Below are 136,818 nucleotides of genomic sequence, written 5' to 3'. Positions count from 1 at the left end.
ATTATAAGACTTAGGAGTAATAAAAAAGCTAATATTGACACTGAGATATAAAGATTATTTATATTGGAAAGTTCTGATTTGAACGGCGTGATTTCTTGGTCACCCTGTATAAGGTGTGAAAGTTTCTAAAATATATGCACTAAAGATATGTATTTCAATAAAATAATCCAATTTTAAATGTCAATGACGATAATAATGATGGTCCTGAATTCCTGATCATCCTGTATAATGTAGAAGTGGTCATAACTTTTGGAACGTCCTGTAGAATATTTATATTGCATAATGTCAGTGACAATATGTAGTTCACAGAGGAAAAGAAAAAATATTATCGATGATAATGTAGAAATATGTTAGCTGTCCTTGTAAAAGATCATTTGCCTTTTAAATGCGGAAATGCAGATGTCAGCATTCTTTTCTTCAGCCGTAAAATAAATGAATCAGCTTTTTATAAAACAAAAAGGAAATGAATGTTTGTGTCGTTATGAAGAGTGTTTTATCTGCTGAACTCGCGTCTCTGTATTTTCTTTCTTCTTAGTGGTGAGTACTGCATTTTTTTTTTTTCGCTCGTGTAGAAAATAAAATGAAGTTAGTTATTCTTGTTCTATATGATCTCTATATTCATGAAATGGCTTGATCCGGTCCACTGAAATCTCCTGTATTGTTTGACGATATGAATTTGGAAATTTGATCTTATAAAGATTAGGATTAACTCTTTCGATAATTTCTAGAGGTCCTACATATTTGGATGAAAATGATTCTGGTATCCCAACTTGACGATTGGGAAAGAATACAAGTACTTTCTGTCCCTTATCAAAATTAGTTTGTTGATGTCTGCTGTCAAAATATTTTTTCTGTTTATTATAACTTGCGATTAAATTATCCTGAACGATCCCTCGTATCTTATTCAAATGTTCTTTGTTGACACATAATGTTGGAGTTGACGCTAATGCAATATCAGAGATGGTCTTAGGTTCGTATCCATACATGAGGAAAAAAGATGAGTATTTAGTTCCGGCTTGCACAAATGTATTAATTGCGAATGTTATGTATGGAATTAGTTTTGGCCATTGATTTTGGTTTTCTTGCACGAAAAATTTAAGTGCATTCTGTATTGTCTTGTGGAATGTTTCCACTATGCCTAGGTTTTTATGGTCGTATGCGGGGCAAAATTTAAATTCAAAGTTATAGCATTTTGCCAAATTTTGTAGCCTCTTAGCGCTATGTACTGGATGTCTATCCAGATATAAATATGAAAAAGGTCCAAATTTGAGTATGATGTCATATATGAGAAATTGTTCAATTTCTTCCTCTGTTATGTTGTCCACAACCTTGGTCACACAATATCTTGTGGACATTTCTATGGCCACTAATATGTGTTTAAATTGTCCTTTTCCCACTGTTATTTTTCCAATAGAATCATATTGCCAAGCTGTTGCAATCGGCTTAGGTGGGTGATGGAGTAATTGACCCGCTGGTTTAACTGGTAATTTCTTGAGTTTCTGACATGAAATACATGTTTTAATTCTGTTGGCAATGTACGCTTTCATATTAGGAAAGTAGTATTTCCTAAGCGCCGATTGATATGTTTTGGTATATCCAAAGTGTGGTGCCATGGGGTTATTGTGTAAGGCATCAAACCACTTACTTAATAAAGATTTCGGCACACAAAGTAGATATAACAATCCTAATTGGGGATGCTTCTGTGTTCTGTATAATATCCCGTCCTTTAGAGAAAAATATTTTGCGGCCCGAAGAGTAGACAACTTATTAGGTTCCTTATTTTCCAAAACAGTGATGATGTCAGAGAATGAAGGATCTTTCCTTTGTTCTTCTGCTAAATTTGGTAGGATTATAGGTTGTTCAATTTGGAGAGTAGTGTCTAAAGAATGGGATGCAAATACTTTAGCATCTTCCGTGTCCGAGAAATTGTCAATTTCTTGTTTTTCTCCCTGTTTAATCTCCTGTTTATCTTCTAAACGACTAAAGATGTCCGCTGGGTGTAACTGACTTTTAATGTGTTGTATTTCGAAATTGTAGTCTGCTAAGAATATTCGGTAGCGACTAAATTTTCCAACTTTGTCCGCTTGTGTTGTGAGAGATGTCAAGCATTTGGCGTCTATAAATAATTTAAATCTTCTATTTAGTAGGAAGTATCTAAATTTTCTCAAAACATAAATTAAGGCGTACAGCTCTTTTTGCCAAGTGGATGCTTTCCTTTCACTTGGTGTAAAACGTCTACTAGCATAGGCAACAACACGTTCTTGTTTCGTTTTTTGGTTATAGCATGCTAATAAGCCTCCTGCGGAGATAGAGGAAGCGTCGGTATACACGCGTATTTCCAGTGAGGGATCGAAGTGAAACAAAGATGGCGCGTGTATGATGTCCGTCTTAAGGTTCTCAAATAATTCGTCATGCTGAGAGGTCCATTTAAATTTTGAATTCTTGTCTAAAAGGCACTGGAATGGTTCTATTTTTTCCGAGAAATTTTTGATATGTGCTCTTAAATAGGAACATAATCCTAAAAAGCTTTTCAGAGTTCTTTTAGTAGTTGGTTTCTTAAAATTTCGAATCTTGTTAGCGATTTTGGGTGAAATCTTGATTTCTTTCCCACTAACTGTGAAGCCTAAAACGTCCAATTCTGTGTATAATAAGTGGGTCTTTTTTGGACTGGCACGAAAATCATGCTTTCTTAATCTTTTAAAAAGTAATTCTAAATCCGATAACTGTTGTTTCCAATTTTTACTTCCTATGACCAAATCATCAGCAAAGGCAGTTATACGGGGTGGTAGGCCCTCTAAAAGCATGCGTACAGCTATACTGAGTCCGGCGGCGGAACTGGAGTGACCCATGGTACACCTCTGGAATTTATATGCCTTTCTAGTATGGTTGACCTCAAAAGTCATGTATTTTTGGCTTTTGGGATGCAACAATAGCTGGAAATAGGAGAATTTTATGTCGATTGTGGATATAGAGTTTTTTCCTCTTAAAACGTGTAGAATATCCTCCGTATTTTGAAATGGTATACTTAAGTAGTGTGAGAACGTATTACAAGCTTGGAGGTTGAGAACTAAGCGGAACTCTGAAGTATTTGGCTTCTTCACTATAAGAAGTGGCGATGAAAAGGAACTGTCACTAGTTTCTTTAATAATATTGGCATCTAAAAGTTGTTTAATTTGTAAGTCAATTTGGGGTCTTACTGCCAATGGAATGGGAGGTGATCTCTGATGAAAAGAGGCTCCTTTATCTATTCTTATTTTATGTACATAGCCACGAAAGTAGCCAATGTCAGTTGGTGTATAAGAAAAGACATCCCTGTATCTAAAAAGTAGATCATGCACAGCTTTCTTTTGCTGACTCGTTAAACTTGGATTGATGTCAAATAGTTTAATATCAAAAAGTGACTTGGTCTCTTCCAGCCTATTCTGAATTTCTTGTTCCGTTCTATAAAATGTTTCGTCATTTTGTTCATCTTTTTGGTAATCACCCTGTAAATCTACTTCTTGAACATTCTCTTCAACATACGCAATTGGGGTGCTCTTTACTAACGTTACCGGTCTACTTGTAGGATTTGATATCAATAAAGTCAAATTATTCTTAGGTACTTTAGTAGGCAACGTTTGTAGTCCGTATTTGTCCAGCAAATTTTCTAATGGAGAGATAAAAAAGTATTTATTATTCTTTTGCCGATTCTTGATATTAATTGGTAAAAAGAAATGTGACCTGGCTGGTATGGTAACGTTTCGTGTTGTATAAACATCAGCCGACTTGTGCTGTTTTATTGTATGCATAGCGTTAGCAGATAATTTTTCCTGGGTATTAATTTCAATTGGATACTGCGGAGGCCGTGGTTTCTTGTATACTGACAACATGTTATTCTTTAAGTCAATTTTGGTCTGTAATCTATTTAGAATGTCTTCACCGAATAAAGGCAAAAAATCTCCATGCTCTAAAATTCTGAAATAATGAGAAAATGTTGTTGAGCCAATTCTGAATGTAATCAAAGCTATATAGCGTAAATTTACGACAGAATTCTCAATTCCTCGTAGATTAGTGCTAAAAGGAATCAATTTTGTGTTTGGTGGAAGCCAATTTTTAGGCCAAAGACTCAATGAACTGCCAGTGTCTATGATCACAGGATACTTTTCTTTATTAATTGTTACATTAATTAATAATTTATATTCCTGGTTTAACATTTTAATGTTCTCCCTTCTATCTGATAACGGAGCTACTGCATAAAGTGATGTATTTGTCAATCTTTGTTGTTCACTTTTTTCCTGGTTCTCGGCCCTCAGAACATGTTCTTGAGAGGGTTTGTCCTGGGGCCCCCCTAGGCGTTTCCCTGCTGATTGTTCTTATAACTGGAACAATGTACTGGAAGAATGACCTTTCTTATAGCACGTACCGCATACTGTAACAGTTTCCGGCCTAGGATTACTATTATTATCTTTATTATTATTTTTAGAATTGCTCTTATTTCCATTTCTCTGCCGATTTTGATTTCCGTTATTTGTACTTTTCGACCTATAATTGTTACGGCCACCTCTTCTAAATTGTGAGTTCTTAATGGCATTTTGAGCTACAAGAAGAGATAGTTCAGCCATTTGATTTGCTAATTTAGTAAAATCTAATGAATTGTTTGCACTGGAATTACTAGATGTGCTAGGCGCGGGGGGTTCGGGAGGGGGATTCGAATTAGCAACTTGGGGGGAAGGATTTGGAATTATCTGATTTTGTGATGCACCCTGTAGCTGTGGTGCTGAAGGTGTAGGAAAAACTGAAGCTGGTTGCTGGTATTGATTCCAACTAGGTGTTGGGTTACATATTGGATAGGTCAGTTGTTGATGATCTACAGGGAAGGAAGCGCCAGCGACTGCTGATGAATGTAAACTGCTGACTGGTGTACTCTGATCGCAGAGTGAATAGAATGCCTGTTGTAATTCCACGTAATCACGTTTCTTCATGAGGTCATTTGCTTTCTCGAGGTTGTGTAAATGCGTTTGTAAGGCATGAACAGTTGTAAATGTTTCTAACGCTATCTTTTGCAAAAAAGTTTTCTTTAAACCTAAGGATAAATAATTTATTTTCTGCTCCTCGGTGGCCTGAGGCAGAACTTGTCTAATGACCCTTAATTTTCTGAGAAAATACGCATCTACTGGCTCGTTTTCACCTTGTTGGACTTGAAAAATTTCAAATTCCGCCCTGTATGCCGGTAATCTTGGTCTACTCAGTGCAACTAATTTGTCTTTTAATTGTTCATAATTAAGAGCGTCTAACTGATTCTGGGCCTTTAACTGTAGTACTAAGTCAAGTGCTACATCTTGTAAGTACATAGGTAATAGTTCTTTCTTTTTCTGTTCATTCCATGAATGCAACAATGCAAGATGGTCAAAAAGCATAAAAAATCTATCGGGGTCCTCCGTAACGTGTCCCGAATACTTAGTGAGGTGTGGTATATTAAAAGAAGGGCGCGAATTTTGCTCCATGTTAAAAATGTTTTCTGGAAAAGTGTTTTTACCAGTTCTAGTTTGAGGCATAAACAAAATTCAGTTCACTTAAAAGCACCAACACTTTAAAAAATTCACATACCTTCCACAGAAAAAAAAGTCCACTTCCGGTTAATAAAAATACTGTCCGGTAGGGGAGTATTCAGAGTTTATTCTGAGTCGGTCAAGCCTCTACCATGTAAAACTTTGTGTAAATTCGTCTCATATAAGGAAGAGGTAGAGCAGATAATAAAAAGAGTGTCCGGAATCGACTCCCACTACCAGTTTTATTATAAAAAATATGAGTATTTGTACAAAATACTATACAATTTGGTCTCTATTTAAAAGGGTGAGTAAAAGGTAGTCTTTGACCGAGTGGTCGCAGACAGGATCTCCAACAGAGCCCCGTAGCAGGCTAAGAGGAGTGGAGTTAAGGAACCAATGCTCTGTAGCAAGCAGAGGCAGGTTAAGTTGCCAACAGAGCCCCGTAGCAGGCTAAGCGGCTGAGGTTGGGATTCCCAGACAGAGCCCCGTAGCAGGCTAAGCCAGGAGATAGGATAGGCGTAGTCCCGTAGCAGACTAGAGGCCTGGGGTTAGGTTACTCCAAGAGTCCCGTAGCAGACTAGTGGAGGGTCACCAGAAAACTGGTATCGAGTTGCCTTCGTCCATCCAATTTATAGGGTCCTTTTGGGTGGCGGTGGCGCTGCTGCTCCGATGTCGTCTTCTGCTCCGTGGGAGGGGCCAGAAGCCGTCGTCTGCATGTGATTACAGGTCCCTCTGGTGGAAGATCCTCTTGCCGAACCATGTGGTGTTGTTTGTAAACATTGAAGCGTGGAACTGCTTGTTTACGACATCACATAGGATATTACAATATATTATTAAAGCTGGAAAATTCCGCAGTTTGTGCAGTGTAAAAAAAAAAAAAAAAAACTTATTGTGTTATGAAATTACTACGCTCTTTAGCTAATACAGTAAAACCTCTAAATAACAAACATCAATGGGACATGAATTTTTGTCCGTTATTGAGAGGTGACCATTACAGAGAGGTTACAAAAATTTAATTTCTTACAACGGTAATTGTATGTAGTAATATACAGTAAATACATATGTATGAGCGTAAATACGTAAAATTCAATATGAAAATACTCTTTAGTATGTATTTGAATTACTGGGTGGGATGAAGGAAAAATTCATTTCTGTTAAATATTATTATTACTGGGGAATGTGTTAATATATTCATATACTGCAAAAGATAATGCATGTATGGTTATTTTCTTACACACATGTCATCACCCTGTGAAAAAAAAATCCATTAATTTACTTATCTATGAAATTGCGGAGAAAGATGCAAGGACCAGAGGAAAAAGAACTGAATTTGTTAGGGAAGGGACGATCTTCCGCATAGAATTCTTGGTCATCTGACTGTCCCTGCATGAATGTTATTGCTTAGTGAAGGTTTTCTAGGATTTCCACCAGAGAGCAGTTTATTGCTGGCAGAAAAAAAAAATTCAAGTAGCTGTTCTGTTTGATGGTTCACCAGGTGTAGACTCATGATACATACATTTGTGGGAAAAAGAATGTTCTGTCTACTGTAATATATAGCAGAACCGAGGTTATTGTCCGTTATGAAGAGGTTATTGAAACGTTTAGGGGGAAAAAGGACTGTCCGCGTTCGTATCTGAGAGTGTCCGTAAAAGGGAGGGTTTTGTTCCGTAAGAGAACATATATTTTTGCCGGGACAAAAAAAAATCTGTTAAGGGAGGTTTCACTGTATAGATATTCAGTGAATATTTTATATGCAACTTAATGAGAAGGCGAGGTAAAAGATTTTGTAAATCATGTGAAAGCCTACGTTTGGGACAAGTCTGCACACAATAATGAAAATGTCACCGATCAACTTGCTTGCGTAGTGAAGCAGGTAAGTGCAAGGTAATTATATAAACGACGAGTCCTAATCAGTTAAGTTATTTGTGTATATATATATATATATAATGTAGATAGATATAGATACACTGTATATAGATATATAATATATACCAGGTATATCAAAAGCCCTGCCAACTCCGTTATGAGCAAAGGTACGAACAAATGAAAAGAGAGGAAAGTTGTTAGAAAGCAGTGGTTCTCAATTTAAAATTCTCAGTTTAATTTTTCCAATGGCTCTAGCCTTTTGGGCTCTACACTGGTAAGCCGCCCAATGTTAAATGAAAAAGTAATGTTTCCAATTCAGCAACTGTTCGAACGGAATAGAAGTGCGCGCAAAAATGACATGGGGAACATGTACATTGTTATGTGAGGGAGGACTCCAGGGAACAATGTGTTGAACTTACAACGTTCCTTTTTCATTTAACATACGACAATTTACCAACGCGGAGCCCAAACGACTGGTGTGGTTGAGAAAATCCCAATATTTTAGATTGAAAACCACCTATTTCAAACAACTTTCTTCTGCATTTTTTCGTACTTTTACTCATAAAGGAGTTGGTCTATGGCGTTGGACTTTTGAGAACCATATATATGCGTGCCTACTTGTATGTTGTGGTAAAGTAATAAAAGGCAAATAACTTCTTTTTAAAAAAATACTATTACTTTCGTTTATTGGCCTTCACGTAACTATAAACAAGAATTCTTGTACCTTAAAACAACGAAAAGGCAAAATGTGCGTACAGTTTCGAGACACTCTTCGCATCTTCGGCGCATTTGAGAAAACCTTCTACAAAAAGACACGATATGAAACACTGTTGTTTGTCAATCCAGTAGTACAGGACCTTTTTAAACAATAGTAGCGCGCAGGGCACAGAGCATCAGGGTACCCTGAATACCCCAATATGCCAGTTCTAGTTTGGGACAGACTTCTTAAACATTATGAACTTCCCACCTTTCGAGCTACTTCTGTTTTGTGGAATTGGGAGTGCCGCTAAACAACGGAACAAGAGCCAACTAGAGAAAAGAAAGATTTTTGAATGAAACATTAAGATGTTGGTGAAAAATAATGAATTTAGGTAATTAGTATAGTCTTTCTGTTCGTACGAAATTGAGTGAAACAGCAGGAAATGAACACAGTTCTAGGTGGTTTCAACAGGAGCTGAAGTTTTCTAAATTGCCTCTCTAATACAATTTGCTCGGTTTCACTTGTTCCGTTGCTCGGTCACCCGCCTAACTTACAACGACCAAACCTGCCAGTAATGTCCGTAAAATCCATTTTCACAGAAATGTCATGCCCAGTTCGCTCTTTTTCCTCTTTATTACACCGAGTAGGTGTAATTTTTTCGTTTGGAGCATTTAGTTCGTTTTGTTTATGCTTAATACAGCGTGTCTATCGGCCACGAATGTCACGAAAAAGTAACGAAATCCGAAAACGGTCATGAAAGTCACGAAATTTAGCTTTTGGGTCAGATTTTTTTCAACTATACAAATGTAAGTACATATTGAAAAAAAATGTTCTATAAAACGTCAAATTTCACTACCAAAAATGTCTATCGTCGGCTTTAGACGCTACCATATCGCAAGCTAAGTACGTTTCTATCGCATGGATGAAAATTCGGCCAAATTCGCTCTTGAAAATATTAGGAAATTTTATGATTTGGTAAAGAAAAGGTCACAAAAAAACTCACGAAATTTCATTTTGGAATTTTAGTAAACACCCTGTTAATAGGATATCCCAGATCTAAGCAAATAGAGCTAACTCCAAATTCTTAAATATCATTTTTCACCTTTGCTTGTAGACCAGAATATATATCAGACATATTCGAAGGATTATCATAATGTTGTCCACGGCATATTTAATGTCTAGCTAAGTTCTTCTAAAATACTCAAGGTGATCTTTTCTGGGCGTTCTGCCTTACGACACACATCACGTAACAGTTTTATAAGGCGTCCGTGAGTGAAACAATACCGAAGCAATATAACCGCTAGCTAGTCTGTGTGCAATACATCAGGAGCAGAGACCATTATCAGTAATAGTAGTGAGCATCGCCTATTTCTTTTAAGATTTGATGGAAAATTAAGTTACTCATTATATTTACGAACTCGTCGTACGTGTCATTGGACAGTCAAGAGACACTACCTTTACCTCTTATCCCATATTTAGTGATATAGTGAGCTAGAAAGGGATCAAATTCACTAAACAACTCCAGTTAGTCCAAAAATAGACCATTTGATGTAGATCCAAAAGACACTGCCCTATGAAAGATAGGTGTAATGCTAGACTGTATTGTTCTCATACAAATGGTTTCACGAAGCCTATTTTACCACATTTTTCGACCTCTGTTCATCGACGTAAGGTAACAGTTTTGAATTTCTTCTCAAAATTGCTGTCCTGAGAGAGATAGAGAGAGACTGAAAGAGTGACTTCCAATGACTTCCACAGCAGGTTGGACAAAAAAGCGTTTTCGAAAACTTTACCCTCTCTTCCACTGTGATAACCGCAGAGTTCGATCCCTTGCATTTCATTTAGAGGGGAGAGGCAGCCTTGTTATGAAACAAGTTTTTCTTCTTCTTGAATTCCGATGAGGCATAATTTGCTTTCTAAAATTCTGAGTCCTGTATTCGCATAATTAGATCTCTAAATATAATTTCATATTAATATTCAATTTGGTGTCTGCATTTCGATTTTTAGGCTCTAAAACTTGATTTGGCATGTATGTTTGAACCACTATATGGCGTTCCTCTGCCGCATGTGCCCAGTCCGGCCATTTATGAACACGGACATACCTGTAGATTAAAAGCGATTTAATGAGTTTAAAATGTGATAATAAGATTTTCTGCTTGCAATTTTATGTGTAATGATAACTCTTCGATATGTATTTCTATGTAAAATCATAAAGAAGAAACACTCAAAAGACGATCTTGAACTGCGAACTGCTCAATAAACTGATGATATTGTAGTTGCTTGAAGCATTTAAACAATCAAGAACTATGAAAAATTGTAAATACAAACCAATGAACTAACTTGTTACTGTCCTGTAGAATTCAACTTCTTCGTATCCTCTCTTCCAGACGGATGACGTCAGAACAAGTGAAAGCTCACCTGACTCGATCAAGTAATTAAAAATATAGCTGCCCCACTAAAAATTTCGCTGAGCTCCACTTATTCCCCTTCCCCAATAAACTAAACCTGTCATCGTCGAGATATGTCATTCAGAACCAGATATTTCGAAACAATGAATAGTTGAAGGTCAGATTGGAGTAGGTTACGTCAAAACCACGTTATTCTCCAATTTTGAATGGGTCACTGAACATGGAAGCCGTAGTTATTGCTGAAATTATATCTTCATCCTTTTCTGCGAACTTCCCAAAATCACTTTAATGCCCAAATCCAGGACCACCACTCCAATTATAGACAAACAAAGCATTTCATACATTGTGTCTTTTATGTAGCAGCGTAGCAGCAAGTTTTCTTCAAATGTGCCAAGGAAGAAGTGGGGAGATTGCTTGAGACTGTGAACAGATTTTATGTTTGTGTGTGTTTCAAGGTACGAACGTTTTTATTTACATTGAGCAGATATGCATCGTATAACGCCCTAGCCGCATTGGAATAGCGCTTCTGAGATCAGAGAAGTCAAGCAACACCGGAACTATTCAGAAGGAAAGATGTGACTCTTCCTATTAGGGCATCCACCCAGCGTCGTGAGGACAATTGGGAAGCTATTTGAGGAAGAACTAGTAAACTTCGGTATAGAAAGCCAGCTTTAACGCCGAGGGGAAGCCAATGTGCTGACCACGCATCACCTCAAAGGCATGAGTGCCACAAGCTGGCTGGCAGAGTCTAACTCCCTATAAGGGCTATTGCGTCGGGAGCTTTTTCATCATCATCATTATTATTATTTCATTTCATTTCATTTATTTGCCTGCTTCATTAGCTTACAAAGCATGAGAAATTCTCATGTAAGCATTACAGTTGTCAGAAAGAAGAAAAAAAAAAACATACAATATTGTCAAGTACCAGAAGTATACATCATGCAATCTTTCTAAAAATACAAAACCACATAATAGGATATATTAAGTATAAAAACATGAGAATTTACCTCTAATTAGGTAACTGTTTGTACCACACCAGGCATGTACTCACGGGTAAGCATCTGTTTCCAACTCTTCAGTTAATGAGTCATTTAAATATTCTTCAATTGTGTAATAGCACTTTTCAGTGAGTAGATTATATAAAGTCTTACCAAGAATGGAAACATTGGTCATATTTTTCAAGTGCTGAGGAAGTTTATTATACAATTTGACACAATTCATGTACACGGTTTTGCTTATATTAGCATATTTTTGATGCATCACAAATATGTCACTACCTTGTCTTGTATTATGGCTATGAACATTTTTATTAAAGATAAAAAGATGCTTGTTTTTCACAGTAAAAAGAATAGATTTATAGATGTATAAGCTGGGGAGTGTTAGAATTTTTGCTTCTATGAAAACCTTTTTACATGACGATTTTGTGGGTAACCCAAAAATTATTCTAATCGCTTTCTTTTGCAATCGGAAAGTGCTTAAACTATTTTCAGCAGATCCCCAGTGTATTATGCCGAAGTTAATTAATGAATTAAACTTGGCGTAGTAAAAGCTAAGAAGTGCTTCTCTCGATACAGTACCTTGAAGTTTGTATAAGGCAAAACACACGCTACTTAGTTTCTTGTTTAAAGTGGAGATATGAGCAGACCATGAAAGATCATTACTTATGATTACACCTAAAAGCTTTGTTATGCAAGAATATTGGAGTAAGTTAGAAGATATTTTTATTCTAGGTGATATACGCGGTTTTCCTGGAAAATGAAAATTATTATTATTATTATTATTATTATTATTATTATTATTATTATTATTATTATTATTATTATTATTTAGATATGCGTCCCATCGTATCAATTAGTAACTATGGTCTTCACATATTACAACAGTGAAGTTACGGAGGTTTACAAGTAGTATGTGCGTTACTCTTAGGAGTATGTGTGTCACTATTAGGACTGTGTCATTGCTAAAAATATTGTTATTGTTAGGAGTATGTGTGTCACTATTAGGACTGTGTGTTACTGTTAGGAGTATGTATGTCACTATCAGGACTGTGTCATTGCTAAAAGTACTGTTACTGTAAGGAGTATGTGTGTCACTATTAGGACTATGTGTCATTGCTGAAAGCACTTGTGTGTCACTATTGGGACTGTGTGTCATGGCTAAATGTTTTGTGTTACTTTTAAAAGTATCGTACTTAACTTTTCTTTTTACATATATAGTACCCAAAGAGGGGGGGGGGGGGATTCGATCTACATCAAAACAGAATTAGAAACAAATATACGTAAAAATTTTACTTAACATCGAAAAAGACTGAGTTCTGTATAATGGAAACAAAAAATATTTATCATTTGTATTTACGGATCCCCAAATAGCAATATTAAGGTACTAGCTTACAATTTAAATGAGATACAAAAAAAAAAAAAAAAACTCTAGGTAATAAAGTAGTGGTAATAGGTGACCTGAATATTATTTTTTTGTCGAACGAAATCGATAATAACGTACAGGTTCTTATTGATTCATACAACTTAACTCCAGTAGTAAGGGAACCCACCAGAATAACACGGACAACAAAGAGCACAATAAATCAAATGCTCCTAAACAAAGATGTTTTAAAATATCCCGTGAAAGTTTTTAATACCGGGTTTTCCGACCATAAAGCCCAAATTTTTACTATTCTAAACGTAGCCATTAGCAATACTAACAGAATATCGAAAACTATCAGTAAAAAAAAAAATTTAGCGAAGGCAATGTGATTTACTTTAACTATCTCTTAAGCGGTGCAACATGGGAGTATATATCTACAAGCAAACTTCAGTAGATAAAGCCTGAGAATACTTTCTTAATATATTACTTTAATGCACCATTCCCAACAACCACTCATAAAATTTACACACATAAGACAAAGTCGTGGATAACTTCAGAAATAAAGAAATCCAGCAAAACAATTAGAGTTGACCTAAACAGTCAAACAAGAGTTATCAAACCCGGAACTTGACAGATATTACGCGAATTACAAGCACATATATAGACGTGTAATAAAAATGGCTAAAAGAATGGAAGATATGACAAACAAATTGAGTGTTCAAAAAATAAATCAAAAACATTTTGGAAAATAGTAAAGAGTGAGACAAAGCATCTTCTAGGGAAATAGGAAACATTGAATTGAATCATGGAGACACTAAAATAACTGACCTAGTATTAGTTGCTAATATTATGAACAACTATTTTACTGAAATCGGAAATAAAAATATAACGGGTACTAACTTCGAAATAAAATCTATTGAAGATAAGATACAAAAAAATGTTCCTTCAACCAGTGATACCTAACGAAGTTGCTCAAATAATTTCAAAGCAAAAAGACAAATGGTCCGTAGGTTTTGATAACATTCCAATGGTAATACTGAAGAAAAGTTCCGCTCATATAGAGGAACCTTTGACATATCTTATAAATCTTTCCTTTTCATCAGGACAGTTCCTTCAAAAATTAAAGTTAGCACGAATTAAGCCAATTCATAAAAAAGGTGATAGGTATAAGGTAAAACACTATAGACCCATTGCCTTACTTTCGCCCTTCTCAAAAATCATCGAATCAACTATGTAAAAACGTATAAGAAACTTCCTGCGAAAATATAATATAATAGACATTGCTCAAAATGGTTTCCAACGCAAAAAGTCAACTTAGACGGCAATATTTAATTATCTCGATTATATCCGGGATGCATTAGACGACAGTAAAAAAATGTACTGGCATTTCTCTAGACTTAACCATTCGACCTTGTTTCGCATCAAATACTCCTCGAAAAATTAAACAATATCGGTGTAAGAGGAATTGTAAATAATGGTTCCAAAGCTATTTAGAAGGTAGAAATCAAGCCGCAGTAACTGATCAGAGGAGTACAAGTTCCAAATATACCTCTGGCATCAAACCAATAAAATGCGGGGTGCCACAAGGCTCGATTTTAGGGCCTACTTTCTTTTATAATTTCATCAATGATTTTCCAGCTTACATAAAGACAGCCAAACCAACCATGGTTGCTGACGATACAAGTCTAGCCATACTGAATACACTGACAGTAAAATGCAAGTTAGTGTCGAACAAACAATAGAAGAATTAAACACATGGCTTGAAAATAATAAATTAAAATTAAATACCGGTAAAACTACAGTAATAAACTTTCATCACTCTCAAAATACAATGTAAATAATCCAATCTTATCTATTAGAAATAAATATATAGATAATGTTACGGCAACAAAATTTCTAGGACTCTGGGTAAGTGATATACTAACGTGGGATAGGCACGTATCTGTACTCCCCAAGAAACTTTGTAAAGTGTACTATGCCTTAAAAAGAGTGAAAACTTCATTCAACCTATCAACATTAAAAGTACTAGGGAAACGCAACAGAAAACTAAGACATTTTTTTAAGATTCAAAAAAGGGTGCTGAGAAAATGAAAGGTACAAAATCTAGAGTATCATACAAAAAAATGTTCCGAGAGCTTAAAATTCTCCCACTGCCTTGCCTTTTATATTACGAACGACAATCTTTATAAGAAAATACTTGAAATCGTCTCTTAATTGCAACAGTGACATTCATACATATAATACTAGAAACAAAAGCGATCTTGCAATTCCCATTCATAATACAGCACTTTACCAAAAAGGTCCAAAATATACAGGAATACAAATTTATAACAGCTTACCTACCCATCAACATAAGAAACTCAAAATCTGATCACCTTTAAACAAAGACTAACAAAGTACCTACAAGAGCACTGCTTTTATACTGTTTTGGAATTTTATGAACATGCTCAAGCTAGAAACTTGTATGAATCAATAGGAAGGTATTTATTTTATTATTACATAAGTAGTCATACTTATTTATATATTATTATAATAAATATCTTCAATACATATTTACTAAATAGTAAATGAAGATACCATAATATAAAAAAACACTACAGATTCTCACACTACGAATAAAACCAGGTAGATGAATAGATAAGATGTGGAATATCTATGTATAAATATGTATCACGTTGTAAGACTAATATGATGTATAAGAAACTATAGTAGTAGTTTATTATATAGGAAATAATAGGATTTGACATGTTCTATACCGCATGTACAAATGTACAATACTGTGGTTTCTTGAACGCAAAATAAATAAATAAATAAATAAATAAAAGAAAGTCTGCTCTAAAAACTTTCAATTATTAGTGGCAACGAATGACATACTTTTTAGTGCCACAATAGTTAGTTTTTCTGGAGAACTACAGACGAGAATTTACACTCAAACATCTTATTTTGTTTCGTTTGATGTGATCTGTCCATTGATATTTGTCTCATCTTTGTACACCTACCAATATCACTTCGTTCAGCTTAATTAGACCTATTGATTGTCAAGTTTCTCATCTTTGGACTTCTTTTTAACACTAATAAATAATAATATTGTAGAACTTACTTTACAGTGAAACATGCTTTCTGAGCAGCGTTTGTTTTTGAACCTGTGACCACAAGCTTAGAGTGAGATTTTTAAAAAAAAAAAAACATTTTTGCTTCATTACATAGCCTAGTTTATTTTTCCTGATAATCATACATACAAATATGATATTACAGAAACGTGATGGCTCAGTGGTAGAGCATTCAGCTCTGGTGCGTGGAGTCCATGGTTCGATCCCAGCTCGCGCCAAGTGGACTTCGTGGTGGACAAACACCGTGTGCGTAGGTTTTCTCCCGTTTCTTCCCATTTTATTCATTTCACCGTTGCATTCATTCCTCACCTTCTCCTTTAGCTTAGCCGGCATAACGTGGGATGTAAAACTAAAAATTTGATTTCATTTCAAAGATCTTATAAAAAGGATCTAGATAATCATCAGTTTCAGTAATGGAATAGAAAATTGCAACATGTTAAGGTATTATTTATATGATATGTACGTTAGCTGTTGTTGTATAATTGACTATTGTTTAAAAATGGAATTAACGCTAAGATTAATCGATATTAAGGCACTATCTGAATAGCACCGTAAATATGTTCCATATACCCTTTCGGTTTTTTCTGAGATATCCAACTTAATCCTGGGTTGAAACTGACCGTTTTCTGATGCAGTTCCGTTTAGTGTCTTTTAAAAGCTTTCATTCACATCTGTTCAGTTTTAAATGAATAATCTCATTATACTTGTATCCTGTATTCCTAAAAAAAATAAAAAAAATTGCTGAAATAGGATATGCTGTTACTTTCAAAATCATGAAGATATGTTTACTAGCTTCTGAAGGCCATAGAAAAGCAACTCACAACAAATGTATCTCGCTAATTAGATTTATGTAAAGTCGTAGTTTCGAAAGAGGATATGCTGTTACTTTCAAAATCATGAAGATATGTTTACTAGCTTCTGGGGGCCATACAAAAGCAACTCACAACAAATGTATCTCGCTAATCAGATTTCTGTAAAGTCGTAGTTTCGAAAGAAACTACATAGAAAAGTGATAAGTAAATAAAATCAGCAAAGTTTTCAATGGTTACCACTTTTCTTGAATAAATCTGAAAGCTGGCACACACAATGATCATTACAACGTTGCTTCTTAGGCTCTTTAAACACTAATAGGGGTGGGGTGTATTGAAATCAGTGGAGGTCACAAAGGGGGAGTTTTCAGACTTTAACAACCACCTCTTTAACAAAATGTTACGGAAAATAAACATGTAACATTTTAAGATATGTATTTAAAAAACATTCGTGTCCTAAAACTATATGAGTTTGGGTATTTGACCCTCCTCTTTGATAAAATTCTTTGCACGCTACTGATTCAAATATCTTCCTTTGATGATAGAAGTTGATTACATTTTAATGAATGAGGTTGTTTGAGCGAAATGGTTTAAGACTATGCTCTTGAAGTTTTAAAGTATTAATGTTTTAGCAGGTACACAATCCATGATCCGGAGAAGTTGACATGAAGTTGAAACAGACACATTAGTTCGTTTCACATTTTTTTAAAGCATACCAAGTGACCCATAAGTCAGTTGGCACTAGCAGTTAAAGTATTAGACTTTTGTTTGATTAACATGCTACTGCTATTTGACTAGAGCAGTAGTTCTGATAATTCAGATGACACTATTAATGAGTGATTGTTGTGTGAGGTATAGAGTTAATGTTAAAAATGCAATTTTGCCAACCCACTTACGGTTCACTGTGTATTTCAACAATACTAATACGTATATGGAAATTAATATATTTAATAAATATATTAAATATACAAACAACAATGGAAGACGTGTAGTGTTGTTTCGAAACAATTTCTTACGTACTCACTATTTCTATCGTTACGAAATGAACAATCGTCAAATTGTTTCCATTTTGGTTCGCATTCAGTAGCTATAAAAAGTCTTCACCAAATGAAAATTGTCATTCATTGTCTAGGTATATACTAGCAAAAATAGTCCATTCTCATTAGTTTCATATCAATTTCTACAACATTATTAACGTTTAACTGGGAAAAAATGTCCAAAATGTCACACATCAATTGAGAGATCTCGTTGTGTAGAATAAAGTTATATGCGTCAGTCTAAAAGCTCATGCCTAGTAAATATTGTAAGATCCTTAGTATTACGTCGCAGAGCGGAGAAAAACAGTGGAATCTCCAATATTTTAAAAAACATATGTTCTCAGCTGTGGATAGAAGAACTATATGGAATTATAATTTGGCTTCTCGTCTTTTAACTGAAATTTCAGTAGAAACTAGAGTGCGCAGTAAACTTCCGGCACACATCATCTGCAGTGTGAACAACTCTGAACAAGATAACTCGGCTAACAACTTCCTTGATTGTGGTAAACCTTACCTTCTAAAATGTGTGTCGTTATGTAGGACAGTACATGTTCATTTATTTAACTTTCCTGTAAGCGTGTGTATCCAGACCAAGCCCAAGATGGACAGTTACCTGTAGTGATGTAAATGATGGCCTCTACATATTCGCTGAGAATTTCAAACAAAATAGCTTCTTTGTGGACCAATGTGAAACAAGGAAAAAGATCCATGGTCTTGAATGTCTCCTGAAAGTTTGAATAATCAAAGCGTTAAAGCTGTTAAAGTAAACCAAGAAATGTATTTGAAGTCCTCATCGTTATCCTGTCTGGAAACTCAGGAAGATAATATTGATCTCTATAAACTTCGATCTCATAAATGCTCAAAAGCTTCCTGCAAGCAAGATCTCGAATGATGAATGGCGCATTACAAATTCCATCTTGATTGGCCAGATTTGAAGTGACGTCTGTCACAAATTCTGTCCTAATTGGCTAGATCTAAGTAGTTGATAACGTAAGATAGCTTTGACCTTGCGATCTATTGGCTGTAGATGACATGTAATGTTGAGGTCAAACTTTGTGTAGGTTGAAGGAACTTCACAACTTCACAAAAGATGAGTTGTGAATTCTGCGATCAAGATTAATTTGTTGTGACTACAGATCAATTTCCAAAGTCAGCTGTAGAGTGCATAACAGCCTGAATCAAACTATTAGGCCGACATATCTGCCCAAAAGTTGGATTAAATTGTGTATTTTTGTGTAACTATTGCGAAGTTTCAACAATAAAATTGTTTATACTTCAACCGTTCTTATTTTTCAACAAATATAATATTGGTAGACTTTAATATTATTAGATCCTCTAAATTATATACGGCAAAAATATTAAGTTAAAAACGTGCTTATTCTAAGAAGAGTTAGTGTCTAATGAAGATAACGTTAAGTTATCGAATCCGTTACACTGTATTTTAGTTTTAATAAATAAGTGTATATACTCTGATCAGAAGTGTTAATTATTTCTCAAGAAAAGTTATTTGAGCTTTACACCTTCTCTTTAAAGTCTAAATCAATAACTGTTCTTATGAAACAAAATATAAGTACTATTAATAACAATTGTTGCGCATATTCAAGTACTACTAGTAAAAAAATGCTCTTTGAGTGTTTCGCGTCCCCATAAAACATCGAAGTAATGATGTGAAAAATATAAATTTAAACCATGAGAATGCACGTATAAGAACTGCTAAGAATTGTTAAAACAAAAATATGGAAGGAAATTCTAATACAAAAAGTTTTTTTTTTTTTTTTTTTTTTTACGTGACACCATTTTTAAAATTATATTTACTTTTATTGTAGGAGAAAAAATAAGATTTACAAAAGAAGTTACATATGTTACAATTTTACATGATTTCATATAACTATTAGCTTCAGTACAATTTCCCACTGCTGGTGTTCTATTTACATGATTTGACATTTATTTATTTATTTTTAATATTTTGAATTAAAATTTTTCTATTTGTGAAACAACAGTTGCCAGTGAAAGTCAATATCGCTTTATACAAATTTCTCATCGCACAATATTTAGGATAGATTTGAATAAAACCCATTCACTGAAAGCCATTACACCATCTTCTGCATGCTCAAGATAACTGATATTTTTAAAGAGCGCATTCGGGTGCCTTTCGTGCGTAACGGGTGGTGTAAATTGCCACATACCGAGGTTTCCCCGTACAAATTTTGGAATGTGTTAATCATTTTCTTTTTGAGTTAGCAAAGTAGGTTCATTCTCAAATTTTTTGATCCCGTTTGAAATTTATTGCCAAATAAATTTCATAGGAGAAATCGATTTTAAGATGTGACTGCACAGAATTTTAAAATGTCCCGCTTTTACAAATTATGTGAGTACATCATACAATTTATAATTTTTACTTTTTATTTCTCATGCTGTTTGCTGGAGATGTACGACAATCAAGTCATTGTGTCGAAGATTGTTGTGTCTGTGACGTGAATATCTTATTTTTAATTCATATATATGTGTATGGCAATTTGATGTAATGATTTGATATACTTCTTAACCTTTAATCACTGTGCTCTGATTTTCACTTTTTTCGTAAATGAATATAATACTATCGCATTTGTTGAAGAAAAGTAAATAATTTTCCATCACCACAGCACTTTACATAATCCCCTTTGTTAAGTAGTTTTCTCAAGCTCTCTATTTACATAGATGAAAAAGAAAAAGGCATTGTTTAGAAAACACTTATTAACGAATCCATTTGCGAATTACGGGTTGCAGTTACGTTGATTTCAACTTTTTACTACGTTGAGGGTGAGGAATGGCTATTGGCTTCATGAGAACTTCTGCACGACACAATTTGCCCAAAAGCTCCACCTGAACAAGAAAAGAAAACATTTTAGTTTGATACAAAAATATATACATAATTAAATATATTTCATTTTGTATCTAAATAGTAAAGGTATTTTATACAGACATGTGCTTGGCTGAATATTTTGAACAAGGTTATATGTATTTATATGCTGTTGCGATTGTGACTTAATTCATTTATATAATTTAGACAATTTCCTAACGCATTTATAGAATTTGGACTAATTATGACTATGGACGAATTTCAGTATTACAATGAAAAAATTTACCACTTTTTTTTTTAAAAAAGACGTAAACGACTCTTACCCTATATATATATATATTACTGAGATAAACATAATAGACATAGAATTAATTATAAATACATACCTCTACAGTTGAATCTGGAAGAGCGAGATACGGAGGCACATATGCAAACGCTATTGGTTTCTGTAAAGTATAACTGAAACATCCAGAAGTTGTGTTTCCAACCACCTATGGATTAAAATAGGATACATACTAGTTTTATAGAAGTATCTACTTTGAAATAAAATGTTTTTAAATATGAAACTAAGATCGTTTTTATGGACTTAATAATAATATAATAACATAAAAGAGAAATTAGACAAACTCCACGTATTTTGCGTATTTTTATTTTTAAAATCCTTATAATTTCGATACCTTATACAATTCTGGTATCTTCATCAAATCGGACTCATCTTTTAAGTATTAAATCGAATGAAAAATTGCATGTTAGTTCTTTAATATCTTCAACACAGATATTAGGTTTAACAACTTCTTAAAGACATTGCAACACTTTCCAAGAATTCAAAAACTCACTCAGAAAACATGCTGGTAAACTTATCAAGAAAATAATAAGTCTTTTCCAGAAAAGGCATATACAATATCTCTTCGTCATTATAATTACGTGGAATTTGTTAATTTTTATTGTGCTTAACTGCGTGTTACACCGAATATGAAAACTTTTAAGTTATTAATAATGTTATTAATAATAATGTAATTGATTAAAAGAATAAGAAATAACATAAAACCAGAAAAAAATAGAAATTTTTATTTTTTTTTTCTTTGCACTTTAATAAAATTCCAAAATATATCACGAGCAGTCTTCAGTTAAACTTCGAGCAAGACTATGGTCACGTACAAGCATCACACCAAGATAAATATATCAATGTATTATACATTGTCTAAACTTGAAAATTCGTTCAATCACATATTACAAATTCAAATTTGTTTGTTTTGTGTAATATAGAGATAGGAAACATGGATAATATTAATAAGGAATATAGAACAAATGTGAAGTTTCTGGAACAAAACAAGATGATATACTCAATTGGTAAGTAGAGGAACTGTACCAAAAGTGGGCCCCCATTTTGTTTTTTCCATATATCTAAGAAAATATCGATCAGAAAAAAATGATACTCAGGCTGAAAATAATACGATATGTAATTGCTTTGCTTGTTTCTTCCCATAACAATCAAGAAAAAAATAGATTGAGAAAAAATGGATTTTCATATGGACTGCATTTTCGGCATTCGAAAAAACTGTTCCAAAACCGGGACCCTTTAAATTTAGATAAATTACACAAAACGAAAACCTGTATTACTTAAATGAGTTACGCATTTAAGCTAAAAACAACATCCTAAACACTGGGGATTAAAATAAAATGAAATATGAATGTTTAAAAGACTTTATTAGAAGAAATTGAAACAAATTCCAAAAAGTAAAGAACACACTAAAATTGAACTTAAAACTTAAATATTCTACATTCTAGTGGCCGAAATGAAATCTGAGAGTCTTTTTCTTAACTCCAGCACAACCTCCACTCTAGATTAAACTTGTAAACTGAAAATGTCTAAACTTAAATATTCCACATTTTACTGGCGGAAATAGCAGATCAAAAAGTCTTTTTTTCTTTTTTAAGCTCTAGAAAAATCTTTCAAATAGACTAAACTTGACTGAAACTTTCAAAACTGAAATATTCAATATTCTACTGGTAGAAATAAAAAATCTAAACATCTCTCTTTCTGCAACCTACTTATTTGGCATTAAAAAAAAATCCTCAAACTTCAGAACCAAAAACTTCCAAATTAAACGTGATAAATGAAATGTTTCACAAATTTAAGATTTCTACTGGCGAAAGTCACAAATATAAACGACTTTGGCAGTCTCCTCACAATCTACATGGGCCCACTAAGAGCACATGATACAATGGACCCAGAGTTCAACATCGTATCACTCAAAAAAGTTTCAGTGCAGAAGGTGCAGGTGGCATCGTCATCCGTGGACGATGTTTTCCCCGGTGGAACGTTTAAAGCTGAGAATATTGTTGATGCTTCCTTATATCAGAGATTGAGCCACAATTAGAATCGTCTTCCTTGGCTCTTCCTTTCACCTTCAGCGGTATCTTTTACTTTCCTGGATCATAGGATATTGATAATGACTTGACACTACCATGTCCTCGACCACGATATTGAGTAATTAGTTTCGGCTTTGTTTTGGGCATTTTGGACCTCTTGAAGATTGTAAATAAATTGCACGAATCATGAGAATTTGGTATGAAACATATCTTTTAATTTTGCACAACATAGTAGGGGCTCGCTTTAGGATTGACAAGGGGGCCCACTTTACGACCATACATGTTTCTACTTTCGCTGCAAATAATTTGTCACTCCTACGTCTAAATTACTAGCTAATTACATAGAACATACCTCTTATCATTAAGATTAAATAAATAAATAGTTGGTTCAATTATCTCTTTACTAACTATGGAAAACAATGCTTGCTCGTCGGAGCTTCAAAACTTTCCACTGCATGAAAACTCGTCAGATGTTCATTGCAGAACAAAGGATTAACTGATCAACACAGGAACTAGCGCTGCATGCAACAGTAACGGTAAACTACAATTCAGCTTATTTCTAGCATTCTACGCCAATACCCGGAGCAGCAATTGAGGGGGCCCGCTTTATGGACCCGGGCCCGGGTTTGGTACAGTTCCTCTACATATTACTAATTTATGCAGAACACTTTTCTCCGCAATGGATTAAATCATTCCATTTTACCAATAGGCGAAGAAATTTAGTATGTTTTATTCTAATTCTTTTTATTGACGAGTAAAATACAGGTTAGTTTCTGCAGCTTCTTAAAGAACTAATAGTTTTTTTTTTTTCAAATTAAACAAAAATTCGAATTATCATGCACTGTTTCTTTAAGTCATACTTGGACCTACTCCTCCCTCACACCACGGAGCTAAGGTAAATTAAATTGCAATTACATGCTTTCTTGTACAGGACACGTCCTTTAACAAATAATGTCTTAATATGCAGCCTCTTATATTTTGATTTTGCCTATCCGGACATAATTTTCTGAAAGAAAGCCTGATCATACTATCCAATTATATTATCATATTATTCTTATTATCATATATACGTATAATGTTCTTACCCTATCACAGCACCAAACCGCTTCGTCTCCTTTGGGATCCACGTTTTCACTGTCCAATACTAGAGTCAACAGGTGTCGCTGCAAACCATTCCGAAGGTCTTGTTCTACAGCGTGTTTTCCTATGAAGTTTTCCTTTGGAAAGAAGAATGATAGTGTTTGATACGTATACTAGATTGCTGAACAAACAGTACAAAAATTAAATCAAAATATTCTCAGAGGTTCGACAATTTATTAAAGTTACATATTCAATATAGTATAACCTCTGTTTAACAAACTACCTGGAGATTTTGTTTCTCTTCCTTAAATGGGGTTTTTCACTAAATAGGAGTTTCGTATGAAAACAACTCGCATCATAAAAGAGTTTTACTAAGATGAATAATATAATATTTTAATACTTTAACATATTTCGTGCTTTTAAAACAGCAGATCTGAATAATTTTTACCTGCACTTTAAAGGTTTGTTCATTTATAAAGATAGCAAAAATTAAATTAACATAGAAAAAAAAAAAACATGTTTCAAGCAAGTTCTTAAATAGCAAACCACTAAATCTAACCTGCTGTTTATAAAAATCTGTTTACTGAGTGAAAAGTAACAGTGTTTCCACCTTTCCAATATTGGAAAATTCCGTACTGAAATCCAGAGCACAGTGGTAGAGCGTTCGCTTCTGGTGCGTGAGATCCTTGGTTTGAACCCAGCTCATGTCAAGTGAACTTTGTGGCTAACAGACACTGTGTGCTTTTATTTTCTCTGGGTTTTCCCGTTTCCCCCATTACTTCATTCCACCATCGCCATTCATCTCATCATCAACGTCTCCTTTAGCCTCGGTGCATAATCGTAGGACGTTAAACTAAAAAAATCCAGAGCGAAAATGATCAAACCTATCAACTGACAAAAACGTGGAGAAAAAAATTAGTACCATTAACATTTTTGAGCACAGAAGAGTATACATATATAAACGAACTCATCTACCTATTACATGTAGAGAATACTAGGACGATATTTGATTAATATAACTTTTAAATTCTACCGTTAAAGGAAACACAAAGAAGGCAAAATTTTCAATGAACAAAACATTGCAACATATCAATACCTTGTATGTCCTGTTATGTTTTTTTCGCATTTATTTCGTTAAAGGCATACAGTTTACTATATGTTTCTTTTTAAATGCAGATTTAAATGTATTATGTATACAGCGTTATTTTCGGAATGAAATTAATCTTTTGTTATATCCGGGAATGTAAAATTTAATTATACGGTATTTATTTGCGTGATTAACTTATCCTTGAGATGAAATTTAGTATAAATATATGCTTGACAAAATGTCAAAGTTTGCAAATAACACATTATATAGCAAATATAAGAAAATAGTTCTTACCACTACGTGCTATGAATTTTTATATGTGGGTAATCATTTCAACATCATCCTAATGTCTTCATTTGATCCAAACTTTTATAAAACAGAAATCTAGAATTCTATTGACATCTACATCGTTGTAAATATTATATGTAAAAACAAAGAACTCACCGTCAACTTGCATCTTTTGTATGTAGTCTTATTAGAGCCGGCTAATTCTAAAACGTACAAATTCCGCATGTATGGCGCCCATTGTAATGTCGATGGAAGTATACATCTTATAAAAAGTGTTTAATAAAATAAATCTGGGAAGGATTTTGTGTGTATTCGCTAATCAAAAAATTTCAGGAACTTTCATTTAAATGGCAGTAATTCATGTAATTTGTAATAAGTACGAATACGCAAAAAATACCGTAATTTGTATACATTGGAATTAGGCAGCTTTAGCAGAATACCATTACAAAAATTGCTAGTGTAGTTGTTTTAGTATGAAATGCAAGCATAAGACGATGTAAAGAGGATTCCAGATACGTATTTTGTAACTATTTGGAGCGGATGGAGATATCAGGATAATATTGAAATTATTATCTAGGTGAAAATTCACAGAATTAATGTTGAGTATTGTCTTCTTATATTTGCTATGACAGATTAGATAAATCAAACAGCATAAATTTTCTACAAAATGTTAAAAACAAATATGAAACTAGAACAATAAACATATTATATATATATATATTACTAATGATTGTATATTTTACAATAGGCTATCTATTTTCAATATGTGCACTGAATGAAAATAGAATATGTGCAATGAATAAAAATGAATTAATTTTGATAAAAATTTTAAGTTGTGATTTTTAAACTATCTGTTTGCGTTCTCTATTTAAAGAGATATGTTTCAGTCTTTAGAAAACTAGTTGTTACTCCAGATACTTCAGTCCACTGTACACTATAAGTTAAAATTGTGCTTAAGTGAAAGCTCTAATTTTTACGTTTAACTTTTTTTCTTTTTTAGTTTGCCACCCTCCCCCCAGCTAATTTGCGATTACATAAATAATAATACCCAAATCTAAATGTGATTATGACCATTGTCTTAATAATGAACAACAAAGCACGTTTGTGTTCAGCATCACCACTATCAACTTTCAAATAATTACATTAAAACAACACAGATAAAGTTTCGAAATTAAGTCGTCAGAATATATTGCTGTAGAAATACATAAATATTATCGTTTAAATCTAAATATGGCCCTATTTTGGAATAATTGAATTGAAACAATGCAGTTTTTAAGGTACAATTAAATTGTCATAATAGTTTTCAATCTGTAAATTGCCCACACGCTAGCAAGATCTATTAGCGCCAGCCAGGTTGGCAATGCATCTAACAACACCCATTAGAGTTTCTGTTTATTATTAGGAATTAGCATGGCGCAATGACATGTTTGTTTTTTATCAATAAGGTAAAAGGAAATAATGAAAAGAAAGTTCCGTAACTTTTTACAGAACTCTCAATGACAAACTATTACTATTTAGGATCACTATGTATTCCAATCAAATATTAAGATCAACAGTGTTCGATTTATGAATATCCAGAGAGAGAAACATTTTACTATTGTCAAGGAAAATTTTCAAACTTAAATGGTAACTTGCAAAGAATTACAGAAACTTAAACCATTCCTCGCCATACAAATCAAAGGCTGATGCTCATATAGTATTGATGGTATATATTTATAATCTTTATTTATATCGCATAATTTTAGAGTATTAATTTGTGCACATTTTTACAAAATAACGTAAGGATGCATCTCTTTTTGAAACCAAAATCGATTTTCTTTGTGGTTTGTTATTTACCTTTGTTGTTTCTTAAAAGTTACTATATTAATTTATAGCTATTAGACTTCAACCGGAAGACAATCTAATAGTTAATGATCGATGTACAGGTTTTGTTAGATCTAATCTTGAACTACATATACAAAGTCTCGATTGATCTATTATCTTTATTCTACTCTTATGTTAAACTACATATCACATTAGAGAACTATCTCGCACACCACTGCGCTAATATACAAGTAATCTTATTAATCTTTAATCTTTAGATCCATAAAGATCACAAAAACTACTTCTATCTTCTATTTTCAAAACAGCGACTATCTTGTTTTATAGATTGAACCACCTCAATCCGTCTGTCTATGCCCAACTTCTTACACATTCTTGGCTATCGTTATAATCATCACGATACATAATTCCCAACAATCGTGAGTAACTGGAATAATTATCCCTAGAACTAGAACTAATTAAAACGATCGAATACTACTTTATATAACTTTCACGTAAAACCCAATAATTTCCTCGTAAGATATTTTACATAATTAATATATTACCTTTTTCAGGTTTATAAAGGGTTTAAGTCCTGCTTCCAGCGGCGATGTATCGTTATTCATATCAGCACCCCACATTCGAAAGCCTTTCTCCATTCGAAGGACATTTAGAGCTAAAGAACCACAATCACCCACTCCTGAAAAAGTAATTAAAAGGATGGATTATATAATTTCAATTCTCTTTAATTAGAATAAAACAATCTAAAACTTGATAAAAGAAAAGCATTAAGTTTTCAATATTTTTACTAGTTTTCCTTAATCTCAGTAATTAAAAAAAAAAAAAAAAAACAAATGATTAACTTGTGTTAAAAGTTCAAAGGTCATAGAAAAATTCAAAGTTCGATTTTCATGTCCCAGACATTTAAACGAAAACTTCCGTTAGTTTATTAGCTGCAATGATACAATCATAAATATGGTGCATGGGGATTGTATTAGAATGCACCCAAACCTCAAACTTGAGATCAGATGGAGGATCGCATTCAGCATGTGCTTACCAACATACCACAAGATTTCCTAAGTCAGTAGCAGGTATCACCAAACTTTGCAGAAGATTATCGACAATGCTTGGGCCTATGTGGAATTTTAATTTTGCATATAAATTGTACCATTCTAAGGTTCCCATCAGCTGTTGTTTTATTGTAATCAATTAACCAAAAATGTGTATATAATTTTCAACAGGCAATTATTTTTCGCCAACTCTGTAGGTAATAAAGTCTCCCGAACTCTGTGTAAAGTCTCCCGAATACACTTAGTTCTTATTTTTAATTGAAAAATACGTTAGAAGTTACTCTCAGTAATTTAAGCAATTGCTTTTCTTATAGGTATCCGATCATTTTTATTACTATAAAGCAATATTTTAAATTTTAATGTATTTTTATTATCTCCTTTTACTTCTTTCTTCGTCTAACTTGGAAATTGTTGAAATCTGAATTTATATTTACCTATTTCTTGATCAGCTTTGAGAAGTTTTGAATATAAAGACTCCATATCTGATTTTTTACAATAGAATTCCCATCCAAGTTCTCCAGTATAAGAAATCTTCATTGCAAGTGTTTTAACATTTCCAACAGAAATCTGTAAAGACAAAATAAATTGTTATTTTCTTAAACGTTGATTTCGAGAGCTTACTTTTTCATTATTTATAATGTTCTAAAATACATTTAAACTTTAAAAGTACACATATACATAAGGTAAACAAATTGGTGTTTTTTAGTTATGGACCAAAGGAATGATCCCCGTCTGAAATCTTATGCTATGTGATTTATAATTTGAAAGTAGAGTAGGCTATTTCTACTTGTACTTTAATTAGTAGCTTCGGAGTAAACATACCATTTTGATTGTAGTTTCCAGTTACTTACAGAATATCACCTCTTACTATATCAAAGAAAATTTTGGAGCAGGACTTGCCATAAGGTTGTATTATAGCAAAGACAAGAATACAGTACAACTATTAAATGTTAAAATACGTATTCATTGGGTATTTATCACATTATACTCAATTTAAGATATAGATACATATTTACAAAGCAATAAAATACAATACATAAATACATACAATATAAAAAGCAATAAAATACAAAGGAAACTGGAACATTTTGATTTAGTGATTTTATTGCAGTCAATACTACAATTTTTACTCTCCAGTGCATTATGAAAACACTTAGTTTATATTTTTATTTGTCTTACCAAATGTTTTAAACAATCAAAGTAGAGAACGGGCACAAATTTATGTCCAAAATAATTTTGGTTATAAGTAGAACAATATATAAATTTGTGCTTTACTAGAAATTGCTATTTTCACTATATAACTTGCTAGCTTACGATACATTGCTATTATATATTGAAGTCAAAATATTTGTGTATTCAGTATTATAAACAATTATAACGAAATACTATTTAACCAAATTTCATTGAATTGGTTGTTGTGGGATTTAAAACTTAGACTTGCAAGCATTTAGGTAAACAAAATTCTATAGTAAAAAAAACTGTCACTCTATGGAAACCAGGTCATTATTGTGAATTGCAATCTTAAGTAAAGAAAAACACTAAAGTTCCAACTGCCAGTATTCTTGGGACCATTTTATGTTTTAAGAACAAAAATATGAAAAATAAACACACACTTACCTCTCTTGTACTCAAAAATTTAAAGTTTTTAACATCAGTGTCAGTCAATTTTTGCAATAGATCTCCGGCTTTTGGTCCAGCTATACCAAGGCAGCCAATGTCATCAGTTTTATTTTGGAATATTACATTGTATTTCCCAATACGAGCTTTTTCTTGCAACCATCTGCAACAAAATGTGACATTGATAATTCATAATTGTTTTCAGAAGTGCTCTACATAGGAAGAATTCTGGGTTAAAACGTTAGATAGCCTGTTTTGATCTTTCGAAATTGAGTGACTTTAAGTTAAGGATTTTTTTGTGGAAGCATAATGAGGTTAGGAAATGATTTTAAGAACAATCTTATTTTAGTTACCTCAGAAATAGTTATATTTGCAGGATTTACTTTTTGTTCACCTTCTATAAACGTTTTGAAAGACATAAGATTGCAAGGGAAAAGGGAAAGCAACCCTGAAGAACTATTTCATGGCTTGTCACAAATGAAAATACAAAGTCAATCGCCATTCAATTGTTGGAAAAGCATTGCGAGACTGTATTTGTGTTTTTGATTCAGTCTGTTTTTTTATTATTATTATTTCTTTTTTGTTTAATAAAGTTATCTATCAACGGATGAATAATCTATCCAGTTCTTATGAATATTTAACCATAGATTTTTTAGTGTAATAAAGTATGGAAAACGATTTCTTTTCGTGACCAAAATTGGATTTGTGTAAAAATATTACTGGGGTTTGGATGCTATATTAAATGCATATCAAGTTTAGAGAGATTGTAGTGTCTTCAGTAACACAGAGTCTTTTAATCTTATCTGTATACTATGTTAAGTGCTTATTCATATGGATAGGATAAAGCTAATGTAACCGAATGACGGTAGGATAGAACTAATGAACATTAATTATTTTGTTTAATTCGTGAGAATTCGTACAATCAAATTTTGTATGAATTCTGGTCCAGTATACCCGGAGCCTCAAGGTTTGAATGACGATTAATCAAAATCGTATCCTATAGTGTAATGTATAGTAGGCAACCTGACAGACTTACGATCAGGCAGTCTTAACCGAAGTCGGTCGTAAGTCAATGATTTACTGTACACATTGAGTAATGAAATATTCAAAATGTCTTTGAGACTACGCTAAGTATAAAAGTTGAGAATCTAATTTCAGGCTTATTGATGAGACTTACGTATATTGATGATAGTCCTAAGGAGTATATCAACTTATGTCCTCTCATATGAGAACATAGTCTAGCAATACTGATCTATAAATTATTATTATACCTAGGTATATATTCTATTGTCTCAATTATATATCTCACCAAACAATAATGTAAATACCTTTTCAGATTATTTAATAGAAAGAAGATTGTTCTGAACAACCTTAGCAATTCTCACCTGAGATCATGAAGTTCACTACTTGCTCCTGTGATAATGAAAAACTTGTCTTCGCCCAGAGATGTGGCCGTGAGTTCAGCATATACTTTTCCTGTATCTGTTAAGCAATGAGTAATGCATGTCATGCCAGGCTTAGGAACAGAATTTCCAGTTACATAATCCAGAAATCTACGAGCGTCTGGACCCGTTATCTCGATTTTCCCAAATGGAGACAGATCAATTATACCTACACGATTCATCACTAGATCACATTCTTGCATTACAGTTTCGTGCCAATTATGCCTGGAATAAATAAGTTGTACATTATAATGTAAGTCTAGTAACATACATAGCACATACATACAAATACATGGTTGAGTTAGAGTTTAGCTTCCTATTGAGCATCAAACCTATATAACTTGGACATGGATCTACAGGGGAACCACATGAGCTCCAACTGGGAATCGAACGCGGGTTTTCGGAACAGCTTCATATGTCAAACTTGTATAAATGGCGAGCTCATTCATGGCTAAGCGGTTAGCGTACGTGCCTCTGGCGTGGGAGATCCGGGTTCGATTCCCGGCGGGAGTTCATATGGTTCGGACCGCACGTTAATCAGTAAGTCCACATCTGATATAGCCTCGCTACTGAACGGGACGTTAAACTCAAAATCAACTCAACTCAACTCGTGTAAACGGCATTATGTTTCTTATGTATACAGGACAATTCCTGAACAATAAGATGTGATTATCTCATGCAATTTGGATCTGATTATCCGTAATTCGTTATCATGACATTCAAAATATTCAATATTATTGTACTTCGCATGTGAGTTTTCCTATCCTTCTTACTTTCGTTCTTAGAAGCAATTACAATTGCCAATATAATACAACTTACAATACACATGAAACTTCCAAATACTAATTTTTCAATATACTAATAAATAAATAAATAAAAGAGCAGTATTAACAACTTTTTTCTCAAACAAAGAATTTTATTCAATACTATAATAATCTCTGGTAATGCTTCAAATTATGTTAAACTTTTCGATTGGTAAGATTGAAATATATCATATGAATAGGTGGTAAATTAAGCATAGGTTCTTCCATAAAGTAAATTATAAATGCAAAATATAATTTGGAAGTCAAACTATAAATGCATTATTATTGACTTAAAATTTATAGAAACATACTTTCTTAGTAAAATAAGGAACAATGTGGAAGATTTAAATTATTTATATCAATTATTTTAGCTAACCTGGTAAAGCTTGGTCTATATGGAACAGTATCTCCATCAGGATTTATGAAGTACATTGGTTGCTCCCATCCAGCGTTAAAGCCCATATGAGCGCCTCTCTCCTTCAGTGTCTTGTAAATGCCACTAAGCCGACTTGTTGGTCGTCCTGCAATTAGGTACTTTCTCAATAAGGAAGTAAGCATAAAGCAGGTAAGTCATATTAAATGTCTGCAAATTGAAACATTATTGCATCCAGACTGGATAATTTAACTGTTTAATTTAGATGTTCAGGTTCATTTTGATGTCTGACTTTAAATAATATTAATAGCTCCTTAATACTACAAAAGCAAAACAATATAAATACAATTCAAAACAATATACAAATACAATACTCTTATTAACACTAATTCTATTTAATTTCTATTATTTATTTATTTTACCACGACTATCTATTTGTTAATACAGTTTAACCTCGTTAATCCGAATACTTTTTGCTCGAGCTTTTCGGATTACTAAGGCATGCTTAAAAAACCGCTCCGAAACAAGCTTAAAATACCTACATAAATTTACTGACAGTATGTACGTACGTACAATTAATTGAAAAATTACACAATAAGGACCTACTACAAAATGAAACGTTGTATGTTAATATTCTTTAAAGTACAGTAACTTTATGTAAACAGAAGTCATTTGGAAAAGTCTTTAATCGTTTTTCGATCTGCTTTTTTGGTCTAAAAATACAGTACGTATGTACCAGGGGCGGATCCAGGGAACCCAGAAGGAGAAACTTTCTTATTTTATATATATATAAATAAAACCCATCCCAAAGTTTGGAGCTCTTAAAAGTAGCAGTAGGACAACCTACCTCCCCCACCCAGAAGTCGGTCCTGGATCCGCCCCTGGTATGTACAAACGATGACTGAGCCGTTCGGAGTATCTAGCGTGCGGATTAACGAGATTTTAATATAATTGTTCATGATTAGCAAAACTATATCTTAGCCACAGCTGCCAATAGTTATTTAAAGAAACTATATAGTGAGCAGATATTTCAGCATTTCATAAATGCTTTTCTTCATACACCATCATTTTTTTATAGTTAAACATGTTTGGACTTGTCTCTTTAACCATAAAAAAAATAACGATTAATCATTATTTACATAGTGGTAATGAGGAGAATATATAGACAGAAGACAGTATATATTCTTTTATAACTCATTATCATTATGTAGATAGATATTGCAGTAGGGCATACCGGATACTGTGTCTGTGAATGTATTTGCAAGCCTACCAACTTCTCGTTTTACGTTTTCCTGTTTCGCCTTACATCAAAATGGAGTGACAGAAGGGTTTTAAATGAGAATTTCATTGCTGAAGGTCGTAAGGCAAAACTGGAACAGGCAAAAAGTATATGAATCCTCTTGAATAATGTTTCTCATAGATCCTGACCTTCAAAGTAAAATGAAGTTGTTTTTTCTTGTTTGCAGACTATCTGTATAACTGAAATTATAAATTTAAAATAACAACCTGCAAATCTTTCGTCATATGGGAAAGTCACAACAGTGTTCAGTCCATATGATTCCCTTGCTTTTGCGAAAGTATAATCCATTGTCGTCCAAGTGCCAAATCTTAGTGGATCTAGTTCTATTAGCTCGCTTGGTGGCTCTCCACGAATGATCCATTCAGAAAGATATCTTCCAATTCCTCCTGCATGGATTATTCCATAACTGAAAATCAACAGAAATACAAAATAAAAAATATAAATTCGGCATCATATTTCATTACGATAAAGAAATGTTAAATATGGATCAAGATTAGAACGTGCCTTGACATGATGGATATTTCCGCTACTTTCTGTGTTAATTTGAAAGCGATTTTGAAAATTACCTTAAGCACGCTCCTGAAAATGTATCCATGCTATCTTAGATCCAAAATTACGTTACTTATTTTGATGTAAGCTTAAAACACATAAAAATAATGCACAGAAAGTTTTTTTTTTTCACCATAACATGCTATACATCAATAGAAAGAGAATGAAGTGTAGTTACATGGTTTGCAGAATTTGTTACGAAATTGTTGTTTATTGTAAAGTAATCAGCTTCTTTGTAACAGAAAGTGTATTAATGTGCTGTTGTGCAATGAAAGTGAAGTGCATAGTTTAGTTATTGTTCCACTGAGCATCTGTGCAATACTTTCACCGTTCTTCATAGAAATGTCGTCTATGGAACGTTACCTTCCAGGCCAAAGCAAAAAATTTCAGCTCTATATGTTTAGGCATCGCAAGTAGCAGTGAAATCAAGAAGACCCGCGGTGTTATGTTACGTACGTCACGGAAAAGGGGCTTAAGTTTATCCTGTACTATGAAAAGCGCGTGGACAACTTTCATTCGTTAAATTATTCAAATAGATCATACCTTCTAACACTAGGAATTTACCGCAAACGTTTGTGACATCTGGTTAGCCAATAAAGTACGTGACCAACGAACTGAATGCGTGACGTAGGTAACATAACGGTATTTGTTACGTACGTCACGGCAAATAATGTCTAGTCATGCCTGATACTAGCCTTCTTTAGCAGTGAAAACCATATATATTATTTGTTCCTGAATCGAGTAGTATTGTTAGTACAAATAGCAGCACTGCATCGACTGCTGCGTATTCATTAGAGACAGGATTGTCTTAGCGTTGATTTCAGTTATGGTGTGTGTTGAAAGTGCACCATTGTCATTTCTTTTCTGCAACTTCCATATATAAATATGGAACCAGTTAGCCCCAGAAGTCCACAACGGAAAACGCTAGAGAAGTTAAGTGAAGAAGAAAAAGCAGCAAATCGTGAGAAAGAAAAGCATAGAATGCAGCAGTACCGAAAGGCAATGTCAGCATCGAAAGCAAAAAGTGCGTCGACAGACAAAAATACGGATGCAGAAGTCCGCAGCGAAAGGAACCGAGAAGAATCTGTCCTATCTGGATCTAGTATGGGCTATCAGAATGCTGCATCGTTAACATAGCCCTAGAAGAAAACTCAGAGTGGTTAAAAAGTAGTGGAGCAATTTGGCGTAGCACAAAGAAGAACACAACAATATAAAAGACTCGTACTAAGAAGCAACACAAAAGCAACCGTAATTAATTTCTACAAGAGTGACAATATATTCCGAATGCTCCCTGGGAAAAGGATGCCGTTTTCATGTACAACAATGATGGGAAAAAGGAAAGATGTAAAAGAGACTCATGATGTTTTACATCAGCGAGACACATAAGCTCTTCATTACCGCATTTGCAAAAATATACCTATGAGTTAAACTAGTTTCCTAAACCTTCGCCCCAAAGAATGCATTACTGTATCTAAGTAGGATCACTTGTCTTGCTTGTCCATACTGTAAGAACATTCAAAAAATGATTGGCGCCAAAGTGAAATGGAACCAGCTACCAATGACAAAGAACGTGCTTGTTGAGGGAAGTATATGCGACACAGAGAGTGAAATATGTATGAAGAATAAGTGCATGACATGTACGAACGTAAAACATACATCCAAGGTCTGTTGTGTGAACCGGAAGATCGTGAGGAATCGGTTGAAGTTTATCAGTGGAAGAGAGGCACCCTAGAAATTGTTCATTTTGACTTTCAATATGTGACAGAAATGGAGAAACAGTTACTAGTGTATCGGTGTCACATATACAACATAAGAAGACAAAACCAAGAGCTGAGCACTCCAAAGAAGAAATGAAAATATAGATGAAGTGGTTTTGAAGACAGACTTCGCAGAAAATTACGCAATTAAGCATCAATACGAAGTTATGGCCGCCCACTGGTCAAACGCAGCTGATCCTACTGTCACTATTTACATCACAGTAGCATACTTCAGCAATGGAGAGCGAAGTTAGGGAGTAATATCTGACACGAAAAACCATGGTACTTTCCAAGTAGCCGTCTTCAATAATTTAAGATTTTGCTGGAATTGCCCATTAAAAATTACACCTGTGGACAGACAGAGCGAGCCAACATTTTAAAAATCGGAAATCCATTGTCTATGTAAAGCTACTAAATGAAATTGTACCAACAGAGTGGAACTTTCACGAAAGCTATCATGGTAGATGGGCACATGATGGAGCAAAGATGAAAAGAGATGTTTGGTTCCGTGTTCTTCAAGGTAAAATAATAATGAAAAACGCTAGTGATTTTCATTCCGTCGCTCCCAAAAATACCCAGCAAACTGAATACCTTTTTATATTGCAACAAGACACAGTCAACTACGACTTTCCCTTTGTTATACACTTCATGGACGTGAACTTACAGCAAGATACGTTGTTTCTGCTAAAAGGTTTGTTGCTGTGATATATGAAACACAAGTGCCGATCTTGAAAAACTCGTACCAATTGCACATTGCAATTTACAGCACCAGTGGAAGTGATACATATTCAGATCGAGATGAACCTGAGAAAAATATTTCGCAAAGTGTCAGAGACAAATTGCTTCCCTCCCAAAATGATGACATCAAAATCGGAAGTTATGTTGCAGTGGTGTATATAGTCGGACCGAGACATAAAACATGTGGGGCACGTAACTGCTGTCGAAAGTGATGGAATGCACCGAGTGAAATACATGCGTGAAAGTGATCAGGGAAAAGACGCATTCTTTTGTCATCTACGTGTAGATGACTTTGATTCTGTGGAACGAAATCGCATCCAGAAAGTTCTTCCAAAACCCCGTGAGAAACGAGATCGCTATACTTTTGCCCACGAGTACCTGAAGGACTTGAACATTACTAATTAAAATGCACACTGTACATTTGTATGCACATTTTTATATTTTTCACACTATGTTGAATTTTGCGATGTCTGCTACTTCCAAACGACTGTGCGTTATCAGTAACTTATATTTGTTCTATGGCTTTCCAATCGATCTCTCTTCGAGACTTTCAATTTTGAGTCTCCACTCCACAATTGTTTCTTCTAGTCAAAGTGCACGCTGTTACGTACGTCACGAAATATGTGCGTACGTCATGCTAGTTATGATTTTTTTTGCTAAGATACCGATGCATAGAAAACTCCGGTTACAACGCAGAAATAGCATACCAGTAGTCACCTATACACGCAATTTTCTTCGAGCATACACATGCAATAGCAGAGCAGAATTTATTGTTTTCTTTTCGATGTCTGACTGTAATGTCCATTTCATTGTGCGTACGTCACTACGTTTTGCACATTTATGTAATTTGTTTTTGGTAATTGATTGATGTGTATTTTATACCACTTTAAAGCTGCATTTCCTATCTGTCCAATAAAAAAAGAAGTAAAGCGATATCTTCATTATGAAGGCCGCTACACTCAAAGAAAGTCAGAAAAGGAAGTCAACATGTTACATACGTCACGTTGCTTTCACCCAATATTCAAAATACCGGGCTTTCGATTTCAAGAGTTATGTATCGATTTGGGTACGGTGAATAGTAGAAAAAAATCAAGATAGCAGCATTTGTCCTTCAATACGAACTCTGTATTAGGTGAGTAGTTAGTAGCATACGTTAGAGAGAGCAACACGGATTGTTTAGTTGGAATATGGAATTCTCTGCAGCATCGAAGCTATGTGATACGTAAATCTACAATTAAACATGTAATCTGAACTACATACACGTAACATTATCGAAAAATGGACTTGTGTCTTCCATAAGAAACGTCAAAACGTTAACTACTTGCTCAAAGTTCTGTCTGTGAAATTGAGAGATAGGAGGAAAGACATCTCCATATTATCATGTAACCATAATAGCAAGTCAGCCTGGATGCATTACTATTTTTTTCTTGTTCCCCATAGCTCTAATTATAAGGAGAGAGGCTAGAGTATAATTTAACCAATTTATTTAGAAGAATCAATTCATTTGTTGTCAAAATCTAGATTTAAAACATTATATAGATTAGATTGTTATCGAAATATTACAAAAACTACCTCACTTTAACTTAATAATTGGCTCCTGAGGAATCTATTCTTTGGTATGAACTGACTACACTTAGGGATGCACGCGAGACGAGACGAGACGAGAAATGGAAAAGTCTCATCTCGTCTCGCAGCCTCAAATGTTGGTATCATCTCGCGTCTCGCATAAAATTTTGAGTCTCATCTCGCGTCTCGCGCGAGACTTTCTCGCATGGTCTCGCAGTCTCGCATATATTCTGGGTCAAAATTTTGAAATGTGTTATTCTATGGCTGTTAATGAATGATGATCTGATATTCTGTCCGAAGACAGGTATTTGACCTAAAAGTCCCTTGGCAAGGTGAATCCATTGTGGTTTGCCATTGCTTTCCATGGGATGAATGTTCATAACATCCTAAGGAGACGGAACCTAGAGTTCAACATGGTATCCGACCTGTGTCCCCTCCGCTCCAAATTAAAAGAAAAGTTGTGATGGAATTTGATTGCTGGACCATTAATTTTCGTCAAATTAATAGCATAATTTACAGCAAAACCAGCATAAATTGTTACTGGATCCAACATTGTTTTCCAGCTTAGAGGTCTCCAGCAATATTCTCCAGTATGCCATGCGGGCACAATTTTGTCCCGAAAAAAAGTCACCAATGTAATTAGGATATAAAGAATATAACGTTTCCGTATATGTTTTTCTGAACTCATTGAACCAAACCCGCATCCTTTTACTACCGTATATCTTTATGTAAATTTCTTCGTCTTTATTTAACCGGATTTCAACATTGTCTTTGCCTGCTTCTAGTCCGAGGAATGCTCTAACGTCACAATATCCAAAATTGACACGGATTGTTCCCTTAGAATAGGTTTGAACTTTCTTTTCAGAAAGTTTAAACACTCTAACATTAAATTTGTGGAAGCAGCAGAGAAAATATAAAAATACGTTACTTGTGTAGGAGAACAGTGCTGCCATCTATTGTCGCCTATCTCCCTTTACGCCAACCACCAAGGAACAACATTACTTGTGTCAACGGACTTGTGGATAACGCAATATATTAACAATTGCGAGAATCCAAATATCCACCAAACTATACTTGATACGAAAAAAGCTTTCTGGATCAATTTCCAGATCACACAGTTGAACTAACTGCAATGTTGCCAGAATTCGCATTTTATCAACTTTCGCTTTCAACTTATATAGTGTTGCCAGATCTAGAAAATAAATTTACTGACAGATATAGGGCCATTCCTACCATCTCCCACCAAACCTATAGGGCCATCCTACCAAACCAGTGTTTGAATTGAACTTCCGAACTAGAGGGGGATGTTTTTGATAAATATATGGAAAGAAAATACTTATTCCATGGAAAAATATCATGTTATTTCTGCGAACCGGGCCGGAGATAAACTTTGACGAGAGGGGATTTCCCCGCCATCCCCCAATATTAATCGCTAGTTATGTGAAAAAGACAGAAACAACAGAAATATCACATTTCGAAGCAATAGGGAGTCTTATTCGCTTTTCAGACCAAAAACAGAAGTTCATGTATTCGTGCGCGCCCGCGTGTATGTGTTTGTGTCGAAAAATAAAGTCCTAAATCAATGCTGTAATAAATTTCCAATTTACACAGTTTTTCTTTTTTAATGATGTTTAGAAACTAAAGAAGGCTTTAATTCTGAAAATCAACCTTGAATAATAATATTCAAGGTAATAAAAATAATCTTGAATGATAATAAATCTCATAAAATGTCTATTGCCCCAATCACTTTTTTTTGTTCCTGGAGGCATTAACGCTCAACTTAGAAAACTCAATAAATGTAAAATCACTAAATATACAATTAAATGTAATGCATAAATGTTGCGAGACTGCGAAAAGTCTCGCGAGACTTAACCGAGTCTCGTCTAGCGTCTCGTCTCGCATGGTTTAGTCTCGTCTCGCGTCTCGCATAAAATTTTCAGTCTCGTCTCGCGTGCATCCCTAACTACACTGTATTCATGCTCTACTGAATTTGAATTGCAACACTTCCTGTTCTCGTAATTTCATAGGTTACTCGTATCTACATACAATGAAAGATTTTCAATTCTGTATGCAACAATCTTTGTGAAATTCAGCCTGATTTTATGAAATGATCCGATGAACTCTGAGTTAACCAGGGTAAATAGCTCGCAAACAAATAAAAGTTATGTGTACAAAGGAAATGTTTGAAACGCATTAATGTGTTTGGTGATATGTAGTGCTATTATATTAGTTCCTTAAATACCCGTTCCTCACATGGGAACGATAAGAAGTATGTAGTATACAATTTTCCAAAGTAAAGAAACGAGTGAAATAAACAAAACAAAGGAAGAGCAGTATCTTTGGTGTTGTCCCTGTCAGCGAAGAGCAATCCCTTCGGCGTTATCCCTGTCATTTCCTGGGCCAACTGAGCATATCCCTTTTTGCCTAAATTTGGGCTTAAATGTCAAGACTGTCACCAAGATCGGCTTAGTGATTCTGAAAACTATGGATTCGGCATTAATATAGATCACTGTCAGGGCCGGATCTAGAATCCTGCGAACTACGAAGACCTATCTGTGTACAAAATGTGGTACCTTCAGGCGACCTCTTTCCATTCGAAAATCTGTCACGGACACATACATACATACACAGACACTTCACATTATATAAGTATAGATTTATTTACCCAAATCCGACAGCAACCCACATGTTTGGTAACAGTGTTGGACCCACCAACGGAAAAGAGTCTGGACTGTATGTTATGGGACCTGAAATGGTGGTCTGAATGCTTGCGTTTGCAAAACATGGGAATGCTTCCATTACTACATTTAAATGAGGTGTCAGTCTATCTAACTCTGGTTCAAAGAGTTCCTTTCCAAAACCTGAAATGGCAAAGTTTATGTAGAATAATGTTATGTAATTATAAAAATAAATGTACAGTAAATTTTATTTCGCCGTGAAAAATTTACTCAATTACTTTTTTGATTTTCCTCGTATTATCTTTAATAATGTACTAACAAGTTTTATCTTCTAAATAATCTTGGGACTGGAATTTTTGAGCCAACCATTATAATTCTAAAAGTTTCAGAAGCAAGAAAGTAGAGTGTTTTATACCTACTAAGTAGAGTATTTTTTAAAGTTTAGGTAGTACTAATTTTGAACATAACTAGTACGTGTCCCAATTTAGTTTGATTACTTATTCACTGTAAACTTGAATATGAATTATTCTCTAATATACAATGCTATTATAGACAAATATTTATGCCATGTATTTGTAAACAGACTTAGTCCTTAAAGAAAAAAATAGGCATTTAAATCAATTTATTGTTCACTATGATACCTTTAGGTACTCCATTCGTAACCCAATCTTCACATAACTTCATGGTATCTTGGGATTCATATGGCCCAAGTAAAAGTCCTTGCTTTTCTTGTCGTATGTAGAATGAACCAGCTAGATGTCTGAAAACAGGCATTTCCCTTTTCAGAGACCTTACTTCAGGAATTGCTGACGTCACAAGGTATTGATGACACAGAGGGACCAAAGGAAGATCAAGTCCAGCAAGTTTTCCTACTTCGCGAGCCCAAAAGCCTGAAAATTTGAATGTAATATATATATATATATATATTTTTTTTTTTACACATTTCTATAAATCTTTCCCAAAACTCATATGAAAATTATTTATTATTAGGAAAGGTACTACTTATATATGCAGATATCAAACTACACTACTTTTGACTTAAGTAATTTGAAAGCTATTTTTAAGAAGTGTTTTTAGCTATATTTTCCTAACTTATTGTTGGTATTCCGTTAAAGAATATTACACATGTTCATTCATACAAATTTGTAAAGTAGTGGGCTTGTATATTAGGTTCTCGGCATGTATATTTATTATTATTATTATTATTTTAAATTTCCATACTTGTGTTATAAGTATTATTTTCAGTGGTAGCTAATGAGGAAAGTCACATCGGTAAAAATTTAAATTTTATATTACAAGCTAAAGGAAGAAAACTTACCTACTGTCCTGCTCAAACCCCTTGACGTTTGGCGAAAGCCAATGGCGCTTAAGAGCGACGTAGTCGGATTTAATTTCCTTTCGTGAAATGAGATGAAATGAAATCTTTAAATTTTACACCCCACGTTTATTCTGGCTAGGCTAAAGGAGACGGCGATAATGAGAAATGAATGAAATGGCGGAATGAAGTGGGAGGAAACGGGAAAAGCCCGAGGAAATCCACGCACACGGTGTTTGTCCACCACAAGGTTCACTTGGTGCTAGCTGAGATCGAACCAGGGATCCCATGCACCAGAAGTGAACGCTCTACCACTGAGCCACCGTGGCCCCTTAATTTCCTTTCGTGTGCAAGTATAACATGAAAGGTTTCTCTCGTGAAACACAGATGGGAGAACGAAGTAAACGCTTCAAACTTAGAAGGTGAAAGAATAAACAGGAGGGTGGATCGAATTTTAAAAAAATCGATTGGCTGGGTTGCGAAAAATTGCTTCCTGTTAGTGGTAGTCTACACAGAAAATTTTGATTTTTTTTATCAACCCCTTCCTTTGCCTCAAGGGACTTGAATACTTTTATAGCTGCGGCTATGCAACCCGCACGACGCTACGAAAACAATTGTGCTGCACAGCTATAACCTTTGGTTCTTTTTCACACTAAAGCATTCTGAGGCTGAAAATAAAATACAAGAGCAAAGTGAGATGCGAAATTGTTCCTATGTGGTTAAAAATTGTAATCAATTAGACGAAAAAAATTGTATTTTTATGTTTCAATTCATGTTCTTCGTATATAGCGTGAAAAATATGTTGTCAACCATACATTGCAGCTTTTTTTCACGTATATCGTGAACAATTTATTTAGACCCGTTTATATTATAAGGAAAATCTTAATCAAGTAATCTGATATAATGTAATTTTGTAATCGGCTGTGCAATTATATATATATATATATATATATATATATATATATATATATATATATATATATATATATATATATATATATATATATTTTGAACGACAGTAATAATACGTAAAGCATTGTTTTATAAGAAGTCGGAATCATTGTAATTTTATACACAGTCCAGTAACGATCAGCAATACTTTTTGGATTTACCGAGCCGTTTCAGGTTTGTCTCCGCCAGTTCTTCTGAAGAAAAAGCTTGGACCAATTGTCATGTCATGATGGTTGACGACAAGTTCTTGCATTCTCCGATTATATATTAGCACCAAAAGTCCTGACGAAGCACTTCGCTAGCTTGCACAGTATTTCAACAAAGTATATGCACGAGTTTTGTTTGAAATAAAGCGAAATTCTTTTCTTACCAATGGGACGCGACACTTGTGACTACACGCTCGATCTGCATCCTTACTTCCAGAGGAATTAAGAAGAATCGTGTATACTGTGATTAGTTTTAACGCTTTCTTTGCCCATTCGGAAAGCTTATTATTATCAATGATCACCGACAGGAGCCAGGACATCCAAGTTTTAGGATGAAGAAGAAAAAAGTCTTGGCAGTGAAAGAGACCAAGTCTACGTGAATACGATGTTCCGAAAATAAACTTAGACGGAAGTAAATATCATGAGATGATCGATTGGTTCTCAACAGACGTAACCGAGCCACCATTAACAGGAGGACTTTCTTCGAGCCAGATAAAAGAAAATAGAACGGCGGCTACAGCGTCTGAGGAATTTCGATTTTTTTCGTGCCATACGCAAGCGGTGGAGAGGATGATAAAAATGACAGTGTATGCACCAGTGTGTGGAGCGAATCAGAGAGAGCTTTATCAGGGCAAAATCAGAGTCTCAAAAAAATGCACAAGTTTGACTCCAAGCAGGATTATCGAAAGAAAATGAGTCAAGAAAAAAAGAAAACAAGCAAGTGGGTGGATGGGTGGAATTCAATTTGCAGCCACCTCCTCGTGGTGGGGTCTAGGGAGATTCGAAATGTATGTACCGGAACGAGCTAAGAGCTGCTAGAGAAAGTTTAGTAAAAATTTTTCATGACCTACTATATATTCATAATGTGTTTTGGAAACACCAATACAATTTCTTCGTCTAATTGATTATAATTTTTAACCACATAGAAACAATATCGCATCTCACTTTTCTCTTGTGTTTTATTTTCAGTCAGAATGCTTCAGTGTGAAAAAGAACCAATGGTTATAGCTGTGCAGCACAATTTTCTTCGTAGTGTCGTGCGGCTTACATAGCCGCAGCTATAAATATATGCAAGTCTCATGAGGCAAAGGAAGTTTACAAAAGAACCAACATTTTCTGTGTGGAGTACCACTAACACGAGGCAACTTTTTCGCAACCCGGTCAATCGAAATTCAAACAAACATTTTTTTTCCCGACCCATCCTAAGAAACACTTGTTTAGATTGACTTGTGTATGAAAAAATAATCTTACAATAAAATAATGAACCATGCTTTTCGAAGTAGAATCATGCTTTTCTTCCCTAATTATTTAGAAACGATTTTTTCCTAAACATACACTAACATTCTATTAACAAAGAAATTTTTAATTGCGAATAATATTCCTCCCAAGCATCCTCGTGTAACTTTCATTGGGTAATGCAAAAAAGAAGGCACGCCTTAAACATCAAGAGGTTTGAGTCAGACAGTAATTTATCAATTCTTATATTCAGCTGTAAAACCTATATAACAGCTGTATTTTGACCTTTTCCAGACTTTCTAAAGAAGTTGACGTTCCTGACGACTTTCTGCAGAATCATATATGATGTACTATAAATTGCATTTAGTAAATTTACTTAACTTTGAATAGTAGTCAACTGTTCTCATGTTCTCGTAATATGCTCTATCAAGTAAGTTGTTCTGAATAAACCTAGTTATTCCAAGTTTTTCTTTTATGTAGATAGATATTCTATTTATGTATTTTAGTTGATTTTATATTTAATTCATTGATTTTGCTTTATAAGGCTCTTCACTTTCCACTTAGAATTTCCATTCCAGCATATTCTTCAGATTTGCTCTTTTTCGTATTCCCCAGAAAAACCTTGATCTATTATTAGTTTTTTTTTCATGTATTAGGTCTAAATACGAATATTTTTTATGGAAAGAAAAATTATCTGTAGGGGGAGACTAAAGAGTTTAATCATCATAGTTTTGTTTATTATTTACTAGCTGAAATCCCCGTTCTTCGCATGGGAAAAATATGTTTATGGAAACTACTTAAACCCCTTCCTGCCCCTAAGATACGCATTTCAATGAGGGTGTAATGATAAAAACCAGTAAGATAATCTATTTTTGAGCCCCAATCCACTTTTAAACCCCCTCCTCTATATAACTTTAATTAAAGTAACATGACAAAAATCCAGCTTAAGATAGGTAGTAAGTATATTCCAAAATAATTTGCAAACGGGTCAAACATTTTCCCTGTGATGCGATTACAAACATCAGACAATGTCTCTTTCCATATATAATACCCCCCGCTTAAAACGGAAATTTTGAAAAACGCTAAGGCACGTGTCCGTTTATTAGTAGTGAATGAGGAATTTATTTACCGAGTTTTATCTTCCTAGCTTGACGGGTTGTGAGATACCATTTTTTCGCGTAAGTTATGATTCCCTGTTCTTTCCTTAGGATACGCATTTTAATCAAAATCACATGACAAAAGCCCATGATAACTGTACTTCAAAATACATTTCAAACGGTTCAGCCGTTTCCCGTGATTCAATTCGCCCACAAGATAAGCTTCATTATGTATCACGAGCCTAATGACTTGTTAGATCGCTCGACCATTACAGCCAGTATTGTTTTGTGTTATTCGTACTCGAATAGGAAAGAAACACTGAGTATACTAATTCGTATGAAAAGGTTACAAGAATTCAGTCAGCTAGTTTGAAAGTGCCTCCCAACTCTCTTCAAACAGTCATCTATCGCATTAGTGTGTTGCCCACGAAAAAAAAAAAATCGAGACGAGAACTACATTTTTAAATTCGCGATGAGACAAGAAAAATGTTTTAGTGTTACACGAAAGTGATTGTTTACGATCACAATGAAAATGATTTATCAACGTTTAAAGAAAAATAAGTCATTGCAAAATATACTTCAATAATAAAAATGGTTTCAATGTTATTATATCACACCTTTCGTGGACCTCTTGTGGACCTTTCGTGGACCTTTCGCGTAAGGATTCTGAATCGAATAACTTCGAGATAAAATGAAGGAAAGAAAATCAGTGTAAATGTTACACATAAATTTACAAAAACGAGATGAGAAAGGCTTTTCGAGAATCGAGACGAGACACTCTTATTTCTCGTCTCGTGAACAACACTATTCGCAATACTGAAAATTTTAACTACTTCTATGAACTAAAACTAGTAGAACGGTGCATAATAGAAAACATTTTATTTATTTATTTATTTTAAGTTACAGGTTTCACCACTTTGTCCTTGACAGGCTTCAACCAACATAAGTAATTCTTAAGCCTCCAAAGAAATGTACATCATAATAAAACGTTATTTAAAAAAAAAATACAATGAAATATCTTAAAGTTGTGGGTGAATTCACATATGCTGTTTCTGATTAATACCAACCTAAAGCAACAAGCCATATTTGAACGCCACAAAGAGACCACATGCAATGTTTGATGAAAACTTGGTAATGGTATAGTTACTTAAAAAAAAAATGTATAATTACTTTAAAAAAGATTAACACGGGTAATTCTTAAGTCTCAAACAAAATTCATCCTACGTTTCATTGAAATCGAAGATTTTTTCTTACGAACTTGTAGTGGGTCTGTGGATTTTTTTTTTTTTAATGAGACCGGAGTAAATTTATCCCCTTATTCTTGACCTATTCCAACTCCAAGCACAGGGATGATTGGGAAGTCGCAAAGAAAACACACATCATGTTCGATCAAAATCGATTTTTTTCTTAATGAAAGTTATTGTAGATTATTATTATTATTATTATTATTATTATTATTATTATTATTATTATTATTTTACCACATCTATCTATATATATAAAAGAGAACGCACAAATCCTTTGTTACCTCATCACGCTAATACGGCTGAACCAATTTCTTTTATTTTTGGGGGGTTATTAGGATTTGGACCCTAGATGGTTTTTATCATATCACTTTAATTTTTAATTACCAGTGTCTTGAGATAATTGACCATTCAAGTGTCCATAACGTACAAATCCTTTGTTAGTTCATCATAGGTAAAAATAAACGTATTTATATGCAACCCGCATGACCGTGTCACTCGGCGGGTTAACATAAATGACAGGCGATATAATGTTAACATTTACTGCAATCTACTATGGTTTTTATCATATCACTTGAAAGCGAAAACTTCCGGGATGACCGCAGCGAAGCGGGGCGGGTTAACATAAATGACAGGCGATATAATGTTAAGATTTACTGCAATCTTCTATGGTTTTTATCATATCACTTGAAAGCGAAAAAGTAAAAATTATCTAAGTAACAAAGTTTATTGCGTTCCGGGGTGACCGCAGCGAAGCGGGGTGAACGCTGCTAGTTATTTATATACACAAACTATGAACTGAAGGTAGATTTTCCTCTTTACTTTTGACGTGTTTCAACTCCAAACGATATGTTTATTGCTAAGTATGAAAGAAAACATACCCAAAGTTTCATTAAAATCGGAGGAAAAAGTACGAAAGTTATAATAGAAGTTGAGTCGAATGCTAAAAGCCCATTTGTGCTAGCCCAAATAGGAAAAATTAAATATTTCAGTTTTAAGCTCTACGTGTAGATTAAATCAGACGGTGGTGATGAGAATGAATGGAACGATGTAATGAAGATAGTATGGGAAATGGAAGAATCCAGAAAAAAAACACATATGGTATTTGTCCGCCACAAAGTCTATTTGGCGCGAACTGGGATCGAACTATAGCTCGTACTCACTACAAGTGAACTAATGATGTGGTTACGTTCGCGCCAACTAATGATGCCGGTACATTATGGAAGCGAGCGATTTTTTTTTTTAATTGGATATTTTTCCAGCCTTATCCTTCAGCAATTGGCCTTATCCTTACCAACTAAGCCAAATAATTCTTAATTTTCAAATAAGTTTCCTTTTTTAAATAATGAAATTATCCCTAAAACATATTAGGATAAGTCAGAAGATAAGCTTACTCTGATGGATACGGACACAGTTGCTTATGCAAGACAAATATCATACTGCGAAAATAAAGAGCAAGACGCTTCATTTTTCTACATAAGAATCAAAAACATTGATGCATTTGTTATACGGTTTTATAATGTTTAAAACTCTCCTTGGAAAAATGCATGTTCTGCATACGGAGAAACTTCAGGGCTGTCTTCACTTGTTCATTGATTCCACTGGACGTGAGGTTGGTACTGCACGGCGGATAAGCAAACCGCTCCTATCTGAATGGCAAAATGGTTTTGGCCCCGTTTTGCGTTGTCGCCGTCGTGTGTGATCCAAAGGGAGAATGTCAAATCTCAGAAAGCTAGGCCGCTTCCTGTGCATAACATACTTCTGCTGCCAGCGCGGTAGCACCAGGTGGTGCGGTGGCTCAGTGGTAGAGCGTTCATCTCCGGTGCTTGGGGTCCCTGGTTTGATCCCAGCTTGCGCCGTGTGGTCTTTGTGGTGGACAAACACCGTGCTCGTGGGTTTTCTCGGGGTTCTCCAGTTTCCTCCCACTTTTTTCATTCCACCATTTCATTCATTTCTCATCATCACCGTCTCTTTTAGCCTAATCGGCATAACCGTGGGACGTAAAACTTAAAGATTTCATTTCATTTTCATTTTTTGCGGTAGCACCAGCTTTAGGATCTTGATCGTACTTCACCCAATGACGTATGAATGGCTCTTGCATTAAACCAACAACTTGTTTGCCTCATTATCTTACGATTTCTCTGGGAAAAGGAGGGAAAATTTATTCTACGACCACTTAACTGACTGATTTCAACCTCAAGTAGTACACAGTATGATACATATGTGCCTTAAAGAGCATACGTATCATACTGTACGAAAAGAGAATACATTTTGCGTACTGCCATCAAGGAGAAGGAAGAGTTACAGTTACTATCTTATTCTCGGCTGGTTTTAAATCCAAGCAATGGGAGCTATTAGTCTGCCTTAAAAAATGCCGTATCATCAAACTCGAACATAGTTTTCTGCAAACAATATCGTGGAACTTTTTTCCTTCAAATTGAAGAGGGGTAAATTCCAGTAGCGATTCGTGGTCTGTAGAAGCAGCGGTTACAATATGAAAAATATGTACGTACGCGCAAGTATTTCCCTCCTCCAGCGTTCTTGAGTCTTATCCAAAAAATATTCATGAAATATGAAGAGGAAAGTCTTTTAAAGCTCTATTTGTATACAGTATTTATTGATTAACATATATTCTCTAATATTGATTTAATATATAAGCTACAGTATTTCCTTTTCTTCCAAACAACTACTATTAATGTACGTTTATACACTATTTATATACAAAACTTTTATACCCATGTTATTGAAGAATCGAATATATAGCGTGTGACTTAAGCCATGAATGATAGCGTAACCCAAAAAGAAGAAAAAACAAAACAAAAAATGCATATACTTACGCACGCAGATAAACAAAATTATTTAATTAAATAAACGACACGTTATTTAAAATGGAAGGTCTTCCCTTGCTCTTTTCGAGCTTCATTTCTTTTTCTATGACGATTGAAATCTGAAATGCTGCTCGTCAAATGTTTCTGAATAGAAAGTTACGCTACCGCAAATATTTTCCGCTTTATTTTTATTTTATTTATGTATTTATTTTTTAGGGTAGAGAAATATATATATCTCCTCCAACAATATGCATTTTGTTAGCTTTCTTTGTATGAATATAAGGGATAAGAAGTCCATTTTCAGTAACCACGTATTTTTGTCTGCTGTTCTACCTCTACGTACTATAAAGAAACATGAAATCTGTTTTTTTTTTTTTCCTTCGAAAATAACAAAATTGGTTTAACATTCCAGCAAATTAAAGTAAAGAAGACAGATGATTATTAAAAGTGAATGATTGTGAGATATATTTTTATGCTCTCCCGCCGGAAATCGAACATAGGACCGTTTGCACAAAAGACACAGAGGTAGCCATTAGACCAATGGTAGGACTTTCCCCTTCAAGACATCATTTACTAAATATTAATATTTGGAATAATTTGTCAGTTTTCAATCAATGGGAATTACCGTGAATTCGAAATCATTGAATTTGATGCTGTAAATATCCTGAACATAGGAATTTCTCTTTCGGGAGTGGTAGGCAGGGACGTACGCATGGGGTGGGTTCTGGGGGTCCAACCCCCCAAATACGAACTTTTTTGTAAATTTAGTCTAATTTTAGGGGCAATTTTACAATTTTTAATATAATTTAGCCTGAAATTATGTTTGGACCCCCCGAAAAGTGGACCCCTCCCGAAATAAATTCCTGCGTACGTCCCTGGTGGTAGAAGAGCCTTTCAAAGTAGGAAAGAAGAACGAACTGCAATTGCAAGCATGAGATATTTCTGCTATTATCGATGTTCGTTTGATTTGGTGTGGTTTACTATTCATTCTGTACATCATACTATGTGCATGTTTGACTATTGAGTCTTCTTTATTTCAGTTCTTAACTGTAACGATGTTTTAAATTGGAGAATTTTGTGAAAACAAAATCAAGCAACCTCTTAAGCATAAAAAGAATATGTATACTTCTGTGCATAGTAAAATTATTATTCTTTCGGTGTCACAAATTATTTCCTAAATTCTAAATTATTTGCGATCCCTGGTTCGATACCAGGTCGCGTCAAGTAAGCTTTGTGTTGAACGAATACCGTGCATGTGTGTTATCTCGGGGTTATCCTGTTCCCACTACTTTCTTCATTCTGATCATCTCCTTTAGCCTACACGGTACAATTATTTGAAGTAAAACTGAAAGATTTCATTTCGTAAAAGTTACTTATATGTCAATAAAAATATTCATGAGAGAGATTAATTACAAATTACTTAACTGGGTGCAGTGGAAAGAAGTATCATAAATATTAAGTCTCGTTGACTGCATTTATACTTTAATTTGGTGTTTTGTGTTGGAATCGCCTAATTTCATGGCTGGTAGTATGACAATGCCAAAGAAAGGAAAACATCTTGCTTGAGAGAGAACCGATACTGGACAGTTCTTGAGGCAGTAAGCATTCTTTAAAACTGCACCGATATGAGCACATGATTAAAATACGGAATTATTTTATATTTTGATAATTCATCTGCTTTAATCATAATTAATATTTAGGACCACAAACGTCTGCAGAATTTTCGTCACTCGCAAGAACTTTATAAACTATAGTAAATATATTAATTATTACTGTAGTGATGAGTAAGCAAATCTAAAATGTTTGAGCATATATTTCGGAGATCCGAACCCCTCTTGAAACTTCAGGGGGGATCGCCCCCTTTTACTCTCCGTTGCAGGTGTCTACGCTTAAGATTTTACTATAAAACAACCATGATACATAATCTCGCTTCTCTCAATCAGAAAAGGATAGAGTCTGCGGACCATTACATCATGTCGAACGCGCTTGCATTGCTGGTCTTATTCTTATGCTGCTGCTTTTTTTCTTACTACTACTCAAGCTTCCTTCCAGAAACTTTTGTCCGAAGAAAATTGAATTGTTATTCAGTCTGGCCTAGACTGTATAACAATTCAGATTTCTTAGCTTCCGGGGACAGCTATCCAACTTAGTGAGGGCAAAGCCCCCCCCCCCTCCAACACTGTCTGGAAGAAACACTACTACCACTTGGTACGTATTTGTTCTTTGCGAGTTTGTGTTTTGTGAATCACTCTTCTTCCAAGCTTCTATATCTCACCCACACTTCAATTTAGTCAAGAGCTGCCAAGCGGATGAATTCATAACTATTAGAGAAGCTGACTATATATGACCTGCCAATGAAGGTGCAACTGGAAGAGTACAATACGGGAAGAGAGCAGCGAGAGATATCGGGCTTGTTGAGATATCGGTAAGGTAGGAAAGGTTTTTTTTTTTTTTTTTTTCTTTCTTCAATTTATGACAGTGATGCTAACTAAGTTGAATAGAAGTTTCGGTGCCTACCTAAATTTTTTCTCATTACTTGAAATAATCTAGTGGTCCGAAAATCGCTATATATATTACATACATAAAAATAAACCATTTTCTCACTCATCAAAGCATTTGGAGTTGTGTTGAATTATTTCAATACTTTCGTTCAGTATTTTTTTAAAAAAAAGAAAAACAAATTATTAACTTAAGGTTAATGTTAAATGAAATAAGGACATGCGTATTGCCGACGCAGTAAACTATCATATACTATTATATCCAGGCACGTATTTATATATTGTACGCTCCTGTGCTCTAAGTAATTTGTTGCCCCCGCACCAGTATCACTGATAACTGATAAGAAAAGTAATCGTTTACATTATTCACCATCAGTAATGGTTTAATAGCATCTATATTAATAATATAATAAGCTGTCTGTAGCGCTTTTCAACTCGGAAACCATAATAAATAGAAAATGAAATTTTAATATATTTTAAAGCTCTCAGAGAAATGATTCAAATAGCCTGTTGTAGGTCCCTAGGTCACACCTGAGCTGAGATATGGGGGTGCAAAGTCCCCATAAGAATAACATGGGGACATTTTAAAAATAATCGAAAACGACCAATATTAGAATTGAATTCATAGTTTTTGGGGTCGCCGAGATAAATAGTGACAGTTTTAATCCAATTCAACTTCAAGGTTATACTCCAGTTCCCAGGGAGGGGGCGAGATTTTAAAAGTTATCGAAAACAACAGATATTAGGGTTGAGTTCATAGTGTTCGAGGTCGCTGAGTTCAACAGTATCAGTCTTTATGATGTTCAAGTTCATCCTTACCCCTTGGTATGCCGGTTGGAGAGGATGACTTTTTAAAAATAATCAGATAAGCTAGCTAATTAGTAACTACTGTAATTAGAGCCTTTCTATTTTAACTGTGCCTCTTCTGGCGCTGCTGTCGAAGTGTTTTCCCGTATCTCCCTCGAAAGAGGAGGGACAAGTTGTTGCGGCCTAGATCTTTCATTTGTTAGATGCGGAAGCATTTCCACAATGAATTATTTTACGAACTTCGCTGTGCTCTGTCTTGTTACCCATTCTAAGTAGCCTACGATCTTCACTCGTCAAGATCAAACGACTGAATGACAAATTGGCAACCCGGCTGAGGTTATTCACTTCTTTTCCGTAAGCAAAGGGAGAGTTTCCTCTATCATAGGGATGGCGGGGGTGGGGCCGAAGTATAGTTCGCATCATCGGTGCCAGATCTAGCATAATGATGCTAGATCTAGCATAATTTGCACGTCTTTAGCATCTAGCATTTTGCTTTTAGCATCCTGCCCAAATCTAGCATTATTCCAGCGAGTTTATCAAAAAGCCGCAAAACCTGAAGATGAGAATAAAGTTGGTCGTGGGAAGAAAAATAACGACAGAAATGTATCTATCCTCTTCAATTGAATCATTAGTCGGTAAACCATATAGGCAGTCTTATTGTTCGAAGCAAGTTCGAAACGGCGAGATGTCTTCTCTTTACCGATGCCTTTAGAGAAGGGGCGTGGAAATAATAATAATAATAATAATAATAATAATAATAATAATAATAATAATAATAATAATAATAATAATAATAATAAAGAATTTAGTGTTTCTGAAAATGAGTTAGAAAACGAGTTTTATTGGAGACGGTAGCTTCTTGACGTTAAAATGAAACATATAGCACACAAATGCAGGTGACTCAAAGGCCTTTCGCCATGTGTTTGACCCAGTTCACTCCAAAGATTTTTTTTTTTTTTTTTTTTTTTTTTTTTTTTTTTTAGCTTCACCCAGGGTTTTCTAATCCTTTGACTGCGAGGTCATTTTCTTTGGAAATATGTAAACAAACACTTTGCATTCATTTATACGACATATTTCTCTCTCTTTATTCTTCTTAGATGCCAAGCTTTTCCTGCTCTTAAAATAAAAGATAATTCAGAATAATTCCAAGCTGTAAGTCTGGCAACGACTGCACTAGTTTAGTAAAGATTTGGTGCGTGAAGTATTGAGTTCTACCCTCGCATTCTTGCGCTCTTTGTATTTTAAGTTACGTCATCGTATCTCAACTTCGGTTTTCTTTTCTTTAAAAACTTCTGAATTAATAAGTATGAGGATCTAGCATAATTTGATCGAATCTAGCATAATTTCGATCAGATTTTGGAATAATTCCGAGCTATGAGTCTGGCAACGCTGGTTCGCATAGTTTCCGAGGGCACACCTGAGATAGACAGGCTGAGCGAATTTAACACATATTTTCTCGCGCTTGCGGGTTACTAGTTTTAAATATTACTTTATTGTGAATTTTAAAAAAAAATAATCTAAAATTTTGCCGTCCCCTAAATTCTGCAGCCCTGTACTCGAGCACAGAATAGCACTTACCTAAATACGGGCCTGATTATATTTATGTCCTACTTTTCGCTTGTCAGAATCTGGTCACCCTATTCATACTTCAACCTCAAGAATTGTGGATCACTGCAAAGTCTTACAGAAAAGATACACCATATGTAAAAATAGAATAATTTTGCCATACTCGTATCAGGGAAAATAATTCAAGCAAACATTGAAGTTCGAGCAGTTGCTCCATTTTACCTGCTTATCTGTAACCGATTTCAAATATAAGCAATAGAGGTGATTGGAAAGTTCTAAAGATAGTATCTACTGTATTGTATCCTAATCAGATTATTATTACGAAAGTTATTCTGGAAATTAAGATGAACATCATGGAGGATGCAAACATACAACATGGGATGGATGTTGCCCCTTTTACCCCTTCTTGTGGATGGAATCTAAGTCTAAAGAATAACGTTAATTCCAATGTTGGAGGAAGGTATGTGTATATATATAAGAAGTTTCATTCAAAATGGGTAAAGTTTATGAGAGGGAGTTATCGTAGAATAGAAAAGGCAGATGAAGAAATAGGCACACAAATATCTGAATCGAATAGTTGAAGCTCTCTACGTTCTCTTCAATTATGGGAAAGTCATGCGCACAATCATCAGGAAAGACACGGGAGACGAAAACGAACCGTACTCATAAACTTTTTTTTTTTTTTTTTTTTTTTTGTGAGTCGGGTCCAGAGTTGGAAACTATAAGGGAATTACCACATACATACGGCAATTTCAAGGGTGGCCAACGCGTCGACCGCGATCTACTAGTCGACCGGAAATTCGTGAGAGGTAGCCCGCGGTTGTTTTTGTTACAGTCTACTTTTCGTATCATCTTAAGCAACGTTCTGAGTTAGGATTAGGGATTAGATTTCTTGACTTTTGGCAGCTATGGCCATGTTAGCCCGTCACGTATTAGGGATACACACTATCCAGGGAAGTAAGGAGGAAGGAAGGAATGGGGAAGAAAAGGAAGTGGCCTGGGACCATTGTTAGGTACAACCCCGGCATTTGCCTGATGTGAAAACCCAGGAAAATCTCACTCAGGACCGCTAGCTTGAAAAAAGCTTTTATACTTCTCGACTGTGTCCCTACCGGGAACTGAACCCAAGTCCGCTCGCACCAAAGCGTTAGCGACTACTCTACGTGGGATTAGTCAACGTTCTGAATTCCTGTTATTATAATGTAAGGTGTATAGTAAGTCAACATGAAATTCGGTAATTTAATGGTACTGTACTATCCTAGCAACTTTAAAAATTCCAACCCTGGTTTGGGCGGAACCTTGAGTTAAGGAGAGGAAGTTTGTTTTTATTACGTCGCGAGTGTGCGACCCACGTGGAGTGAAGAAGCACTGCAGCATTTGTTTGTGTTGCCATAGACGTAGTGATAATACAGAAGATCTGATGTCCAAAATGGTAAATTGCAATATTCTTAAGTTTTATTTGTTTCACATGTTAATCTGTTAGAAATAATTTGAGAAGGGTAATAATATATATATATATATATATATATATATATATATATATATATATATATATATATATATATATATATATATATATATATATATATATATATATATATTTAAAGATGTTAAGATTTTAGAATTAGAGCTGTTAAAATTATTCGTTATTCAAATAACTTTCTATTATTATTGGAATATTAGTTTTCACTTTAATATTGAAGCAATTATTTGACTAAGGTAATCTTTGAATATTTCTTTTACATGGGGATAATGCATTAGAATACTTGTGTTTGAAGGAAAGAGATGTGCCGGCAGGTTATAAATAGCCATAGCTGTTGTCTTCTGCCTCCAGAGGTCAAAGACCGTTTTCATGAATTAAGAGTCTTCATTCCGGCGAAATTAAAATACCGCTAATTTTACAGTAATTAGACAATATTATTTTGTCCTAGCGCCCTAGACAATATTATTTTGCGTGAGCGTGAGTTACCGTTATCACAAGTCACCTAGTGGCTTTCCGTTTTCAGCTGTTTAGAAACGCGAAAATTAATGCCGATTTTCAAAATGGCTCGAAATCGAAAGCAGATAAGTGAGTCGTGATAACGGTTTCTCATGTAAAATAATATTGTCTAGGGCGCTTTTGTTCCACATTTCGATTATCTTTTATCTATTTGAAGATATCACATAATGACTGTAAAATTAGCGGTATTTTACTTTCGCCGGGATGAAGACTCTTAAGTGGTGATATGAAAACTGACGAGCCAGTGGCGGATTTAGCCGGGGACCGGGGACATAGACCCCCAGTTATTTGAGTGACAAAAATAATTGAAGCTATTATTTATATATTTTTGAAAGTTTATAGTAAGCGTTGCCTTTTATTATTTACTGAACACTTCTAGGATAATATTAATTGTGGTGATTTGAATCTTTATATTCAACATTTATTTTCTCCAACAATTTCTAACTTGAATGTTAATTACAATTTTTTGAAATGTAAAGCGTAATGTCTTGTGACTAATCCGTTTAACTCCGTACCTGTAAGTGCCTACAACTTATTAATTGCCAATTCGTACTTCATGTAACTGTAACTGGAGAAAGGAATTACTCATTTCTTATTCCTACTTCTTGTTTACGAAGTGCGTAAACGGATTTCAAATTAAAATCACTTGCGTAAACTCATGATATACCTATCATAGTCTGGCTTCTGGCTGCCCCCCTATAGTTTTTACCTCCTAGATCCGCCACTGTGACGGGCTTCTGAAAAGTGTTGGTAATTTTGTGCTTAAAAATGAAAGACTAGTATATATAACCATTTTAAACCATATATGTGGTGGTTTTATATGTATGATGTACGATGACACATGAAGATGACTAATATAAAATGAAAGCAGTAGCGAACTAAGGATGCATGCCTCCCTCCGCGAAAATGTCGAAAGGCTTCCTTCTCTCTATATAAATGAAAACGTAAAATTTATAGAGCAATCGAAACACGTTTTGACCTTGGATGTTCCATCTAGTCAGTCAGTACTTGCTCATATCATACAAAAACTGCATATTATTATTACTATTGTAATGATGATGCCTAGTTCGATTTTATTCTCATAGTTACCAAGCAAGAAAGTAAAATTTTAATCCACTCTCAAGTAGAGATCCACATGCTCGGGAAAAGAATTAGGAATTAGATTTATCGGCAACTTCTGTCATATTAATTGGCTTTCGGCAACTATGGTCATATTAATTGGACATATACATATGAAAGATGACGTCCCTTGGCGCCCATACTGCCCGGGGAAATGAGGAGGAAGCGGCCTAGAACCATTATGTCGGTACCATCCCGACATTAGCCAGGTTAAGATTAGGAATTAAATTTCTGGGCTTTCGGCATCTACGGCCGTTAGCCCGTCACTATGAAGGATGATCCCTTGGCGATCACCCTATCCGAGGAAAGGGAGGAAGGAAGTGACCTGGGATCGGTAGTTAGGTACCATATCGGCGTTTGTCTTGTGTGAATGAGAAAACCAGAGGAAAAATCTCACTCAGGATGACTGGTCTGGAAAAGCTTTTACACACTCTTTCGACCGAGTGTCGCCACCGGGAATCGAACCCGGGACCGCTCGCACCAAATACAATAGTGTTAGCAACTACGCTACGCGGGTCACAGACATCTGTCTGATGTGAATGAAGAAAAGCTCACTTAGAATGGCTGGCTTTGAAAGCCTTTTTACACTTTTTCCGAGCGTCCCTTGCTACTTTTAAGGGCTCCCAAACTTTGGGATGGGTTTTATTTATATATATAAAATAAGAAAGTTTCCTCATCTGGGGGGCGATCGCCCCCTGGATCCGCCCCTGGCGTCCCTACTGGAAATCGAACCCGAAACCGCTCGCACCAAAGGTGAGAAAGTTAAAGATAACGCTACGCGGGACCACAAATGCTGGAAAGAAACTGCTTTTAAAAAAAAAGTTTTGCCTGGAAAACTTTGTGCTTTCTAAAATATGGCAATTTTAGTGAAAAGTTACAGTGCCGTACGTTCTACATTGGTTTTCCCATTATAACATTTAATTTCTGCATTCTGAAGAGAACAGCCTGAAAACATTCAGGAATCAAAGAAAATCGATCATTCGATAGTATAGAAGAAATGCAAATCGGTGAACGCAGTGGGTTTACAAGATACAACGAACTGTTTCTGGGTTTTAGCTTAATGTTCAACGAAAAATTTGTTTAGTGAAAAGTTTTCTAATAGTATTAGTAATAACTATTCTGAAAATGTAGCAGATTTCATGGAACAGAATTGACATTTAAAATTTATTAGTCAACTAGAACTTCATTATAACTATATACAATATTTATTGAGACTCCTAAAATTCGAGAAGGAGAACCTGAAAACGCTGTCTACAATGTTTTCAATAATTTTGACATGATATACTTGTAACAGTAAAGGAAGAATGAATTCTATGAATACCATCATGATTTTAAACTAACACCATATCAAAAATACTGTTTTATAACTTTTGTATAGTGCTACCAAAATGTCTTGAGCCGTGGCAAATATGCGAACTAAAGCTCACACCCTCGACACACTCACGGTTGAGCCAATAAGGGTTCAGCTATTGCTAAGCGAGAGAGCCTTAGCCAAAGGGAGTGTAATTCCTTCAGCCGATAGCAGCGCTCGGAACGGAAGACTAGGTGTCAAGTCAATATGGTATACCAATAGTATGAAGACTCTGAAGCTCAGGATAAAATGTTTTTCAGAGAACGAAATAAGTGTTTTTTTAAAACAAAAAGAGTTTTGTATCTGTTTCTTGGATTCTTGTATTTTTCTTTTTTGCCAGTGCCAGATACTTGATAAAATGGTTAGACAACCAAAACTACATTTGGGATATGATGATTGCATAACGTACACTTGTTAGCAACAACTGCAATGCCAGCTTGAAAAACAATTATAAGATAATAAGTTTGTAAACCCAACCCGAACATAGGACTCACGAGTACTGGATGTTGTAAACATATTTTCTTAACTGTATAATCCACTACAAGGAAACAAAAGTGGCACTTGAATAAGAACATAAAGAGTCAAAAGCAAACGTTTCCGTCCGCCCCTCCCCCAAAAAAGAACATTTATCCTGAAAAGCCGACTTTTTTGTATCTCCACTTTCAGATGAAAATTATTGAATATTGTTGAATCCTTTCTGTTTATTATTTCAGTCCCTATACAGTGTTCGCAGTAAATTAAATGGCTATCTAAGCGCTAACTTGATAATATTAGAAGATTACAGAACAATGTTGAAGAAAAAGTGTATAATCACACAAAACCTGAAAAGTGGATTTTAGCATTCTTCCATTGTAAAGCTAATCTTCGAAGCTTACAGTTAGATGGGCCCTGTTTTGCCGTGGCTCATTAGTTACGCCACTGAATAAAAAAAAAAGCACAATCTAACTTCACGCAAGTAGTATTGCAGGCGTAATTAGCTAACTACAGGAAAAAGGTTAAGCAACAGACACACATTTGATAAAATAAAAGGCTATTTTACTTACCCGAATGTAACATTTTATAAAACTACGTCAATATACACTCACCAGCTAAATCATTATGAAAGTGCTGAAAGAGAGCATTTCTTCAAGAAAATTGAAAAAATGTAAAAGTCTTTGATTTATTGATAGAGATGGACAAGAGATGAGACTCAAATATTTTTGTAAAACGAGAGACGAGACTTTGGCATTTGTCATATCTTGTTTCCCGTTCATCCCTATTTATAAACTGTTTGATCCTTTCAATTTCAAAATATGGTTTTGCAGTGATTTTCATGCACTGACGGAATAATTTCACAAGCGTCATAGTAATGTTTCTCCTCAAGCTGATAACTTACAGCGAGAGTGTGATCTCCTCGCTATGTGCACCCTTTATCCATCGCGACCTAGACATCGAGGTAGCGACCGCGGCTTAAACCTCGACCTCGATGGCGAGGTCTCTTTGGTATGTTTTTACCCTTATAGGACACAGCAAAACCGATCGCCAGAACGCGTCAGGGATCTCACTCGATCAGTCACTGTGGTGCTTGTACGTAGAATGAGGAAAGCCGGTGATATATCAAGAGTTTGATAAAGGCGAAATTGTGATGACTAGGTAGCTGGGAATTAGCATTTTGAAAGAAGTGCGACTTCTCTGCCGAGTGTTTGCGTGGTTAGTGTCTTTTAGAAGTAGGAATTGGACGGAGAAACCAAACGACAAGGCATGGAGCGACCACGCATCATTAAAGATATTGGACGTCGTAGATTGTCGAGGTTGTTAAACAGGCTAGGGCGCAAACTATTGCTGTGAACTTCTAGGTCGTTTTCTATGGCACTAGTGTGAATTTAACTACAGTTCTATGATGTTGTAAAAAGATGAAGCAATGCTGGAAGTTACTTTGTTACATTATTGTGTGTACTGGGAATCCTAATTTCCTGGTATAATTTCGTCAACCAATCCTACTGACATCGACTGGCAGACATTAACTGAAAAACCTACGCTTTACGAAGATTTTTACATGTTATTCGACTTTCATGTGTTATTTTCAAAGAAAACTACTATCAACAATCACTTTTTTAACCATTAGTGATAACCTACGCACACCAGCTCAATACTTGGAGATAACAGGTATACATAAATAAAACAATCTTAGACAAAACTATTTACCACGCTATTTATAATTTGAAACATATTTCACTTCACTTTACTATGGACAACACATTTTACCTATAGGCAAAATGCTTCAAACTGGAGCTTCTGGGCATAACTTATACAATCCAAAAAAAGGTTAGTAATTGTTAATCTTAACAAAAATATTGCAGACTTTATCTATGTTAAAGTACTTTCTTTCATTAGTTAAAGAAATAATAAGGTGCATATCAAATAATAATAAAAATTCAGCACTCACTTAAACGTCCAAGTAACAATCCAATCGGTTACGTTTCAGCGATAAATTTTCGCCATTATCAGTGCGTATTTTATTTATTTATTTATTTATTTATTTATTTTTCAAAAACTTGGTCAAAGTGCTAACTCATTATCATTATTTTTACAGAGAAAATTTACCAAAAATGTAGTTCCTGCGAGCAACGTAAATAATAAATAAATAACTATTCATTGATGATGGCAAAAATTTTCCTCTGAAACGGTTGCAACGGATTGTTACCATAATGCTTAGAGAGTGTTGAACTTATTATTACTTTCTTTCATGTCTGTTTTTCATCTCCAGTGAATAATTTGAACCGTACAATTACCAACTTTTTGTTGACAGCTCCTCAATCTGTGTGTATGTGTAGAGGGATAGGATGATTGCACATATTATGAGATGTAGAGAAACCACCCTATTAGACATGAAGGGGATGTCAGAGGGAAAAAATACTTAGAGGAGAGCTGCAATTAAAATACACTTAACCAAATAATACAAGATATAAGGAAGAAGTAGAGAAAATGAAAAGTCTAGCTCAAGATAGGGAAGAGGGGAAAACTGTGTCAAACCAATCAAAAGATTGTTGATCTCTGAAGAAGAAGAGACAAATGCATATGTACAAATATTAACATATGTATAAGTTAACATCCTCACATTCTTCATTTAGTGTGATTTTTTTTTTATGTGTGATAACTTTATGATACTACCCGACAATTATAATATCCGATAGAAAGTTTCAGTTTTCAATTTTTATCTTAAATTACTTATATTTATATCAATCACACTTTACGTAACATAATATTGATGTGAATATGAAATTAACATTTGATTATAACTTTTCCATAAATACTGTCTTTTCGTAATATATATGGTCAACTAACCTTAATACTTGGTACTACATGACTTTCCTCTAATATATAAACTCTTTTTTAAAGTTAGACCTTACATCCATATTTTAGTGGAAATCCATATTATCTTGTTCGTGTTCAAAAATTAACCTTTCCAGTGTCAAAATCTATGTCCTTCCCTTACCAATTTCATTTAAAATTATAAAATTTTAATATAATTCAATAAATATTGTTACCTACCAACATGTATCACTTACCTGCAGCATTAACTACTCTTTTCGTAACAATTGATCCATTCGAGGTTTCAATTTTCCAGCTGCCATCCGGAAGATTTGTCAGCCCCTCTACTTCAATAGGCATATAAATAGTGGCTCCATATTTCCTTGCTCCAATAGCCAACGCTTGAGTCAAAGAATATGGGTCAATATGGCCGTCATAGGGATTATAAAGTCCACCCAAAATCTAATTTCGAAAAAAAATGTAAAGAACATATTTCGTGCTTTAGATATGAAGCTTCTAGGAAACAGATTCGAAGTAAAACATTTGAAAACAGAGAGTTAGTAGCAGGGGTTATATTTCACTTGTACTACATTGGGAAACTTTATAGCAAATACGAACTGTGAACTAATATACTCGTAGCAGATACTGACGAGGTTTTCCGCTACTTGTACAACCACTCAAAAGATTTCGTATCAAATTTTGAGGAATGATTAACATCTGTTGTTGCAATTATAAGCAACAATAAGTAGACAAGTAAGTTCCTGTGGCGGAAAAAATCGCTCTTCATTACTTTTTAACAAATCATATTGCACTTATTTCCTTAACAAGTTTGTTTTGTTAATTCCAAGCCTGTATTTTGATAGCCAATAGCTTGGAAACCACTGGTCTACTCTTAACCAAATTTGGTAGGTTACTAGACCGCAACAAGCTCAATATACATGTGGCAGATCTTTCGTTCTCGAGTTACTGGCCACCACATTTGGAGTTTGTGCTATCAGGTAAATCCAAACCCCAATTTTGATGGTAAATAACTCGGAAACCAAAATTCTACAAACTATAATATTTCATATGTGTACTAATCTCATTAAGATCTGCCACCATACCAATTTCGATCAAGATCTAATGAATTCTGTCGACTACATACGATATTATTTTGTAAATTATTATTATTATTATTATTATTATTATTATTATTATTATTATTATTATTATTATTATTAACTCAAGTGAAAAACGAAAAAGAGGCAGATTTTTTTTGTATTATTTAAACGAAATGATTAATAGCGTAAATTGTGTGTTGTCATGGAAAAGTATCGCCTATAAATGCCATCTTGGAGCTCTCATTCAGTAAGTGCGACAATTGTTAACATTTATTCTTCCCCAAATATAAAGTTTTCTTGAAATATACATTGTTTAGATGATACAAACACGCATATTTCAAGCATGAGGAATATATAAATAGCAGCAGGAAAGCCCATCAAATTCAACAATATAGATAGTAACTTTAAGATGAATATTTAAAGGACTATCTACGTAAAACTTTTGATGTCAAAATTCATCCAGTGAAATCAAGTATATAACAGAGATTCACAACTATATTTGTATAGTATCAGATGTCCAACTCCTGCCAGCTCTGGAAAAACTTAGGTTAAAGATCAAAGTTGCTGTTTTCAACATTTTCTGATGTTTTAGGCTTAGAATAATATCATGTCAAGAATAGCCTACGACGTAATTGGATTATATTTTTGGCACGGTTGTGTATCTATAAGAGTTGAATCTTATTCCAGATCAAAAGAATGTCAAGCATTATTCTATTCATTCACGTTTTCTTTACGCTTGAAATGTAATTTAATTAGCCTTGTAAATTCCTCTTCAACTCGGTACGATATTTCTTAATTTCATAATTGAAAAAAAGACATACAACTTGCACTTATACTCTATTTTTCTCAGTTGATAAAGAGTTAAGAACCTGATATTACATACCGTTGTAATCGTAAATCTCTCTATACAGTTGATCCCACTACATTTCACCTTAAGTGAATTGACTCCTAAAGTTCTGTAGTCTTACACACAAACCGTAATTTAAAGTCGTTAGATTTTTGATAGGCTGTTGATTGCTGAGTATTGCATATTCGGAAATGCAAGTTTATCAGCTTTAAAAGGACAATCATCACTGCCGTCACTACTTCTCTATTTCATTTTATCTTTTAAGAATGTTTCAGAAATCTAAGGATAATATTTAAATTTCTCTGTATAATTATTTTTTTAAGAAAGAACAAAATACTCATGAGTATACTACTCAACATTTTAAAGATGGTTCTCATTCTCGAACACTTATCTAAGCCCATGACGTCACATGTATTGAAATATGTATTATTTGACAGTGGAGTATGTCTCGACAATAGGTAATTTCACTATACGTCATTCAACGAACCTTCTGATCCTGATGTAAACATTGCAGAATTGTATTACTCCGCCAGTCATCGGATGATTGGCTATCGGTCAGCGCTTCTTTCGAGAAACACGTGCTTGTACCCTGTCGATGTTTTACTTATTCCCCGCATGTGGCCATATTGTTAACTGTGATTCGCGCTAAAGTTAGGTCAAAACCACTTTCAGTGCATGCGTATTCACTTTTATTGCATTAATTCAATTTAGTTCTTAGATAAAGTGCTGTTTCTGTTGTCTAATTCTAAGAAATTCTGGTAATGAGCCTTATAAGCAAGGACTATTTTCTTCTGCCGCATGGGTGTTCTAGGGCTCTCTAACCAATAAAATCAAACAATCACCACGTGTATTTGTTTACATGGGGTACTGAACGTTCCTTGAATAAACTTTAAATACTAATATCTAAATAATAAATACATTTACAATTAAATTTTAGTATCATTCTTTGATTTCCGAAATATTTCGAAAAATGTTTGAAAAATATTTAGGCTTGACGAGCGCCCTTAATAAATAGTAATAACTAACTCTAAGCACTCTTAATCGGTGCCGGTCTTAATTCAGAACCCCAATAAAAAGAAAGGAAGAAAAATGTCCTTAACTCTTTTAGGGTTTCCACTTTTTGAGGTAAAGGGTCTTTCCTAGTAAGATAGTTAAGTCGGCCCTTGATCCAAATTAGGTCGCTATTGACCCAAAAGGTTAACCTTGACCTAAAACTATCTAAAAAAAATTGACCCATACCCCCTCCCCTTACCGAATTATCGTATCATACGTGCTAAAAATTGAATATTTATTAATTTTGGTGGGGGTGATCGAAAAATTTTGAAAGTTTCACAGATTTTAGATACTATCTAGATGTAAATGTATTTTTTTTTCAAAACCATCGATGCGTATTTTCTTTATTTTTTTTTTGTGTGTGGAAAATTTCAAAAAACTAAAAAAAAAAAAATGGGGGGACATGTCGCTGATTTTTTTGTTTAAAAATTTGTTATACCCTTAGTTACAATATATATTGTTTTCGGGGCCTGAAAGTAATGGCAACATTGTCAAAAAGAAATAAAACTGAAAACAAACGTGTTTTTCGCACAGTTTCTAATTGAGGGCCCCTTCTAACAATCCTTTGCCAGAGTTCACATTTTTTCTTTCTCTTGCGTCCCTTCCGATTCTGTCATTCTTCGGCTGCTTCGATTGTGTCCGTTTCGGAATAGAAACACCAAATATATCTCCGTAACAGTGCTTCCACTGTAACCGACTCTTGCAAAACGAAGTTACACACATTTCGCGTCGGCCCCTCGTATCTATCAATGCTTGCTTCACTGGCCACACACAGTGGCGCTCTCTACCACGAACTGTGTAACTTTATTGTGTAAGAGTCGGTTGAAGTGGAAGCACTATTACGGAGATACATTTGATGTTTCTATTACGAAATGGACACAATCGAAGTGTAGATCAATTGCAACAAATCTTATCCATTTTACTAATTTTACATACTTCGCACTAAAAAGTAATTTACAGGTAGATGTTATATCAAAGGCCTTTGGTTCTATTGATCACAATTACTACTAAGTAAGTTATCAAACATTGGCCTATCACTATCACATGTTAGTTGGTTTGAAAGTTACTTATCAAATAAAACTTGTAAAGTGAAGATAGGAAATGTAACATCTGGTCAAGGTCAAATAGGGAAGGGGATACCTCAAGGATCTCCCCTGGGGCCATTTCTTTTTTCTCTATTTATCAGTGATTTACCAGGAAAAGTCAAGTACTCAAAAATACTTTTATATGCAGATGACAAAGCTTTTTAGAGTAGTTAATAACAAGTATAATAATTTTCTGCTGCAGAAAGATTTAGATACAGTATATCATTGGTGTGAAAATAATTTATTAATGATCAACTCTGAGAAAACTAAACATACGACATTCACTAATAAAACTCAATATTTTGTTAGCAAATGTAAAATTAATGGAATAAAAATAGACACAGTTAAACACATTAAAGATCTCGGTATTTTGTATGACAAACAATTAAAATTTGGTAATCACATAAATGACATAGTACAATCAACAAGAAAACAATAGGTTTTATATTTTATCAATGGCCTGATTTTATAAATGGTAGTTCTTATGTGTACCTATATGACACTTATTGGAATTTGGTTCAGTTGTCTGGAACAGTCTATCCAACACACCTGTTAACAAAATCGAAGCTGTACAGAAATGTTTTATAAGGCTACTATGTTATAAAATGAAAAAGGATTATTATGCACATGAATATGGATATTGATTAACATTTTGGGGATTTCAAGCCCTATCGAAAAGGAGGAAAGTTATTGATAAATTATTTATTCAAATGGTGTTGAATAACAAATATAGTAGCGAATATTGCTTTAAAAATATAGGACTAAGAGTGCCGATTTATAGTGTTAGGAATCGATCGACATTGATTGCATTAAATTCAAAACGTGAAATACTAAGAAGGAAGAAAATGTCTTACAATTTAAAATAAACATATGTTAGGAGAAATATCAGAGAATTTCTTACAAAAATTAAACTGTTTTAACTTTATGACAAGGATTCTAGCTTCTTATCTTTATTTTATTGTTATTGTGTATTTTCAGTGTATTTTTATGTTATAATCTTTTACTCAAAGAGACAGTATTTTATGTTAAAATATGACAATAAGTTACCAAAATTTTTGCATGTTGGATGTGCAATTTTAAGTAAGGTTGTTTCATTCTTTTAAATGGTAGTTAAATGAGAGTTTAATTTGCATAGTTCTTTGAATGTATATTATGAAATTGACTTCTTTAAAAAAAAAATGTTTTATATATCAGTTTGAATCTTATAATTGAAGAGCTCAATTTTAAAAGAGCCTAAGTCAAAAAAGTAAGTTTTTTAGGAGATGATATTTTGTGTGCGTTTCCATCATTCTATTTCCGTAAAAGAAAAAAAAGTAATCGACCTAAAAGAAAATTGTAATTGCCTACGTTTCGTAAGATAATGGTGAAATTATCATCTATAGCAAGAGTTTTATAAGTGTTTGTAGGCATGAGTCAGAAAATAACTTCAGAGAATACAGTTGACTAAGGACATTTTGGAAAATAAAACAGTTTTGTTTTGCGTACAACTAATTTGATTTATGTAGTTATGGCATGAAACCCTGTTCAATATACGAAGATGTTGAAATGAAACTTAATAGAACCAATACCTCAAAATAGACAAAAATTGACTTAAGATCTTTTGGAATCCACCCCATCATTTTTAATATATTTACTTTCTGACAAAGGCCTTAATCTGCTCTAATAGTCATTCTATACTATACATTTTCTGTTCTGTTTAAAATGATTATATAGATTTTAACATAGTGCTGTATTTTTGCCTATGACCTGTTCATAGCACTTAAAATAAAGTGATAAAAAAAAGATATATGCCTTAAGGAATATATTTTCACGTGAAAGTTCACATTGGTTGCATACTCTCTTAAAATATAGGAAATATTACTAAATTTTGATATTGATACATATCATCTTACCTGAAAATAAAAAGAAATATACTGGAATTTGTTTTATATTACTTTGATAATAAATAAATTTAAATGCGACAGAAATACCTACATTATTCATATTCAAAATAGGACACATTTCTTGTATTTCTTCTGGAGTAATAAGACGCTGTGGATTTTTGTGAACTTGGTTACGTGACATTTGGTACCTGAAACAAAAATATTACTTCTTAAAAATACATATACTGGGTAGGCTTTAAAAGGTCAAAATTGGAATGAAAAAAAAAATCTTTGTGCGTGATCGATCTCTGCAAAGCTGACGTCTGATTGTGTATATATGGAGTATTAAAATTGTTATATATTCAGAGAAAATTGAGAATCTTGTGAAAGCTGCTGTTAAGTTATACAATATGAACAAATAAAAACGTAAAGCGTCGTTTCGCTTCTTGGCTTGTGCGAAAGAAGTACTTTCTCTGTGGCACGTAGTATGACATTATTTTTCATTTTAAACTTGGGCTTGTTAGATGTCCTGATGATCATGCAAGATTTGGTTGAGATCACTTGAACTATTTAAAACAAAGTATTTTCGGGATAGAATGGAACTTCCTTGCTGATGCTCACTTCGTTTCAATTAGAAAAAGTTTTAGCATCATTGTATAATTGGAAGTAATTTGAAGGACTAAACTATTCAATTGAGAATTTAAAAATTTGATAGAAATTATGTGTATTAGTTTTACAGATAATTCAAGACATAATATCCATCTATAATCCAAATGTAAGCAGGCAAGGCCTTTAGAGACGTTACTCGTAAATAATAATAATAATAATAATAATAATAATAATAATAATAATAATAATAATAATAATAATAATAATAAATAAATTGAATATACAATTATTTCGTACTACCACAAAAAATCAACAGTTAACCTAAAAGTAGTGTGTTCGACTGTGCAATTGAAATTTTCATCTGAATTTTTTATCTTTATGCCAAGGACTAAAATATAATTGATCTCGAAAAAATACACAATCAGTGAAAGTATATTGATATTATTTCCGAATACTATCACAAAACTAGTTACTGAAAGTTGTTTCAAAATTATATACCATCATTTTTCATTTAGGATAACACACTGTATATATCATGTATAGCGCTAAATGTTAATAACTTAATGTTACAATTGAACTTGCAGTCTTCCCAAATAAAATTCACTAATTATTCTATTCAAATTTCTTTGTAGATTTACATCCTTAAAAATAAATAAATAAAATAAAATAAAATAAAATAAAATAAAATAAAATACTTACTTCATCTCTTCTAACATCAGAGGAGTAGTTGCCAGTCTTACACTTCCTGGACGATGAAGACCTACTGCTTGTCCTGTTTCGTACTCCAATTGCGAGTACAAGTTCATGCTGAAACGTTCAAAATTGCAACAAAAAATTATTCATTTACGTTATGTTGTGGCATTATAAACAGTTATTAGATTCCAAAGATTTAGATTATATTTTTAATACTAAAACGCCTGGAGTAGAGTATGAAATAGTCTTGCGTAACATTTGTCTGCTAATATCAAATAAAAATCAAAAAGTACAAGTTGTGTATTAAATTGTACAAGCTCTGGAGTCGAACCAAGGACCCCCTCACACCGAAGAAAATGCACTTTGTGACTGAACTGTTGGGTCTCCTTTATACAGAAAAAAAAAGTGTGTGAAAATTTATTCTCAGATCACATAACAAAACGGCTGAAATCCTTAGAATGGTGACAGACAGACTAGACTGACTTTTATACGAGGGCTGTTCGGAAAGTAACTTCCGATTGGTTAAAAAAGAAACGCTAAAGTAAATAAGAAGAATTTATTATATACATCTGAAAACTACTTCTTTGCTCCATTTTTCAACATAGTTTCCATAAACATTCAAGCACTTATCATATCTCTGTACTAGCTTAGAAATTCCATCAGCATAAAATTCTCCCGCCTGTGCCTTGAGCCAACCTGTGACCGCCATCTTTCAGCTCCTCATCATCACCAAAGCACTGAGATCCAAGCCACTTCTTCATATGCATAAAGAGATTGTGAAACGTCGTTTTTCACGAAATTTTGCATCAATTTTCTGAACGAGTTCATCAGTGACCACTGATGGCCTACTACTCCCCTCTTCGTCATAAATGTTTGTTCGTCCACTTTTAAATGAACGAACGCATTCACAAACTACTCCTTTATTCATCATACTTGGTCCATACACAGTACAAAGTTCTCGATAAATAGCTGCTGCCAAATATTGTTTTACCGTATAAGAAAACGTATAACAGCTCGTACTTGGCGAGGTTTTCTATTGCAGCATAGATTTCGAGACGCTACAAAATTGGAATAGTGATCAGACAACCTTCACTCTACCACGGCTGGATGGAGACTGATCCACCGCGCACGTCTGTGCAAAGATGGTAGCGCTGTCCCACTACTTCACGCACAGTGACCAATCGGAAGTTATTTTCCGAACGCCCCTCGTAAATGAGCACATTGGGCACGTTGCGAGAAAGTGTCCTAAAATAAAAAAAAGAACCGAAAAAATAAATTTATATTCCCAATATACAGTGAACAATACAGATTTATTTTATTTTATTTTTATTTTTATTTATTTCAATGTTATCGATTTCCAGACCGAGTCAGCATGACAATAGCGCGATGGAAAGTCTTTCCAAAGCAGAGTTAAAGGAGGAATTTGTCCCGAACTAAAACTTCCATGTCATTGTTGTTATTAACTACAAAGGGTGTTCAAAAAGTTTTGCTCAGTGGTCTCTATTTTTTTTTAATTTGTTGCAGGAGGAGAATGATTTTTTTTTTTTTTTTTTGTGAACATACTTGAAACATTTAGCTATACACTGAGCCTACGCAATGTAGCCTCCATCAGCTGTGACGCATCTGGTCCAACGTTCTTTCCATGATGTAAATGCACTGTGGTAAAATTCTGGGGATTGACTTTTACACCATCGCTTGACACAGGAAATAAGGTCTTTCTCACTATCAAATGTTTTCTCGCGCAGATGGGCCTTCAGACGTGTTTTGCTCTCAGGTTCGGACAAAAACAACCATGTTTCATCCTGGGTAATAACGACGTCAAAACACTTTCCACTCTTCAGTAAAGGTCGTTATGAAACCCTCGCAGGCATCCTTCCCCATCTTTTTCATTTCTATTGTCAATAATCTAGGCACACAACGTGCACAGATTTTTCTGTACCCTAGTGACTGTACCACTGATACCACACTAACCAATGACAAACCAGTCATTTCAGCAAGCTGTCATGTCGTCACACATCTGTCATTTTGGATGATTTGATTAATGGTCTCCTTATTCACATCACTTACTACCGTCAATGGTCTACCGCATTGTGGATTGTCCAGTAGAGAGAAATCACCTTCTTTAAATCTCTGCAACCACCGCTGGATACTACTGAAACAGGGTGCAACTTCCTGTGAATCGATGTGGCAGAGTCATCGCCGGTCTTGAAGAGGAACTCCATCACCGACTGTTGTCGCAACCTGACATCTACTTCACGGTCCATTATGGCTCACCTGTAAATAAAACAAAATACTTTTATATACAAACTTATAGCTAAATGTTCCAAGTATGTTCACAAAAAAAATCATTCTCCTCCTGCAGCAAATAAAAAAATTAGAGACCACTGTGCAAAACGTTTTGAACTCCCTTTGTATTAGTATTAAAAGGACGAAAGTCATGGTGGGAAACAGCCAGGCCCGTGCTGGCCCACCGGGACACGTGTCCCGGTGCGCCCTCCGAAATATCACAGTATAAATAAAGGTACAAGTTTTTAGTAATAAATTCTTACAGTTTTATTGGTAAAGAACCCGTGAAAGGTGCAGGGCGCCCTTTACATTAGGCGCCCTTCCGAGACCACATCAAAGATTAACGATGCTATTTACTCTTCTGTATAGCACAGTTCCGTACAATAAATACACACAGTTACTGTTGGCGAAGAACCCGTGAAAGGTACAGTGCGCCCTTTACATAAGGCGCCCTACGAAACATCACATTATAGATAAGTGGTTTTAGTTATCCTGTATAACAGCTTTGTTTAATAAATTGAAATACTGACTGGTAGTACAGAACCTGTGAAAATACAAGGCGCCCTTTACATAAGATGCCCTGCGAAATATGACATTTTTTTAACATTTTATTCTTCTGTATTTCAGTTTTGTATTATAAATTCATACAGTTGCTATTGGCAGAGAACAGGTAAAGAGTATAATCTAACTAAATCACTCACTCTATGGCCTATGGAACCCGGAGGTTCAATACCGCGTTCACAAAAGCTCTCCATTGACTTCTATCCTTAGCTAACTGCATCCAGTTTCTACTTTGTATTCCAATTTCTGCGAGATCCATCTTAATATTGTCCTCCCATCTGCGCCTAGATTTTCCGATTGGTCTTCCAGTCAAGACTTAGAAAGCGTTTCTACTTTCTTCCATTCTAGCTACATGACCTGCTCATCTAAGCCTCCCAGACTTGACGACCCTAACAATGTTGGGTAAACGTATAAATTATGTAGTTCCTCGTTATGAAGTTTCCGCCATTCCCCATTTCCGTTCCTCTTGGGTCAGAATATTCGTCTCAGGATCTTGTTCTCAAATACTTAACCTAAAGTATATAGCTATAAAACGAAACAATGTGATACATCAAGAATAGTTCAGATAGTAAAACGTGCGATGCATTTATATAATACTACACTGACACTAGTCTCTAATTTACGATTTTTACGGCATCGAAGCTTTCACAGTCTTAATATGCATCCATATATCTGAGCATATTGATTGTTTCTGTGTGTTTTAAAGCAGTGTTCGGATAATCAGTACCTGTTGTATTTCTGAAATAAAGCTGTACCGGTATTAATTTCCGTAAAATGTGGTCTTCTTGTCACCACGGCACGGCGCGTCCTCAGGTTGTGGATCGAGAAGAAGGCCTCTGGGATATAGAGATTAGCTGTGAATATACTGAGTAAGCAGTTGCGGACAGACAAGGGGTGATAATCCAGCTGGAGAATTTGGTGTGAGGCTAACAACCTCATCCATTTTTTTTAAAAAAAAAGGATTTTTCAGATAAGTTCGCAGAATCCTCGGATCAGAACTTGGCACGAACTCCGCAAAGTAAAATCGACATGAGATTTGGAACATAAAATATAACAAGTCTCTATAGGAAAGGCGCGGTAAAATTTGTAAAAAAAATGAGTTTAGAAATAGAGGTTGGACCTAGTGGGATATCAGGAAGTTAGATGAGAAGGAAATGGAGAAGTCAAGCCGGGAAATTTTACGTTCTTTTACGGGGAACAAATTAAAAATTACCAACTAGAAACACGGCTTTCCGTTCACAAACGAATACGTAATATCAGCAATTACATAGGTTGAATTTGTTAATGATAGATTTTCTTTTACTTCTCTTAAGGGTCGGTGGTGTAATATTATTGTTTTAAATATACAGCGGGGGACACTTCTAAATGGTACAGCCATATGGAGATTTACGGCTAAGGTGTACCATTTAGAAGTGTCCCCGGCTGTACATGCCCCAACAGAAAATAAGGATGGCGATTAAAAAAAGACAGTTGTTATGGAAAAATAGAACGGGTCTTTGATCATCTTCTGCAATACCCTATGAAAATTCTGTTAGGCGGTTTCAATGCGAAGGTAGGACCAGAGGGTATTTTCAAACCGATTATATTGAATAAACGTTTGCATAAGGAAGGTTGTGACAACGGCGCTAGACTCGTGAACTGTGCAATATCCAGAAATCTTATCGTGAAGATTACAAAATTCCAACATCGCGAGATTCATAAATATACTTGGACCTCATCAGATGAAAAACTCATTTTCAAACTGATCATGTTTTATTAGACAGAAAAGAACAGCCTAGCACAACTGATGTTTGGTCGTCCAGAGGAGTTGAGTTGATTGTGATAGTAAGAGAGAGACTATCGTGGAATAAAGGAAATATTCAATATCTGAAAGCGGAGCGGTATTTAAAAAAAAAATAGAGGAGAGTCATGTGAGAGGGGAGCCAGACTGAAGTGTCGAATAGATTCTCGGTTTTAGAAGGTTCGGAGTGCACTAGTGTTCAAGATACTTGGTTGAAATTAGAGATAACATTAAAATTTCAGCAAAAGAAATATTGGAGCACGCAGAAATCCGCAGGAACAAACCATAGTTCAACCAGGAATGTTCTAAAGTAGCAGACAAGAAAAAAAAAGAAGAAACTGCTTTGGCTACAAAATCCGAAGGAAATAACTGCATAAAATTTCATTGTCATGTGACAGAAAACTTCTAAAACTTTTAGAACAAAGAAACGCGACTTTTGAAAGTTAAAATTAATCAACTTGAAGATAATAGCAAAAACAAAAATATTCGGGACATGTATAAATGCATCAACAAATTTATGAAGAGCTATCAACTTCGTCCTTATATATTAAAGAAACCTAAAGGAACAGTTCTAATTGATACAGATAGCATCTTAAATAGATGGAAAGATTTCTTTCACGATTTGCTTAAGACATAGCCAAAAAGTAATGCACGTGGAGAAAGTGAAATGCATGCAGCATAACCGTATATTCCAGAACCTAACCAGACAGAAATATAAATCGCTATTAAAATATATATATATATATATATATATATATATATATATATATATATATATCCGGGTGTAGACAAAATTATGGTTGACTTAATTTTAGCTGGAGGGGAATTATTGTAGAGCAAGATACACAAACTCATTCTCATTATCTGGAACAAGGAGGAATTACCACAAGAGTGAAGAGAATCAATCATTGTTTCAGCTCAGAAGAAAAGCAACAAAACAGATTTAATAATTATCAAGGCATTTCTCTTCTGTCAACATCCAATAAATCCTCTTAAACATTGTATTAGGAAGATTGACTCCATACACAGATGAAATTATTGGAGATTATCAGAACGGATTTAAGTAAAATCGATCAACTATCGACCATATATTTGCCATTCGACTAATACTTGAAAAGAAATGAGAGAATACAACATCCTGGCACATCAATTATTGACTTTAGACTCTGGTAGGAGGGAAACATTGTAAAACACGCTTAGAATTTGCAATACCGAAAAGGGTAGATTAATTAAGATATGTTTAAATGAATCCCGAAGTAAGGTTCGAGTAGAGAAATTCTTGTTCACGAGCTTTCACGTTGAGGATGACCTGAAACAAGGAGATGCGCTTTCGTCATAATTATTTAACTTTGTTCTGGAGAACACATTAAGGAAAATCAAAGACAGCAATCAAGTACTAGAGCTGAATTGTATTTGCCAGGTTATGGCGTATGCTGCTGATGTAAATTTAATAGGGAATGATATTTGGTCTAGGAATTAATTCGTGCGGGTGGACAAGAGATGGCGCAACGAACGGAGCGTCCCACAGTTCCGTGTATCCGCACATGTGTTGCAAACCCCTGTCATCGCGTATCGTTCGTAGTATAGGGCAGTGGATTAAAGCGTCAATAACACCAGTTTGTAGTTAAGTGAACATGGCGCAATTTGTGCCTGATAAAGTGTTTTTGCGGGGTGTCCTGCTGCATTACTTTAACATGCAGAAAAGTGCGACTGAAATTCATCGTATTTTGGTGGAAGTGTATGGTGACCATGCTCTAGCTGAGCGAACGTGTCAGAAGTGGTTTGCACGGTTTAGAAGTGGTGATTTCGGCTTGGCAGACCAAGAGCGAGCTGGACAGCCAAAAAAATTTCAAGACGAAGAATTGACAGCATTGCTCGAGCAGGATTCGTGTCAAACGCAGGAACAACTTGCAGCAGCATTAGGCGTTGATCAAACAACAGTCTCCAAACGCTTGAAAGCCATGGGAATGATTCAAAAGATGTCACATTGGGTTCCACATGAATTGAAAGACAGAGACGTTGAAAGACGAAAAACCATTTGCGAATTGCTGCTTCAACGACAGAGCAGAAAGGGGTTTCTGCATCGAATTATTACGGGTGATGAGAAGTGGATCCATTACGAGAACCCTAAACGAAAAAAGGCCTGGGTGAAACCAGGTGAACCAGGTCCATCACAACCAAAACGAGATATTCACTGTGCAAAGGTTATGCTGTGCATATGGTGGGATATGAAAGGTGTGGTGTACTATGAGCTGCTGCAACCGGGTGAAACTATGAATGGAGAACGTTATCGACGACAATTAATGCGTTTGAAGCAAGCTCTGGCCAGAACACGACCAGAATGGGAGAACAGACATGATAAACTTATTGTTCAACATGATAACGCTCGCCCACATGTCGCAAAACCGGTCAAAACCTATTTAGAAAATGTTGGATGGGAAGTTTTACCCCACCCGCCGTATTCACCAGACGTTGCTCCTTCGGACTACTACTTGTTCGATTGCATGAACAACGATTTGATTGGACAGCGGTTTACTTCTTCAGAAGATATCGAAACATGGGTCTCTGACTGGATCGCTTCCAAGGATGAGGACTTCTTTCGCCACGGAATCCGTACATTGCCTGATAGATTGGCGAAAGTGGTGGCTAGCGATGGACAATATTTTTCTTAAGGTATTTATGTATTTTGTGTTTGTACTACAGCTTCAATGTGTGCGTACCAACCGCACGAATTAATTCCTAGACCAAATAGAACAATAGAAAGGGATGCAGAAATCTTAATTAACGCTTGCAGGGATATAGGCTTAAAAGTAAATGCAGAGAAAACTAAATAAATGGACGTTTGTCGGGATCGTAATACTGTATTTTATGGATGCGTTAAAATACCAAATAATATTTTCTTTCGACAAAGTGGATACTTTCAAATATCTAGGATCATTATTAACACACCAAAACCATAATCACTAAAAAAATTGATGCCAACTGAAAGGGATCTCGTGCTATTATTCAGTTGAAAATCTTTTGTTGTCGCTAATTCTGTTGAGGAATTTATAGCTCAAAATATAAAACGATAATCATGATCATGTCTGTTGTGCTGCATGGTTGCGAAACACGGTCACTGACTCTGAGGGAAAATCGCAGACTGAAAGTATTTGAAAACAAGATTCTTAAACCAATATTCGAACTCCAAAAGGAACGGGAATGGGGAAAGGCGGAAACTTCATAACAAGGAACTGCATAATTTTATACCGTTTACCAAACATTGTTAGGGTCATCAAGTCTAGGAGGCTCAAATGGTCAGATTATGTATCCAGAATGGAAGAAATTAGAAACGCTTTCGAAGTTGTAACTGGAAATCCAAATAGGAAAATGACCGTTAGGAGACGAGGCGCAGATGGGAGGACAATATTAAAATGGTTCTCGCAGAGATTGAAATATAAAGTAGAAACTGTGTCCAGTAGGCTAAGGACACAGTTGTCCCGTTCCGTATGGGCGCCCTTTTAGTAGACTTGTCCACCGCCCTCATTAGTATCCCAGAACGGCCCTGGAAACAGCAGTTACTCACAGCGTGCCCAGGACACTGTTGATGACGAAAACGGGTCTAAAAAGCGCGACAAATAATTTTCAAATAGATGGAGTTCCCGTAACGAGTTCTATACAACAGTTCATTGAACGATCATTCGTTTATTTATATAGCATGAAATAAAGGTTTAATGAAAACTAAGTAATAAATAATGTAGATAAATTTTCCTAGTTGTAACTTCTATGTATTTTCTTAGTATCCAGTATTTCCAAATTTGTTTCAAGTAACTACTAATACTCACAGAATAAATACTTATGATGATCATGCAATCATACATCGAAGTTGTGAGTAATAAATAAATGGATAATAAACAATTTATTGTTACTTTTACCTGTAATAATGAATTTTCTTGACATTTGGTACAGGGTGGAAAAATGTAGTAAGTCCTGCCGCATGCCATGTGGATCCAGCAGTTAATTCTGATTTTTCTAATAAAACGACACCTCTCTGGCCCTAAAAAAACAAATTCATTCTGATATATATCTTAACCTTAGTCACTGTATTATGAAGAATAAAATAAATATTTTATATTTATTGAGCTGTATGGGAATCAAAATAGTTCTAGTGACTGATATTTCAATTTTTTCTAAAACATTTATTTGTGCAAATTGCAACACTACGAAAGAAAGAAAGAAAGTGAAATGAAATTTGAACCAAAGTTATATTTCAGAACCATAAAACACTTCTGTGACAAATCAATATCGCGATAAGCCTAAACGCACTGCAATCAGAGACTATGACGCAAACATTTGACATGTTTAGAGGAATCGTCAGCTACTCTTAAACACACCTTACATCAACACTATCTGCCGGTCGACTATTGCAAACGAGGTGCCAACCAACCCTAATTCACCTTGATCGTTGGGCGTTATGTTACCAGGCCAGGGAAGCAGAGATTTTGAGCACGGCTTACACATTCAAGGATACATGTAGACGGACATGATCGTGCTGAAATTGGCCTAGAGAAAAGTGTGACCTCGCTTTTTAGAACATCCCTGATATAGCTGTCATTTGCTGAAGATTGGTATCAATGCATAGCAGTCGATATCCCGCGTTGTACCTGGCATTCAACCACTATATATATTAAAGAGAATAAAATGGAACTATATTAATAAGAAATATTGTGTTTAACTTACTAGTTTTGCCAAATGATATGCAATACTGCAACCTACAATTCCACCTCCAATGATGACTGTTTCAGCTTCGGTACATAATTTCTTTTTCGCAGATTTTGTGCCCTCTGCTGATACTCCACTGCAAATACAAAACATAGTCTACACTAGTAAATTATGAACACAAAATTTCAAACAAATTAATTACTGGATTGTAGATATTAATAACGGTATTAAACAGTTCAGGAGATCGAAATAAAATTATTTTACTTATTCGGTGTCCCTGTAAGATATTTGTTCATACAACAAAAATGATTCTAATAGTGTTTAAAATATGTTGCAAGTGAGTATTTAAATTACTTAAATTTTTCTATGCGAGTCTTCTATGTAATTTCTTATCACAACTAACATTCAATTTCATATTTTATTACGCTGTAATATATGATATCACTTTATCATACTGCGTTACGTTCATGGAAACAACAGAATGCAACTAAGCTTATTAATACAAAAGTTTGCTTTACTGTTGTGGCTATGCTTGCATAAAAACTAATATTTTCTATCCAATCACCCGGAGGATATACTACTAAATGCGTCTAATGCTTCGGCCGGCCAAACCTATAGGACCAACGACTTTACTCTTTGGTTTCACAAATACTGTATGGCTAGGAACGTCGGTGAATGCACCCAACGATTAATAACGTTGAAGTCAAAATACAGTAGTTTATAATGATTTTCACTCACTAACTACTTTAGCTCCAACACGAAGATTCTCACTCAGCCAGCCCAGACAGAGTACTACATGATTCAAGCAAAATCTCGGCTGGCTCAGACACTTGGGGGCTTGCGTGAAGGTAGCCTCCAAACTTCCAACACTCATATCTCTGTAATTATGTGTGTTCAAAGGCTTCAATTTATTTGGTCATTTGTCCAGAGTTTGTACTGATTGGCTCAAGTAGAATATCGACTGACCTAAACTTTAAAAAAACACAGGCGTCACACTGTTTCTTAACAAAATATTGCTAGATAAGTCCATTAACATAGCCCTCCAATAATAGCGTCGAAATAAACGAATAGCAGTGTATAATTGATTCTAAACAGTAAGTATATTAGTCCAGGGGTAAAAGTAATGGGGAAAGCAGGAGGACGTCGTTCCTCCACTTCCAGAAAATATCTATGACGTCCCTCCTGTTCCTAAAAATGTACAATCGGTAAAGATAGGCACGGAGGACGACGTGACGTCATGCGTCCCCCTACCTTTTTTGATCCACTTTTACCCCTGCATTAGCCCTAACGGTGGAAGATGCTAACCCAGATAGCTTATACAGTGCACTTCCTGGCAGAGGATTATATGGGTGCATAATGACTCAATAGTAGAGCACTTAACTACCTGTGGCGTGGGAGACCCGGGTTCGATTCCCAGCGGGAGCTCATGTGGTTCGGATTCTACGTTAATCAGTAGGTCCACGTCTCATATAGCCTCGCTGCTGAACGGGACGTTAAACTCAAAATCAACTCAACACTTAACTACCATGCGAGAGTTCTACGGTTAGATTAACGTTCACGTAAAGCTAGTGGTGGACAATATCGTGTCAGTATGTATTGTCGTTTTTTTCCTCCCGCATTCTAATTCAATTAATTATATCATAATTTTTTACTTTCTTTAGCCATCCGTTCCCTTTATCCTAAAGGGCATAACCGTACAAAATTAAATTTCATTTTGAAGACTTAGATTTACAGGGCAGGTACTAGCTTTCCCAAGCAGAATCTTGGCTTTCCTAGATATGAAGGAGCAACAGCGCCATTGTTTCGATTTACGAATATGGTTAGAAATGTTCGTGGATATAGGCCTCCAATAATAGCATCAAAGTCAGCATATAGTAGACTATAATTACTTTTACTAAGTAAGTTAGCCCAAATGCATAAAGATGTTAGCCCATGCCAGCCCGTGCAGACTATACTGGAATTAAACAAAATCTTTAAAGTTTACGTCCCACATTTTTGTCGTGTAGGCTAAAAGGGTCGGTGATGATGAGAATAAATGAAAGATACAAATAAGAATAAATGAAAGAGACAAAAGTGTAAAAATACAGACTACACCTAACCTCCACTAATCCATGTTCACTAATTTAAGATAATCTACGAAAATGCAAGAAAGCAATTATTAATAGCAAATATGTACTTTGTACATACTGAAGTGTATTTTGAAAGAAAAAATCTCATACTAGCCGAGATTTGAACCGGGTTATTTCACTCAACAAGCCGACACCTTACCGACTTATCCACGCCAGAGCTTGGAAACTGCGTTTTCGAAGCTTTATTTATACCGAGTGTGTTACGTAACAACGCTATGAGATGTCATTTGCGCGTGGATTATGGTGCGACCACCTCCTTCAAGAACTAGGACTCGTTTCGTTGATTTATGAAATCATTTTTTTAATCCTCATTACTCCGAAGTATATGTTGGTGCAACAGTAAGTAAGTTCTTAAGATTGTGGATTAGTTATTTCTTGATCTTGATTTATAAATCAAACGCTTTTTATTAAATCAGGAGAGGCTGAACCACAGACGCCCAAAGGCCGAAAAATAAAATTCAAACTTCAAATGGAACCGGGGGTAACTCGTTAGCAGTTGCTAATTTAACACGCCTGTTTATGGTCTGTGTAGCTAAGTGGACAGCATATGAGACTCTCATTGTAAAGGTTTTTGGTTCGATTCCCAACCTGGATTTACAGTTTTTCTTAGAAAAGGAATCAAGCATTGTACATGATGTTCGCGATTGCTATTGAAAGAGATTTATCCTATAAAGGGAGAAAAGCCCGAGACAGAGGGAGGGATTAGGGGGCAAAGACGCAGACTGTTCATCCTTAAGCCTTAAATTTAATTTATTTCCATGTCTTCCGCTTTTTGTTCTTTCCCTCTTTCCCTTCTTGTTTAGCTCTTTCCATGCTTTCTCTGTCTGAATGATGCCTATTATTATTTTCTTTTTCTTTGCATTAATCCCTATATCTTAGAACTTAACATGAGTGGAATTTTTGACTATTTATTTCGTGTTTCTCTAAGTGATGCTAATCTTTACTGCTCCAAATTGAGGAAAATCCTGGCATGGCGTGCGTACTTCTGCCCCCACCACCACCACCACCACCACGCAATTCTTCGAAAACAATTTCAATCGTTTGTACTTCGTTTGCTCCCATTTGCTCAGCACTAGCTCGGTTTGCTCCCTTACCGTTCCCGAGAAAATGGAACATTAAAGTGGGGGGGGGGGGCAGAACAACGTCGTCCCAGCCCCCCACCCAACGAAAAATAATCGCTGAGGGGAACGGATGGTGGCATTCGTTTGTATTTCGTTTGCTCCCATTTGCTCCGCAGTTTCTACGTTTGCTCCCCTACCGTTCCCCAAAAAATAGAAATTTAAAGTGGGGGAAGAACAACATGGTCCCAGTCCCCCCACCCAATAACAGAGAGGAACGGATGGTGACATTCGTTTGCACTTCGTTTGCTCCCATTTGTTCCGCAGTTTCTACGTTTGCTCCCCTACCGTTCCTGAGAAAATAGAAATTTAAACTGAGGGACCAGAAAAAGGTGGTCCCAGACCCTCGAATTAAAAACGCTCACAGACAGGAACAGGTGGTCGCATTCGTTTGTACTTCGTTTGCTCCCATTTGCTCCGCAGTAACTCCGTTTGCTACCTTACCATTCCCGAGAAAATGGAACATTAAAGTGGGGGGCAGAACAACGTCGTCCCAGCCCCCACCCAACGAAAAATAATCGCTGAGGGGAACGGATGGTGGCATTCGTTTCTACTTCGTTTGCCCCCATTTGCTCCGCAGTTTCTTCGTTTGTTCCCCTACCGTTCCCGAAAAATATAAATTTAAACTGAGGGGCCAGAACAACATGCTCCCAGCCCCCCACCCAATAGCAGAGGAACGAATGGTGACATTCGTTTGTATTTCGTTTGCTCCCATTTGCTCCGCAGTTTCTTCGTTTGCTCCCATTTGCTCCGCAGTAGCTCCGTTTGTTCCCTTCCCGTTGCCGAGAAAATGGAACATTATAGTGGGGGGACAGAACAACGTCGTCCCAGGCCCCTACCCAACTAAAAATAATCGCTGAGGGGAACAGATGGTGGCATTCGCTTGTACTTTGTTTGCTCATACACAGCTCATGCAATCATACACAGCACACCTTATCTTCAAAGAAAAGTTTTTGATAATAAAGTGAAATCAAATTTTGGCAATGGAATATGATGTGGTAAGACTTTTAAGAATGTACTTACTAACTTGCTGATGTTTAAGAATAAAAAATACAAAAAGTACGTTACATCTTAGAGTTTGGTAATCAATTTTATGTGGAAATGCTTGACCATAATTGTTTAATATGATTGAATGATTGTAGTCTAGTTCGTAGTTAGAATTCATAATCAGCCACAGAAGTAATTGCACTCATAACTGCTATAATTAATTCCATTGCGTCGGGTCCAGTACTTTTGCTGGTACCGTAAACGTCTGAATAGATGTAACTCAATTTACACGTTATCATTTCAACTCACCGACGACAGTAGGTAAGTCTATAAAGCACTGCAACAGGCTTTTGCCGTGCAAATCATGCACGAAAATAACCTCTATTTTAAGGTTTATCTCTGTTGTTTGGAAAGTGTTTTCCAATGAATACCACATATCAAAGAAATTATAACACGTTGTGTGTGTATAACTTATTATTTCACTACATACTGCATATAAGAAGCACGAAAAATAAGACATACTTGAGTTAGAGATTGACTAAAATAAACTGAAAATCTCAAATCTGAAACAATTGAAGACTGGCTATAAGTTTGTAAATCTTTGCCTCCATTCACGGCCTACTCTAATTACTCGTCATTCCAACATATTTTTCCTTCTCCACAGGAGATCTTGCCCATCACATTGAGTATGGTTTGAAATTGAAATTGAAGTATGTGAAAAAGTTCGATGTTGCGGAAATTCGAATGTCGATGTTCTGCTTGAAAATCCAATACAGCAATCACATACCTACGTTAATCAGTGCCCTGAGGTTGCATAAAAATTGTTAGCTAGTTAAAATCCTTTCATGTAATAATTTTCGACGAACTATTGAGGGCCCCATGAAGAGACGATCATTAGATGATTTAAATTTCTTCATTTTTTTTTATTGTTTATGTTATTTTTTAGTTCCTCGTTTTTCAACTTTTCAATATTCAACAGCTTGTTGCCTACTTTGTTCTGCCTACATTTTTCAGCTGAATAACTACTTCGGTCAGAACATAAAATACAAGCAAGTATATGAATGGCGAAAAAAGCCTTTAAGAGGAAGAAAATACTATTTTCTGGGACCTTGAATAAAGAGTTGAGAAAAAGACTCATAAAATGCTTCGTGTGGAATATTGTACTATACGGGTCAGAAACATGAACATTACGCAAAAATGATGATAATCCATTGGAAAGTTTTGAAATGATGTGAAGAAAAATTGAGAGAATTAGCTAGATCGAGCGGAAAACGAATGAGAGTGTTAGAAATGGTGGGGGGAAAGCATAATTTTAAACAGGGTGCGAATTGGCGGGGGGGATGCCAGGGATTTCCCCCCCTGACAAAAATCTTTCCCACCCTGGAGAAGAAAAATTTTATCCCTGGCAGGGATAACTTTTTCCCCCTCTGGAGTATTTTTAAGTGGACATAAAGATAAGTAGGTCTACTTTGCGTAGCTAACCTAAATATTACTTGAGTGAAAATTTATGAAAGATCTCACATCTCAACTGTTTTGTACTTGTTAGTGTATATATATATATATATATATATATATATATATATATATATATATATATATATATATATATATATATATATAAAATATGGGGGGAGGAGTGGGTGCGCATATGGGTGAAATTCATCCCCCCCTGGGAAAATTTTTCAATTCGCACACTGATTTTAAACATTATTAAGAAGAGAAAGAGAAACTGGTTGGGACATTAGCTAAGAAGAAACTGTATTATGAGGGACGTGCTAGCGGGTACGGTGGCAAGAAAGAGAAGAAGGGGGCGAAGGAGACTAAAATTAATGGACGATATAAAAAAAAAAATCATACGTGAAGACGAAGAGGTTAGCGCAGAAGACCGTGGAACATGGAAGCTTCTCAGCTGCAGCAAATGACCTGCCAATAATAGCAGAATACCTATAATTATGATGATGATAGGTAACTGTTATTGCTTTATTATTAATAACGATCCCTCCAATCCGCATCATTTCACAAATCCAACCTGTTTCAGATATCGTGCAATAAAAAAGAGTGACTCGTTCCAAACATTGCAAGAGATATAACTCCCAATCCCATATTCAGTATAAACAAAACCCAGTGTGCAACAAAGAACCACTTTACACCAGGGGCGGATCCAGGGGGGAGATCGGGTCAATTTCTTCCCCCCAGAAGAGGAAACTTTCTTATTTTATATATATATATATATATATATATATATATATATATATATATATATATATATATATATATATATATATATATATATATATATATAACCCATCCCAAAGTTTGGAGCCCTTAAAAGTAGCAGTATGACAACCCACCGCTTCCCCAGAAGTCGGTTCTGGATCCGCCTGTGCTTTACACAAAGGAGATTTGAAACCAGGAGGCTGAAAACGTTTCTTTCAATAACACTTTATCTATACCTTTATTTTAAAATTTTATTAGGAAACAACTGTGACTGTAAAATGGTATAGTTTAAAAGAGATTATAAAGTATCTTCATTATTCTAATATTATCCTCTCGAGCACGAGAGGCCAAGGCTTTGATTCTCGGTAGGAGCTCATGTAGTTTGGATCCGACGTTGAGTTGTGGGACCATGTCTCACACAGGCTCCTTCCTGAAAGGAATGCTAAACTCTAATTAGCCAATTATTATCCTTTAAGCAATGATGATGCTAGAGGGGCTAAAGGGGACAAGCATCTCCTGGTGGCAACTCCCGTCCTCCCCCTTGACTAAACTTCAGACGTGTTCTATTCTAGTGTAGTTCAAGTAATTTAAAGACACCATTTTCTGTATACTAAAAAGTTGCCTCCCCCCCCAAAAAAAAAAAAACCTCTCCCGCACCGCTTGCCTCCCTAAAGCAATTGAAGTTATTGTCATCATCTTTGAGTCCTAACATAAAATAATTTCGCAATATTTCCTTAACAAATAGAATAGTTAATTTGTTTCCTGTTATATAATTTGAAATGGCAGAATCACGACTCTGAGTTTCACCCTCTGCTTGAAAATAAATACTGTCAACAATCTATGGAAGTAAAAGGCCAGAGGAAGCTGTTGACTACATAAGTTTCTGAAATCTGAAACAGCCATGTCCGTTTGATTGAGGTATGGAGTAGTAGTCGTTTTTTTTTGTAATCGGGACAGAGCGTACAAGTTACACAAAGGAGAGGGGACGAAATAGGTGAAATTGAATAAAACTGTTGTTGTAAGAGTACGTTTACTCATGAAATCAAAACGCATTTGTTTACATTGAGTTTGCAACACACAACTCGAAGTTACATTTCTTGTAAGGTATAAATGTATTTTTCGCACAAGTCACATTTTCTTTTACAGCACAGTATCTCAAACAGGTTGAATCTGTGAAATGATAGAGATTGGAGTGATCGGTATTAATAACTAGCAGAATGCCCGTTCTTCCCACGGGCAGAATAGACCCCTACGTTTCATTTTGGGTATAAAGAGCACCAAAACTGTCGCCAATTAATTTAGGGACCTCAAAAACTGTGAATTCGACACTAATATTGGTCATTTTCGATCATATATATATATATCCAGGCCCGTATTCACGGGGGAGCTAGGATGGGCCGCCCCCCTAAATTTTCACGGTAGGCTTGCAAATGAACTATAATATAGTTGGGTTGGCCCCCCCTAACTTCTACCGGTCCCCCCTTACATTTTTGGCCTATCTACCGGCTACCGGCCTATACATATTCCCTCTTCCCTCCTCTAAGTTGCACGTCAAAGTGAAATAATAAAAACTATCCTAGGCCTGAATCTCATCTATATTGAAAATTTGATCGAGATCGGTCGGGTGGTTTAAGTGTCATTAAGTCACAAACATAGTGACTTCATAAAGCAACAACAATTCCCAAAACAGTAAATTTAATAAAAAAATTAATTAAGTTATCTAACGATCGTCTCTTGATAGGGTCGAGAATTAGATGAAAGAATTAGCTAACAATTTTTGCGCAACCGCACTGCACTGATTAACTTAGGTAAGTGGTTATCGTATTAGCTTTTCAAGAAGGAGATCGGAATCTAATACAGCGGTACCGGACTTTTTAACATGTTTCAATTTCAATTTCAATCCGTACTTTATATGATAAGCACGATTTTAGCCTGTGGTAAAGGAAAGAGATGTTTGAATGACGGGAAATTGCAGTAGGACCATGAATAGAGGCAAAGATTTGTTTCCTTCAATTATTCCAGACTTGATATTTTTCAGTTTATTTCAACCATTTTAAGCCCATATTCGATCAGTGTTTTTTTCGTTTCTTCTCATAAGCAATATGTAGTGAAACAATAGGCCCTACATTATACATACAATAGTTTATAACGTATTTGGTACCTAGCACTCATTGAAAAAACACGCTTCAAACAATATAGATATACCTTAAAATGGAGATCACTTTTGTGCATGATTTTCACAGCAAAAGCCTGTTTCAGCGCTCCACTGGCTTATCCACTGTCATTGCCGGCTTCAAATGATACGTGTTAATTGGGTTGCATCTATCCAGGCGTTTTGCGATACCCTCAAAAATACTGGATCCGACCTAATGAAGTTACAGCAGTCAGAATGCAGTTGTTTCTGTGACTGGGTGTACAAAGGTATGATGACCAGAAATCTTGTCCTTCAACTAGCATTCGCCAACGGTTTCACTACCACAGAATTACTAGAAAAATAAATTCTTTGGATAGCGCTTACTAGAATTGTGTGAAAACTAAATATTTTATAACGAAGCTTTAAGTACGTTTACAATACTAAATATTTCCTTGAAAATTTCTTCAGAAAAGCCAGTTATCTCTGCAAAATGATTCCCAAAGTTGTTAGGTTAACGAAAGCTTATGGAGTAGCAAGCACAAGGAAGTGACGATATTCTGGCAGTTCAACAAGAGAAAACACTTCAAATGTGGAAGACTATATTGCAGTGTCAGAGTGTCATCTGCGTTGCACGCTATAAATGTATCATTTCAGGATTACTGGCAACAGTATTTTAATTGTCATTTTGCAGAGTCTACTAGGCAAAAAATTTCAACGATTGGGTTGGTTCACTCATAGTTCCGAGTCGAGAGATAATTTTCGTGACAGGACAGTGCTTTCCCAATACAAAGAGGTACTTTTTCCGAGAGAATAAATTATTTTCACGGCATCTTTCCACGACGAGACAGCTTCAAGTTGGGTCTTGTAGACAGCATTCTTTAGAAGATGGAATGTTATTTTTCCTCTTTTCTTTTCTTCCTTTTTTTAAGGTGACGATAGGAGCGAAGAAGTTTGGTGATCGTGAAAGATTCGAATCGATTGTGAAATTACATTTCATGGCCTGTACAATGATTTTCGAATATTTGTCCGCAGTGGCGGATCTAGAAGGTAAAAACTAGGGAGGAGCCAGAACCCAGACTGCGATAAGCATAACATGAGATTACAATAAACTTTCAAAAATATATAAATAATACCTTAAATTATTTTATACACTCAAAAACGTGGGCCACCCGGCCGAACTATACCCGTCACTGTCCGATTGTCTCATGTAAATGTGTTCGTTCGCCTAGAAGCCATATCATTCAACATGTCCGCACCAACTTCTATGGCTTTTGTAGGATTTTCTATGGGGAGTCATTTTTCTTCAAAAATTAAGGAAAGTTTACAGAAGGATGAAATGTCACTATCAAACATTTTCAATTTTTTCAACTTTAAATTATCTTTTAAATGAAGTGACATATTAAAAAAGAAAACAGATAAATATTTTTAAAAAGAAACATTATTGTTCTTTTTTAATGTATTTATTACTTACCAGTTTGAACTGGATCAACAAAATGATATTAATGAAGTATTTGAAAGATTAAAATGTCAAGTATGTATTGTTAAGAAATAACAAGTGTAGATTTAATTATAAGGTAAGTGGCAAATACTTATTTCAATAGAGTATTTATCTAGTTCAATCCGGCTCGACGACAGGAAATGAGACAGCCTGGAAACTGGTGAAAACCAGAAATTTTCAGTAATATTATCTAGCTATACACTTGAACTTTCTCAAGTATTGGATATGAAAGACTAAATAAATGATAATGGAAGTTCATTATCATTGTACGGATGCGATTAAATAAACGCAAATCTTATCTTAAGAAAACATCTACAGGTTATCGCTTCTTCAGAAAGTTTTGGTTGCTATCGAATTTTGATGTAAATTTATGCTTTGTGAATTCCATCTCGCCGAATTGTTAGTTTTAATGGACGTTATAGTACTATATACAGTCAGGTTTTAAATGTTGAACCTCCTCAATTCAATGAAAAGTTTTAAAATTAAGCTCATAAACACAAGGGCGTAGCCAAGGAGGATCTATGAGGTCCAGACCCCCCAAACTTAAGGAGAAACGAAAAAAAAAAAGGATCTTAAGAAAATTGAGTATCAGTTTCCACATTAACTTTTAATAGTGGCAAAAGTCGGATACCCCCTCCACCACAAAGGAAAGTTCCATCTACGGTTCTGCAGCTTAACATGGGATCTGAACCACATGAACTTCTACCGGGAATCGAACCCAGGTCTCCCGCGGTGTCAACTACGTTATCGAAAGTGGATTAAACATATACTCGGGCAGAACACACATACATATATAGACATCGAAAATTAGTGAACTTTTGACCCGATCACAAGGCGAATATCTCATAAATACTGTACTTATTTTCAAAAACACGTTAAACTTCATTACATATTTGTTAAGTGCAGCTTCCTAGAAACAAGATCATAGAGAATTCGTATTTGGTAGGGTTCGTAATCCCAAATTGATAGTAGGTATTCATATTATTGAATAACATATAGAAAACCGGACTTCCAATATCTGAATATCATGTAAGTTGTTGCTTAGCCTTGCATATAAGACAACATTTACACATTCCTCTTATGTTTTTTTTAGACTAATCTTTACAGAAAATTTGTTTTGCATGTCATGATATTTATGTATGAAATCGCATTATTAAATAACTGTGTGTCAAATTATGTGATCAAAATGTGGTTTCTGCCAATATTAAATTAATTTTCACTTTTTTTTCGCGTGCAAACACAAATATTTATAAACATAACACTTAGTAACACATTTTGTCTAATACGTAAAGAATAATATCTTCAATTTTCAATTATTTTGATTACTCCCTTCCAGAGATTGCACTCTTGTTGACATGAGGCTGTGAGGTCAGCTGAAAATGGGGTCTGAACTAAATCGCCAGGAATTAAACTAGGTTTTTTTCATATTAAAAGTTCCACAGATTTATTGTAACCGAAATATTGAAGGAACAAGGATTTTCGAAATTGTCTACTTCGTGTTTATTTATCAATGGAAGTTATTTGTATCTATACAAGCTAATGTGTTTAGTTGTTGGATTATTTCCTTAGGCATTTTGATGTATCATAGTTTAGGCAACTAGGATAACATGGTTTCAACTTAAAATTAGTACACTCGTTAATTTATTATTTTCTAACTAGTAAAGCCATTTAAAAGTTTAAATTTGACAAAATTTACCACGTAAATAGAAAAAAAAAGTTTGGTTCAATGAGGGGGAAAATATAAGCTGTCCTCCCATCTCCTAAGTTCCCCAATTATTTCTATATTCTAAACTCAATGATGGATAGCTGATAACTGATAATCAACCAGAGCCCACAGAGGCTAAGACCTTCTTGTATGGTCCATCAATTATTTAAATTTGTGGGGATGGTTGGGACGTCTAAAGAAAATTACGCCATTTTGCATTAAAAACGACTTATAATGAAACATTGTTTCCATACGTTTTGTGTATCGTGAAAGATCCTAAATTGGGGCTGAATTTAATAATTTTTACTTCCTTTGTTCATAGTCGACTTCAATCAAGGAATGAAGCTAATTAGAAAGCCTTATACCATATATTGCACCAAAATCTAATTTTTACAGAAATTCTCGTGGATTTTTTTCTCTTCACATTATGTATGTGTTGGTGTATAATATATATATATATATATATATATATATATATATATATATATATATATATATATATATATATATATATATATATATATATTACGAAGATTATTGTGAAGAAGATAGGAAGACAGACACGCAAATGGTAGAACCTTGCTTCAACAAAACTAAATATACATACTTAAGTTAATAGAAAGTATATACCGGTACCTAGGTACACAGTATTGACATAACATTGAATTTATAAACCTGTGGAATTGAAGGTTTCCATAAGTAATACTTTGCCTTGAAATAAAGATCGTGTTCGGTAAAAAAAAATGTATAATTCAATTATAACCATGGATAAAATAACAGGATATTTGAAATACATGCGGGGGACCAATTATTATTATTATTTTAACAAGACTACATACAGATCGAGGAGAGAAGCTACTGACTCTCAAATCAGTTTAAAATTAACAATAGATAAAAGAAGATTGTGCTTTTGTGCACTATTTTCCTTGATGTCTAAGTAAATAATGATAAAAATAATTCATAGATAATTTAGTGCATATTTGTTTCAACGTATTTTTGAGTAATCGAGCTTGTAGTAAAAACTTGACAGGAGCAGTTAACATTCAAATATAAACACAAATCTTTTAGATTTATTTATTTTTAGAACTTTATTCGATATTTCGAACGTAATACGCTTAATAGAAATATTCAATACCATAGGCCAACGAATCCAATATTGTCTCTATATTAACAGTATTCAGAAAGGGAAAGAAAATGATATTTGAATGAAACTTACCTAGATAAAAGACGCTTTATTGTTCGGGCAAATTTCCTTCTCTCTTTTGGTGTCTTGCAAGATAGAATTTGAAATCCGAAACGCTGCCACATCTTCCTCACTATTAAATAGAAATACAATATTATCAAACTTTTCTGTAGAATACTAAAAGAATCTATGTTTCAAGATTTTTATTCCTTCTTGTCTTTTGAGCTTGTTGTAATGATCCATACATAGGGCAAACATCTTCTGACAGAGTTCGGAGAAAATTTTACAAAACTAATTTCTCATTTTCAATTATGAGAAATTAGTTTTTACTAGTAACAGCAATAGGGTTCTCATGTGTACTAAGACGAATATGGAACACATGTTCCGAATTTGACAGGTTTATAATAAGTTATATTTGCAGTTGTGAAAGAATAACAAATATTAATCTTTATTTTAACTATTTTTTTAGCATTTGTATAGGAACATATTTCCTAACAGTTGCTAAAATGGCGGCCCTATATTAAATATCCAATTTACATAATTTATTACACATTTATTATTATTATTATTATTATTATTATTATTATTATTATTATTATTATTATTATTATTATTATTATTATTATTATTATTATTATTATTATTATTATTATTGTGGTACACTTTAAGTAAGTAAAGAGTTACAGCCTTCTCTTGTTCACTTCACTCAATTGAATTCGTGCTAGTAAGTAACATATATGTCTTCTCTGAATTAAAAATACCTCTGTGACCAAATTTCGTGCTTTTGTATGTAACGATCTGAAAGTTTTTAAGAAGTAGATTTCATTGCCGACAGGCTAACACTCGTGCTTCCTGTGCACAGGGTCTCGAGTTTGATCTCCAATGGGAGTACTTCGGATACAATTCCAAACAATGGTTCGGATTCCACTTTAAACACTGAGCTTTGTTTATTATAGTCTGGTTGCTGAAACAAAGCATTAAACTACAAGTAACCAATTTTCATAAATTCAATGTGACGAAAATCTTCTCCAATTGATAACCTAACCCTCTTAGTCCAGTGCCTAGCGCGTACGCCTTTGGTGCAGGGTTAAATTCTCGGTGGGAGAGTCTTGAAATTTGAACGCCTTATGATGTTCATACTCGACTTTAAACTGGAGGTCAACATTTTCTATAACTTCGTTGCTGAAAAAGGACGCTAAACTTCAATAAACAATTGATGGCCTGTCATGACATATCAGCAATTCGTGTCGCAAAGGTATGAAACCTTTTCACGCAGCACAACCCAGTTTTCACGACGCTTCCAAAACATTACCAGACGGGGTGGAGCCAACATTGAGCGAGCTGCGATATATATATATATATATATATATATATATATATATATATATATATATATATATATATATGATTGCGATTCACAAGGCAATATTTGGGTGATCATCTCTATATATGAAAGAAAATGTTCTGAATGACTGACTCATCAACGTCCAGGCCAATAGAAACTTCAAATTTTTGGGCAGTGCATAGGGTTTCTGACGTAACATCATTAAGGAAGAATTTTTGGAAATTTATCGAGGAAGGGGAGACTAGGGTATCAATTATTATATTTAAGTTTTCACATCTAGGAATCTCTGAAGGTTAGAGACGTGAAATTTAGTATATGAACTTCTAATTTAAAATAAACACATGTTTCAGCGTTTTAAGATGTTTGACATACAATGGAAGAAAAAAGGGATGGAGGATACTTCCCTAAGACGCTCGAATTTTGAGTTCAGACAAATTCTATATGAAAGACGCAGAAGGAAGAACTCAAAATATAGCTCACAGTAATAGGTGGAGGCATTTTCTAGTATTGTTTATAATGGAATTGAAAACTTCCTTTCCTTCCTCTTGCGTGACTTAACCATTTTGAGTTTTTGTGAAAGTGAATGCTTGTATTTTCTTTTTCTGTGTGTAAGAAAGACTCATGTACCAACATGCATTTACGTCTAGATGCTCCCCTTCCTTCGCGGATGAGTTTCCAAAAATTGGAAACAATGAAAGCATGCTCTCATGAACCCAAAAATAATTACAATGCATTAAATAGTTTTTCCATACGTACGATACGAGAGCTCCTCCGAGATTAAACGGTTAGCATGTGCGCCTTTGGCGTGAGAGACCCAAGTTCGATTCCCGGCGGAAGCTTGTGGTTAGAATTCCACGTTAATCAGTAGGTCCCGTCCCATATAGCGTCCCTGCTGAAAGGGACGTTAAACTCAAAATCAACTCAACATATGATACGACTACATTTTTTTAAATGAAATAGATTAGTGTTTCTTATTTTCAAATTATGGTTACGTTTCTCTCACTACCATTATGCATATTTAATAATTACAATAATTATGTGAATAGAAAGACAACCTAAATGTAAATAGATTAAACCTACCTGTTGTTTAATACTTGAGTCACACGCAGTGTTAACACATATATTGGAAGGTGGGATGGTTCAACACACGATATTCTCCTAAAACGAAGAATTAAAAAATATATATATATTAGTATGCCAACTGCTAGTTTCTGTTAATTCCAGTTATTCTGTCTTCTGGCATAGTGCCAAGATTAAAAGTGGAAAGAGACAAGTCAAATTCCATTAACTATTGTAAAGGAATACATAAGTACTGTATTGTATATATATTTTTTAAATGGCCACGTTCCTTTCTTTGGCCAATTTTCATTTAAAGTCAAAACATTAAAAATTTCGTATTACATATGTGAGAGTATGGCATTTAGTTGGGAGTAGGTTTCCTGAACAAGACTGTACTGTACATACAATATTCTACTCTACATTTATCACTTCTGCAAACACTGGATACATCGTTAACGTTTCATTATCGATGTAGTAGACAAAACCACTAAATTTTATGGACATATACGGAATTTGGCCCAGAAGTAGGTATACAGTACCATACTGATCAGCTCATTGCATTTTATATCATTTCTTATTGTTATCCATCAGGTAGACGTAGTTTCTTTATTATTTGTTCTTAATGTATTCTTACATCTTAAGCTTGGAAGGGACGAAGTAAATAAACCCATAAACTAGAATGTTATACTTGATCAATGCAGGGGTGCATACTTACTTTTGGACCAGCTTGTATATAGCTATGTCTTATTAATTTTAGTTTTACCTTCTATTACCTTCTTCCCTAGTCTAGTGGCTAGGTGCATGTCTTTCGTGCACGAGGTCCCGAATTCGATTCCCGCTGAAAGCGTCGAACGCATTATTCCACTTGATTCAGATTCCACTTGAAACTGTACGTCTCGTCGTATATAGCTTCGCTAATGACAAAGGACGTAAATAGAAATCAAAGAACAAATAAATTTACCTTTTGCCTTACAATAATGCTTAAAAAAGAGAGAGAGAGAGAAGAAAATGCCACGATTTTTTAAAACTTTGAATAACTCTCAGAATCAGTGAGACTCATGAAGGAAGTCACATGGTTAAATATTTAAATTTTCTCGTTACAAGCTGATTTCCTCAAGATCCGCCACTATTTAGAACAAATATAAGGGAAAGCACTAGGAAAATGAAATCCCCGTGTAAATGCTCTTTATTAAAACCTATGTTAGTCAATTCATTTCATACAGCATCGACTTTGAACAAGTGGAGTGCAGCTCTTGAGGGAGGCCATAATGTTAAAATAATAATAATAATAATAATAATAATAATAATAATAATAATAATAATAATAATAATAATAATAATGTTATCGTTACAAGTTAAGGAAAGAAATCTTTCCTACTGTACTAATTCTGGAATGTATCTTTTTGAAACTTTATGAACAGTGGTGGATCTAGCCCAGGGCCGGGAGAGCTAGGCCCCCGTTTTTGAATGACAACAATATTTAAGCTATTACTTATATATTTTTGAAAGTTTATTGTAAACTCGTGATATACACTACCCATCATGGGTTCTGATTTGCTCCTCCAGTTTTTACCTTCTAGATCCGCCACTGTGTATGAAGCTTCCTTTCCTTAGCTTGTACAGTAGTTGTAACGATATAATAATAATGTTTAACAAGTGGGATGATTTTTGACATCCCTATTTATTACACATACCGGTCCAATTCGACCACTGACCATTGAATTTCCATAGGTCTATGCTATATGCTTCTAACACATTTAACTACCGATGAATTACATTTTTAATGTAAAGCTAGTTAATCAGGCATTAAGTATTTATCGAATGTTGATAAAACAAGTAAACTGTTTCCCACTTTATACTAAGTTTTAATGTTAAAAATGTGTAAACAAGTAGCGCCATTTACTGACCAATTGCTTGCCTGCCTTAAAACAAGAGACAGTAAATAAAAGTGTGCACTTACTTCCGAATGTCCAAATCTTTAGTGTTACCAGACGATGACACTTAAAAAAATCTCTTCTAAATAATAATTCTTTAGTCGCACACAATTATTCTGTTTACGAGTAAAAGAAAAGGAAAACTTCCTTCTTTTCTTTTTTTGTTTTATTGATAATAGCGTAGACCTTGACAGTGCGCAGACTCCTCAGGAGTTTGCACTCTGTGAAAACAAAACAAAACGTGAGCATGCGAGAGAGGGGGAGGGGAAACCAATCATATTTGAGAAAAGAACGAGTAGCAAATACGAGATAAGCATTGGACAGTGACCTACAATAAAAAGTAAAATGATGACGTATTACATTATCAGAGTTACAAAGAAACCTGCTTCATTTGGCTCGATGCCTAACGAAAAAGAATTGCAAACAAAAATCTTTAAAAGTTTCATAAAATATAATGTATTAAGCTAAATAACATGACGTCGATTTATTTTGCAATTTTCTTTCAGATGTATTGGGCAATAGGTGAAGTTTACAAAAACAAGATATATTGCAGAATCTTAGAAACTATTGACCTCATACGACTGTAATTTTTCCCCCTATCTTAAACAGACTAACATCAGGTTTGTAGAAAAAATCTTACTTGGACATTCGAAGTATACATATATACAGTCACTGCCAAGTGAACTTTGTGGTGGACAAACACCGTGTGCGTGGGTTTTATTGGGGTTCTCCCGTTTCTTCCCACTTTCTTCATTCCACCATTTCATTCATTACTCATCATCACCGTCTCCTTTAGCCTAACCGGCATAACCGTGTGACGTAAAACTCAAAGATTTTCAGTGCTTTTTATATCATTTCTTATTGTTATCCATCAGGTAGACTTAGTTCCTTTATTATTTGTTCTTAATATCTTTTTACTTATATCTTAAGCTCGAAACAGCCGAACCAAATAAACATATAAGCTAGAATGTTATACTTGATGAATGCAGGGGTGTGTACTTACTTTTGGGCCACCCTGTATAAAAGGCACAGCAGAAAACTGTGTAAATGCACAATGAATAGTAATAATAATAGTAATAGTTTATTGTAGACTTCCAATTATCCGGTCTAATGTATCAAAAGGGCAGGCATAAGTCAGAGTCCTATAAGTACTGACTGTACACCACGTGAAGGAATTTGGTTTGTATGGGGGATATTTGCTCAATATTGAAACCGGACTGGTAGTAGATTTAAGGATGGAGATGAGATGTATTCTTAGAACTGACCCATAATGGATGACGCAGATAACCCCTTCCCGTTATTTATTACAATTTTTTCTCTATAGCTATCACCTGAATTGTTTGAATTTCTGACACTTTCTGTTTTCATAGAAAGAGATTAGAGTGGAGATGGAACATATTCTTCGGACACTCAATGATTGCAGAAAACCGTTTCTCTCTATTTGGCCCACTTTGCAGTCTATAACGATCGACATTTAAACCAGGAGTGGTTGATTTATCTTAATTCCGGTTTTAGTAGAGAGATTAGAATGGAGATGGAATATATTCTTGGGACTCTTAATTAAGTACAGAAAACCGCTGCTCGCTATCATTACAGTTTTTTATTCTCTTTTATGATGATTAATGTTAAAATTGGAAGTGATTTATTTCTGCCACTTCCGGTTTGAAAAGCGTTCAAGAAAAATAACGGTACATATTCTTGGAACGTTAAGAAAAACCGCTTTTCGGTAATTCTACTTGCTTTTATTGTGTAGGTCAACATTGAGAGCGAAAGTTGTAGTGGATTTCTATATAATTTTAGTAGACAGTTAATGATGAACCAGAAATATATTCTTGAGACATTTAATGGACTCCAGAAAACTGCTTCTCGCTATCTATTACGATTTTTACCCTATTGCAATTACCGTTAAAACTGGAAGTGGTTGATTTTCTTTCACTTCCGGTTGTTATAGGGAGATTAGAGTGAATATGAACCGTATATTCTTCTGGCGCTTAATTGATTACAGAAAACAGCTTCTCCCTATCTATTACAGTTTTTATTCTATGATAATCAATGTTAAATCTGGAAGTGATTGAATTTTGCCCTTCCAGTTTGAAGGGGGAGGGGATTAAAAGAGAAGATGGTATATATTCTTAGAACGCTAGATTGATTTTAAAAAGAGTTCCTTGCTCTATTTCTTCACAGATAGTAATCTAATTATTGTAAGCATTACAGATACCTTTCATTCTTGTATTTTATTATTTGTATGTAATGTAAAGTGTATTTTATTATTTTTATAGATAGTGGATTTATGGACGATGAGTCACCACGCCGCATCTGAAAGCAAATAATTTTCGGTTATAAAAATAACACTCTGTTTTCTTTATATATATATATAGGGTGTTTGAAAACAAGACCGACAACGTTTGGGAGGTGATTCCTGACACCAAGATAAGGCAAAAAGTATATACACCAACCTGGGTGCACAAATGCTTCCTTTTGGAGTTATAAGCTGCAAGACTTCACTTAGGAACTAGTATGTACCCTACCCAAAATATCCAGTTTCAGAATCCTGTGGTACTTCCGCAACAATGTTTATAGAGGTAGTTGGTGAGTACTTCACATTATATGCCTGTAGCAACTCTCCCTCTATAAAAATTCTTGCGTGAGTACCTCAGGATTCTGAAACATGGATTTTTGGATAGGGTACATATTAGTTCCTAAGTGGAGTCTTGACCCGATTACGGTAGGTCCCATAGTTTTGGAGTTATGGACCTTTAAAGTTTTTTTTTTTTTCATGTTCTCGGCACAGGGGCGTCATTTCAAACTTCGATTGAGGGGTGCAAGAGCACCACTGACATAAGCCTTTCATGTTTTGTACTAGTATATTAGTAGCCAATCGATTAAAGGATATGCATTCCTCAAACTCGTGGGGGGGGGGCAAGTGGCTGCTCCTCCTGCTGCCCCTAAATGAAGCTCCTGTCTCGGCAACCTGTAACTCCGAAATGAGGATTTCTATATCCAGATTGGTCTGTATTTTTTGTCTTATCTTTGTGTCAGGAATCACCTTCCAAACGTTGTCGATGTTGTTTTGAAAATGAAATGAAATGAAATCTTTTGAGTTTTAGGTCCCACGATTATGCCATCTAGGCTAAAGGAGACGGTGATGATGAGAAATGAATGAAATGGTGGAATGAAGGAAGTGGGAGGAAACGGAAGAACTCCGAGGAAACCCCGCACACGGTGTTTGTCCACTACGAAGTTCACTTGATCGAACCAGGGACCCTATGCACTAGAGGTGAACGCTCTACCACTGAGCCACCGCGGCGGCCCCCTCGATGTTTTGAAACACCCTATATATATATATATATATATATATATATATATATATATATATATATATATATATATATATATATATATATTCTATTATTCCAGCTCGTGTGGACTTTGTGGTGGACAAACACCGTGCTCGTGAGTTTTCCCGGGGTTCTCCCTTTCCTCCCACTTTCTTCATTCCACCATTTCATTCATTTCTCATAATCACCGTCTCCTTTAGCCTACTCGGCATAACCGTCGGACGTAAAACTCAAAGATTTCATTTCATTTTTCTCTTCTGTTATTACATTCTATTCACTTCAGTTCCATACATAGGGGTAATAGACTTCGGCTCACTCTGTGTATAGTCTATATGTGTCAAATTGGATTTGTATTATTATGGCGCCTAAGTTTCAAAATAGCGCCTACGTCAGAAGAAAACAATTCGAACACTAAAATAATAATAGTTTTTCTACATTGTGTTTCTTCTAAAATCTTTAGTACACTGTCAAGAATTTGTAACGACTAAAATATTAGCAAAATGATTATAGGGAATTAAAACAGAAAGAGAAGGAATAATCGCTAGATAACTACTGTTGAGATATTAGCTCAAATATTTTAACAGAAATTTAACTTGAATTCACTATTTTTACTTCGTTTTCTAATTAAATAATTCTTTGAAAGAAATGTGTACTACATACAGTAACTAAATCTATAATATAAAATACATATGTTAAGATGGTTACAAACAAATAGATATAGGCCTACGTTACTTATTACTCAGGTAGACAGGTAGACGCGTCAATTTCTCCGATACAAGGATGTGTTCCCAGACATCATTACATGCATCAGAGAAAATGTCTTCAACATTGGGAGGGGACAGGTAAGGCCGTTCCCATAATCTTTTTTTTTTAAAAAAAAGAAAAAAAAAGAAACGATGTTCAAAATATTTATGAAGTTAAAAAATGTGGGGGATCAGGGAAGCACAGTTGTCTTCAATATTGGGTGGCGGGCAGGTTTCAGGTTTATTCTGGTGGAGAGAAGATGAGACTCATTTTACGGTAGATGAATCTGATTTCTGCGGTGAACCTGTTGTATATTATACAGCAAGGGACATCAATTTTATCTCACTTTCCTTTGTGGCAGTCGGAGTAAATCATCACATTTCTCCTTCCAAAAAACACATTTCAAATCGGATTATTGGAACTGAGGGGGGCCGTTCCCTCCAAGATTGGAGAAACATGCCCCCCTCAACTCCTGGGATTTATGCCAGTGATTACATGTCCAGTAGTTTGGAAATCCTGAAGAAAAAGTAACATTAGGTGAATAAAGAGAGAGAATGACTTTTCTATACATACTGTAAAGATACTAATGCTGTTAAATTTATTTGACTAATTATTGGGACAATTATTCATTTCTTCCAGTAAGTGTTCCTTATTCGAATATTATCATAATTGAAATTCTTTAAATACTTATTCGAACAATTATTCAAAAATTTATTTATTATTCCAATATCCACTTTTATTTATTTATTTTTAAAGATTAACGTGACCGTCTATTCGAGTTCCCCAAATTCAAACATTGAGTGCAACACGAGTTTATATGAAAATTCGCCCTATCCCATAACCTACTACTGGCACTTGTACTGTACTATCTTTAGGTCGTCTTTCAGAAAGATATTGAGCGACCTTTGGCCACCACTTGCCGTGCTTGTAGCGAAGGAAATACAAATAACTTGATATCTGGTTGCTTCATCTCTTAACGAAATATAAACATATTAAATGTTACAAGAAAATCCACCACGAAAAATCGGTTCGCAACAAAAAATTAGGAGACTTACGGATCGTAAAAGGGGAGGAGCTGTGTAAAGGAAAAATAGATCATTGGTGGATATTGTTTTTTAACAATAAATGAAATGACGTCATAACGGTGATATTATTATTATTAACGTAGTTACCAAAGAAGATGAAGAGAGGGGGAGGCAACGAAAAACTTATCACTTCTTGTCACATTTCTTTTATCATCATTATTGGTGAAGGGGAGGAAGGGATCATCCGATTGCTATACATATAAATATGTGTTCCAATATGTGTTTACTTACAGTTAGCTTTACATCGTAAAGGTAAAGACAATTACGAGATGGCTCCTAAAAAGGTAAGTTTACCATTTTTTTTCAGAGATTTTAATAATATAGCTACGCAAACACTGTTGTAATGCAAGAGATGTGTGTATTCATATCTAAAACATTATTATAGTTCTCAAAGGACTGGCGGCTTTGGTTGTTATTTCTGGTTGTTTAGACAGGAGTAACTTCCTCTTGATACAACTAGATTCCAAATAGGTTCATAGTGCTCAGAAAATTCTATGTTTCTGCCGAGTGTCGAATTATTAGCTACCGAATCCCAATGAGAGCACGATTTTTTTTTTTTTTTTTTTTCATGTCAACCCAACATTCTAAGGAGAGCTACTTGAGTAAAAGAGTAGTAAACTACGGCCTACAAAACAAGAATGACAGCCGATGATTCGACCACGCATCACCTTTTGGAACGTACGCTATCTGACCTGTCATATATTTCCTTGGGCTGTAAGAATGTTGTATTAAAGGCAATATTTATACATTAATCATAAAACAATGATTTAAAAAGGTCATTAACAATAACTCAAAACAAAATTTTCAAGACCCCAATCCTCTAATTTGTTGTCCTAAAAATTTACCTGAGACAGGGTTAGGGATACGGTAAATAGATCTTGATCTTACAATAACGGTAGTACAAATTATGTTCCCTAACCCGAATCATAATCAAGAGCTATTTAATACTCACATAGGGAGCACGGTGGATAAGTGATACCTCTGGTGCGTGGGGTCCCTGGTTCGATATCCAGTCAAGTAAATTTGTGATGGACAACGGCGCGGGCATGTCCGTGGGTTTTATCGGGATTACTCCCGTTTTCTCCCACTTTCTCATTCCGCCAATTCTTTTTTATCATTTATTTGCTGGAATCATCTATTTAACCTATAGAACATAATCGTGGGACGTTAAACGAAAACTTTTAGTGGCTAGCGTGCATGCTTTAGATGCACAAGGTCCTGAGTTTGATTTCCCGTGGGAAAGAGTCAAACACACTGCAGTAGTTCGGATACCACTTTAAACTTCAACTATTGTTTTATATAACAATTTTCACTGCTGACAAAGGTGTAAATACAAATCAATCGATCTTCATTTGGAAGACTACGTCAACAGTAAACTTATTTTGTGAAATAGGAAAACGTAGGGAAAGGGCTGAGGAATCCACTAAAACACAAATTTTTGAACTGAAATTTTCTTAAAATGAATAAATACAGACAAAATATCCATAGGTATATATACTGTAATTGAGTTGAAACCAACACATACACACACAAAACTAATTTAAAAATGTCTATAGGACTATAATTTCATTTTCGACCAAATCTTATTGAAACTGATATATACGATTACCTTCAGTATGTCGAGCTTGATAGAAGAGTCTAGTAAAGTCAAATACTATCTTTTTCTATTTCATATACATAGGAATCACAATAGCTTACTGGTAGTGCGTTAGCGCTCAGCTCTGGTACGAATGGTTGCTGGTTCAATCCTAGGCCTTGTAAGTTTATGGTGGACATAACCGTATCCTTGGATTCTATCGAGCGTCTCCCGTTTCCTCACATATGCTGTTTCTACCATTTTTTTTCTACAATCGTTAACTTCATCAACCATCCGTGCCCTTTGACCTATAGGACATAAACGTGGAACATAAAACTAGATTTTTTTTTACTGTACCACTGAAGAATTTAGAATCACAGTTATAGACAATTGTCTCTACTGTTCGCAACTACTTATATCTTATTCTCTTGACTAGATATGAGTCATATCTGAACTTTAAAAAACTAACCTTTTCGGAAGGATTGACAAATTTAAGGATGTCATTGATACAAACGAACTGTTAGCAAATTTGATTAGAAATATTTTAACTTGTATGGTAGGAAGAAAATATAATGCGCAGTGCAACCTAGACAAAATATGAACTCCGAGACATGAAGTTCCTATGATTTCCTCCACTCATAATTTTAATCGTGTTACCTGACGTTAGACAATTTCGTTTTCATCCTAGAAATACTTCAACTTCAGACATAGAGGACGGAATTTGAGTAATCATGCCATTCTAGCCCCTCCTTCAAAATTCTGCTTATGGGGACTCAACATCCAAAATTTTTAGTATGTTCTATATTTTGTCTAATGGAAGTTAGATGAAACCTTGTAAAACATAGCATAATTGGTAACGCTTTCAAGTTTGGTGCGAGCAGTCCTGAGTTCGATTCCCGGTGGAAATACTCGATCGGAAAGATGTAAAACCCTTTTCAGGTCAGCCATCCTGCGTGTGGTTTCTCCTGGGTTCCCCTCACACACATCAGGCAAATGTCGGGATGGTATCTAACACAAAGGACCAAGTACGCTTCCTTTCTTCTTCATTCCCTTCCTCTCACATTTTCGCGGGTAGTGTGATCACCGAAGGACGTCATCCTTCATACGCGATGGGCTAAAATGGTCATGATGTCGAAAGCTCAGAAACCTAACTCCTAAATACATAGTTATCTTAAGTTATGACTAAGGAGGTGTTCTACTTTGTACGAAAACTCAAGGTAACAAGAATAAAAAATAAAAGAATTTCCCAAAAAAGTTCGTAATTCAAATTTAATTGCCAGAATTTAAGCTTATATGATATTTTTAAACAATAGATCTATAGGCATGAAGATCTCAAGACTAGTGGGATAAAAAAATCACAATACATAAGTTATTCCTTAAAATGTAGCAAAGCATAATTTTAAAATCTTGCGTTGATGATTTTTTTTATTTTTTTATTTTATTTATTTATTTATTTATTTTATTTTTTTGTAGAAATAAAACGTTAAAATGAGGTACTTGGGGCCCTGTACGAATATATGCGAATCTATTCCCTATTCACACGGATATTATCTCAATCTATTCGTAATTAAACGATAAAAAGATATTTTTATTCCTTTAGGAAGACGAAAGTAATAGGTCCAATCTGAAACAAATATTCTTCATTTAAAATTATTGCCTTTTAATTTTCGAAAGCTAGGTGCTTATAATTAACCCTTTCTGACCGTGTGATTCCATTTTGAATCACAAGCTTCCTTGGCTTTGATAGCGCATATATCGTGCCGAATGATTCCAAGTTGTCTCATACATTGTAGTTATAGCGCCCTAGCAATATATAATTATTATTTTGAAAAAAAAAATGGATTTTCTTACTTCCTTAGACTTCAATATATAATCCATTGAAATAAAAAATTTCTTCATTTACAAAACATAACTCAGGCCAGAAAGAGTTAATGTTGTCAATGTATGTTTGTTGATCATTTAAGTAATAATATTGATTATAAACTTTGTGAAATTATAGACAGGCTGTTGATCTATGATGTCACACTAAGTTATCTTGAAGGTCACTGAAAGTGATTATATAAGAACTAAATGCGAGTTCAATGTAAAGAAATGCTGTTCATAGCCTAAAAAAATCAAAACATATGTTGAAAAGTGACTGATCTGTTCTTTATCAACAGTATAAGAACTACTGATTTAACTCGAAAGGTTAAATTAAAGATAATTCGGGATCTTATGACTACTAATGAAAAGTGGGGTGTGTGGTGGAGAAAGGAAAGAGCTACAAATGAGACAACTTGTTGTTAAGTGATTATTCTAAATAAAGTTTAATACATAGAATGTGTTCTTAGTGCAAAGTTCAAAGAACAATTTTAAGAACTTAAAAAATTACTAAGTAACAAGTTCTCTTCTCTATCGTTTAGTTCCTGCGTTCTGCTAGCTCATCCTCTATTTTACCCTCACTCATAGACAGTTCTTTTGTGCTCAATATAAAAATTTCTTCTTGAAGTTCGTGATTAAAACTTCATTATTAAATAAAATAAAGCCTGACATAAAACCTAATATTGAAAATGCCTTTTGCCGCTTCCTTTCTATATTAAAAATAATAAAAAAAATCACTTGAACCTTATATCACACAGCAGAATCATATGAACGATATCAACATGTCGTTTAAACAACTGTCTCTAGTTGTCAGTTACATTAGATTTGAGCTTGCTCGAGTTTCTGATTTTATTACGTTTTCAGTTGTCTTGTAACTAATTTAACTTTCGGTTTATCAGTTTCACATTTCTGAAATATTATGTGTGTTCCTAATAGAGTTGGTTAGAATACTACAATTTATGTTTTTTTTTTTTTTTTTTTTTTTTTTTTTTTTTTTTTTTTTCGAGAACAGCAGTTTATTTTGAAGCAAAATTCTATTAGAGTAAAGTTGACCTTTTCTCTACAATATATTATCTAATAGAAGCCATCAAACATGCTATAGTACTTGTTTGTGGATATAAAATTACTAACAAAATTTTCTCATAACATTAATTCACAAACGATTTTTTAATCTACCAACTAGAGTTGTAATATGAATAATTTTATTATATGTAATAAGTAGAGAGTATAACTAATTTTACACTAAACCAATTACTCTGTGTGTGAATTCAATGATTGTATACAAAGAGTGAAAAATGAACGACTGGACTGCCAAACTAACCCAGTCGTCTTAATACTTTGCAGCCAATCTCAATAAACTTTTCTGACAATTCACCAAAAAAATATTGATGTAATTAGATTGTCAAATGTGACGTTTCCTGTCCATATAGCTAATTCTACTTTCATATTCTGGAGTTAGTTTTTGTTAACAATAATACATTTTAAAGTTACAATTCCTTGAACTTATATCTCTAATTTGTAAACAACCTAGTGTCTGCCATTGCTGTTTCCAACTATGACACCCTTCATTTACTTCTTACATGGTGTCATGTAATCTAACATTTATCTCCATACTTTGGGTATTTAGTAAATATTTAGTTTATTTTTCTTTTAATTGCTCTTTATCATGGACAAACGATTTATTTCGTGTCTTTGATGTGGAAGACACGGGTTCACTTCCAAGTGGCTTAGACTCCAAGTGAGTCTAGATAAACGTATCCATAACTTCTCGTTAGGTAAAGACGTTAAAAACAGAATAAAAGAAATATTTTTAAAAATCAACCTTTGTGAGAAATATTATTTCTGCTGTACATGGTTGGAGGTCAGGTTATGTTAATATTCCAATTTGCTAATTCAAAGTTCACTACTTTTTAATTCATAAAGCTTCACTTTCAATATTTTTATTATGGTAGGCAGTACCCAAATATTAAAATCGACCATCGACAATCAATTCTGAGATCACAATCAGTATTTACGAGAATATAAACCAGAAGTATATTAGTACAAAATAGCGTTGCTTAGTACGCACTTATCCATATATATATCGGGTGTTCTAAAAATGACGCCCACGACAACAGAGCGCTATTCTACAGATCAAACTAAATCGAAAATGCAATATAATGAAATACCCTCCGGTGCCTCCTTCAGCTGCTATGAGGAATCAAAAATTTCATTATGTTGCAACGTTATAGACTAACCTGGAACCATAGCTTTGTTCTACGAATCCATTATGCATTTACATCAATTGTTACGCTAATACGTAGTGCTAGAGTAAACGTGTCGACTTTGATTGCCATCTGGAAAGAATCGATGTAACTATTTGATGGATTCAAAAATCTACTCAATGGTTCTTTATTTGTGACATTGTCACATAGTGCAATTTGCGTCTTTAAACGAGGGTCCGAAAGGTATACAAATATATATATATATTTCGCTTGCATCTTGTATAATTGTGCTTTGTAGTTCGTGAGCGCCATTTTTCGAACACTCGTATATTCTATGTTTCTTTTCTTGTAGGGTATTCTTGAGAGATTGGCAGATGGAGTCGTAGTGGGCGATGGAGGCTTTGTATTTGCTTTGGAGAAGAGGGGTTATGTAAAAGCTGGCCCATGGACACCAGAAGCAGCATATGAACATCCTGAAGCAGGTGAACATAATAATAGAAAATAGTCATTTTTAATTATTATTTTCTATAATGCTACGTCTATTATTTATTCTGTATTACTTAGTTATTTGTACTACCAGTTGGTAGTTATTAATCATGCCATCTGTGTATAATCATGTAAAATGGAATATTCATTACGTGAATATCCTAGATACTACAGCAATGGATTTCCGCGAACGTACATCTGTCCAACAAAATTTTGGTTCCTTTCTAGAAAATATTTCGGAGAACCTTTAAGAAATTAATATGGATATTTTTAAATACATGTACCAAATTATTATTTACGAATATTGCAGTTATTTAAGGCATAAAGGAACAGTTATAATATAGTTTAAGAAAATGACCTTCTTGAAGTGTTGTCTGCTTTCCAGAAAATATAAAGTATCGACGTCAAGATACAGTTATAGGAGATATTGAGGCAACAATAAATGTATCCATAGGAGATAACTGGAGGTAGCAAAGACATGACAATAACTCGATGGGAGAAATTTCTATCCAGCAATTGAATCATCTTTAAAACACTTGTCCAGAATACTCATGATTGATATTTTTAATGATTCAAGACATTGAAATCTATTCTGCCTATTTTCTCCTTCATCCTAAATAATATTCGTAACATAAAGTATACTTTATCTTATTGCATTGCTCTACACAGGGTATCAAAAGCTTATCAAGCCATTAATTTTTACTTTGAGAATATTTTTGATTGTCGTAGATATCAAATTTAAGGAGAATGTGAAATTAAGTAAACAGAGTAAATGTGTATTTGGAGTTGACCTATCATGCCTTTACAGCATCGAAGTTATGTGAGATGTGGAATCGAATTACATGAAGTCTCTTCGAGGATCGAATCTGGGTCTTTCTCACATAAGGCAAAACACTGACAACCTAGCTACATGGAAAAAATAAATAAAAAAAATGTTTATAATTACATGATAGTCAGCATATTGTTTCAACAATAAGATTTTGATAATAGAGAGTAGTAGTTAGATCAGTGGAAAAAAGATTATTGTTATTATTATATCGGATTTTCTTCCCAAAAATCAGCACAATTTATGCACTTTTTTAAATATTAGATTTACCTGTTGTGATATAGTAAACTGTGATAATTATTTTCAGTTTTAATAAATCTCCTTTTTTCTTTCTTTCTTTCTTTTAACTAAACCTATTCTTGTAGCTCTATTTTTCTCATAACTTATAAAAGTTATCTCTCCAAATTAAAAAAAAAAAATCTTTACTAATAACCTAAGAGTGATAATTCCTACTAACAAGATTTAAAGTTTACTCCACGATGATAATTTCTGATGAATAACTCAAGCAAGAAACATTTGATATTTAATATTTCAAATTCTGTTTAAATTATGTCATTTCTTAGCTTATTTTGTCTTTTGTTTTCAGTGCGCCAATTGCATCGGGAATTCCTTAGAGCAGGCTCTGATGTTTTGCAAGCATTTACTTTCTATGGTAGTGATGAAAAGCTGGATAATAGAGGACACACTGCCGGACAAAAATTTACAGTAAGTTTTGGGTTTTCATATTACAAGATTAAAACTTGTTTTCACGGAATAGTTACGGAAAAGCGGAGAGTTACTATTTTTGATCTTTATTTATTTATTTATTTATTTATTTATTTATTTGTTGACAGTGTTCCAGATACATTGACAAGACCATTTTCACACTGTAAACGTTAACAATGGAAGAAAGGAAGTTTGTTAAGGTTTATGTACTACAGGCACCATCCCGGTATTCACCCGGTGGATCTGAAGAAATTTCTGAAAACGCACATAAGTCTGTATGCTTAATCAGGTCGACTTATTATTCAGATTTCCCAGTTACTACACAAGAACATTAACTGTTTGTTTAGGTCGCTTAGTTCAAAGATAGGAGCATTTTATAGTTTCATTTGATATCTATTAAAAGATGTCTTTGTCATTTGGAGTGAGACTGATGACATGTTGTGAAATAATTTGTTTCTACGAGAGGGAATGGTCGTTTATTAGTTTTAGAATATTTAGTTTTTTTTATTTGTTTGCGCAAGAATATTTATTATTATTATTAAATACATTCACAACTATTGTAATATGTCTATTTCAAAACTGTTTACTGTTAAATAATTAGGTTTTCGAAAATGCTCTTCCTTTTCCCCCCCTTTTTTTAGTTTAATGTATCGTGATAATGCTCCGAAAGTAAGGAAGACGACGACGACGACTATGATGATGATAATGAACGAAATGGTAATATGAAGAAAGTGAGAATGAGAGAACCTCAAAATAACCCAAGCACATGGTATTTGTGCACCACAACACTGACTTGGTGTGAACTGGAATCGAACCAGGGACCCTATACACCAGAGTCACTGCGGTTTTATGTTCTTTCTTGATTGTTAGTATTTTAAAGTACGTTTCAGAGCAATCCGAGATAAATACAAAAACGTATGCTTTAAAATGAAAATGTATTCAATTTTACGATGAATTTTGTTTGTTGCAGCCAGTTTGAACAACTGTAAAACGTGTTAATATGTCTCTTCTTCTTTCACGTACCATATAAACTGTTTATTATATATATATATATAACTCCCTTACATTACAACCCATGCAAAGCTATGGCCAAGGAAATGGAGCTGCCAGCATATCAGTAACGTTGCTAAAAATGTTTCAATCGTAAAACAGAAGATATCAACAATATACTGGTGCATAATGCCTCAGTAGAAGGCAAGCCGGAACCACGATTCGAAAGTATAAAAACCAGTACTCTTCTGCATATGAGATCCATAGCAACAGATATATAATGAATTATACTATCGAATTAGGAAACGAATGAATATGAACTATTTCTGTGGCTTATTTTGCAGGGAAAATCCATCAACAAAGCAGCTTGTGACATTGTGAAAGAGGTTGCGAAGGAAGGAGATGCACTTGTCCTTGGTTCAATTTGTCAGACACCATCCTACCTCAGTGGAAAAGGAAAAGATTATGTTCAGAAGGAATTCAAGAAGCAGGTTGAAGTATTTGTACAAAATGGACTTGACTTCTTGTTGTGTGAGGTAAGTTTTTAAGCTAAGAGTGTAAATAATATATATATATTCTCTGAGTATTGTATAAATTTCCCGTTTAAATTTATTTCTTCCGGTAATTCCACTTACAACAGATAACAAATACAAAAATATCCACGTAAGTTTTTTTTTACTTGATTTTCTACACATACATTTTTTTGTCAATTGATAATTTAGTTATGTAGAAATATTATAAAATATACACACAGTAACAAGAAAGACATCATTTTTTTAAAACATTTGCTTTGAACTTTTTTCTAAATATATATAGGATTAAGATATTATAATGTTTATATATCTAACTTTTTAATATTAATATGCAGTTAACTTAGTCTAAAAAGTGTTGAATATTTTAATGTTAGTGAACTCAACAAAATCAATACTTAAAAACAAAAAAAGTTGTATGTTACGGATTTTTACCAAGTGGGGAACAAAATTTATTTCCTGCTTAGTTCCAAAGCTGCTCAGGGAGTTAATTCAGCTTTTGTAAAGTGAATAATTGAAGAATCTTGGAGGTAAAGGCGGCCAGCCAAAGCGTGGTGCCGACTATTCCATTTTCAGTACGGGTCGAAGTCAAGAAAACATCAAACTTCACATCGCCCGTGGGCCGCCATATACCGAATAGAAGGGAGGAGGGCACCCTCTTTCTTATTTTCACGTTCCTAATTACGTAGAAACATGTGCAACTTCGTATTGAATTTCCCTTGCAAAAACTTCTAGAGACTTATATGTTAAACATTGATTTATTATTTTGTTTTCTCAGAATTTCCTCGTCTTAAAATTTTACTTTACTGTGAATACAAACTTATTTTTGGATTTAATAATGCGTATCACTAACTATAATGTATACATTCTATAAAATGAGTCTTTGAAATATGAAAAAATAAATTGTTTAATAGTTCAGATTACCATAATACATTCTACCGTCATCTTCAAAAATTAAACAGCTAATCCTGTTTTGCTGCATGTTCTGCACTCCAACTTGTAAATAGTGTGTTTGGATATGTAGGTTTGCAAGAAAGACCAAGAGGAAGAAATACACGGCTCAATATATTGCAATCTTACGTAGGAACAAAATTCTTGAAACATAATATTACGTCCCACCAACTAAATTAGACGCATATCACATTTTTCTTTTATATGTGCACACTGCTGCTGCATGAAACTGTGTTTCATTAGATACTACTTATTCCATATTATGAAACAAGCCAGTACTTGTTTCTTATTAATTCTTGAACCGATTTTGTTGCCGTATTCAAGATAGGTCACGTTTGAAGTAGATTTTTTCATGCCTTCAGCACTTTCTATTATAAGTGGATATTTTTTCGACCAGTGTTTATTAAAAATGTTGTCTTTATATTAGAGTACGTATGGAATAATTACTTCAAAGACTTATCCAAAGACTTATTCTGTACAATACTTAATACAGAATGTTTTGTAAGTTATTTTATTTATCCCATAGTAATTTGTATGAAGCATGATGCTACAGAGTAAAAATTATAATAGACATAGCAATACTTTGACTAGGGCAGTATTTACACATGAGCCATGGCCAAGGGTAGCCGATTTTCAGAGACTAAAAAGTTTTCTTTGAAACTCCACTTCTAGAAATTTCAAGGAAATTTCCATAAACCAACAATAATTTTATTAACTGAAACTTATATACTATTTCATTTATCGTATTTTTTCATTTTGCTGTCTCAAATTTTTTACACTAGTATTTATTCATATTGAGGGGTTGACATTTCTTTTTAATGGCCCGGGCTCGCAAAAATGTTAAATACGGCCATGAAATTGACAATGGTTAAAAGGTAGAAGATAGAGCTTATGAAGAACTTCTGAAAAAAAGTCACTCTTTCCTACATTTCAGTATTTCGAGCATGTGGAAGAAATGGTATGGGCGATAGAAGTGTGCAAAGGAAGCGGTCTTCCAGTTGCAGCCACCATGTGTATAGGCCCAGAGGGAGACATGCATGGAGTATCTGCTGAAGACTGTGCTGTTAAGATGGCCAAAGCAGGAGCAGATATCGGTAAGGTGTTCTAATACACAGAAACAATAGATTCACAAATAAAAAATAACAAATGATATTGAGGCTTAGTTTTGTTGTTAGTATTGCAGTATTGCGTCGAGTTGAAATTTTGCGTCCGACAGCAAGACAAAGCCAAATAATATAAAACTGTTGTATATTATTGAAGATATTATTTGTACTCATTTAAAGTTACAGCAGGTCAATCTTACCTTCTTAGAAATTGAACAAAACAAACGAGCAACTAATTGAACAGAGCACATATACGTTACTTCTTAGAACTGAAAGATCTACTTGTTCTACTTGATGGCCTCGGTATCTTCTCTTGCAGTTAACGTCTACGAGAATTATTATTATATAGACTTTACCTGCAAGTAACATGTGTACTAAGTTTAGTTAAAAATTGCTTCAGGTGTTCCAGAGTTATGGTGGAACACATACACATCCATTTATATATCTTTAGCAGCATCAAGGCTATGAGATACAAATTACCGTTCAATATAGGATTCGAAATAATATATATGTATAAAATAAATTCCCTCTTTCATACTAAGAATATAATATTAAGTTGAATATTGGCTCATATTAATAAGTATAATATTTTTTATCACGAATATCTTGAGTTTTCGATGGTACAATAAAGTTATTATTATTAGTAATAGTAGTAATATTTACATATGTATATCTTTACAGTTGGTGTTAATTGTCATTTTGACCCATTCATATGCCTGGAAGCAATTCGACGAATGAAGAAAGGTTTGGAACAAGCAGGGTTGAAAGCGTATTTAATGGTCCAGCCATTGGCATATCACACACCAGACGCAAGCAAACAGGGATTTATTGATCTTCCAGAATTTCCTTTCGGTAAGTATAAAATTGTTCATACTGAAGAAGTTAGGCACAAAGAAGTCAATTTTCCAGACAAAATGTAACAAAAATTTGTATATTTTTCTCGCAAGTCTACGCCCATCCTCAGGGAAGAAAAGAAGCACAGGGGTTTAAGAAAAAAGTTGTGGATTATATGCTGGGACAGAAAAAAAGGGTTAGTTCATAAATGACCATGAAATTAGGCTTTACCACCCTCATATTATAATATAAAATTTCTAGCCTCGGGTCATCTTCAACGTAAGAATTTCTTTATTCTAATCGTGTAAAAGTTAGGAGTACTTCATTTTTTAAAATGAGTAAATGACATTTTCTTTTATTTTTTCTGAACATAATAAAACTGTAGAACAACGATATTAAGCCCCTAGATTTTAACAAATTCAACTATAATACGAAATACTCATTTTTGATTAGTTCGTTCATTTTAAATAAGTAAGAAAGACACACTTACAAATAATTTTGTACATGAACGCCTCTGACATGTTAAAATTGAGGGAGACGTCAAGAACATATCGACGGTGTTAAGCTAAAAGGTCGTAACCCTAAAAAAATTGAAAATGTGTATTTTTATCTTATTCAGCTCACTATAGGTCAGGCCATAGGAAGGGCGCCAATCCTGGGGGTCCGAGGGGGCCCGACCCTCCAAAGCTCATGTGGGCCCCCCTATTTTATTTATGAATATACAATATTCGGCATAATTTGAGTGCAATTTCTTAAAATCTTCATATATATATAATATCTTCTTCATCTGAATGGGCTCCCCCCAAATTTACAGAGAAATCGGCGTCCTTGGCCATAAGTGAGAAAAATATTGTCAGCTTGTGTGTATTATTATAGCAAATGAACCACTTTTTATACTTGTCTTGCAAGGATGTAAATGGAAGTTAGAGGTTGTTTTTTCGCTCTTGAAAAACGTTAGAAATGAGGCTTACGACGTTTTACCTTAACAACATCGATTGCAAGCCTAACTAAATTTATATATAAAAAAGTAAATGTCAGTTATGGAACTGCTTGAATTATTATTTACCATCAAGGATAGATCTCTAAGCACTACGAACTTCATCTATCCTTTTCGTCTTAACATGCGAATTGTCCTTTTCAATAATAGACAATAATTCTCTCTCTCTCCTCTACCTTCTTTTCTTCCATACGTTTCAAGTGTTTAATTGTGATCATTTTAATTATAAATGTTGTTATGCATAGTAACACATATTGGAACAAGGTTATAAAAAAAAAAGAAAAAAAAACAGGGTCACGAAAGTATTATTGTTAACCATTTCACATAGTACGATGCGTAGTTTTAAAGGAAGTACTGTTTCAAAATATTTCTGCGTCGGCACTGCGTTTGCGATTCTGAGCGTGCGCAATGACTTCCTCCTTTCACTGGCAAGCAAAACACAGCTATGAGGACAGCCACAGTATATTTACTTCTTGTTAAAAGTGTGTAAAAAATGTTCAAGACTATCGAACGACCTGCCGACTGTGAGGTGAAATCCATGATTCGTTTCTTGAATGCAGAAAAGCATCACAGTAAGAGATATTCATCGCTCAACTGTGTGGTGTACGGAGTATATGTAATGAGTGCAGGAATGGTGACGAAGGGTTCACGAAGTTCAGTGAAGATCGTCATAATGTGCTTGATGAGCCTCAAAGCGGTCAATTGTTTGTGATCACGGATGATTTGGTACGAACGGTCGGCGAAAAGATTCACGAGGACAGATGGTTCACAGTAACGTTGCTATCTCTCCCTTTTCCACAATATTCACTGTCAGTCCTTTACAAAATTGTGGTAGAATTCGTAGAATATCGAAAATTGTGTAAACGACGTACCAAAAGTCTTTTTGCGGAATACAAGGACAGGTAGCATTCTTTTATGACGAAGTGATACCAAAAAAAGAAAAAAAAGAAAAAGAAAGAAAAAAGAAAAAAGGTTTTCCATTACAAGAAGTGTTTCAAAAGATGGTGGAAACTATAAACAAGTAGTTCCTATAGAAATAATGTATTGTGTAACTAATAATGATACTTACTATAAAAATGGCGTCGTAATTCCTTCAGTACAAAAAAAAAAAAAAAAAAAAAAAACTATTTTGTGCTTTTAAATTCTAAAACTGATATGTAAACTTAGTCCTTGTCGATCAGTGATGGTTGAATCTCGCATAGGACTTTCGTATTTTCGGGAATTTTTTATTATATATTCATTTGTTTTTTCCATTTCAGCTTTGGAGCCACGTATTTGTACCCGATGGGATATACAGAAATACGCTCGTGAAGCATACGAAATAGGTGTACGGTATATCGGTGGATGCTGCGGCTTCGAACCTTATCATATAAGGTAAAAACAATTTTTCAAATAAGGGTAGGAATAACTAAAAATAACAATTGCAATCAAATTATAGGAATTAGTTTCAACCACTAAATTTTAAACAGCAGCTTATTAACTTGTCTTTTTTTAATTATTTATTTTAGTCTCTTTCACTTTTTTCTTGCCTCTAGTTCTCTTAGTATTTCATAAAACTTTGTAAACTATAAGTATTCCGGTATTCACGATAATTAAATTTAAGATTTTTTTTTAAATTAAAAAATAAAGATCTCGAACAATTTAAAACGAAAACATTTTATCTTGAAAGCCTTAGGAATCCCTTCCACTGATCAAGGAAGTTCATAATGTAGAAATTTTAAAGAAATAAATCATGGAAGGTAATTTGGAAATTTATTGTAAAACTTACTGGAAATTACTGCGATAAATAATGCTAGAAGTGTGTTTTAACAGTGGCCACAGAAGCATTCTTTTCTTTTTTTTTATTATATTTGATCACTCACTTGTATTTTTCATCACTAAACTAGTCAGCGATTGCAGCGAAGTTATTTACAGCTCTTTCGTGTCGTGCTTAGTATCTAACTAAATCTCCGTGCCTATTGAGAACTAGACACATATTTACATTAGAGGTTATTTATTTATTTTAATAACCAAAATTTCTCCAATATAAGTTTGGTTAGGAACGCAAAAATTTTCTATTTAGTTTTACTTTTACGAAATGATATCTCGTCTCCATCATCTACTCTTTTTTTTCTTTCTTCTTTAAATCCTTAGTAAGTAGTCGGATGTATACGATTTATTATAGAAAATAGCCACATTAATCTCAATGCTAATTTTTATCTTTCTGTTTCAGAGCCATATCAGAAGAACTTGCCAAGGAGCGAGGGAAAACAGCTCCTGCTAGTGAGAAACATGATGTCTGGGGAGGCGGACTAGTAATGCACACTAAGCCATGGGTTAGAGCCAGGTAAATACCGTTCATATAATGAAGAAATAATATAAAATTTTGTGATAAAAAAATTAATACAAAAGGCTCTTATGTAGGATTTCGAATATGAAACGAAGCTTGGACTAAATTCACAACAACTATAAAGCGGTTCAACGTACTCCGTTGTAGCATCAAATATAGTCGCACTATATCACCACACAGACTCTTATTAAGCAAAATTAAACTCAAAATTAGTTGTGATGTATTTAAATTATTTATTATCTACAACAATAGACAATTAATTTACGAGTATTTACAGGACATTTATGGATTTCGATTTTCAACCATATTATCTCAGAAATATGCGTTTCATAAGATTGATAAGAATTAATTCTAAACGTTAGAAGATTTTTTTTTTTTTTTTTTTTTTTTTTTAATATTGAAAGATGTGAAGAGCACCTATTCACTTCCTAATAAAGGACTAATTCTTGCGAAACGTTTGCTTGTAAAGGTGTGATACTTACAAATTGTTCTATTATGATTTATGTCCTTACACAACACGGAAATATGAGGGATACATATTATTATTAAAGTTGTATCCAATTCAAACTACAGTGAAACCTGTCAACTTTGCCACCTCTCTAAGTTGGCCACCTGCTTATCTCGGCCTAGTTCGTCTTGAACCTGCATTTTCCCATAAGACATTCGTTACTTACTACTCTATAAGTTGGCCACCTGTCTATCTTGGAAGTTGGCCACATTGATGCAATGTTACCCTATGATGATAATGATAAATTTACCTGCGTATCTTGGCCACGAAAAATACAGTTTTGTTATTTTTCTTAACTCCTTCGAATTCCTATATGAGAGGCAGATGTTCTGTATTTGTGACTGGACACAAAGAAACATGGATTCGCACGATTTGTTCTTGGAGGTCAATGGCCAGAACACTACCCTCATAAAAGGGTGGTGAAGGAAGATGTGAATAAGAAAAAGCACGTACAGGAATTCAGGAAATGGTTGTACGTATTTGTTTATCCTGTCTGTTTTGGTAAAACCATTAGCTATATCGGCTCCTTTCATCAGTGAAAAGCTTTAGTAATTCCGGAAAATTCTCAAGGTTAAAGCTCAATTGTCATTTATTGGCACCTGACTGCATGTCAAAAGGTAGCGGAAGTTTTGAGATATGAATTCCCTCAAGATTTTCTCAAAACATCTTTTGCTCCGAGGGAAACACTTCTAGCTCATTAACAAGAGGCAGTTAACTACAATATTAGAATGTGCATATCTGTCAAAAAGAATAAAGCAAATATGTCTAGAATGAACCACCATTCAGTAACAACTGAAAAGAAGTGATATAAATTGCATATGAATTTCTCAATTTATAACTTAGCTTTTCTTGTTTTCAATCTGAATAACTCAGTGTGCTATAATATCAATTTCAATAAACTGCGTACATACACTTCTATTTCATGGTTGTTTGTGTTATTGTGTTTTCAATCCGAATAATCCAATGTGCCAGACTAGTTTTCAGGAAGAGAAAGGTATGCATATTATTAAACATACTATCAAGAGGGGTGCCCGAGGGGACCCTGGCCCCCACAGCTCATGTGGCCCCTATTTTATTTATGAGCATACAATATTTGGTATAATTTGAGCGCAATTTGTCTTCATATATATACCTTCTGTATCTGAATGCCGCCCCCCAAATTTACAGAGAAATCGGCGCTCTTGCATATTATAGTAATATTTTCTAGTACTGTATATTTTTATGATTACTCTATATACATTATTTATAAGTAGCTGTCGTGTCACTGCTTATTAAAAGTTTACAATCAAGTAATACTAGAAATCCTATTCTAAAAATACAAAAATCACACTTATTTTCTGTAAGTTGGCCACCTGTCTAAGTTGGCCACTTTTCGATGGAACCGATGGTGGCCAACATAGACAGGTTTCACTGTACTACGCAAGCTAAGTTAAAATAATAATAATTTTGAAGAAAATAATCACGTATTCGGAACTTATTTTATGTCATAGGTTGAGATTTATTCCCGATTTCCTTTCCCCAGCATATTTCTGGCTGTTTAAAAACTCTGAAAGGAATTGCTTCAGAAATGGTAGGAATACTACACGTAGTATATACGTGTAGCATTTTACAGTGAAGCATTTTACTAAAATGAAACATTGAAAAATCTTCCAAAATATATGTTTGCAAACATTAAGAAGGTAAAACTGGACATCTAGCATTGGACTAAATCTTTATATATACAAAATCCTTTAAAATCTAAAGAAATCAGAGTATTTTCATATTATTTGACGTACTAAATTGTTATTTGTCAAATTAAGCAGCAATCTATACCTCTATCTCAACTTCTTAACTTTCAGATTTCCAAATAAGTTTTGAACCAGTCGGAAAGAAACTGGCAGCCTGCTATTGATTGCTTAACGTTCCTTTTCAGTATTGAAACTATATGAGGCAGAACCCACTATTTAAGTAAAATATTTTAGTTTAACGTCCCACGATTATGACTTTTAGACTAAGGGAGGTGGATGATTAAGGGAAGTGAATGATGGTGAAAGAGAATTTGGGAGGAAACAGGAGTAATGTTGTCCGCTTGGTGGGAGTCAAACTAGGGACCTCACGCACCAGAGATAAGCGCTCTACCAGCGAGCCATGGTGCCCCTTCTACTATTTAAAGGGGAGGGTATTTTATTCGAAGCAAGTACTCCCATATGCACTATGCAGTCTCTAAACAAAAGGGAAAAAAAAGAAAAACTATAGAAGAAATCTGAACCGGACTTCAAGTTAAGCTATGTAATTCCATTAAATAAGAGAACTCTTTGCTCATCTAACGGCTAGCCTTTGGTGAACGTGGTCTCTGGATCGATTTCTGGTGGTACACAATATTCAAAAATTTGAACGCATTACGGTGATTCAAATTCCATCTTAAACTGTCAATCCACTTCTCATGTAGCCTCAGTGCTGAAAAGGGACGCTTGACATTTCACAGAAATTTGGATACTTAGATCAGTAAGTTTGATTTGGCTTTACGTCTTTTTAAGAGGCAATTATTATTATTATTATTAAGGAAGAATCTACTATTTACATGGGCTCCAAACCATGTCAGGATTAAAATTTAGTCTAGTTGGCGGGTGTTCAGACGACTATATAAAATTATCTCCCAGAGAATAATGCTTTCCCCATCATATTCTTCCTTCCAAGAATTCTAGATCAAAATTCGAAAGCTATTTTTACCCTGAAGAATAAGTAATGGAAGATGGGAAAACATTTTTCGAAGAAAGCGTGTAGAGTTTATGTATGAATGATATAGTGCTGACATTTCTCTGATGAAATTGAGGAAAGTGTCAGACAATGAATTCAGACTTGATATATCTCACGAAAAGAGAACATTAATTTTCTACCTTCGTCCGTTAGGTTTAACGTCGAAGTAATAAAAGTCACATTCTTTAGAGTTTTTTTTTTATTGCGCCCTTGAAAGACTACCATAGTAACATAGGTGAAAAGCATTAAACCCTTAATTTTTATTTCAGAGCTCGAAGAGAATTCTGGGAAAACTTGAAACCAGCATCTGGTCGTCCTTACTGCCCATCAATGTCAAAACCGGACAACTGGGGAGTAACTGCAGGCAGCAAAGTTCTCGTGCAGCACAAAGAAGCTACGACAGAACAAGAAATGAATGAAGTTTTGAGCTTCGCTAAAAAGAGTTAACAGCTACCAGCGATGATCTATGAAAAAAAAAAAAAAAAAAAAAAAAAAAGAAAGAAAGAAAAATTAAACGATTACACGAAAATCATTTTGTGAATCAAGTTCCAACTAAATTTCAGTGCAAAATGTAAATTAATTCTAAATTGCGTAATTTGACCGCAAATGTAAATCTCTATAAGAGCAATTTATAAATAAAAAAAAAGTTACAAAATATCCCGTATTTGTGTTTAATCCTTTCATTTAGACCTAAAACATTATACTAAATTAGAAATAGATTATATGTAAATGTAGTTTATATATATAGTATAGTATAGTTTATATATATATATATATATATAGTATAGTATAGATATATACCTATAATCATCTTCATAATCAAACACTGTCAATTCACTTCTGGATAAAGGCCTCCACAACCATCTATTTTGGGCAATTCCTTTCTAGATTGCTCCACAACGCTTCTTGATTTCGTCTACTCCACATTGTATGAGGATGTTTCCTAGGTCATTTCCTGTCCATCGGTCATCATTTTTTCCTGCAATATATCCTACTCGTTGCCACCTTGATGCCTCTATTTTCATGACATCATCAGACAATCCTGATATCTTTCTGATCCATTTTCACAGAGAGGAGGTGATTTCCATATACATCTCCTTATGCTACGTTATTTACGTGTAGTCTATAGACGGTGGATGTCTACTTTGTTAGTGTCCGTGTCTCCGATCCATATGTCAAAACAATCAGAATACATTCATTGAAAATTTGTCGCTTTAGACATATTGGTCTCACTGTTTTTCTAATCTGAGCGTCAATACTTTCGTTAACTACTTTGTAAAATGCAGATTACTAGGTCTATAATTGCGTAAATCTTCATGTTTTTTCTTATTTAGCAGTATGATTATGGTATTTCTCCGTTTCTCGGGAACTCGGCCTCTTCGTAGACATTTAGTGTAAAGCTGCGCTAGGATTTTTCTGCTTCTTTGTCATCTTCCCTTAGCATGTCTTACTTTACTCTATCTTCTTCTGTTATCTCTTCTCATTTCATGCTCCTTTTAGCGTACCATATATGACTTCTTGTAGTATGAGGGGTATCTCTGTTTCGTCTTAGGCTTCATTTTTTTTTTCGCTCTCGGTTCATCGTTTGAATGTAACTTTCTGTAGAATAATTGAATCTCCTTCAGTACTTCTTCGCACTTTTTAGCGGTTGTACCATTCTCTTTTTTTCAGCGCTATGATTAGCTTCCGCTTATTGCTAAAACTCTGTTTTACCTTCTTGAGGTCATGTTGTCTTCAATAGTTTTCCTTAGGAAGTTGGTATTGAAGTTTCTTTTATCTTCTGTAATACATTTCGTATTGTCTTGCAAAGTTCTACATATTCTCTTTGTTGACCATTTGTACACTTGCGTTTTATTGAGAGTATGTTCTTTATAAACTGTTTGCATCATCACAACAGTTTCGGCTGCATTCTTGCAGAGTAAGAAACAAGACTTCACAGCCGCACGTTGTTCGTGAGAATATGCCATTTCTTTGTTTCACGAGTGTACTACAGACACACACACAGAACTGCCAGAATGTATTGTTGTCAGTTGACTCCATTTGGCATACTGATTCAGATGAGGTCCTTCCATGCTTCCACAGCGCCCTAGTACGTTCCACTACAAGTATACGATACGCAGTAGTATGGTTCCGGTTATTTTTGCCCCCCCCCCCCCCCCTAGTATGTCGTCCATGCATCATCGTACTGGAAAATAGAAATAATAGTATCTATTGCTAACGGATACTTGATATTAGTTGTTGTGAGCGGTGTCCATTGTATTCAGGTGTGTAGTTCGCATGAATGAATTGAACAGATTAGTTACGTTATTTGGAGTCATCATCTGTCTATGTTACATCATGTGAAGTTGCTAAGTATTTCCTGTTAATATATTGCTTTGGTACATTACGATCAAATTTAGATTAATTCGGCCACAACTCAACCTAACGGTAGTAAGCATTACTTATTTACCTGTGAACAACTATTTGATTTCGTAATTACAATAATTGGTGATGAACTAACTTGAACACCATGGCTGAAGGCAGCTCATTTTATACTTTTGAGACCTTGAACGCCGAAGAAGCTGACGTTGAAACTTACTTAGAACGCTACGAGCAATATTGTCTTGCTAACGACGTCTCTGAATAAAAGAAATATTGATATCATAAATGGGTAATTAAGTGTACCATGCATTGAAGAAGCACACAATACTTGAAAACGTCCTGAATTGAAGTATGATGAAATGAAAAAGTTTCTACTAACAAGTTTTATAGTGGAGAGAGATAAATTTCACAATTTAAGATGTTTTACATTGTTGCAAAACAACCGCTTATCATGTCAGAAAGGAAATACTTCAGCTACGAATAAACCACAAAGTCAGAGCAAGCCTCCCCCCCCTCCCCAGAATTCAAGGGAGAAACGAGTACATGAGATTCTACAGTTACTTCAACTTAGGGATAAATCAAACGAAGGACAATCAGCATTCTAAGTATACAGAATTCATCACTGCACTTGATGACTTAAGTCAATTCATGTTGAAGATTCGAAGAGCCACAGGAAATGATGCCAGTACAATAATTCCACTTAAGTGCGGTATTTGAGGAGGAAGAAAACGAACAAGATCAAACTAAATATACCCTTATAAAGAAAAACTAGCCATTCAAGATTAATTTTAAGGAATTATGAAAGAGGAATATTGGGAAAAATCAAGATCAATGTCAACATCCAAGGACAAATATATAAATTAATGTTGCTGATTATTGAGCATAGCATGACAAGAAATTTGGTTGGTAAAAATTGGACACCCATATTCAATATACAAGTTAAAGGCCACAAACAAGATACTAGGACAGAAATGGTAATCCAAACGGAAAGGAGGTATCCAAATAGTGGTGGAAAAAAGGTTCCGCGAAGAAGGTTGCATCCGAAGAAATCAGTATACCTAATAAGATAATGATAAGTACAAGTGATATGGTGCATAAGACATGAAATCCCAAAATGAAGGGTTCACCAGAAGAAAACACTAAAATAAATATTGAAGAGGTATATGCATGGGGTCACTGAAGGACAGGACAAAAGACATAAAGATAGGTCAAGGTCCATAAAAAGATCGATGAGAATGATGCTAAGTGCCAGACGGGAGATGAACAGATGAATAATAAAAAACGATAACCGTTTGCATAAGATAACTTTCGGGAAGATAATGCTTAAAAAATAAGGAAGAGGAGATTGTTGTTGGATATGGAAATTGATACGTTAGGTAGAAAATGTTTCGTGAATTTGGCAGTAACTAAATACAAGGAAATGGAGACAGTTGTTGTTGATGTCAGTGATGATTTCAGGGAATGACTCAAAAGTAACTTCCTCTACGGAGCAACAAATCTTTCCTCCAGGGTCATATCACCTATTGCGCTCAAAGTGGATTCCCAATATTTTTTCAGTACTATTTTTCACCGCTAGAAATTATCCACTGGGGTAAATTGTCTGATATAATTAGTTCATGTAAAATATAATGGGTTGGTTACGAAATATATTGATGGATAAACATTATATATATATATATATATATATATATATATATATATATATATATATATATATATATATATAGTCAACATGTTGTACCAGTGAGAGATTATGTCTTGTTAAAACAAATCTTGGCCACCCATCTCTCTTTAAAAGGTATTCTTTGACAATCGTACATAGGAATTCCCTTATCTGTAAATAAAAAGAAAATTAAGATTTATTTGATTCATTTCAAATGTGGGTTAAAGTACAGGACTTTTCAAATTGGTTACGAAATATAAGTGCATGTCCAATTTTTTTTTTTTTTAATATATGTATTTTGTTAATAAAACTGGACTTAGGGACACATGATTTTTGCATGTAAATAGTAAAGAAAATTTTGTTCCTTTAGCTCATAACACTGCTCTACGTGATAGCTGACTATCGAAAACCTTCATGTTCATGTGGCTGGCAAATATGAAAAAATCTAGAAGTCTTGAATTTTGGCTACTTTAAATCGGCAACAAGGTGAAGATTTTTTTTTTTTTTTTCATGTTTCCATTGAAATGTTTTGTTTTTAATATTACCAAGCATGTGCTTTAAATATTTCTCTACTAGGATGCATTTTCGGAATTTTGTCCCATGTCTTACAAGAAGTCGTACGAACCTCAGCGTTTGTTAAAATTGATTCAGTGGTGCTGATGTACCTGAGAACATATCCCAAGTTACATACTTCTTTGTTCTTAATTCCTTATGCGATAATTGAAAATGTCTCATAATAAACACGATTGGCAACACTCTGGTCCATATAAAGATCAGCCAGAAGAAACTATCAAGTCAGCAAATCAACATTAGCTCGTCATGTTTACTTTTGCAGTAGGTTTAGAGTAAAAGTAATTCAGCGAGGGGCAATGGGAGGGGCCAAAATTTCCCACTGGATGTAAGATATATATATAAATTTTAATCAATGTAATAATAATATAACAATGAGAAACGTGAAACTGCATACAATGAGAAACGTGAAGAACCTTGACCCCTCTCCCCTCAGCAAAAACTAAATTGACGCTACTGAAGTTACCCGTACTTATATGCATAATGACAGGTTTATATTTATAGAAGAACAAAAAACTATGTAGTTGACTACTTAAAGCAAAGTTTTCGGAACTTCAAAATAGAGCAAGACAATGAAGCAAAAAAGAAAGAGAAGACATAGTTCTTTTATTCGTCGGATTCGTGGGTTCTTGTCACCATGCCATGGCACGTCCTCAAGTTGCGAATCGAGAAGAAGGCCTCCAGGTAGATGTTAGCTGCGAGTATATTGAATAAGCAGTCGCGGACAGGTGGTGGTCCTCTAGCTTAGGGGTTTGATATTAGGCTAACAATTTAATCCTGAAAAAAGGCTACTTGTTCAGGAACATTCACAAAAGCATCGTACCACGAACTTGGCACCACCTAAGCAAAATAAAATGGACATGAAATTTGAAACATGGAATATAAGAAGTCTTTATAGGGAAGGCGTGTTAAAATCCATGTAACGAGTGAGTTAGTGAAATATAGGCCGTGTCCAAAAGATACAAGTGTGCATTCGAAGTACGCTATTTTCGGAACTGACGTCACCTGGTGTGTGTCAAAAGGTCCAAGTTCACAAGTCTGCGAATGCATATGCGTAGTGTGCAAGGATGTAAACTACGTTAATATACTCGTGTGCTTGACATGGCGGTTCCTCGTAGTAGGAACAACGATATTATAAAAATGACCTAATAAAATTTTACAAGGCGTATTTTTCTTGAGGTGAATATTTTTGTGAGCTGACCATATAATAATTTACTTGATAATTATAGAAATTAATGATTTTATAAATAGAATATAAAAATGTCACAAATAACAAAGGTATTTGTGTTATGTTCTCTGAGTATACAATGGAATTTAAAATAGTGTAGGAAAATCAACTAAATAATTTCTTTAATAATGCTATAAAGACATTTGTGCTTAAAATATTACATGGTTTATTCAGCTTAATTATGATAATTAGACTATCGGTAATACAGCTATTTGCACGTAAATTACAAACTTTAATGGGATATGGATTAAAATTTTAAACTTTAGCATAGAATACGAAATACTCAGATTATTCATTACTCTATGGTTACAGCTGCAACTACAGCTGCGAATGTTAATTTGTGGGTAGTTGTGTTAATTTGTGGGTGGGTTAATGTGTGGGCCTAATTTTCTAGTTTTGATTCTAAACAAATTTCTTTCAAAACTACCCTATTTCCTTGCACTTTGTCTGCGTGAGGGACCGTCATATGCCAATTACCATACATTTTACATTTTTGACAGTTGACCAAAAGCGTAATGCAGGTCAAAATTTTTTTCTACACATTTATCAAACATTTTACAAATTCCTCTTAATTCATATAATCCTATTACTGTACCCACTGCGAAACGATTATGAACAAGTAATTCCTTCCGTGTAGTTGAACGATGAGAGCCATTACACAACATATACTGTATTTTTTCATAAAACCTTTTCTTAATTTTCATAAAATTCTTATTATTTTAGTAGCTTTTTTATAGTTATACTTGGACGAGGGGATTTGTTTCGTAACTGACAAGTGGGTAACCCTTTTTACAGTGGGAAGCATGTGGGAGAGAAAGCGGGTGTATATCAATAGAGATGTAGGGCGCCGAAAGTGTAGTGAAGTGTATGCAAGTGTAGGAGTGTATACAATGCACAAGACTCCATTTAAGCGGGCTTATAAGATATTGATCTAACTTTTTTTTTTTTTTTTTTGTTCTTTCACAATATTACTTTAATTGGAGTACTTCACCTTGAATATATGTGATCCTTATACATTGGTATTTTATAGTGACATAATAGCTTTTTCCTATAATTTTTGGTCCTTATGTTGTTCAACTGCATCTCTTTTATTCTTTGTCATCCTTGTAATTATTAACTTTTGATGCAGATTAAGAATATGGAGACACTATTTCCAAGAATTACAGGTAAAATCTATAGATTCAGAAGGAGTAACATCTAGCGCTGTATGATAGAAATAGCCCAGTCAGGATGCCTGTAACTGAAGCAATAACGGTAAAACTACCACAACTACAGTGTCATTGTTGTGTAATCTACCGCACAGGAAGCAATTATACACAATATGAACTTTTTCCCAAATTAGTTTTGTGCCACCTTCGATGTCCCAACACTCTTGCAACTTGCCTGCTTTCGCTTGCAATAAAATTCCTAAGTTACTTCGCAAGTGCCATCAGCGCCCTAACCACCAGCGCTTCTCTCCTCTCGGTGGACTGATAAATATTCCCTCGTTCAAGCATGCCTAATATAATAGAACATCGCCAATAGTTTAGAGGTTTTCATGCTTTATTGTGCACATAACACAATATGTAGAAATATATAGTCTTGCCTTTACGTTCCCCTGTTGTTAATCTGCACGTGAGAGATCCGAAATGACAAACATTTGTAGGTACGGCAAAGCTGAAACTGTTAACATATATGACAAACTTTTAAGTCATTTATGGTTGCCCCATATTGTCAATCTGTACGATATATTTATCTGTAATATAACTGGAAAGTCATTCATAATATTATATATATATATATATATATATTTCTAGCACGCAAAATTCTTCCTTCTTTTGTTATCAATGTTCCATGTTCCACCACGATGACGTGCTGGAACGAAGTGCGGATCAAAAGTTAATTTGACTAAGTGTACACTATTTAATGTGCATTCAATTTGTAGACTTCAAGCATGCGTGCTCGACGTGTACCCTTTGCACTTTTGGACACGGCCATAGGATGGACCTGGTAGGATAATAAGGATGACGATATTAAAAGACAATTTTTATTCGGTATTTCATCAACTCCTGCAGTACCACATGAAAATTTTATTAGCGGATTTCAATGCGATGGTAAGACGAAAGAATAATTTCAAACCGATTATGGGAAATGAAAGTCTGTATAAGGAAAGTAATGATAACGGCGTTAGATTCATGAACTTTGCAACATCCAAAAACCTTATCGTGAAGAGTACAAAATTTTCACATCGCTAAGTTCATAAATATACTTGGAACCTCACCAGATGGAAAAACATATAATCAAATTGATCACGTTTTAGTACATAGAAGAAAAGAGTCTATCATAATTAATATTGGGGTCGTTTAGAGGAGCTGACTGTGATAGAGGCGATAATACGAGATTACCGTTGAACAAAAGAAATATTCAACATCTCAAAACTGAAAGGCTTACTTTAAAGAAATTACAGAGCCAGACGGGAGGGAAATAACAGATTGAAGTGTCGAATAGATTCTCGGTTTTAGAAGGTTCAGAATTCACTAGTGTTGAGGATATATGGGTTAAAATTAGGCATAGCATTAAAATTTCAGCAAAAGAAAATCTAAGGCAAGCGGAAATACACAGGAATGCATTAAACTAGCAGAAATGAGAAAACAGGAAAACTGCGTTGGTTACAAATCCGAACGATATAACAACACAAAATTTCCCCGACATCAGGCGGGAAACTTCCAAAACTTTTAAAACAAAGCACAAGAAAAGAAGTTAAAATTAATGAACTTGAAGACAGTAGTAAGAGCAAAAATATTCGACACATGTATAAGGACATCAACGAATTTAAGAAAGGCTATCAACCTCGAGCTTATTAAAGAAATCCGACGGAGCAATTCTCACTGATACAGATAGCATTTTGATTAGATGGAAAGATTTCTTTAACGATTTGCTTCACACAAAGCCAAAAATTAACGTTCGTGGAGAAAAGGAAATGCACACAGGAGAACTATATATTCAAGAGCCTAACCGAACAGAAATAGAAATTGCTATTGAGAAATTAAAGGAACACAAACCTCCTCGGGTGCAGGCGAAATTCCGGCTGAGTTAACTTTAGCTAGACGGGAAAGATTGTGGAAGAGGATACACAAACTCATTCTCCTTATGTGGAACAAGGAATTGCCACAATAATGGAAAGAATTAATCATTGTTTCAATTCACAAGAAAGGAGGCAAAACTGATTGTAATAATGATCGAAGTCTCTCTTTTCTGTCATCCTATAAAATCCTCCCAAATATTCCATTACCAAAATTGACCCCATACGCAGATGAAATTATTGGAGATTATCAGTGCGGATTAGGCGAAATCGATCAACTATCGACCAGATATTTACCATTCGACAAATACTTGAAAATAAATGGGAATACAATACCCCTGTATATCAATAATATTTATTGATTTTAGAAAGTCCTACGACTTGGTTAGGAGGGAAACATTGTACAACATTCTCATAAAATTTGGAATAACAAAAACGCTAGTTACATTAATAAAGATGTATTTAAATGAATTCCAAGTACAGTCAAGTAGGAAACTACTTATCCACAAGCTTTCACGGCGAGAATAGCCTGAAACAAGGAGATGTGTTGCCGCCATTATTATTCAATTTTGTTCTGGAGTACGCAAAACCAGGTATCCAGGACCTAGAGCTAAAGGTATTCATCAAGTTATGTCGTATGCTGATTACATAAATCTGATAGTGGATGATAAGAGAACAACAGAAAGAAATACAGAGGTTTTATTAAATGCTTGAAGGGACATAGGCTTAGATGTAAATATAGAGAAAACTAAATACAATGAAGCTCGCCGGGATCGTAGTATTGCAAATTATGGATGCGTTAAAATATCAAATAATACTTTCGACAAAGTGGATACTTTCAAATATCTACGGTCAATGTTAACATACCAAATAGCCCAGTAAATAAAGGGTTGAGAGCTCAAATAATTTATAAAAAGCTGAAAATTTCAGGAATGGTTTTCCACGTTATGTGAAGTAACATGCTAAAAGTCGCGGAAAATCGCATGTGCGTCATCCTGAAACCTGCAAAGATGGCGGCCAGTCGATAGGACTATAATTCGTAATTTTGGGCGTAGTTCAGAAACGAAAAGACGTAGATCATTTGTGTAAAATTATTTAAACTCTAGAAAGATCTAATTTCAATTCTAAGTGTAAAAATTTTGAATCCAAGAACTTTTAAAGAATTTACATCCATTTAAACTTCAAAAATGTGGGGATTTTACCCCTTACTCTGGTAATTTATGTACAAATACTCTTATGGATACAGAAATATACGTTAAAGATTTTAATATTTTTAATAAAGTATTCATTATCTATAATTTAAAGAAAAGCACGTTTAGATCGTACAAAAATGAACTGAGATTTTTAATTTTGAAGATGATTAGAAAAGATGAAATTGTAAGAGCTCATTAATTACCTTACCTATTGCATCAGCAAATAAGCCATTGTCATTGACATATAGGTTTTCTAGGTAGGTTTTCTAGGTGACATATAGGTTCATTGATGTTCGTCATCATCTAAACCAGATTCGTCTTCCGATTGGCCGTTGGCACAGGAACTTACTTGGTAGAATGCACAAAACTTTGAACACTTGAGATAAGCTTTTTATACAGTCACATGTTGCTCATTCACAATCCTTTCTTGCAGTCATTTTGCACCTACAGGCAAGTAAGCTTAGTACTTCGGCTGGAACTGGTGGTAGCTCTGTGGGTACTGGAATTCGCATATCCTCTTTGACACCCCAATCCCATTCGGTTGGGTTCATGCTTCGACCATCCACTCGTGGACTTGGAGGTACACTCGAAGTGAATGCTGCGCTAGTAGGGGCAAAGTGACCAGTTGAAATGTGAAGACAGCTTTCTAACAACTTTATTGCTATACCTGATATGTCTTAGACTGTCCAGGGAGGACACGTCTCCTCCTCCATACAGGCAAATAAGAAATGCCTCTCTAATGTCGACCACTTTGTCATGATTGAGATTTGGTTGATTGAAGATTCTGACCAACTTACACAATTCTTTATCTTTTTGAAGTATCTTCCTCTTCTGAATATAGCCAACGTTATGTCAGTTTGTTGCAGCATGAAAAAAGAGAAAGCAGTCTTTTAGTGGCCCGAGAGTTTCTTGAATTTTAACGATTTCGTAGCATTTTCCCGTTTTGCTTGTCTGCGGCTTTAACAGAAACCGCGACTATTCAGAAAATCTTCTAGTAAGATTGTTAAAAGGTCTGAATCAGATCCAACAACAGCTACAGATCTTCGGTTTATACTTTTTACCATTGCTGTTGAACAGATTAATGTATCGGCATCTCCTTCTGCTTCATATACGGCTATCTTTGCTTCTTACAAGACTGTTTTCATCATTTGAACCAGTTAGTTTTGTTTTCTGAGTTTCTCAAAAACTGTGCTTTATCTGTTGTAACTTCCATGGTAGAATCAAATACGATCGTTGCAGACATTTTCCCAAAGCTCTTTGCTGTCTTTCGGCATTTTTCGTGTCTAATTGTAATTTGTTTCCATCAAATACAACGGCACTACAAGGTGATAAATGTCGCTTGATATAATTTACATATTTAACACAGATTTGCTGGTATGTGTCATTTTTAGTCCACACCATGCGTGAAGAAGGAATCTTCCATCCACAACATACATAATATCTTCTGGTGTTTAAACACAAGACATCAGTGACTCGACGATATTTACCGTAGTTGATTTGGCATTCTTGCGCATGGAGATGTTATCGTACAAGGAAGGTGGCATTGGTGCTAATTCATATATCAGATACGAAGATTTTCACTTCGCTTAATCACAGCTGCGATTCTGCCCAAGAGCTGCAACGAGTTTATAACAATCGGCTCTTTGCTTTTGACACTACTGTAGGTTTCCGAGATAGGAATGACGATTTTCTTTCTTTTTAGCTTTACAGATCCGTAAAATCCTCCAATCATTTTCTGAACTAATGTTTCCCCAACACTCCTCGCTTGATCGCAATTTGTTTTCTTGTCTGCAATTAGGACTGTAGCAATGTTCTTGAGTAATTCCTTTTGAGCTGAGTTTTCGGAAAGGTCGTGAACAGACAACCATTCTGAGAATTTCTTCAAGTCTATCTTCACGAGATGAACGGGAAGACCTTAGCTCAACGTGCCGCTCAGATAACCCGAACTATTTCCCACAAAAGTCCTCTAGAACTTACGGTAACAGTACTTAGGAATGAAGGATCCATCTTGCTAACGTAGAGTCTGATAATCCCCGACCTTGAGTTAATCCAACAGAAATTTTCATGGATTTCATTAAGGATTGTTCGATAATCATATCAGTTGAAACTCCACTCCAGAAGGCCTCTCTTCTGCGAATTGTGAAGTATCTTTGGGTTGTTAATTTATTGTAATCCTCTGGTTCCATAGTTGCCTCCAAGGCTTCCATCTGCTGAATATAGTGATGGGCACATTTTGCATAGATCTTAGATTTTGTCACGTCCTCAGTGGTTTGTAAATGTCTTTCTAACTGTATGTAAAGAGCGAGCAGAGTCAAGACGTGAGCTCTCAATGATCTTGAGTAGGCATGACCATTCATCATTTTCACTACTGTTGTCTTGGCGTACAGGATGCCCAGGAGTTCCTCTATACCACTTCCTGACATAAAGTATCCAATCGTGCCTAGAAATGACATAAATAAGTGGAAACCTCCTAAGCGCACTACAACTTAGAACAATTCAGAAATTTCTTCAGCTGCAGGTACGATTTCAACAGCTTTCCAGTATAATGGCTGACCGAATGTCACAACACATGTGTTCTGTCCTATTTTCTTGCACTTTTTTAGTCTCTTGTAAATGGCGTGCATTTCACCATTCCACAATGGTTGTGGCGCAGCGTTTACAAGATGCATTTCTGTTTAAAGGTTGTTTGAGAATTCTGCCAATTTGAGTCCAGGAATTAGCGTCCCATCTGGAGGAAAGACTGATTTCGATTCTCTTCAAGCCGGTTATTGTGTTCTCTTTGTAAGGAACTAATTTTTGTTTGCCGAAAGAAGACAATTTCTGCTGCTGGAGTTCGCAGATGAGGGACCAAGACCAGTCCTTACCTCAAAATAAGTAATGTTGTTTGAAATCGGAAGTAGATGCTTTCTTCGTTTTTTATGAAGTACTTTGTACGTTAGCTTCTTCATTACTTGTGGATTTCTCTTTGGAGTATTTGATAACCTGGTTCTCATTAATATAGTTTTATCGGCAAGTGACATGTAAACGATTTTTTTTAAGCACTACGAAAATAAGTTTTTAGTCCATCATTGCGAGTCACACTAGCTTGGATAGTATTTGGGAGACCTCTAGCAAAGGTCACAACCTCTCCTTCGTTGAGTGGTGTATTGCAGATTACATATTCTCTGGATTGCATAGCCTTTCCGCCTAATGATCCCGTTAGGATCTCTGTAATGACTGGGAGACAAGCCGGAGCCCAAGAAAACTGAACTTGATCGTGAAAAAATATTCACATTCACGGAAAAATAAATTTCAACACAACCAAACACACACACACACACACATTATAATACACTATTGATACACTTTTCTCTACCACTATACAGTAATGCAATTATATTACTTTTAAAGTCAAAGAAACAATGACTGTGAGAGTTGCACACTTGAAAATAAAGCACATTCACAGTTTCAGCTCAGAATCCGAGGAGAAAGGTAGTAATTGCAACTAAAAAATTAACAGAGAAATTCTAACTTATATTTGTATTAAATCTCCTTAATGTTTCGGAAAGAATAAATATATAAAATTTGTGGCATAGAAATCTATCGACCATTCCTTCATCATTACAAGAGCTTCATTACGTTGTTCAAAACGCTAACTGTTTCAAAATTAAATATCTCAGTTAATTTTTATCCAGTTTGAACGAGCTTGCTTTTATATTGTAGGTAGTAAAAATCTCACTAAAATAACTGAAACGTATAAAATCTATTTTTCAAACGATTAGGAAATTTTTGCACAACTTGACAGGCTAAGGACAAAAATTCCTTCATTTTTGAAGATTAGATGGATGTAAATTTCTTAAAAGTGATTATATTCAAATCTTTTACACTTATAATTGAAGTTAGATGCTTTTGGAGTTCAAATAATTTTACACGAGTGATCTACGACTTTTTGTTTCTGAACTACGTTCAAAATTCCGAACTATAATCATAACGACTGGCAGCCATCTTTGTCCGCCATTTTGAGGATGACGCATACATGCGATTTTCCACCATTTTTAGTATGTTATTCTATACAACTTGAAAAACTATTCCTGAAATTTTCAGCTTTTTATAAATTATTTGAGCTCAGCCTCATTTTTGGCCCTTTATTTACTGGGCTAAAAACCATATCCACGAAGAAATAAATGTCGACTGAAAGCAGGGAATTCGTGTTATTATTCAGTTGAAAATCTTTTGTCGTCGCGAATTCTGTCGAAGAATTTGAAGCTTAAAATATATAAAACAATATTTATATATTGTGCTGAATGGTTGCCTGTTGTGCTGAATGGTTGCGAAACATGGTCGCTTACTAGGAGGGAAGAACGCAGACTGGAAGTATCTGGGAATAAAATTCTGAGACGAATATTCGGACCCGAGAGAAACTTCATAACGAGGACTGCATAATTTGTACCGTTTACAAAACATTGTTAGGGTCATCAATTCTGCGAGGCTCAGGAGACTGGTCATGTAGCCGAGTGGAAGAAAGTAGGAATGCTTTCTACGTTTCAACTGGAAATTCAATCGTAAAACGACCATTCAGAAGACCCAGGCACAGATAGGAGGACAATTTTACGACCGAAATGGTAGAAATAGGAATACAAAGTAGAAACTGAATTCAGTTGGCTAAGGACAGAAATCAATGGAGAGTTTTTGTGAACGCGGCATTGATCCTTCGGGTTTCATAGGCCACAGAGTGAGTTAGGTACGAGTAATATCGAAATTTCAGTATTGAAAAATACCAATACCAAAATCAATATCGGTTTCAGCATCTTTTAGAATCCTAATCAGAAGACGTCGTAGGTTGTGTACCTTCTTACAGCTTTAATGTGTCTTTCTGAAAATTGGCGTTCCACGTTTTTCCACCTCGTGGTGCAGTTGATCCAGTTTCATTGATGTGTCTGCAGACATTGTACAGAATTCCAGCTATGCTAAATGAGGATGATGTGACGTACGACAATGCCCGTACAGGCCGGGGATGTGGCAAGTCTTGGGGAGCGATGTGTTGGCGGGGATTGTACTCCTGAATGAGCACATATCTGCATGATGCAGCAACGGCAACAGAACGAATTAGATGATATGCTGGTTGTACGTTGCACTATCAAGGGTTGGCGTTCCCTGTTTGAACACCAGAAGTGAAATGAACAATCATTGTAGGCTACGGCTCCCCGTATTATAAAACTTGGAATGTTTGTCGCTGTCGTATGTAGTGGAATGGCAATCACCCAATCATTGCCTCACCTTAAATGATCATCACTAGCGCCGAGGAAGAAATGAGTCTCATCACCGAACACAATGACATGCCATCCATCCCTCCAATTGCTTCTTATTTAAGCAGCATACGCAATTCTGGTATCTTTGTCCAGTGAAGAGTTTCTAACTTATGCTCCCGATGCAACATTGTCTCTATTCTTTGATGTGGTTGCTGCGATCCGTGAGAGCAACGCATCTGACGCGCATCGTTTGTGTGTGTATCTGTTTTCAGCTGCCTTCGTCAGATTACTGTCAACTCAGTATAGATACACAGTGGTACTATATTGAACTTCTGCAAAATGACCACCCGGCCTCCTTCAAGTCCATGACACACCCTCGCTCGAACTCCCGTTAACTGCACGAACAGAGCTCGTTTACGCAGTCCTAACATGTCTCCACTGTGCACAAAATAACCGACGCACAGTACGGTGCTGGAAACAGCCTAACATTCTTTGGCATGTCACTAATTGCTGATACGAGGTCAACGACCAGTACTCTCTTCCTAATCACCCACTGTACGGTGCCATTGATCATTGCATATACACCCAGTAATCCATGCAAATACAACATTTCTATGTTACTTCTTTCTGGGTGTTCATTTTTTCCTTTTCTACGAGTGTAGGTTTAAAGAAATAACGAGTTTACATAAAAGTAACTGTTTATGTCATTTGTGTTAGCACGTACCTATATTATGTATAATTAAATTTCCTACATTTGGTGTACAAAATTCAATTCTTAAAATATCAATCTGTACGAACAGTTCATCTTTTCACATAGTAACTTTTCTAGGATTTATTTAAAGTGAGTGTAAAAGCTCGACTATGGCGACACGTCTTCCCTATCTTTACAATGTATTTTATTGAGTGTGATAACATTCACAATCATTGAATCAAATTCCCGAAAAGAATATTTAAACATTGTTCAAAGACAAGTTGAATTGATAACCAGAGAATGATTTGTATACTTTTCAATTATTTTGTTTTATTCATTGTAACGCATTTAATTTTACTCTTCAGAAACATGCTTCCAATAACAAAACTCTCTCAACAGTGAAAGAAACAAAACATCAAAGAAACTGCATGAATTATTATCTGATTAC

The 136,818-nt window shown here is 34.7% G+C and overlaps 2 protein-coding genes across 3 annotated transcripts; one reads left to right on the top strand and one right to left on the bottom strand.

Moving 5' to 3' along the window:
- Positions 1-19,615: 19,615 nt before the first annotated feature.
- Positions 19,616-96,790, bottom strand: LOC145693217 (dimethylglycine dehydrogenase, mitochondrial-like). The gene is made up of 19 exons (XM_081769006.1): positions 96,600-96,790; positions 94,661-94,738; positions 92,269-92,368; positions 79,283-79,400; positions 78,478-78,599; positions 69,943-70,050; positions 68,747-68,843; positions 62,945-63,149; positions 41,821-42,069; positions 41,167-41,362; positions 34,098-34,297; positions 32,595-32,739; positions 31,359-31,640; positions 29,974-30,136; positions 28,791-28,923; positions 27,853-27,986; positions 24,117-24,248; positions 21,045-21,149; positions 19,616-20,681 (listed from the first exon to the last, which is right to left on the bottom strand). Exons 3-19 carry the CDS (start codon positions 92,358-92,360, stop codon positions 20,586-20,588), a joined length of 2,577 nt encoding a protein of 858 aa, XP_081625132.1. The 5' UTR covers positions 92,361-92,368; positions 94,661-94,738; positions 96,600-96,790; the 3' UTR covers positions 19,616-20,585.
- LOC145693218 (betaine--homocysteine S-methyltransferase 1-like) lies at positions 56,222-120,890 on the top strand. 2 transcript variants are annotated; one of them, XM_081769009.1, is made up of 9 exons: positions 56,222-56,359; positions 107,733-107,862; positions 109,279-109,397; positions 110,732-110,923; positions 112,803-112,962; positions 113,653-113,823; positions 116,062-116,176; positions 117,015-117,128; positions 120,645-120,890. In XM_081769009.1, exons 1-9 carry the CDS (start codon positions 56,348-56,350, stop codon positions 120,820-120,822), a joined length of 1,191 nt encoding a protein of 396 aa, XP_081625135.1. In that variant the 5' UTR covers positions 56,222-56,347; the 3' UTR covers positions 120,823-120,890. The 2 variants fall into 2 exon arrangements, with proteins under 2 accessions (XP_081625135.1, XP_081625134.1); XM_081769008.1 differs by lacking the exon at positions 56,222-56,359 and adding an exon at positions 101,869-102,024.
- The last annotated feature ends 15,928 nt before the right edge of the window (positions 120,891-136,818 follow it).

The sequence above is a fragment of the Thermobia domestica genome, chromosome 8 (genome assembly GCF_964235325.1).
Source record: "Thermobia domestica chromosome 8, izTheDome1.hap1.1, whole genome shotgun sequence".
Classification (NCBI taxonomy): Eukaryota; Metazoa; Arthropoda; class Insecta; order Zygentoma; family Lepismatidae; genus Thermobia; species Thermobia domestica.
Note: the sequence above shows the minus strand (reverse complement) of the source record. Positions and strands in the feature narration are given on the sequence as shown.

Bases quoted from the DNA above. Each gene is read 5' to 3' on its own strand.
- LOC145693217 (XM_081769006.1), bottom strand. From the start codon at position 92,360: ATGTGGCAGCGTTTCGGATTTCAAATTCTATCTTGCAAGACACCAAAA. The intron at 63,150-68,746 runs GTAGGTATTTCT...TTTCGAAATTAG, and splicing joins CTATTTTGAATATGAATAAT to ATTTTGGGTGGACTTTATAA. The intron at 21,150-24,116 runs GTAAGAACATTA...TTTAATCCATAG, and splicing joins CGGTTTGGTGCTGTGATAGG to GTGGTTGGAAACACAACTTC.
- LOC145693218 (XM_081769008.1), top strand. The intron at 110,924-112,802 runs GTAAGTTTTTAA...CCTACATTTCAG, and splicing joins TTGACTTCTTGTTGTGTGAG to TATTTCGAGCATGTGGAAGA. The intron at 116,177-117,014 runs GTAAAAACAATT...TTTCTGTTTCAG, and splicing joins TTCGAACCTTATCATATAAG to AGCCATATCAGAAGAACTTG.